This window comes from Mauremys mutica, chromosome 1, assembly GCF_020497125.1.
Source record: "Mauremys mutica isolate MM-2020 ecotype Southern chromosome 1, ASM2049712v1, whole genome shotgun sequence".
Classification (NCBI taxonomy): Eukaryota; Metazoa; Chordata; order Testudines; family Geoemydidae; genus Mauremys; species Mauremys mutica.
The window spans coordinates 310,556,559-310,700,737 of NC_059072.1; the positions used below are offsets into that span (position 1 = coordinate 310,556,559).

The 144,179-nt window shown below is 44.9% G+C and overlaps 2 protein-coding genes across 4 annotated transcripts; one reads left to right on the plus strand and one right to left on the minus strand.

Annotated features, from left to right (window-relative positions):
- The first annotated feature begins 5,090 nt into the window (after positions 1 to 5,090).
- STOML3 (stomatin like 3) lies at positions 5,091 to 27,228 on the plus strand. 3 transcript variants are annotated; one of them, XR_006579058.1, is made up of 9 exons: positions 8,879 to 9,069; positions 10,520 to 10,651; positions 14,805 to 14,908; positions 15,853 to 15,925; positions 17,370 to 17,452; positions 20,031 to 20,234; positions 23,093 to 23,227; positions 23,388 to 24,649; positions 25,590 to 27,228. XR_006579058.1 is itself a non-coding variant. In XM_045015091.1 (8 exons), exons 2-8 carry the CDS (start codon positions 10,600 to 10,602, stop codon positions 23,565 to 23,567), a joined length of 831 nt encoding a protein of 276 aa, XP_044871026.1. In that variant the 5' UTR covers positions 5,091 to 5,169; positions 10,520 to 10,599; the 3' UTR covers positions 23,568 to 27,228. The 3 variants fall into 3 exon arrangements, 2 of the variants coding, with proteins under 2 accessions (XP_044871026.1, XP_044871020.1); XM_045015091.1 differs by lacking the exon at positions 8,879 to 9,069 and adding an exon at positions 5,091 to 5,169 and having other exon boundaries at positions 23,388 to 27,228; XM_045015085.1 differs by having other exon boundaries at positions 23,388 to 27,228.
- Positions 27,000 to 120,737, minus strand: LOC123369456 (complement C4-like). The gene is made up of 41 exons (XM_045015073.1): positions 120,584 to 120,737; positions 119,722 to 119,914; positions 117,946 to 118,129; positions 117,128 to 117,198; positions 114,886 to 114,971; positions 113,405 to 113,487; positions 112,439 to 112,526; positions 108,903 to 109,008; positions 108,524 to 108,647; positions 106,298 to 106,413; positions 103,356 to 103,523; positions 101,477 to 101,674; positions 97,370 to 97,561; positions 96,303 to 96,452; positions 95,736 to 95,862; positions 95,008 to 95,079; positions 90,576 to 90,779; positions 87,942 to 88,056; positions 87,653 to 87,723; positions 84,877 to 85,016; positions 79,867 to 80,079; positions 76,985 to 77,036; positions 73,720 to 73,800; positions 64,206 to 64,409; positions 58,660 to 58,735; positions 56,615 to 56,771; positions 55,542 to 55,646; positions 53,600 to 53,768; positions 52,946 to 53,112; positions 52,232 to 52,390; positions 51,606 to 51,665; positions 50,565 to 50,658; positions 49,665 to 49,836; positions 46,420 to 46,507; positions 45,010 to 45,084; positions 43,306 to 43,414; positions 40,167 to 40,256; positions 39,692 to 39,784; positions 37,674 to 37,757; positions 28,668 to 28,800; positions 27,000 to 27,242 (listed from the first exon to the last, which is right to left on the minus strand). The coding sequence occupies exons 1-41, from the start codon at positions 120,646 to 120,648 to the stop codon at positions 27,101 to 27,103; spliced, it is 5,076 nt and encodes a 1,691-aa protein (XP_044871008.1). The 5' UTR covers positions 120,649 to 120,737; the 3' UTR covers positions 27,000 to 27,100.
- Between the last annotated feature and the right edge of the window lie 23,442 nt (positions 120,738 to 144,179).

Consider the following 144,179-nt stretch of genomic DNA (forward strand, 5'->3'; position numbering starts at 1 on the left):
TGGCAGCAAAGAGAAGGGACTGAGGAGCAGTCAAATTGCCCAACTTTTGCCCCAAGTCACCTGCTGCCTTTCAAAAGTAGCCCAGTTGGTCACAAATTCCCAAGGCTGGCAACAGTCAGCTGGAGCTAAAGAGTCGAGCAGCTCAGGATGGTATCCCGCCTCCCACTTCCTTTTCAAGGCCAGGCAGCGGGGTTAGAACCCCAAGAGGAGCAGACGTGAAGATGGAGCTGTGTGGGTTAAACAGATGGGGGAAACTGGAGTCCAGGGCCGTCCCTGGGGGGGGGGGGGAGGGTGTAACGCCAACAGACCCCAGTCACGGGCAGGCGGGATTTAACCGGGGATCTCTGGAGCTTAGTACATGAGCCTCTACTGCATGAGCTAAAAGCCAACTGGCTGCTAGTTAAGGCTGTAGAGCAGATGCATTTTATCTCTCTCTCTAAGTGGTCGCGGTGCCACTAGATGGGACAGAACATAAGACCCAGGAGGTGTGTGGGTAATATGGGGCCTGGGACACTGCTGGTCCAGGCCCCGCCCCATTCACCCCTTCCCCCAAACCTCCACCCCACCTCTTACTGGCTTCTGACTCCTCCCCCGAGCAATGCTGGGAGCCAGCAGGGCGGGCTGGAGCAGGTGGGCTGGGGCCGGGTCGCTTGCTGCTGCCGGCACCAGGCCACCCACTAACCCACCAGGCTGCCCTGGACCCTGTGTCCTGAAGTGCGCCCCCCCCCACACACACACCCAAAGTGCGGAGCCCAGGGCAGTTGCCGTGGGCCATCTTATGAACAGGATGGATCTGCTGGAGGGATGGGATTAATTGCAGGATTGGGAACAGGCATGTGGGGCGAGAGCTCCTGGTGCCGCAGCCAAAAGTACATTACACAATACATTTGGGAGTGTGGGCAACACTAATTGGCCCACACAGGACGTGTATGCAGTGTAGTTGTAACCATATTGGTCCCGGGATATTAGCAAGACAAGGTGGATGAGGTAATATCTTTTATCAGAAATTGGTCCAATAAAAGCTATTACCTTATCACACACAGGCTGGGCAGGAGACGTTAAACACTCAAAAGCCAGCCCAAACACCACACCATCATCTTTTTTATTTTAAATCTCCTAATTTTTTTTGAGCCGCTCTCCTGAAGTTTTGGGGTTCCGACTTATAATTTTGGAGCTCTTGGGTTTGGCAATAGTGTCAGATACCATTCCCACCATTTGTCTTTTACTTTCAAATGGAGAACTGCTGGAAAACAACAACAAACAAATAATATTGTGATAGTTGGGGGATCTATGTAAACTTATACATTCCAGTTTGATTTTATGAACTCTCTCTAGATGACTGTATTTTTCAGTGTGGAGCAGAACTGCAATGCCATGGTAGGAACAGACCATGACTGAATCTGAAACAAGGCCTTCCAGGTGCCCATCACCTTTGAATATCTTTCACCTATGAGACCAAGGAGTTTGCTAAAAAAGAGGGTGGGAATGGGAGGACAAGGTTAAAGCAAGCTGGTTCTCCCAGTTTGTTTCCAGGGCTGTGATGATCTTGGGAGTCTGTCAATGTGCAATTTATTAATTGTGTTTGCGATTATGATGTCTGTATGGTTAAGACCAGATGATTATCTTTGCTGTGGTCATGCCTCATTTCCCTTGTGTTAAGGAGCCTGGGCGAGGCACCTGCGTGTTTGCCTCTGACTAAACCATCCACATCTGACCAGATCGTGCCTGCCCAGAACATGGGCATGCTGCATCCTAGGTGCAGTAGCCGGCTAGGGAGGAGAGTCATTCTTTATATGGCTTTAACAACACAATGAATATGCTAACAAACTTAAAAGTTTGTTTTAAGTTTGTTAGCATATGCATTGTGCTGTTACATTGGTCAGGAGTCCTCAAGAGGGGAGGGGTGGGGAGGATCGGGGTTGGGGGTGGGACGGAAGGTATTTAAACAGTGTTTTTGATTCTGTTTCTCCCCATTGGTCTGAATTATCCATGACATTCTTACTGCATCACATCAAGTCCAAATAATTAGAGGAATGCTTCAGCTTGCACTGACCAGAGGATGTTTGGATTCCAATGTCAGCCCAGTTCTGCAGCCTGACAGGTATCAGGTGTTGTCCTCAGTATACACAGAATTCTTCTTTGCAGCCAAACTAGTCTAACATGCATTTTGCTAACTGGAACTGGAGCAGCAAAACAAAGAAAACAAATGCCTCATTTTCCATCTTTGTGAGTGAGAGAACTATAAGTGAAGGTTATAACACCGGACACTCATAGGATCATAGAATCAAAGAATCTCAGGGTTGGCAAGGACCTCAGGAGGTCATCTAGTCGAACCCCCTGCTCAAAGTTGGACCAATCCCCAACTAAAACATCCCAGCCAGGGCTTTGTCAAGCCTGACCATAAAAACCTCTAAGGAAGGAGATTCCACCACCTCCCTAGGTAACCCATTCCAGTGCTTCACCACCCTCCTAGTGAAAAAGTTTTTCCTAATAGCCAACCTAAACCTCCCCCACTGCAACTTGAGACCACTACTCCTTGTTCTGTCATCTGGTACCACTGAGAACAGTCAAGATCCATCCTCTTTGGAACCCCCTTTCAGGTAGTTGAAAGCAGCTATCTAATCCCCCCTCATTCTTCTCTTCTGCAAACTAAATTATTCCAGTTCCCTAAGACTCTCCTCAGAAGTCATGTGCTCCAGCCCCCTAATCATTTTTGTTGCCCTCCACTGGACTCTTTCCAATTTTTCCACATCCTTCTTGTAGTGTGGGGCCCAAAACTGGACACAGTACTCCAGATGAGGCCTCATCAATGTCGAATAAAGGGGAATGATCACATCCCTCGATCTGCTGGCAATGCCCCTACTTATACAGCCCAAAATGCCGTTAGCCTTCTTGGCAACAAGGGCACACTGTTGACTCATATCCAGCTTCACATCCACTGTAACCCCTAGGTCCTTTTCTGCAGAACTGCTTCCTAGCCATTCGGTCTCCAGTCTGTAACAGTGAATGGGATTCTTCCGTCCTAAGTGCAGGACTCTGCACTTGTCCTTGTTGAACCTCATCAGATTTCTTTTGGCCCAATCCTCTAATTTGTCTAGATCCCTCTGTATCCTATCCCTACCCTCCAGCATATCTACCAGTCCTCCCAGTTTAGTGTCATCTGCAAACTTGCTGAGGGTGCAGTCCACGCCATCCTCCAGATCATTAATGAAGGTATTGAACAAAACCGGTCCCAGGACCAACTCTTGTGGCACTCCACTTGAAACCGGCTGCCAACTAGACATGGAGCCATTGATCACTACCCGTTGAGCCCGATGATCTAGCCAGCTTTCTATCCACCTTATAATCCATTCATCCAGCCCATACTTCTTTAACTTGCCAGCAAGAATACTGTGGGAGACCGTATCAAAAGCTTTGCTAAAGTCAAGGAATAACACATCCACTGCTTTCCACTCATCCACAGAGCCAGTTCTCTCTTCTTAGAAGTAAATTGGGTTAGTCAGGCATGACTTGCCCTTGGTGAATCCATGCTGACTGTTTCTGATCACTTTCCTCTCCTCTAAGTGCTTCAGAATTGATTCCTTGAGGACTTGCTCCATGATTTTTCCAGGGACTGAGGTGAGGCTGACTGGCTTGTAGTTCCCTGGATCCTCCTTCTTCCCTTTTTTAAAGATGGGCACCCCTGGACTTGTGTTCGTCCAGCTTTTCTAAATAGTCCTGAACAACTTCTTTCTCCACAGAGGGCTGGTCACCTCCTCCCCATGCTGTGCTGCCCAGTGAGGTAGTCTGGGACCCTGACAACCTTAAACCAGCTGCCTCAGGAATCTGTCAAGAACTTTGCTGAAAATATGTTTCTCATCTTAGCAACGGAGCTAAGACTTATCACGCATCTGCCCACCTTTATTCGAATGACCCTCCTTCTGATCTGACAGCTCAGGCATTCTCAGTTTCATCTAGAACAATTTACAAACTTGAAAACTAATTCTGTAAACTCTTAATCATTTGATCAATCCCATTGAAGATAGGGTGACCAGATGTCCCGATTTTATAGGGACACTTCCCATTTTGAGGGCTTTTTCTTATATAAGCACCTATTACCCTCCCCCATCCCGATTTTTTACACTTGCGATCTGGTCACTCTAATTGATGACAATGTGACCCTTTCTATGGTAAGAGTTTCAGGAGCCTGTTCTGATAAAAGAAGTTGATTACCCACTGAAATGCAATCATAGAATATCAGGCTTGGAAGGGACCGCAGGAGGTCATCTAGTCCAACCCCCTGCTCAAAGCAGGACTAATTCCCAGACAGATTTTTGCCCCAGATCCTGAAATAGTCACCTCAAGGATTGAACTCACAACCCTGAGTTTAGCAGGCCAATGCTCAAACCACTGAGCTATCCCTATTTGGGTACAATACCATCATACACTTTAGAATACAGTTCTATTTAAAATTTGTCTTTCACTAAGTTATACATATGCTGAAATGACTCCTCACCCAACTCCCATATACCACATAAACAGACTGAAATACTACATATTTTTGGGGAAAGTGAGTAGTTAAGCATGTTGATGTTTGTATATATAAACACCCATTTCATCACTGTACTGGAAAATATAGCTGAACTTAATTTTCTTGGAATCTGAAGAAAGTTTAACAGCCTCAATTGTTTTCTGTGTTAGTCAGTGTGAATCTGAAAAAATTACATGCCTTCTAAGAGAAAAGAATCAGTCTACACATACTGAAAAAAAATTCCTTCCAACCGGTGTTCAGAAGAGTGGTATAAGATATACATAACCTCATGAGCAGAGGGCAGAGAAGATACCCTCCCACATTATGGCCAGCAAAAACAAAAACAATAAAATCTCAGATAGGCAGAGGTTCATGGATTTGCAAACCTAAAAACCTGTGTTATGCTTTAAACCACCTCAGCACATACCAGGTTTATGAACATTAAAAAGTTACCTGCAAAAGAACACTGAAGCCCATTAACCAGAATGTGTGCCAGCCAGTGTGCCCTCACTGACGAAAGGTGCAGTCACACCCGAAGAGCTAAAAATTAACCTTGCCCTTTTAAGCTAACCTGAGTCATGTCACTGGCTTCATCTCTGTTGTTAAATAACAGATAAAAAAACTCCAGTGAGGGATGGTGCTGGCACATAGGGTCTCAGGTACGTGGTGTGCTTTTTCAGAATCTCTTTTGGGACTAGTCATGTAGGTGAAATAGCTGGTACTTATGATTATGCTAGTTCTATGCATGTATATTCATCTTGGTATCTGAAGTTATGCATATTAGCTATGTTTACTACATGTTTGCTCCAGTGGTAATGCCTAAAGGTATTTAACCAGCACATGAAGGGACAAGTCAAATTGAATGACCCATTAAGGAACACTTAACTCACAATTGTTATATCCTTGGGGCAGCCGGAGTAGGAAGCAATCACTTGAGGCTAGAGAGCAGGCAGCTAACCAAAACCTCCCTTTTATTTACAGACCATAATACTCTAACTCAGTTGCCATAGCAGCAAAAACCATGACAACCAAATACACAACAACAATGTCCCCTGGAAAATGCCTGTCTACACTTAATAGACGTTTTGTGAATCTTCTAACTAAAATATAGGTGGGGGTGAGGGACATGTAACTTGCCCATGCAACGCCAAACAACATCTTTCACAGTAAGAACAGATTTCCCTTTACTTGGCACTTGGCAGAAGCTCTGGCCAATTTCCTGCTCTGGCCTCTGGACTATGAACATATATACTAATTGGGGCAATCTAACCCAAGAACTGAGGACTTTAAGGTAATCTGGAGCCTTCATATTCTCTTGAGCCTTTGCAGATGGACTTATGAGTTGGATATGATACAGAGACTGTTCTAGCCTCATTGATTGCTGAGTTCTCCCTTGCAATGGACAAAGAGCAGATCTCTGCTGACTTTCTCACACGAGTCAGCAGCCTTTGATACCTGTGGTATAAGCAACATCACCCTTGCTTGAGAGGTTTTGTTCTTTCCTCTCCAAATGTCAAAGCATGTTCCTATTGAACTCAATAGCAAAATTTCTTTTGATCTCTATGGGAACAGGATTTGGCCCCAAGAGATCAGAAAATGTGATTTTGATCAATTGCTTATCAGTCCAGAGAGAGTTCTCATGCCTGTGCTGCCAGGCTGGTTTTGATTGCCCCTCCTGTATGTCACGCTGAGGAAAATAATAAAATAATTTGGACTGTAGTTCTATCAAGATGTACATGGGGGCCCACACAGTTCTATGCCTCTTCCATCAAACCCTGATGGCTCAGCATCTTTGCTTTCCTAGTGCCTGGAGGAGAGCAATACTTAGATAAAGGCAACCTGGCAGAAGCTTAGTGTGGACATAAGGGAGGCACTGATAGTGTGTTAAGGGAAAGTGGGGTGATTGTCCTTCCTATCCTTCTTTCATTTAAGAAGTTTTCAATGGGGGGTGCTGCTGGATCCTCAATGACACCTAGAAGTACAGGTGGCACCAGGGGCCCAAAGCTTCATTTTATAACTGCATCTGCTTAACACTGACTCCGCACTCATGGGGTGGAGGGAAGTGGAGTGGAGTGACCCAGCCTGCTCTGCTCTGCTCTGCTCCCTCGGGCCTTGGCTCCCAGCCTTGAGGCTTGGGGGCAGGGGGGAACCACGCCCCAGAAATCACCGGCAGTGCAGCTGGGGCAGGGGAGCAGAGCGGGCTGGGGCCGGGTCGCTCCACTTACCGCCGCCAGTGTGTGCAGGCCCGACCCCTGCTGCAGTCCTCAGGGGAGTGGGAGCGGGCTGGGGTGGAGCAGAGGAGGGATGGGGCGGAGCAGGAGCAGGGGCCATGGGGAAGAGGCAGAGCAAGGGCTGGAGCAGTATACAGCTGCATATCATACCAGGAAATTTGGTGCCCCAAATTTCCTGGTACCCTACGCAGCTGCGTGCTTTGCGTATGTGTACAGACAGCCCTGGTGACACAATGTCTGTGTAGACACTGCATTACTTACATTGCCTGTTGGCTGTCAGCCCCGCACCAGGCTCACAGCTGGAGCTCCCACTGCCCTGGGGCGGGGGGTGGTGCTGCTCACAGTGAGATTCACACTGTCAGCCCCAGGGCGGGTGGGCTCCAGCTCTGAGCGTTGCGGGGGGGGGAGGGCTCCAGCTGTGGAGGAGGGGTGCTCCAGTTGTCAGTGTCCCACACTGCTAAGTTGGTGGAAGCACTCCTGATGAGGACATGCACTACCAACAGGGCGCATAGTGTGGACATAAACCACTGCAGTAATTACTGTGGTGGCTGTATGCCAACCTAAATTAGGTCAGCTTAATGCTTTAGTAAAGGCTAAAGGATGAGAAGTCACTTTTACAGGAACTCAAAGGGGCAGGTTTTCTAAGCAGAGGGAACCTTTCTGATTGCCTGACCAGCTGTAGCTGAAGAACACGGACTGCAGGAGTTACAATGTCAGATTCCCTGCTTTGGAGGAGAAGCTGTGCGCTGGAGGAGTGAGGTCCAACAAAGGGGACCTAGAGCCCTGAAATGACACTGAGGGTGTGGCTACACTTGCAGGTGTGCAGTGCTGGGAGTTACAGCTGTCTTCGTACAGCTGTGTAGGGAAAGTGCTGGTGTGTGGCCACACTGACAGCTACCAGCGCTGCCGTGTGGCCACATTTGCAGCGTTTGCAGCGCTGCTGGGAGTGGTGCATTATGGGCAGCTATCCCAGCGTTCAAGTGGCTGCAACGTGCTTTTCAAAAGAGGGGGGGGGGTGGAGTGTGACAGGGAACGTGAGGGAGACAGAGAGAGTGGATTTTTGGAGCCGACACTGTGTGTCAGCTCCCTGCCTTGCAAGTTCTAAGGACTGGAAGATACACAGCACCTATCTTCAATCATTTTAAAACTTTCAACCTCTTCCCCTACCCCTCTCTTATTCACTAAATGCAAATAGCCTTCAGACCACATAAGCAGCTGTTTCAAAATGGACCCCTCTCCCCCCTTCTCTCCTCAAGCAAATTATCTCTCTCCTCAAGCAAACACTAGCAAACACTAGCTGCGCACATTCCAAAGGAATTCCCCTGCTTGCCTCTGCTCCAGCAAACAGGAGCTGTGTTTGTTTTTTAGATAAGCAGCTCCGGGAGCCCGGAGTTCACAACAAAACAAAGAGAGGCATCACAACAAAACAAAGAATGTTATCTGGTACTTAAAGCATTTTGGGAAGGTTCCGGAGGTCAGTTACAGCGTAGTAAGATTAATCGCTGTTTACACTTGCTCCCCAGCACTGCATCACCAGCGCTGCACTCGTTATACCTGAGGCAGATCAGGTGTACGGCCAGCGCTGCAGCCAGGGAGATGCAGTGCTGGATGTGCCTTGCAGGTGTGGACAGTTACTAAGTTGCAGCCCTGTAAACCCGCCACCAGCGCTGCAACTCTCCAGTGTAGCTAAGCCCTGAATCAAATCCCAAAGACTGTTCAAGCACTGAGGACTCATGCAGGGAACAGCATGTAGGTGTTTTGCATACATCTTTTGCTGTATCGAGTGACTGGTTTTATAAACCTTTCTGCAAAAATCTGTCTCTGTTTGTTTCATTTGTCATTTGTCCCTGAAGAGATGAACTACAAACCGTGTGCGCCTGTGGAAAGGGTGTGCTTAGGCTACTGGGGAGACTGGGGGGCCCACTGTTAGTCCTTTCTGAAGGGGCACTAGAGAAGCTGTGCCCAGGAAGTGTGCCAGAAAGGCTGGAGCCAGCTACTGTGACTGGGGCCTACTTGGGGAATCAAAGGGAGCTTAACTGCACATGGGGTCCCAATTGTGGGTCCAAACCCATAGCCTGGTGAGCATCCAGCAGGGGGCATTTTGCCAGGGCTGTGACACACCCCTCACTAGGGCTTTGAAGATGGTGAGTGACTCATCTGACAGACGGGGGATGAAACTTTATTTAAGGGCAGGCTCTGCCCCAGACACTCTCTTTCCCTCACAACCACATACACCAGCCGAGCAATTGCCAGCAAGCAGAAGGACTACTGGAGGAAGAGGGACCTACCTGCCTCACAGAGACTGGGCTGAAGCACGCACAGAAGCGGGTGAGCATAGACTTAGGGCAGAGGAACAGGGTATAGGTGTTTGTTGTTTTTGATATCTCTTGTGCTAAGAGCGCTATTATTTGTGTTACCATAGTGCAAAGGAGTCCCAGGGCCCTATTGTGCTAGGCACTGTACAAAGACAGAAGCACAAGACAGGCCCTGCCCCATGGGGCTCATGATCTAGGTAAAGGGGTGTGTGTAAGAAGTTCCTTTGCAAAGTCTGTCTATTCCTTGCTTTATCTGTCACATGTCCCCAAAGAGTTAAACTAGAGTGCCCATGAGATGGAGTTCTGAGGGATGCATGTATAAACTGCTGGGGAGGGTTGGTATTGGTTTGGGGGCTAGGGCAGCTGGCCTGTGGGATTCCATCCCCAAAGGAGGGGTCACCCCTGAAGTGTGCCTGAGAGCCCAGATCCAGAGATGGTGCCTGGATGCCGCTCAAATCCAGTGGGTGTGGAAGCCCTTGAGATCCAAAGGTTGGGTCCAATATAGCAGCCCGGTGCCCATCCATGGGGAGGACATGTAACAGGTATTAGGCAAAATGTAATTAAATGTATTGGCAGCAATAGGGAAGCAATGAATATAGAGGGAGAAGTAAAGTGTGATGGAGAAGATAAGTCATAAAAATATAATTAATGCAACTAAGTGAGAGAAAGAGAGAAAATGGCTCATTGAATTAACATACTATGACATTTTGTCCTATGTCCTCCCCTCGCCCACATACTTTGTAAATGGTTTTGTCTTTATTTTCACACTCTAATTACAGCCAATTTGATGCAGTACTGAAGCAACGAGTTTCAGGACATGTAGCAAATATACACTGACCCATATAATTCCTTGGCAATGTAAGGAGTTAAAGGCTGAAAAAGTTTCCATATGATTTTACAGTGTCTCGCACAATAGGGCTTCAACTTGGTTGGCCTCTAGGTCCTACTGCAGTATAAATGTTTAATAATAATTAATATTTTTAAGGTGTCTCTCATAAGCTAACAAGAGGAGAAGGAAGATTCACTATGCTCCTTGACAGCTCACTGGCGTCCTTACATTATTATATATATTGCACTACTACCTAGGGACCCTAAACAAAATTGTGGCCTCATTACACTGAATACAGTAAAGGCGCAGCTCAGGAAACAATCCCTGCCCTGGAGAGTTTACAATCCAGCTTTGACTTCTTTTCCTTTTTTGCCATGGCTTTGAAAACGGTGCCATTCATTGCTGATGTGTGTAGAAATCATGCCCAGAGACGATTCTGCAGGAAATAGAAGTGCTGGGCCAAATTCAGGCCTGGGGTAAAGTCATTGAAACCAGTGGAGTTACTCCAGAGAGGAACATGACCCATCAGACTTTGTTTTTTGTAAACATTCTTCCCTCACCTGGGTAACTAATCCCTTGAGGACTCACTCGCAGGTGAAAGCTTGTTCTTCTGCCACTCTGCTTTTCTTCTCAGCCACTTTAACAAGCTGTGTGCCATTTGAGGGGGTGTCTTCATTACGGCTTGTGAGGTGATCAGGATTTCTCTATAATGAGATGGATTCCGGGAGAGGCTCCCTTGGGAAAGAAAGTAAGGAGACTCTAGTTGGTAAGTATTCCTTCCATTCTTACTGCAAAATAACCCCAACAGACGTGTGTGTGTGTGTGAGAGAGAGAGAAGTTAAGTATGGGACAAAGGCCTCAGATTGCTGGCCCTGGATTCCTCCATCTTCATGGACAGCACTTCTGCTAGCTTCCCCACTGTCCTGCCAGTATGGGGACTTATCTGGGGACTGACCCATGTAGGGGATAGGCTAATTCAGAGTCCATAGCCATAAAATCCTTAGCCTCTCTCCACTACCGTGATGGTACCAAATGGTGCCAGTTATGCAGGTGGTTTTGTAATGAAGGCTCCTGAGAATTGGACTGAGACAACCAACTCATTTCGCCTAAGCCATCAAGCAACTGAACAGGTAACAGCTTTCAGTCAGTGGTTCAATATGGACTGGAACTAGTTACCAGTTCCATTCTTTCTAGGTTTTTCACTGCACCCATTGCCAGGGTGTCTAAGCTCTTATAGGTAAAAGACTCCATATTCCATTACGTATCCCTGGAGCCATCCAACAGCCCCCTGTTTTTTTTTAAATGGATACTCATTTTGTGTGATGATTATAGGTTGGACAGACAAGCTATGCTGCTAGCATTTTGGTTTTAGCAATCAAGAGCAACATAATCCTTATGAAAAAGTCCTAAAGATTTTAATAAAGAATTATAAATGTTCTATAGGGTTTTAGACCATCTTATAGAATTCTAGGATAGGGATATAATTCTCTATGCTAGTCTATAGAGATCCATAAACCTATATAAATGGTAGTATTTTCTACTAAATCCTACAGGACTTTTCCATAAGGGAACATCTTTCTTTCTCTCCAAAACATGTGGCCTTATATTCACTTAGTTCTGTCTCTCACAAAGTGATGGTCAAAGCACCAATAGTGCTCAGCTCTGTACAAGATCCCAAAACAAAAACAGTCCTGGTGCCAGAGGCCTGGCCCTTCAAAAGACAGACACAGAAGAGACTTCAGGCACTGGGAAACTCAGAGGAGGAAATAACGTGGAAGATTTTTTATTTTATTTGTTACTATTAACTCACTTTTGGGAGGGCATCGGGTGAGGAAAGCTAGCTCCACAAAGGGACATACGCATGGCCACACTGACATGCAATGCCTAACATTTAGGCACCCTGCCATCCAATGGAATCCTCAGCCCTAAGTTAGGCTCCCTATTCAATGCATGGGAAGAGTCTGACACCTAAGAATGGAATTCGTACAAGCTGACTGGGGAGCGCCCGAAGCTAGCCAGTAGGAAATGCTCAGGAGAGGGGTGTGGCCTAAGCCCTGGGCCTCAAAGGGACAGTCCCGGAGTTAGGCTCAGGTCAATCCTTTGTAGCAAGAAAGACACACAGTGAGAGCACCTTCTTTCCATCCCCCATGATAGCAAGTAGCTCCGGGGTTAGGACTGTCTCCTGGGATGTGGGAGACCTGCTTTCAGATTCCTGCTCAGCTGCAGGGAGTGGAATCTGGGTCTCCCATGTCCTAGGTGAATGTCCTAACCACTGGGCCGTCAAGTGATTTTTTTTCTAGCCTAATGAAGATTTAGCTATTTACCCAAAGTGAAACAGCTTCAACAGGAGAGACTGAGGGAAACCCACATCAGAGTACCTAATACTCTAGTGGTTAGGGCACCCATGTGAGAGGTGGGAGCGCTGTATTCAAATCCTGCCTCTGCAGTAATCAGCCCAGGTGAGCGGTCTAACAGCCATCACCACACCTGACTTTTGTGTGAGTCAGGCCTGCTCCAAGAACTCCTACCAGATCAGGCCCTGGCAAGATAGGGTGAGGGAACATCTAGTTTATGAATCGTACTAGGGCACTGAGCACCTTGGGGGTGTCAGGACAGAGAAGGCTTTGCACGCGCCCATCAGCAGAAACTTAGCCACCTAGGAGATGTTACCAGTGGGAACTTAGGGCTCAGTTGAGTGAGAGCTTTGTGGATCTCGGTGACATGTAAATGTTGGCCATAGGCACCTAAGTAAGTCCCTAGCCCAGAGTCTTTAGGAAGGATGTGAATGACGACAGTGGCAGCATGGTGAACAGGGATACAAGTATGATATTTTAAATCAGAGTAACTTTTGAGCTAGAGAGAAAAACTCTGTTGAAACCTACAGCCTAGATGGGTATAAAAGGGGCAGGGGGAGAGGGGATGATGGCATTGTTGGAGGTGGGGAGGATGATGAAGGCCAAGAGGGACAATATGCCTGTTTTCAGCATCTGTAAAATTCTTCTGTGATTAAAACATGGCCCTGCTTCTTGAGCAATCTTTCACACTTGGAGCTGACAGTGAACCAGTGTTGATACAAACATCTCCCATTATTTGTTCACATTGCATTTGATCATAAAAGTGAGTAGGACATTCAGCGGACGGAAGAAACATTTAGCCTCTTGCCTGTTACTTAATGTACCAGCTATAGCCTGACACTCCAGTGATGGCAAATGAATCTGAATAGGGCAGTACGTATGGTGGAGAAGCAGCATAGACAGTGTTTTTAAGTTTTTAACACTAATCCCTGAGGGTCCTAGTCTGGCCTCAGCCATATATACCTGATCTTTTCATGGTAATTTACTCAAGAGAACTGCTCAAATCATTGGTTCCAGCAGTGGCAAGACCAAATGATATTTTTCTAGCAACCAGCCTGAACCTAAACCCTAGATTTGTGTCTTGTCTGTTACAATGGGTCAGAACAAAAGCCTGGATTCAAACTCTCCCAAATGTAGAGTATTAGCGTAAGATGCACACACAGTTCTCATGCAAAAAGCTTGAACAGAAAAGGCAGGATGTTCCAAATGTAAGCGGGGAAATGGTCCCGCTATTGTGGGGAACTTTCCTGGCTTCTGCACTACCCCGGTGAAGTGGGCTAGTGAAAGGATCTGAGTCCTCGCTCCCACTTCCTTTACCCAGAGGCCTCCCCGCCCTCGAGGACTCCCCTTCCACTCTCCTGTCTGGCAGAGTCCTCATAACCCCAACAAGGCTGGGCCCAGGATTCCTGGGGGGCTCAACCCCCAACCCTACTGTGGTCACCTAGGACAGGGGCTAGGGTGTCCCACTCCAGGGTACTTTCTCTGCTCTGGGCATCTCCCTGACCCACTGATCATTTCTTACACAAATAAGGCCTAAAACTCGGTCCTCTTGGGCCCAAATCTCTCAACCTCTGAATGATTAAATCTGTAGCAAGGACCTCAGGACTGTGGAGCAGAGGACTGCAGAGCACAGCATTCTCTCCTCAGGTGGTGGGGGAAAAAAAGATTTTTGAAGTTATACAAGGAAAAGGTTTTTACACAGGACGAAGTTTGACTCCCAAGCAGATCAAGTGAGCAGGGAAAAGACCTTAGTTCTAGTATAGGAGTCCTCATACGGGGAAGAGCAGGCCCCCACCACAGGTTGTGTTCAGCCCAGTGCGGGAGCAGGTTGTCTGGAACAGCATCTACACTCAGAGCCTGTGAACATGCCTCCCTTGTATCCTGCTCTGGGGTACTGAGCCCCTAGCTGTCTTCCTCTCCAAGTAGTGGAGAGGCATGGAGCGAAGAGGCGGAGGAGGCAGCAACATTCAGCTTCGCGGTAGCATGCCCACAAAAATCAATTACGGCCATGCTTTCCATTGAAAAATTGATTCCTGCTGCTGGTCTTCCCCTGGGATGGCTCCCCTCCACTTCTCCTGTCCTGGTTCCTATTGCTTATGCCCCAGCTGCTCCTCTTGTGTGGGGCTTGGCTGGGCTGGATTCCTCACACCCTTCCTGTGAAAAAATCTCTGGCTTTTCCTTGCCTCGTTGCAGCTCTGCTCCTAAGTCCCCCCTCCCCTGCTAAAAAAACCCTGGCACCTGGCAATTGGGGTCTCCAGGTTCTATCCCGACACAATTAATTAATAATAATAGAGCGCTGAGGAAAGGCAGCAGGACCGGAGAGTGAAAAGAACTGCCCAGAGGGATAGTCACAAATCTGCACATGTTGACAATCACTGGTTTAAAGCTTTTCTGGCATTAGGTGAACGGGCCAACTCTCTACAGCAGAAGTTTCAAACCTAAACTGTCCTGGGAGGCCCTGTCATTTTCCTCATGTAGAGCTTCTTTGTTGTGCCAGACGTTTTACTATGAACTCAGCAGATTGACCAGGCAACTGACAACGGTTCCCGTCTTTTCATTCTGTAGCAGATAAGAAGGACGGGATTGGGGCCTGTGGCTGGATCCTGGTTTCCCTTTCATTCCTGTTCGTGCTTATTACCTTTCCTTTCTCCATCTGGCTGTGCTTGAAGGTAAGCTGATGGGAACTGGAGCACTGAGAGAATGGTCTATTACTACTATGTATTTCACCAGGACAAAAGCCATTTGTACCCCATGTTATGGGACAAAGGATAGTTTTTGTAGTTAAAGTTCAAGACTGGTATGCAAGATTTCTGTGTTCTGGTCCATGTTCATCCCCAGGCTTCCTGAATAACCTCAGACAAGTCTTTTAAATTGTCTGTGCCTTCAGCTCTCATACAGGGATACTACTTCCCTACTTCACAGGGATAGTGTGAGAATAAATTAATGAATGTTTCTGAGGTGCTGGGGATGAGAGACCTAGAAAAACTGGTCAATATTTGAACTAACAAATACAAATGCAGGTCCACATCCTGGGCCACCCCTGGAAAAAAATAGTAGGTGCTTAGCACCCACTGGCACTGAAGCTCCCTCCCTCACCCCTCCAGCACCTCCCACCCACCAACGGCCCCACCAATCGGCTTCTCCCCTTCCCTCCCAGTGCCTCCTGCCCACCATGATTAGCTGTCCCGTGGTGTGCAGGAGGTGCTGGGAGGGAGGCGGAGGAGGAGCGGGGATGAGGCGCACTTGGGGGAGGGGTGGAACTGGGTGGAAAGAGGTGGGGGGGGCAGGAAGAAGCGGGGCAGGGCAGAGCAGGGTTGGGGTGGGGTGGGGGCAGGAAGGTGTGGAGTGGGGGTGGCCCCCTTGTGCAGAGTGGGGGTTGAGCACTCCCAGGGAAAGGAAGAAGCCGGCGCCTGTGATCACATGCATAAGTATTTGCAGGATCGGAGCCTGATGTTCCACAGCAAGGGTGAGCCCAAGATCAAAAATGTGTAATTATCTACACATCTTTTGCTATAATTATTTTGTCATTTCCATGTGGTCTGAAGGATAGAAGGTCAGGCAAGAGGGAAGGGTGGTGTTAGTGTTAAACTCTATTTTAAAAATATTGTCCTAGATTGTCAAAGAATACGAGCGTGCTGTTGTATTTCGGCTGGGACGTATAGTGTCTAAAAGAGCAAAGGGCCCAGGTGAGTAAATGAGGTTTTATTATGTTTTCACTGTAACCAGTTGTTCTGCATCTGAGGTTCTCTCAAGTCCTTGTTCAGAGAATGGGTGATGCAAGGAATCTGTCCAGGCCACAGTAAAAAGGCCAAAGTAAATCTTTGTCCATAAGCCTATGCATCTGCTGCTTGTTTTCTCTATATTGCTGTTTAGAGAGGAAGCCAGCAGATCCTGAGGGTACGTCCAGACTACCCGCCATATCGGTGGGTAGCGATTGATTTTTCGGGGATCAATATATCGCATCTCATCTAGACGCGATATATCGATTCCCCGAACACACTCCCGTCGACTCCAGAACTCCACCGGAGTGAGCGGCGGTAGCGGAGTCGACACAGGGAGCCACGGACGTCGATCCCGCGCCGTGAGGACCCGAGGTAAATTGATCTAAGATACTTCGACTTCAGCTATGCTATTCACTTAGCTGAAGTTGCGTATCTTAGATCGATACCGCCCCACCCCAGTGTAGACCAGCCCTGAGATCTAAACCTGGCTTTATAATAGAATAAAGATCACATGAAGGGGAAGGATGATCTTGTGCTTAACACACTGGACAGAGACTTAGGAGATCTGAATTCCATTCCCCATTCTGCCACAGACTTCCTGTGTGACCTTTGGCAAGTCACTCAATTGCCCTGGACTTCAGTTTGCCATCTGTAAAATGGGGATAATAATATTACTCTCTCACCCTTTATCAGTCTTGTCTATTTAAAGTTGTAAGCTCTTTGAGGCAGGGACAGTCTCTTACTAGGTGTGTGTACAATGCCTAGCACAACACTTGGCATCATAGTTGGGGCCTTCAGGTGCTATTGTCATAGGAAACGATCACTAATAAGAAGAATGCTCTCTACATTATTATAACAAGTACCTTTGCACCATGCAGATGAAAAAAATCCATTGGAAAAGGTACAGTGAGATGGTGCAAACGTGGAGTAGGAATGGAGGACGAACCCCCTTATCTCTCTTCCTCTGCAAAACAACCATGTGGCCCAAAAAGTGGGCAGGGTCAGGGGTTGAAGGAGGAGCCACACTATGTGGCTAGTTTCCCCTGACCCACCCTCCTGAAGAGCTAACAATCTAAACAGACAAAACTTTGAGAGGGGAAACAGAGGCACAGAAAAAGGAAGTAACAGGTCCAAGGTCACATGGCGGAGCTGAGAACAGAACGGTGTTCTTCTGACTCCCAGTCTAGTGCACTATCTACTCAACCATACTGAATTCACAGTAGTATTGGAACTCTGACATCAGCATTTCCTTCCATTATATATATAAAAATATGAAACCTCACTCCTTTCTCCTCATTCAGAAAAAGAAATGCTGTGGTAATGAAATATCAGTACCTTCAGATTAGGGAAGGGGTGGAACTGGGATAAAGGTGTTTCAGCTTTGGCTTTTTCTTCTTCTTTTTTGCAGGTTTGATCTTGGTCCTTCCATGTACGGATGTTTTTACCAGGGTTGATCTTAGAACTGTCACCAGTAACATTCCTCTACAAGAGGTAACAACCACCAATAGTCATTTAAACTAGAAATCAAACCTAAAGCAGTTTTAGTTTTTAACATGTCAAACTAAAAAAGCAGTTTTATTATCTCACAGTCTTTGGCAGCGGTACAGACTTAACTTCATTTGCTGTACTTGTTTACTTCCAAATGCTAGTGCCAGAATAACACTGGAACCTAATTGAGCCTACAACCCTATCAGCTCAGGTTACAGTCTTGTCACTCCTGGCAACTCAAGCAGGCTTTTCTTATTGACTTTCAGCATTCTGGGTGAGAAAAAGAGGAAAGTGAGATTAGAGCTGGAGCCCTGGGGAGGTCCAAAGATGAGAGGATGAGAGAGAGGGAAGTCAAGAGAGCTGAAATTTACCAAGCCTTCATAATTAGTCCTCTCTCTACCATCCATGGCAATCAAGCAATAAACTAGAGTGGGATCCCCAATAATTATTTTCCCTAGTCAGAAGTAGATCTGGTAACTAACTGATTCGATTCAAAACTTATCATCATTACAAAAGCCTTCACTGAAGTCACTTAGAAAGTTAAGGTTGTTCCAGACAAAACAATGAGCAAAGACCAAGTTGGTCATATTTGGTGCCTATGGATAGGTAATTTAATATGTACTTAGATACCTTAACAAATCACCTTGAAGTCAAAGGAAGCTGCAGGCGCTCGTCATCTCTGAAAATCAGGCCTTAATAGGGATGTAGGGCCTACTCTTTAGGCACCCAGGGTTGAAAATGTTAGCCAAAGTAGTTCATTTTTAAAAATCGTCAATGGGAAATCTCCCCCTCCCCAGAAAAAGGTTTATTTACATGTAGCTACAGTACTGTGCTTCTACTTGAAGAGCTGCCATTTTATTGTGCTTTTCTGAAGAAAGGAGAAACAAGAATCAGTAGTGATAGAGCCACACCGGTGCCGTGCTACAGATGTGAGAAAAGTTTCTTTATGATATAGTGTGCTGCTAGAGATTGTTCGTAAATATTCCATCCACAATTTAAATGACTGTGGCCTGGAGTAAATATGCTTAAGGAACCTCCTAGGTTTTAAGAACTCAAGGGTCTTATTTTATGTAGTGTCAGATTCACTGAGTCTAAACTCTGTTACCCTTTTTTAACCCAAGTGATCAGTATTCTTGGGCTTGTGGGTTGTTTCCATTAGGAGGAAAAAATGATGATCGGGGCAGGTATTTCTTTGATGCAATCCTGTTTATTTACAAAAAATGTACAAAGTCCTGTTTCCCTAAATAAGTAGGAATCAAACAGCAGGAAACCGTTTCTTTGCTCATAGTTTCCCACCTATTTCCATCAGCACTCTATGCAAAAGCTCCATCTCTTAGCCATTTCTCAGGGTCATACTACAAATGCTCCTCTGACTGAACATAAGAATGGCCATACTGGGTCAGACCAAAACTCCAGCTAGCCCAGTATCCAGTCTTCTGACAGTGGCCAATGCCAGGTGCTTCAGAGGGAATGAACAGAGCAGGTAATCATCAAGTGAACCATTCTCTGTCGCCCATTCCTAACTTCTCGAAAACAGAAGCTAGGGACACCACTGCATCTGGGGCTTCCTTGCTGCCTTCTTTGTGTGTTTCTATGGTACTGATCCTTCTCTCTCTTTCATACACAAATTGCATTTCATTCAGACCCCAAGGCAAACCTCTCAGAGTGCATGGCCCAACTCCTATTCCAGCCTTGCATGTGGCCTATATTTTTGGGTGGTGACTCCCTATTGTTTCAGCTCTGGATTCCATAAAGGAGCGTAACTGCTTCTTACTTTTATCCTGTATGAAGAGTGACTGTTATGCCCACCAGCTTCAGTGAGGTTTCCCAACCCCCAGCATAACACCCTGTTAGAAAGACTCCATAGATGAAAAGTCAGCTGGGGTGGCGGGGAAGCTGATGTAGTGAAAAGGGGAGAGGGGAGATGACATGCAGGATGGATGAAGAGAGCCAGCTCTGAACAAGGGTAGGTCTGTACAGGAAGGAAGGTAGCCATAATACCCTGGGAACATACTTACTCAATACATCCTCACTGCAATCTCTTCTGGCAGGGCTTCTATGGAGCCCTTGGCTGCAAACTAAAGATGCCTCCCAGCTATTCTGGTGGTAAGGCAGTGGTGGAAACATCACCTGTGCTCCATCAAGATGAATTGTTCACTGGGGCACAGGGGATTTACAGTTCCCTTCACCAGCGTTGGTGAATGTGGCCTGGCATGCCTACATAAAGGGACTCCTCAGACCATTTAAGAACATGTCATCCAGTTGTTGCATTTGCTTCCTGTCCTTGTGCCTATGATTTTTAAATTCCATGAACCTGCCTATGATTATTCCAAGGCAAATGCACTCGGAATCATCACAACTGGTTAACATATTACTGGGCGAGTCATTTAAATACTTTTCACAAATGTTGCTTTGGTTTAGATGGTTGTAAATCCAGGGTGATGCCACTGAAATCAATTTACTTTGATTTCTTCGAATTATAGTGGCTTCTTGTCTCACTATAGGAAACAAACATCTCCATAACATTGGGATTTGTGTGTCCTGGATGATTATCTAATCTCTGTATGTTTGTTTTTTGTAGATTCTTACAAAAGATTCTGTAACTACCCAAGTTGATGGAGTGGTCTACTATAAAATCCACAGTGCTATCTGTTCAGTGGCTAATGTCACAGATGTCCATTTAGCCACCAGCCTGCTGGCACAGACCACTTTGAGAAATGTTCTAGGCACCCAAAGCTTGTCCCAGATCCTGTCTGGCCGAGAAGAGATTGCCCACAATATCCAGGTAAATCCGCATCTAATGTTCTATTGATGGGCACAGCATTTCATTTTATGGAATATAATCTTAGAAATGAGTGGCCTTTAAAAAAAAGTGATTGTAAAATCTTTCATTATCTCCTTTCAGTTTCATACCCCACCTACTGCAAAATATGGAAGAAATATTGTAAAGATATTTCCTCAGCTCATCTGATAAAACTAGTAATCTCTTGTTAAAAAGCAAACAAGGCTCTTGGAACTTAACTTTTTGAGAAGTGAATGAGACAGTAAAGAGTCTTGAGATGGGGCTCCCTGCCACTTCTTTAGAAATGAGCAATAATGTGCGATGGTGGAGAAATCCATAGTTACTGGGATGCTTTATCTTAAACGCGTGACTTTAAGGTCAGAAGAGACCATCATTGCCAGCTAAAATGACCCCCTGCACATTGCAGGCCACAGAACATGGGTCGTGGGTATAAGAGGCTTGGGGAGACTAAGCCTCCCCAAACCAGGCAAGAAATGCCAGATGCGCTTGCGGTGCACCTCTCTTTGGAGGCCCCCTGCCACCCCTGGAAGCTCCCAAGAAGTGGCGGGGCCACCAGCGCCCAAACTGTGGCCCCATTTGTGCTCCACCCTGAGGCCCCACTCTTGCTTGGCCTCTTCCCCTTGAGACCCTACCCTCATTCCAACTCTTCCTGCCCCCACTCCTCCTCTTCCCCAAGGCTTCCCCTTGTCTGCCCATCAGCTGCTCCGCTCTGCCCCCTCTCCCCCCTGGAGGCAGGAAGGGACAGAAAGAAGTGAGTGGAGAGGGGGTGGAGAGGAGTGAGAGGCAGATATGGGGGTCTCGGAAGAGGGGGTGGAGAGGAGAGGGTGGGGGAAGACTCAGGGAAGGAGATGGAGAGGAGTGGGGGGCCACGGAGGAGGGGACTAGGGCTGCCAACTTTCTAATTGCACAGATGTGAACACCCTTGCCCACCTACCCCAAGGCCACACCCCTTCCCCGCCCCTTCTCTGAGGTCCCACCCCCCCACTCATGCCATCGCCCTTCCTCTGTCGCTCGTTCTTCCCCCACCCTCACTCACTTTCACTGGGATGAGGCAGGGGCTTGGGGTGCAGGAGAAAGTGAGAGCTCCAGCTGGGTGTGGGCTCTGGGGTGGGGCCAGAAATGAGGGGCTCAGGGCTGAGAGGGGGCTTCGGGCTAGGGTAGGGGGTTGGGGTGTGGGAGGGAGTGCGAGCTCTGGGCTGGGGGATGGCACCAAGGGGTTTGAGTGTGGGAGAGGGCTATGGGCTAGGACAGAGGATTGGGGTGTGTGAGGGGGTGAGGGCTCCAGTTTGGTCCCATTTCTATTACTCCAGTTTGTAAGGTTATCCAGACCATATTGTTTGAAAATGTGGTCCTCCTCTCTATTGGTAATACCTCCCAACTTTGTGTCATCTGAAAATTTTATTAGCTCACTCCTACTTTTTGTGCCAAGGTCAGTAATAAAAATGTTAAATAAGATTGGGCCCAAGACTGATCCCTGATGAACTCCACTAGTAACCTCCTTCCAGCCTGAGAGTCTACCTTTCAGTATGACCTGTTGTAGTCTCCCCTTTAACCAGTTCCTTATCCACCTTTCAATTCTCATATTAATCCCCATCTTCTGTAATTTAACTAATAATTTCCCATTGGAACTGTATCAAATACCTTACTGAAATCCAGGTAGAGTAGAATTTCCTGAATTTCCTTTGTCTAAAAAAACCTGTTACCTTCTGAAAGAAGGAGATCAGGTTGGTCTGGCACAATCTGCCTTTTGTAAACCATTTTGTATTATCTTAACCAGATGCTTGATTAAACTTTGGCACCACCCATCTCTCATGTCATGTCAATAAAATGTATTGAATTGACCTGAACTGGATTGAACTGTTCCAATGTTTAAATCCCTCTCTCTTTACATACTCTCCCCCCCCACCCCCCAATCCAGGGAGTGTCATCACTCTGGCAGCCAAGAGAGAGTAGAGGAGAGAAAAAAGATCTTGTTTCCTCTTAGATACCAGGAAGAGAGACAGATCAAAAAAAGACAGCTCACCTCCACACCCCTTCCAACAGCCAGGAAAAAATGTGTGTGTGAGAAAGGTGATATGACGTGATGTTGTGTCAATGCGTAATGAGGAACAATCAATGGTCTTGATTGTGGTAGCGCTTAGGAGCCCTAGTCATGGAGCAGGATCCTATTGTGCTAGGCATTGTGATGCATCATACTGATTCTATGTATTGATGGCAAATAGTACAGTGCAATTTCAGGATGTGACTTGCACTCTTCTGAGGGTCTCTGGCTCCAGCGGACAACAGAGTGGCTTATCTGTGATGAAGGGTTGAGTGCTATTCTTTTACATGGGGGTACTTACTTTTCTATGTTCCCAGATTCTCTTGGTCCTTTATTAACAGCTCCCACTATTGCAACTGATTCTGCAAGCACTTCCTCACATGAGGAATTTAACTCAAGGCAGTGTCTGTAGGTTTGGGCCTGTAGGTCTTTAATTCTGATCACGATAAAGGTAAATGGCTTCTTTCAAAGCTGTTCCCATTGGGCAGAACTGATGCTAGAAAAATAGCACAATGACTTGCCCAAGTGCATCATCTCCCCTCCAACACGTCACAGATCCGAGAAAATATTTCGCAACTAATAATTGATCTGACCTTTTTTAGCCACTTAACCTACCCCTGAAATATCCCCATGCAGATCATAATTTCCTCCCATTTATTCTTTTATTTCAATTATTCTTTTGCAATTGTTTTGGAATTCTGAGCGTAGTCAATATCTGAGCCATTTTGGTTAGTGTGCTTTGTCATTTAAGTCACATAATATAGGTTTTGATATTAATTGTCCTTTTAAAAAAAAAAAGTCTATCCTCGATAATGCCACCGGTAAATGGGGAATCCAAGTAGCACGTGTGGAAATCAAAGATGTCAGGATCCCTATGGAGATGCAAAGAGCTATGGCTGCTGAAGCTGAAGCAACACGAGACGCTAGAGCTCAGGTGAGAGCCACAGTAATATTTCTTGTCATTCGTATAATGTGGTACATCTATAACCTCTACATCTTTTGAAGGACAAACCTCCACATTGTTGTTTTTGCTTCAGTTGGAGGGTGGCTTTTCCTCATTGCCACCAACGTGTCCATTTCTATCACGTTTTTAGATCATAGCAGCAGAAGGAGAAAGGAATGCTTCCGAAGCACTGAAGCAGGCCTCCATGGTGCTGGTCGAGTCTCCATCAGCCCTGCAGCTGCGCTACTTGCAGACCTTGACCACACTGGCTACTGAGAAAAATTCCACCATTGTCTTTCCTCTGCCCATGAATATGCTGCAGGGTTTTTAACAACAATAATAGGACCAAACCAAATGGTGACCAAGGCTTTTTTACACTGAATTCTTTAGTTCGGAGAGTTTTACAGGGATTCAGGAAAGGCAAAGCTCTGCAGCTGATCAGAATTAATGTTGAAAGTACACTTTGATACCCTGCCTCAGGAATAGGGTTAACTACACAGAGACAATCACAAGTCAGAACACTGAATCTGAATGCCCCCAAATTTCTGAGGGATTCAAAATTCAGACATCCAAATGCTGTGGTTCAAACTCATCTCTAGGTAAAAAATAGAAGAGACTTTGTTAAAATGCAGATTAAACTTAAACTGAGATGCTCGCTTTTGACGTTACTTGATTTTACAGAGTCACTCGGTTAGCAGATATGTGGTGATTTGTCTGCTCATCAGGAGCCTGCCTCTAAAAGCTAATACCACTGCATGCAGTAAATAGGCCAGCTCCTGCTCTGTTACACTGGGGTAAATTTGTAGCAACTCAGCTGAAAATACCAGTGTAGTGGCGAGAAGTATGTCACCCAGAGGTATTCCTGGATCATTACTGGAACCACCAAGTAATTTGTAAGTCTATGTAGCTCCTATAGACTGGGGGCTACATCTACAAAAGGACTTAGGTGCCTATATCCAACATTTAGATGCCACCGGCCTTAAACCTCTCTCTCTCACCTAAGCCCCAGCAGGCTCCTCAAATTCGGTGGGCCCCCATCTATTTCACCTACCGGGGGCCAATCCAGTTGGCATGCACTGAGCATATTTAAATCCACACAAAATAACAATGACCACAGAGAATAGCATGGCTTTCTCATAACCTTTAGCCAGGTGGTAGGGCACTCAGGCAGGACATGGGAGACCTGGGTTCTGTTCTCCCTCCTGACTAATGGGGAGTATGTGTTTGAATTTGGGTCTCCCGTTCCTGAAGAGAATGCCCAACCATTGGCCGTAGAGAGTTATTTTCACTCTGTGTCTGTCACAATTCATATTTAATTATTTCTACACAGCAGAACAGCTTTAGCAGGTGAGACTGAGAGACACCAGCACCAGAATATCCCATAGCCCAGTGGTTAAGGAACTCTCCCGAGAGGTAGGTGACCCAATTTTGCATCACTGCTCTACAGCTAGCAGATGGGGGAATTGAACCTGGGTCTCCCACATCCTGAAGAAGTGCTCTGACCACTGGGGGTTCCCTCTTGCAAAAATCAATTTAGGCCACTAATTCCAGGAGAGGGTTAATGTCTGAGAATCCCAAGCAGAGGGGCTTTCTGAGTGGCTCAGGGGTTTAGACCACCCCCCTCTCCTTGGGACATGCTAATGCCTGGAAGAGGTGACTCCTTGCTCAGCATGCTGGGCCCCATCCTAACGAACTCTCCCCGCTGCTGTGCATAGGGAGCCTGAGCCCCTAAATCAGTGCTACAGTTTCTACTGGGTGACACAGTACCCAAAATGTAGGCATTGCAAAGCTGAGTGCAAGTCCCTCGGTGGATCTAGCACCTCCTTCTGCTCTTGCGCAGATGTAAATTAACAGTAACTCCATTGACTTTAATGGAGTTTTCCTCAAGTGTAAGTGGGATCAGAACCAGGCCTATGTGGTATTTGGCATCCAAACTAATCAGCACTCTGTTCAATAAAAGGAAGAGCACGTATTTCCAGTGGTTACAGCAGCATTTCTTGCACTTTCAAAAGCTGAGCCTATTTTCAGGAAAATGAACCCAGCCACGTGGGATTAAATACCTACACATTTTAATGTATGCATCTTCTTCCCGCCTCTGCACCCAGCTAGTCCTTTGTTTTCCCCATGCCCCCCATATTTGGGACACATTGATGTAGATATTTGTAATAGGAGACTTTCTCTCCTTTCACACATGGTGTGATGGGCAGCAAAATAGTCAATATTGTAAAGTATCATCACCGTCATATGAGTTAGCATCCTTTGACATTGATAGGGCAGATCACACCAAAGAGCTATTGTATCAGGTCTCTGTGAACTCTGCCACTTGATCACATTTTGAAGTGTCTCTTCGCAGCCACAGCAGCTGACTTAAAATAAAAAAGAGAGAGAGGGGAGAACAACTGAGAGGTCTCTCTGCCTGCCACCAGTGGGCTACTGCTGCTAGTGTACATGAAAGGAATGTGGGAATTGCCAGACTGGAGCAGACCTGAGGTCCATCTAGTCTAGGATCCTGTTACTGATAGCAGCGAACACCAGATGCTTCAGAGGAAGGTATAAGGACCCTGCAGCAGGAGATTTAGCATTGCTTCCAAAACTTTGTGTTAGCATTAACAATTAAAACTCGGGATATTCTTGTTAACAATGTAAATGGCCTTTTTTTTTTTTTTTAAATTGCTGGGCTTTTGGCCTCAATGATATCCCGTAGCAGTAGGTTTTACGGTCTAATTACATATTATGTGAAAAAGTATTTCCTTTTATCAATTTTTAATTGCCCACCTTTTTAATTTAATGTCCCTTTGTTGTGTTATGAGACCAGGAGAACAGAAACTCCCAATTTACCTTCTCTAACCCAGTCATTATTTTTTGTTTTCATCCTTTCCCCTCCTTTCCATTCTTGCTTCCTGAGTGATTTTCCATGCCCAATATCATTCTCATCACCCTCATCTGACCGCCTCCACCACCTCTAATTCTGCAGTAACCTTTTTGTGATGGGCTGAGGCTGAGACAGAGAACAGCCCTATGATGTGCTTAAAATGCTCTGGTTGACTGAGCTATACAGCTTGCTGTACAGACTTCAGTAACCAAGTTTCTAATTGACCAAGATGTGTTTCTTTTCTATGTATGGGTCAAACATCTACTCCTCTAACTGGCTGTCACAGATATCTGCCTCTCTGGGCATTCTGGTGCAATCATCCATTTTATTTATTTCTAAGGGCCCTATTTCCTCAGTGTCTAAGGCCTGGTTTACACTAGGAATTTACATTGGTATAGCTACATTAGTGTAGCTACATCTCTCAAGAGTGTGAAAAACCCACATCCCTGAGAGATGTAGCTGTTCTGGCCTATTCGCCCTCCTTCCCATGTAGGTCGTGTCTACACTACAACGGTGCAGCTGTAGCACATCTAATTATTGCCATACAAGCTAGAGTCAGACAACAAATACAGCAATTAATGGCAACTGCAACTATTGTCTGGGAACAATTTTCTCTGTCTCTGACTGGGGGACATATCCTTTAAGAAAGGTATCTTCTTGGCCATTTTTTAGGGTATGTCTCCAAAGCAACTTAGGCCCTGAGCAATGTAGTTATGCTGACCTAATCTTCTAGTGTTGACCAGGCCATAGTCTTTGTTTCAAGGAAAGATTTGTGCATTTGAAATTATAATGTAGCTGACATTTTTGCCACCCTATCCCCACACAGTAATAAATCCCATCCAGGGAGCAGGCAGTTATTCATAGAAATACACACACAATAACAAAACAAGCTCTGTTACATGTTCCTAGAACTTTAATGCTTTATGGGCCATACCCAGCCCAGGGAAAGAGTAGCACTAACAGGCATAGGGTATGTTGTGTGACACCAAGATTCAAATGTTGCATTTGTTTATCTCATACTCATTCATAAAATCACGGAGGTCAGCACAAGCTTTTCGGCGAGTGGTGGCTTTGCATATGTTACCATCTGGAATCTCCTCTATCCAAGTTTGTGAATCGAGGAAATACTGCATCCTATGTAACAATTACAATAACAAAGGAGTTGTTAGTTAATGCTGAAAGACAGCTTTGCCTAAAATATGTGAAAAGTATAAACCCTGTGGGGTCTGATTCATCCTTGGGCTAACAACTGTAAGGTCAGTGGTGTTGCACCAGCCGTGAATCTGGCCCTAGGCCAGATGAACTTTGCTGCAAAACCTGAAACCAGGCAAACATGAAACCTGATCTGGGCTCACCAACAGGTTCGCTCAAGTTTGAACAAGCTTTGGATTAGGGCAGTCCCGGGATGATTTATGGTTTGGGGTTTAAACCAAGGTAAGTGTGGTGGACTGGGCTAAATTTCACCTTGAGTTTAGGGAGTTCTAAATTTTGTGAAGGGAAATGAAAAAAAAATCATACAAACCAGAATTGCTGAAACTCTCCAGTTCAGCAAGAGGACTTGCTAAGGTGATGCAAGGGGGTACACAGAGAAGTAACAGGATAAAATTGGAGTAAAGATATATAGGCAGAATCTCAAGAGACATACAGTGAGAGCTATTAGGTGGTAGATGACCAGAAAGATGGTGAAAGCCATAGTGCTTTGCCTTCAGCCATTTAAAACTGGACTGGAGAAAGCACCATAGGGAATAGCCTCTAATATGATGAGAAATGCTTTGGGGCCCTATCCGAGGCCTACTGAAGACAATGGAAGCCTGTCCATTGACTTCAATTGGCTTTGGATCAGGCTACAAGTTGTCCCGGAACTGGGCCCACAGATTTTACTCAGTCCTTCCTGAGGCAAAACCCTACTTCATGCAGTGGAAGCAGCCTTGATTTTGAGAGTTATTCTGTCCCCATATACGCAGCACAGGCTTCCCATTAGAATGGGCATTTTTGTTTCTTTTTTTAACCCCACTTTGCCAAAAGAACAACGTATTCAAATTTGTTCTCCAAACACAAACATAGTTCAAGGGGTTCTCAAGATACTGAACTCCATAAAGTTTCCCATTCCCCATTTCCTACAGTTATGATAGCGTAGCCTCAGGGCCAGATTTTCAAAAATAGCAGCGTACCTTGAGCCTCCAGCGTATGCGTGCCTGGCTCTAGGCAGGTAATTATGCATGTAAACATGCAGCTGTGCATGCAGAATAGGTAATTGGGCAGTTACCTGCTTGGGTCAAGCAGCTGCATGTTACAGTGCAATGACCATTTTACCTGTGCCATTGCATATTTTGCAGATGGACGAGGGCAGCAGAATCAGTGCCTGAATAAGAGCCTCAAAATTTGGCTCAATCCTTTATAAAAAGAGCATTCTAATAAAAAAAGTACTCAGTTGCAGACTTCCCTGGAAGATAATAGATCTTGGCACACCTGACTCACAGGTCGCCTCACAGTTCAGTATCTGTTGATAGACCTTGCAACATCCGTCACTATTGCTTATAAAGGAGACACTTTACTTACTTGTTGTTGCAGTCAATGGTTTGCCCATCTCTCCCCATCAGAAGGTATTGTTTGCCAGCCTCCACCTTTAATTCGCAAGATGAACGCTTTAAGAACTGTCGGAGATCACCTATCTGGATGGTTTCATCACCAGCTATTGTGGAAACAAAGCAAGCGCCATAAACCGCTTCTGTCTGATACTAGTAAAGAGAAAAAGTCTGTAGTGTTCACAGTAAGAACTACGTTTTTTTCGACAGTAAAATAAACATTTAGGGACAGATTGTCCAGTGTCTTGCACCCCATGGAGTCATATACACCATTGCCAAGCAAGTGTACATCATTTCCATTCACTTTTAGTAGCTTTTTAAAGCCACTCGACACTGCTGTAAATGACACACAGGCTGCAGGGCACTGGAGGGTCTAGCCCAGCAGTTCCCAAATTGTGGGTCAGGACCCCAACTGCGGTCGCACCATCAGCAGCTGGGGGTGCTGCTATCCCTATTGTGCGTAGGCCACCATTTTGTGCCACACAGTGTGACCTCCCACGTACAGCATCCTCTATGCGGCATGATCTCACACATAAGGTACGTGTGAAGTCACTCTGTGTGGAGGATGCCATTTGCTCTTTGAAATGGTGTCCTCTAGGCAGTGTAGTGTTCTGGACAGAAAGACTTCGTTAAAATGAGGTTATGCCAGCAAAAAGTTTGGGAACCCCAGGTCTATCCTTTATCACATACTCTTCAAATCTGAAACAGATTTTTTTGTCCTAGCATTTTATTAACCAACTTTTAAAGCACTGAACACTATCAGGGTTGATTGCTACTAATAAATATTTGACAGTGCTCACTTTATCCTCAGGCACATAGGATATCTGTCACCATTGCATTCCATTTGTCACCACTGCACATACACGGTGAGGGATTTTATGTGGAAATCTAATAATGAAATGCAATAAGCTGTGTTATTGGCTCCTCAACCCTGAGCACTTATCCACTCGCACCTCCCAAAACAATTAAGAAATAAAGCTTAAGTTTCCAACAGTAATATAGGCTTAGTCTGCCTAGCGTTTGCTAAATTACTTAGTCTCAATTGCATTAGACTCCATTAGAATACTTAAACCTATCAATTTCTACAGATCTCTGTTCTGCTGGCAAATCAGGAAATCTAGAATCCCATAGATCAATAGACGCAGTGCTTTGTTCCAAAACCTAGTTTCCCAATGGAGCTAGCTGAAAAATTTCAGCTGGAATTTCTCTTAAGGTGTGTTTACACTGGAGTTGATTAGGGTGACCAGATGTTAAGGGGAAAATATCGGGACAGCCATGGGTGGGGGGGGCTTTTTTTTTTTTTTTACACTAACTTGTCCGGGAGTTCGGCGGCAATTCGGCGGAGAGCCCTTCAGTCGTGGACGGTCTTCGGCGGTATTTCGGTACGGGGTAATAAACCTTGCCGCCAAAGACAGAAGCACTCGCCACCGAAATACTGCCAAAGACCATCCGCGACTGAAGGACTCTCTGCCGAATTGCTGCCGAAGACCAGGAAACAAAATATTGAGACAAATGGTGTCCCGACTATACTCTGGTCGGGACACGGGACAAACTCCTGAAAATCGGGACAGTCCCGATTTTATCGGGATGTCTGGTCACCCTAGAGCTGATAGGTGTGAACTCCAGCTCACAGACACATGCTAGCTCTAACCAAGCTAGTGCAATAAAAATGCAAAGTGTAGCTGCAGTGGTGTGAACACCCCAAGTACAACCCCATCTGAGACCATACATATGTGCTCAGGGCAGCGAGCCCTTCTCACCACTCATGCTGCCACAGCTACCTGTCACTATTTAGCACATTACCTCACTTATTGCTAGTGCAGGTATGTCTGCGGAAGCTGGAATTACAACTTCCAACTCTAGTGTAGACATACCCTTAGTATACGACAAAATAGATGCACACAGCTGGACAAAGAAGTCAAAGGAAATGAGACAATATTGGTCAGCGTGATAGGCAGTGGTCTTTGCACAGTTATTGTCATTGTCAAGTTTATTGCAGGCATCACAGCAAAGAGGAATTTTAAGGAGAATGAGATAGCTTTGCAGATGTTCACTGGAAGCTCCTCTCAAGAATGAGGGGCAACACTGGCGAAAAGTGCAAAGGTGCTTGTTTGAAAGTGTAACCAGTGGATGATGGAGGCTGGCATCATGGGCCACTCGGAAATGGTTTTGCTTTACTAACTACTGCATTCACTACCAGGCAAAGCAAAGGCTATAATCACACCTTGACGGGGAACATCTTGCTTCCTGAAGTACCACAAAGTGATTTCTAAGCATCAATTCATTCGCACACACCCCAGAGAGGTAGTTCATGACTGCTATGCCTATTTTACAGATGGGCAAACTGAGGTCCATAGAAGGTGAATAATTTACTCAACAACACATGGAAAGTCAAAGACAAATGCTGGGAATGGAGTCCAGGATCCCAGACCTTTGTTCTAACTACTAGACAATGCTTCCTGCCATGCAGGAGCTTCTCACAGACAGAAGAACTGTACTAGACTGTAAATCTTTCCTTTCCAAATAAAAGAAGCAACCATCTTCTTCATAATAAGGACAAAGCAAATAGTTCCATACATTACTGGGAGCAAATAAACCATGGGAACATGTCAATATCTAGACTAAGTTCTTTGGGCAGGGACTATGCTTCCTTTTAGGTGCTCAGATATTATGCTGATGGGGGCCATAGAATCATAGAAATGTAGGACTGGAAGGGACCTCGACAGGTCATCTAGTCCAGTCGCCTACAAATACCTAGATCTGTGAGGCCACTCAGGGAATGTCTACACAGCAAAGAAAAACCCACAGCTGGCCCGTGCCAGGCGACTTGAGCTGCAGGGCTATTTCATTGCTGTGTGGACTTCCAGGCTCAGGCTGGACCCAGGACTCTAGGGCTCTGTGGGATGGAAGGGTCCTAGAGCTTGGACTTCAGCCCCAGGTTGAAGCCTACACAGCAATGAAACAGCCTCACAGCTTAGGGTGGCTAGATGCCCGGTTTTCAACTGGAAAGTCCAGTCAAAAAGGGGACCTGACAGTGTCCAGTCAGATCTACTGACCGGACACCCAAAGTCCAGTTACTGTGGGTGAGGGAGACGGGGAGATGTCAGGTCATCACCACCAACAACCCCTACTCAGGCGGGGCCACCTGCTACCTGCGTTGGGTGGCTGCAGCTTCCAGGCCCAGTTCTGCAGGTGAGTCCCTCCTGACCTAGGCAGAGGGGAGTGGGGAGCAAGAGGGGAAAAGCAGTGAGTGATGAGGGGTTAGGGAAAGAGGCAGGGCAGGAGTGGGGCCTCGGGAGAAGAGGCAGGGCAGGGGAATTTCCAGCACTGGTGCTGGAGTGCCTGGTTTTTAAATATTACAATATTGGCAACCCTACCGCAGCCTGAGTCCTGTAACCTGAGTCAGCTGGCATGGGCCAGTCACAGGTTTTTCTTTGCTGTGTAGACATACCCTCAGGTCATCCTTACAGCTGAAATATTATTCCAAAATTCTGCTCCTTTTGGACATTGCTGTGGAATCCTCTGGAATAAGGAACTCCCCAGCAGGCACAGATCAGGCAGGAATAGTTCCCATGCCTCCCTCACCACAACCGGAGAGCAGCGGGGATGGCGAGTAGCTGCAGTGCGCTGTGCTCTACTATCCTCAGGTGATGTGTGGTCCCTAGAGGAGAGGTGTTACCTGACACAAGTTAGAACAGTCCCCTGTAACCTGCACAAGGGCTGGACCTGAGAACTCTGGAACTGGGTGCTGGGTCTCAGTTTCTTCTCTTTTATTCTCCCTCTCCTGGCCAGGTTTCTGGGGGAAGGGTGTCCTCCTTTGTTGGGTGCTCCCCTAGGCTCTGGCACTGCTCTTACTGGGGGTCCTACAGCCCAGACGGGACGCAGGCAATGGAAAACCCAGAGCTACTCTCTCCTCCCAGCCCTCTGCTGCTGGTGAATGGGAGAAAGGATGGCAGCTTCACAGAGCACAGCTGGCTTACATCCAAGCTGTGCCTGCATCTGTGAGGAAAGCAGCGGGAAGCAGCTGCGGGGAAGAAATTGGCGGGCCTGGTTCAAACACTCCCGTTTAAAACTCCCAGGGTCTGGGTCAGGGACCCATTTTCCATTAATAAACAACCACAAATTTTCTTCTTAACACAGTCACCTTTAAGGGCCACAATTTAGAGCACAGAGAGCCACTACTCAGACCTAGGTCAATAACAAACATTAATAAGGATACTAAAAGTTTATTGTTGCTTTGATATGTAGCTTTTAAAACCTATCTGAAGCTTTATTTAAATTGTATAAAGATGAAGAGATTTAGGAAGAAAAGCCTTTAAAAAACAAAGACACTGGTTTTATGGCTCATTACAATCCACTAACTCACCTTTGTCCTATGACTGCAGAGGTGTTCACTGGCCACTTCATTTTGAAGGGTTTCTTGCAACATGTGTTAACTCTCTGTGCTTAACAATCTGTTTCACCTTGTATTTAGCTGTGACTTCAGTGTAAACCCTACCTATGCCAACGGGAGGGATTCTTGTTGGCATAGGTAATCTAGATCCCTAAGAGGCGGTAGCTAGGTCGACGGAAGAAATCGTATGTCTACCTAGTGCCATCTACACAGGGACTGAGGTCAGCTTAACTACCTCACTCAGTGGCGTGGCTTCTCCACACCCCTGACTGACATAGTTAAACCAACCAAATTTTCTAGTATAGACCAAGCCTGAGTACCTTTTCCAGATCTGAAGAAGAGCTCTGTGAAGCTCAAATGTTTGTCTCTTTCGCCAACAGGAATTGGTCCAATAAAATATATTCTCTCATCCACCTTGTCTCTTTGAAAAACCAAAGCAGTCATTTATTTAAAATGGTTTACGCTCACATTCGTCCTTCAAAGCACGCAAACCTAATGGTTGTCATCGACTATCCCTCGATATGAGGATGTCATCTGCTTGGGGGAAAAGTCATTGATGAGACTTAAGATGGTTGAGGAGTCCAATCCATGCTCTAAAGGTTCTCCCACATATGTGACTGGTATCTGCCTGGAGAGAGCACAGCTGCTGGCCAGGATGCTGTACATGCTCCTTCCTTCTCAGCCTTTTGAGCAAGGTGATTCTCTTCAAAACGGGCTGAGGATTGATGTATGATGTGGCACCAACGCAGTCTATTGCTAGCCAGCTCAACCCAATTCATGGGGTCAATGCCTCTCTTCCTAAGATACTTTCAAGGTGTCTTTGTAACATTTCCTCAGTGCCCTGCAAGTCCTCATACCATGATTAAGTTGAGAAAAGAGGACTTGCTTCGGAATACTAGTATCAGCCATCCATACACAATGACCAGCCCAGCGAAGTTGATGTTTCATAATCTTCACCTCAACATTGGTGATGTTAGCTACAGAGAGAATGCTGGCATTGGTGTTTCAGTGCTTAGTGTAGCAGGCAGAATCAGAAAATCTACATCCCCAGTGCTGCTGACCTGCCCTACAATGATGCATCCTAAATATGCTCGTGGTTTTCAGCCTGTGGGTTGTGGACCCATGGGGACCTGCAGACTGTGTTTAAGATTTCCAAAGGGGTCCGCACCTCCATTCAAAATTTTGTAGGGGTCCGTAAATGAAAAAAGGTTGAAAACCACTATGATATGCTATTCCCTCAGAAACTACTGCATAGGACATTCATTTCCCAGCCATAACAGGGATCATAATAAGAACATAAGAACGGCCATACTGGGTCAGACCAAAGGTCCATCTAGCCCAGTATCCTGTCTTCCGACAGTGGCCAACGCCAGGTGCCCCCAGAGGGAATGAACAGAACAGGTTATCATCAAGTGATCTATCCCCTGTCGCTCATTCCCAACTTCTGGCAAACAGACTAATCTCTGTGTGAAAATAGGTCAGATGATCTTATTCTAGTTCTGGGCCAGAAAGTCATGGATTTCAATTATCAGAGGGGTAGCCGTGTTAGTCTGGTTCTGTAGAAGCAGCAAAGAATCCTGTGGCACCTTATAGACTAACAGATGTTTTTGCAGCATGAGCTTTCGTGGGTGAATACCCACTTCTTCGGATGCAAGACTTCTTCGGTCTTGCATCCGAAGAAGTGGGTATTCACCCACGAAAGCTCATGCTGCAAAAACATCTGTTAGTCTATAAGGTGCCACAGGATTCTTTGCTGCTTCTATGGATTTCAATATTACTTCAGGACTTGGGCTTGAGTTCATTGCTGGGGTTAAGAACCTACCTCTAGGGGGAGAGAGAAGATGCCCAGATACAACAGTGACTAGAATGACACAAAAATACTAACACAGCAGTGCAGTACTGGTAGTGGTGCTGCACTGTATTACTACTTGGGTAGGACATAAAAGTAAGGTCACTTCTACCTGCTTCTAGCAACAGTCCAGATGGAATTTTTAAGATCTCATGACATGTTTTGAAAAGAGCAGATAGCACCACTGTGCTGGCCAAATTCTCCTGAATACAATGCAAAATAGCAGGTATAACTATGGCACATATACAAATATTACCAACAATTAAAAGGCATCCCAAACTGTTTACAAGATATTGCTGTGCTTATAGTGACTCCTGGCTTCTTACACAGTCTCTGCACTATAAAGTATTATGGGATATCTGGAGTGTGAAAAGTTCTGGATATAGAATATCAGGGTTGGAAGGGACCTTGGGAGGTCATCTAGTCCAACCCCCTGCTCAAAGCAGGACCAATCCCCAGACAGATTTTTGCCCCAGATCCCTAAATGGCCCCCTCAAGGATTGCGCTCCCAACCCTGGGTTTAGCAGGACAATGCTCTAACCACTGAACTATCCTATACAAAACCTAATCCTAAAGTTGAATATTTCAAAGCTAATAGGATTTCAGTGTGTCGGAAAACAATATTAACTCTTGAAGCCCAACTCTAAGAAAATTTTATTTATTCATTAGTTTAAACTTACATCAATTTTACATACACTATTTCAAATCCAAAGAAAAAAGCCATTCAGTAATGTATGCTGTCCTACATGTGCCTTACTCCCATGAGTAATACAGCAAGTGCTGCAGATTTGTTGTGTAGTACAAGACTTGTAGGGCATGTATGTCACATAGTGGACTCAATTTCCCTTATAGCTAGGAATGCAAAGGAAAACAAAGATGGATTGGGCTTGCTTACTTGAGCAATTATGTCATTTTGCCTCAGGCCCATTGTAGTTAAATTGCCATCAGTTTTTTAAATTCTTATGGCTTGTAGGTAACTGTACGACTCATGCTGTAGTCTGATAAGTGTTCAAATCCATGGGGGGATTGTAACAATCTGAGAAATCACCATAATAGGCTGGGAGAATAAGAGCAAAGAGAACCTCGCAGTCTATGGATTTCTTGGCTAAGACCCTGCAGATTTCCTAGAATTAACACTGTTTCTAGCATCCTCACCCTTCATATAGACAATGTCGAGGACTGCATTATCCTACCTGCTGCACTTGGAAACCACTGGGTTCACATAAGCTCTCTCTGGACCCACACACCCGGACCTGATCATCTGCCAACAAATCGATCACTGGGCACATAACAAAAGTTCTGCTCATCCAGGTGTGACTACTGCTCATCCAGGCAAAGATGAGTGCCTTCATCCCATCCCATCAGGGGAATGAACCAACAAGGCAGGAGTGACCATGGAAGCTTTTGGAACTTTTATGTTTTTCAGTTTGCTCTGGGACGGCAAACCTCCCAGCTACAAAACCAAGAGGTTGACAAGCTACTACAACCAACTGATGTCCACAGCAGCTGAACTTCCCCTGGGATATTATCCACCCTCTGCCCCCACAACTACTGTGAAGACTGTCCTGGTTTACTGATGAACTAGGTAAATGGAAGTGTGTAGGGAGGGGACTAGAATGGTGGTGGCACAAAACCTGCTTTGAACCCACCCCTCATCAGCACAAAGTATTCTGCAGGACTGCACCTCTGCAGCAATGGAAGCAAAGACAATCTTCTTCCCTTCTGTCATCACAGGTACAAAATCCAGGCTTGAAGGGCTACTCTCTCTAGTTCACCAGCTAATTGGACTTCAAAATCCATCTATTGGCTCTGAGCAGCAAACACTGTGGAGAGTTCTCATACTATCACATGGGAATGATCAACTGAATCTGAGAGGTGCTTTTAAAAGACAGGAAACCTTAACCTGGACCAGAGAGGTCTAATCATGCGCTAACCCAATACAATTCAACTCTATCACACTAAATGAGGGTCTAGAAACTTTGAGAAATATTTGAGCCGCTATCTGTAAAACAAAACCATCTTCTTCTTGGCCGGTAAAATCCAGTAAGTAACAAATCCTGTCCACCATGAAAAGAAAAGACCAGTGTCTTCCCTTCAAAGACACAAACTGGTATGCAAGACATGTGTGTGAAAATATCTAATCATAAAACTCTCCACTTGACTTCTCTCCCTGAAAGGGAATATGTACTGCTCCTAGGGGGCAGCATTTTATTCCTTCTGGTTCATTTGAACCAAAGCTTTTGGAGGCTCTAAAATGTTTAGATATATTTTCACCATGTTTGTCTCCCACTGGGATTGGAACTGACAATGTGCTGAAACAGCATGAGAAAGGCAGGTCTCTGGGTATTCCTAGCTGGGACAGGAGTGGAAGTCCAGTCCTGCTTTCATAAGATTCCCAGCCTTACTTTACAGACTCAGAGAGGTTTGGATGGCCTGTATAACTATTCCAATTTTGGGTGATTATTCTAAACTGAATTCCAACTTGAAACCTGTTCATGTTCACCCATTGTTAGTATGGTTGTACCTAATTACTAGCAAATATCTATCTCAATCCTGCCTTTAAACAGATTTTTCATTGGCTCTCTAGTACAATGACCTGGGCATTTCTGTTAAAACATAGAAAATGGAACTATTGAATGAGTATTATTGTCCTCAGAATGCCACCAGTTTGGTAGAAAAAATTACTTTCCTAGCAGAAGGCCAGATTTTGCCGTAAATTAATGCAAGTTTATACTTACCGACTTTTAGGATTCTTTGGATTTTGGTCTCATAGTAATCAAAAGCATTCTTTTGTGTCATCCCCAGGATCTCTACATGATATGCTGCAACAGGATAGTATTTGTATGAGGACGGATGCAAACATTAAATAGAGTACAGAAAGGAAAATCAAATACACTTTAAGTGGTTTCCAGCACAGAGGCAGATGTACTACCAAGTGGTACACGAGAAAGCTGGAAATCTGAAAGACAACTGGTAAGGTATGTACTTGGCAAGGCAGACACCAATTAGGAGTTTGTGGGGTTGAACCCCCTCTGCCAAATGTGACATTAACCTCCCACTGGGAGATAGACCAGACTATATCAGTAGGTTTCCTGGACTGCTGCACTGGGAAAGGCCTGTCTTTGTCCTACCACTGCATTCATGTGCACACCACTAAAGCTGCTGAGCCAGATTCTTCCTCCAGTATCTCTTGCAACCTGCATATCCTAGACAGGAGCCAGAGAGACAAACTAACATATGAAGAGGTATTTAGCTGGCTCAGCAGGTTTGGGAAGGAAGGAAACACTAGAAGGAGTCACCTACTGTTTGCAATCCCCTTTCCTACCAGAAGAGAAGGGTAGTTTGGTAGCTGAGGCATTAGCTTAGGCTATGGGAAATCAAGGTTCAATTCCCTACTCATGGACGTCTTGGGTGACCTTGGGCAAATCATGCAGCCTCTCTGTCCCTATCTGCACAGCACTTCCCTACCTTGCTGGGGTGTTTTGAGGAAAATGCATTATAGAGTGTGAAGCTATTTGACACCTACATGTTTCCCAGTCAGGAGATGTGGCCCCTCCCCCAAGGGTCCTTCCTGGACTGGTTTAACCTGTTCCCCCAATTGTTCAAAGAAAGAACTAAATAGGTTACATTAAGAGCCTCTTTGTTATTTTAAATGCTCAGTCAGAGCTGAAATCACTTGAGATGGGGCAGTGTTTCTGAACCGCCTACAAAGAGCTGACAATTACTAAGAGACTGATGTGCAGCGGTCACAGCAGAGAGGCAGATGGCAGCAGAAGATGACTGACAATTGGCTGGCAAATGAGTGGCTGGTGAGCTAGAGAGGTGCAGCCAGCAGGGTGGGTGGCGGAGAGGTGCGGTGAACAGGTAGCCAGCAGGAGCAGTTGTCGGGAGCAACTGGCGAGTGGCCCACAGGGTGTCTGGCAGAAAGGTGCGGCCAGAAGGGCAGCTGGCGGCAGGGTGTCTGGCAGAGATGGGTAGCGTGTGAGTCCCTGAGCAGCGGAGTGAGTAAGGAGCCTTTACCCCCCTCCTCCACCCAGGGTGGGAGGTGAACTCTGCAGATGCACCTCTGAACTCTGGGTCTGCACTGATCAAGAAAAGCAACAGTGAGTGGGGTGCAAAGACAGATTAGGCAAGTGAAAGGGACTTTTGGGTTGCTGGACTTAAGAACCTGAGGGGAAAAGGACACTACCCAACTTACTTGGGGGTCGGTCTTTTGCTCAGGGTTTAGGTTTATAAACCCTGTTTGAGGTGTTTTCTCAAATTAACACTGAGTCACTTCCCTCCTTTTATTAAACATTTCTTTTCTACACTCAGCCTCTGTGCTATCAAGTGGGGAAGTATTGCCTCTCAAAGGCACCCAGGGGTGGTGTCAGGGCTGGCTTCAGGCCCCAGTGCGCCAAGCGCGTGCTTCGGGCGGCGTGCCGCGGGAGGGCCACCGGAGCCGCAGGACCAGCGGACCCTCCACAGGCATGTCTGCAGGAGGTCCACCCGAGCCGCGGGACCGGCGACCGCCAAAGTGCCCCCCACGGCGTGCCGCCTTGCTTGGGGCGGCGCAATTCCTAGAGCCACCCCTAGGTGGTGTGTAATTTTCCCAGGTTCCTGGGTGGGGGCTCAAGCCAGTTCTGTGTTGTATTGATGGAAAGGAACACTAGATATTGAAACCCACTCCTGGTTGCTGCTGGCTTCACCTGGCAAAAGGTTCACATAGAGAAACACCAAGTTTAAAAGACATTGACAAACATCTTTCATGCCTTACCATAGTCTACAACAGAGTGGTAGCATGCAAAGCTTTCCCGTGTATCCGCTGCAATCGCTTTACTGAAAGTCATTCTTCTTTGTGGACAGGGACCTAGATTGAACAATTTAAATATATTCAACAGTCCCACTCTGTCCTAAGAGAAACAAATGATTGGAAGCTGAAACTAGACAAATTCAGACTTGAAATAAGGCACAATTTTTTAACACTGCAGGTAACTAACCATTGGAACAATGTACCTAGGGATGTGATGAATTTTTTTATCATACTGAAACTTTAAATCAAGACTGACTAACTTTCAAACAGAAGTTATGGTCTTGGTGCAGATACTTCTGGGTGAGGTTCTATGGCCTGTGTTTTGCAGGTCAGACTAGATGATCATAATTGTCCCTTCTGGCCTTAAAATGAACAGCTGGCTGCTATGAAGGAATGAATTCATTTGGAACTGATTCAACCACATTTATCAATACCTTACCTTCAGCACACTGGCAAACCTCTGCATGGCACAGTTTTGATAACATGGCACTCTGTTTGGGTGCACTGTAAAATACACTGCATTTTCTCCCTAAAGAAAGGAACAAAATAATTTAATTCTCAAGCAGCCTAAATTGGAAAAGGTAGCAAAGGGCAGAGTTGCAGTTCACCTTTGCAACCGAATGTCCCCAGTGCACTGAGGGTTCTTCTGTGCAACCTGAATGAGCAACTCTATAATATTGATGGAAACTCATTGTTTGGATTCCAACTGAACAATGTGTTTAATTTTAAACCCGGTTTTTTTGTTTGTTTCATCACATAAAACATCTGTTTAAAAAGGGACACAGTTAACACTAATTTACAAGTTTTAAATAATGTCTATTAAGGACCTTTGTCCTATGAGCCATCTTTCTATCTCGGGGCCAGATAGTGTAAATTGGTCTAGCCCAATGTTTTCATTGTGCTCAGAATTATGGCAGGTGGGGAAGGTCGGAATCTAAACATCCCAGGATGGGGGTTTAGACTGGGCCCCAAGTGGATGCTTGCACTTTAGAGCTCTGAAGTTTGCCTGTTCTCTGCTATCCTCATCTGCTAGCAGGGGCAGTCTGAAGAGAAAAGAGAAATAGAACTTAATAACCTTACTGCTTTTAAGTCCCACAAGGAGTGGGACTTCAAGCAACCTCACATCAGGGTATCTTTCTTTTGTAAGTACAGTTCACTGCCATGGCATTTACAGAGAAGATAGCAACAACTTTGCTCCCTATATTATATTGGTCTGAGGAGGCCATTGCCTCTCAGAGCATGTCTACACCACAAATGAAGGTGTGACTGTAGCACTGGGAGGGAAACCTATGCTACCTTTAATCTAGCTAACACAGGTTACAATACCAGTGATGTGGTAAAACAGGCTAGCCCCCTGAGTAAAAGCCCACTGGGGACTCTGGGAATGTATTGAGGTTGCTAGAACCATGCCACTATGTCTTCACTACTATTGTTACTCATGCTAGCTAGATTAAAGCTAGTGTTGGTATGCCTACCAGGCTCCAGTCACGACTTCATTTGCAGTGTAGACATAACTTGAGAGGCACTATCTTCACTCTGGTTTGATGATGTTTACACAGAGAGCACAGCCACCTCTGACTTTCTTTGAATAGTCTCTCTTTTATTTCTCACCCATCAAGTACCATACACTGACTATTTAGCTTTATCCTGGTTTAATCAGAACTTCAGTTGTATTTTGGCTCATAAATCTGATCACTCCAAATACCAATGGCTCAGTCTTCAGTCATAGAGTCAAGCAAGTGTAATTTAATCTAGTTTCTGTCTGCGTATTGCTACAATTCCCAATATTCTTCTTCCTCACCCCCAGGGTCCTTTATTTTAGCAGCTAAAATGAAATCTCTGATATTTAGATGGGAATAAGAAATGCACCATATCTTTGTATAGTGTATAGAAAGCTGCTGTATATGATCCCAACCAAAGCCCCAGATTCAAACAGTGCTGAAGTTTCTAAATTCTTCTGGATTTGGATTTTGCAACTGGCACCTAGCTTTAGAATAGACCATACCAAAAACTGAAACACCCCATTTCCCCCTAAAACTTTGAAATCTGTAGCTAGACCTTAATTTTGCAACTTGGTTCCATTTCTAGAAATCAAAAAGTATAAATGAAATACTTTTACTATGTCTGTAGAATGCCTAGCATAACAAGGCTCCGATCCTGATTGGGGACTCTAGGTTCTACTGGAAAACTCATGGTAATTTGCAGTTGAAGTGTCTCCTTTCTATAAAGGACTTCTAAGAAGCCTAGGCTTTGGAGTACTTAGCTGGTTTGTGGGTTGGATGTTGTAAAGGAAAAGAGATGGTCTAATACAGTGCTTCTCAAGCTATCTGATGTGCGGGACCAGCAATTTTTTTTTCCAATGTGCCAGGGACCGGTGCCATATTATAATCCTATTCGACGTTCCTATGAGGAAACTCGCCAAGGACTGGCAGCCGATGGCTCGCAGACCACCACCACTTTGAGAAGCACTGGTCTAATAAACAAAGCTCACAATGGAAAGTTTAAAGGAGAAAACATTATGTAAAACATCTACTGTTTCTTGAAAAAAAAAAGGTCTGATGCAAATTCATCAATTAAACATTTTCTAGTTGATAATGATCCACACTACAAATACCACCGCCATGTATGGCGCTACTTGATCACTGTACTAACAGTACCATCAGAGGCCAAGGTTTGAATCAACATAGAGACTGAACTAGTCTCTTTGGCCCAGATCCTCAAAGGTATTTAGATGTCTAACTTCCATTTAATGTATTGAGTTAGGCACCTAAATACCTTTGAGAACCAGGGCCTTTGTCCTTAGAGTTGATCCCAGGGACAAATTTGGGGAAGCTTGGTCTACTGCTGCTCATGCTCTATGCATAGGTGCCGACTTCCCCTCTTTGCCATGGGTGTTCGACTCCCCCCCAGCTGCACCCACCCCACTCCACCCCTTCCATGAGGCCCCACCCCAGCTCTGCATCTTCCTGCCCCTTCCCCACCTCCATTCGAAACCCTTCCCCAAAGTCCCCGCCCCAACTCTGCCCCCTCTCTGCCCCTATTCCAACTCCTTCCACAACTCCCCGCCCTGGCCCCACTTCTTCCCCGCCTCCTCCCCTGAGTGCGCCACGTTCCCGCTCCTCCCCCCCTCCCGGAGGAGGAGGGGTGGGTGGGTGAGGGGAGTTTGGCTGCCAGTGGGTGCAGAGCACCCACTAATTTTTTCCCGTGGAGCACCCATGGAGTTGGCGCCTATGGCTCTGTGATCTATGGAGATTAATTTTACACAAGCATGAAAAGTTCATTTAAAAACCTCATACAAGTAAAATTATGTATTTTCAGTCCCCTGCAATCAATGCAAACCAGGAGATCACTTCTTGAGAAGATGTCTGTTAAAGGGTGCTCTCGCTGTGACATTACCAGTCATTATTCAGAGGGGAGTCTTTTCATTAAGCACTGTTAGAAAAATATTGATTCACTCATCACATTCCAATATACTAGGGTTTCCTCTCAACGGACAGAAGGGGAAAATTCAATCTTGGCATCTTGCCCTTTCTAAATAGTTTCATGTTTATTTTTTCTGTACTACTGGGTCAGCTTACCAGGGTTGTAAAAATCATAAATGATGGCGTTTGCTGGCTGTACTAGACCCATGGGATTGATTTGCTTAGCCCCAAACGACACACAGTCTGGTTCGGATCCATTACTGAGCTGCAGAAAAAAAGCAAACACAAACAACATTTATTACAAAAAGAGAATTCATGCTCCTCAACCACGCCCCGATTTATTTGTGCCTATAGTGTTGGTTCTGATGAACACTTTTTTTCTGACAGAATGGATGAATTAACTGGCTGTTTCAGCCACAAATGCATAAGGTTGTTTTGGGAGCTTTGAATCAATATGCTAAAGACTAGCTATTAAAGAATAAGCAGGTTTATTGGCTGTGTACAGCATCAATGGTCTTCTCTTTCTGAGATCCTCACTCACGGAAGTATCCCTAATCATCAGAGCACTTGCTTTATTTTAAGCATGTGCTGCCAAAAAGTCAGTGGGGGCAGGCTGAGCCCGGAGAACTGAGCGCAAGACCTGGCCAGACCAGACAAGGGCACCGAGATGTGCCCTGCTGGTCTGGTAGCAGAATGAGCCCAGGGAGGGCTGCTGAAATGGACACCAGCTGAGGGTACCGAGATGGGCCACTGCTGGGTGTCTGAAGAAAGCAGTGCCTCTGGGAAGAAGCCTAAGAGCTACAGTCCCAAACCAGGGCTGTGATAAGACCTCAGGACTGTATATCCCGGAAGCGAGGACAGCATGTGCGGCTCGGCCAGAGGGCTAAGCTGCTGAAGACCAGCTGAGAGAAGCACCGGCTGGGGGACAGGTGGTGCTTGCGAGAGGTGGGTGCCACCCCGTTGAAAGAACAAAGAACCAAAAGCAGGCTCACACCTAACCGAGAGAAAGGGGGCCATCCACAAAAGGTGGGTCCCCCCCCCGCCATGAAAAGAACCGTGTTTGCAGGCATTATCAGCCAGAGAAAAGGGGGCATGCACGAGAGGCGGGTGCTGACCCCATTACAGTTTATTTACATACCGTTACATTTATTTATGATCCCCACATAAACACAATCACTTTGTCAGCCATAGCAGTACTAACATATCTAACACATCCCTTGTCCTTAATTATTTCTTTTATTGCTGCTGCCTTCTGTGTAAATCACCTGCGAGAGGCATCTATGCTTGAGTGTCACTTAAGGATGTGAAGCATCTCAAATGGCTGAAGGAAGCAGTCACCATGTGATGTGATGCCACAGGGATGTCAGGGGCATTGTAGATACCCAGAAGGCAGATAATTTGAGGACGTCTTGTCATGGGCCCTGATCCAGCAAAGCACATATTTAACTTTACACACATGGAAACACACTGTCTGTAATGGGATTACTCTCATGCCTGAAGTTATGCACATGCATAATTGCTTTGCAGGATTTGGGCCCTGGGGCCTCACAAATGTTAGCAATTGCTCTGGCTTGAATGGATTCATTAGGGGCTCTGTGACTTTGTTCCAAAGTCCTGGTCTAGAACATGGTATTAATCTTTCTGGGTATTACAAAGGCCTAAAGGTACTTTTAGAAAAGAATGGGTATGTCCTCTAATTAATACATGATGATACACTGCTGTCCAGTGTCTGGGTGGACTACATTGATCTGAGCAGCAGTACCAACAATATACAGATTTAAAAGATATGCCTCTGAACATACTCTCTTCTTTATAGCATCACCTGACGGAAGTTGGAAAAGTCATACAGGATTCACTCACCTCCCCAAAGTAGAGCAAAACCTTTCCTTCTTTGTACTCAAAGTGGTCGATGTATTGGTCTGCAGACTTTACCAACTACAAAAACAGAAACATCATTTTTACCTTGGTTTAAAATCTGTTTTTGGCTTCTGTTGGCTGTCTTAAACTGCCTAGCTGTGTATTGTACTGGACTGGTTGATTCTTCCTTAGAATGAACAGTTCCTTGGTCTGCTGTTCCATTATGTGGCGGAGGACCTAGGCTATTTTCTGGATGAGTATATGGAGGGCCTGTTTGCTCATTTTGATTGTATTTTATTTATTTAATCCATTTATGAAGGGCACATTGTGAGCATCTAATGGTCATAAGACAAAAGAGTACAAAATATTAAGATTCGAGTTGACTCAAGCAGCCAAACACCATATCCAGCCAGGGACTATTTAAAAAAAAAAAAGTCTAGTAGGACAAATCCACTAGTCATCAGACAAGCCACCTATCAACAAAAGCAATCAATCCCTAACTAAGGGTACGTCTACACTATGTGAGCTAGTGGTGCAATTCGTAGGTCATGTGTCTAGGGCTGTCAGTTAATTGCAGCTAACTCACACAATAACTCAAAAATATTAATTGTGATTAAAAAAATTAATTGTATTAATCACACTGTTAAACAATAGAATATCAATTGATATTTATTAAATATTTTGGATGTTTTTCTACATTTCTAAATATATTGATTTCTATTACAACAGACTACAAAGTGTACAGTGCTCACTTTATACTATTATTTTTTATTTCAAATATTTGCACTGTAAAAATGATAAACAAAAGAAATAGTATTTTTCAATTCACCTCATACAAGTAGCGTAGTGCAATCTCTTTATGAATTTGTAACTTACAAATGTAGATTTTTTTTTGTTACATAACTGCACTCAAAAACAAAACAAGGTAAAACTTTAGAGCCTACAAGTCCACTCAGTCCTACTTCTTGTTCAGCCAGTCGCTAAGACAAACAAGTTTGTTTACATTTACGGGAGATACTGCTGCCTGCTTCTTCTTATCAAAAATAATAATTTAAAGTGAGCACTGTACACTTTGTATTCTGTGTTATAATTTAAATCAATATATTTGAAAATGTAGAAAAACATCCAAAAATAGTTAATAAATGTCAATTGAATTGTATTGTTTAACAATACACAATTTTTTTATCATGATTAATTTTTTAGTTATTCGTGTGAATTAACTGTGATTGATCGACAGCCCTCTTTCCATAATGAAAATGTCTGTCCCGATTCTCAGTTTCCTGTTAATTATTCTGCAAACTTTTGAGATACCTGGGGCTAAAAACCACCTCTTGTGATAAATAAAGACTCCCAAAGAACAGCCCAAAAATAATAAATTAAATTACAGATGTCAATGAAAGAAATGCTCCTCACCTGCTCAAGTTCAGCTGTGTCAGGTTCCAAGCCACTTAAAAGTGAGAGATCAACTAGAGACATCTTTGGTATATTGGGACCTGCAGATCTTTTAGGGAAAATTGCTGTCAGTAAATGCTTATATTGTACAACATATGCAGTGTTGCTGTCGCTATGTCAGTCCCAGGACATTAGAAACTCTAGGTGAGTGAGGTAATATCTTTTATTGGACCAAATTCCATTGATGAGAGAGAGAGACAAGCTTTCTGTGTAATCTTGTCTCTCTCACTAATGGAAGTTGGTCCAATAAAAGATATTACCTTCCCCACCTTGTCTCTCTACATTGTACATTTACATTTTGTTACAAAGAGGGTCTTCTGAAGAGCTTGGTCATTCCTGCCTGGTGATGATGAAACAGATTCTGATTCCTATTGCCAATGAGCACAATCCAAAGCTTTCCTAGAAGCCGTTTATTTAAACTTATCTACCTAGGCAAGTAAATAGCTAAAATTTATGTCTAGAGACTAAATTCCTAAATATGCAACTGTCTTTTGTGCTTTTCTAATGCACTTTAATTCCTCTCCGTTCCCAAATTCTTCAGAGTTGGATTATTTTTGTTGAGCCATCTCCAAGAAGCTGGAGATGATGACGGTATGTTACATGTACATGGTGCCTCTCATCAGAAGCTGTTACAATGTGCTTTACAAATGACAGTGGCTCTTTGATAATTCATGTTGTGGTAAACCACAACCCCTTAAATCCACACTGGATTGCAAGTGTACAGTGCACTGTAGCACAGTTCAGGGCAGGGCCAGCTCTAGGTTTTTTGCTGCCCCAAGCAAAAAAATTTTTGGCTGCCCCCCATCCCAGCCCTGGGCTCTCCCCTCCCCACCAGTGCAGATCAAACCGTTTCTCCTATTTTTATTTCACTTTAGTATAAATCTCGCCCCCCATCCCCCGCAAGCCCAGCTTTAGTACTCCAAATGCCCATGGAAGGCATAGGGACTAACCCTCAAACCTTGTACCCGGAAAGGGATGGGGATCTAGTACAGAGGGTTCAGGCAGAGGAGTGGGGGGGGGTGCTGGGGAGCTCTACACTGGCAGAGCAGCGGGGTGTGCTGTGCTCGTGGGGGAGGAGGGTGGAGGAGGAGAGGGGGTATCAGGAGGGTGGCGGGAGAAGAGGTGCAGGGGAAGGGGGAGGTGCGGGAGGAGAGGGTACAAGGGGAGAGGTGCGGGTGAAGGGAGAGTACAAGCGGAAGGGGTGCAGGGGAAGGGGGAGGGGGAGGTGCGGGAGGAGAGGGCTGGGGGAGGGTACAAGGGGAGAGGTGCGGGTGAAGGGAGAGTACAAGGGGAAGGGGTGCAGCAAAGGAGAGATGGGGGAGGTACAAGTGAAGAGGCTGCGAGCGGGATGGGGGGTGCAAGGGCTGAGAGGGGCAGGCGCTGACAGCTGCTTTCCCAGCCTCGTGCAGGCAGAGCTGAGAGGACGGACACTGATCCCCAGGTGCCCGAGCTGTGGGGGTCCCCCGGCAGGGCAGTATTCCCCGCTGCCCCGCTCGGAGCCGGGCTCTGCCTCTCCCTGCCCCTGGCGCTGTGGGGGCCCGGGGCAGGCAGCGCGGGGCAGAGGCGGGGAAGGTGCACGGCAGGCTGGGGCTGGGGGCAGGAGGCGGCAGCTCCCTGGCAGCTTGGGCTGCCCAGAAACTCACCCCTTCAGCGCATGAGCTGGGATCCGCCCCCTGCCCAGCACGGTGGCGCCCTGCACAGCCCACTCAGGCGGGGAAACACCGCGCCACCCTGGGGAGACTCAGAGTAGCAGCGGTGCCAGCAGCAGGTCCACGCCTCCCTCCCTGCATCTCGGGCCCCGCTTCCCTCCCTCCCCAGCTCCTCACACGCTCTGGGAACCCCTCTCGCCACTGCAGCCCGGGCTTGGCTCCAGGGGACGATGCTCGGGCTCTCCAGAGGCAGGGCTCTGGCCAGGGCCAGCTCCCGGCTTTTTGCCAACCCAAGCAAAAAAAAAAAAAGTGTGTGTGTGTGTGGGGCGGGGGGGGGGGGGGGCGGAGTGCCGCCCCTTGGAAAGTGCCACCCCAAGCAATGGGTATAAAGGTACCTACCCCAGCTATCCCATTCATAATGCTGCACTGCTCTTTGGAGAGATGCTGTCACCTCCTCTGTAGCCATAGTGAGTAAAGAAGATGGCTCCTACCATGCTAGTTTTCAAAGAGGGGATGTCTTGTTGTTTGCTAATCCACAGTGGGAGCAAGCAAAATGGCTGCTGCAACCCTATTCTGTATAGGACACTGTGTTCTGCCAGCTCTGCCCTTTCCTGCTTTTGGATTAGCAAACAACAAGCCATTCCCTCTCTGAAAACTAGGATGGTAGGAGCCATCTTCTTTACTCACTATGGCTACAGAACAAAAGCAAGTTACAAAGTCCTGCCTAAAACTCTGAGCTGCCATTGCTTAAAAGCCACCATTGCACAGGAGGGGAGTGAAACAGCAGCCTTAATAAAGGCCCTTCTCACCCATTGGGCTCCAGTGCCTCTACTACACAACTACCAGTTTCTCTTCATTCCCATGGTTCCAAAAGAGCCAGGGGCACTGAGAGCCAGACCTTCCCCTCTGCTCTCCACACAACAGCATGAGAACATGGTCTATCTTTGGAGAAGCCCCACCAGCCAATAGTGAATGGACTAGCTCTTTTCCAGGGCATTAATGAGTGCGAGGGAGTGGGGGAGAATGTGTGACATCCACAGGGAGAGGGAGGTTACTCACACAGGGCACACACCAACACTCCGTGATCTGCAAACTACACTAATCCCACTGAGGTTCCCCTCCTCTTTGGTGTAGTTTATAGAGTTTCTGTTGTTTACATATGCTTAAGTGCAACCACCTCTGGGGTGGAGGGCAGCAGCCAGGTGAATAGTTGGCATACAATACAACTATGGGGATATAAGGGAGGAGTTAATTTTTGACCAAGAACACTGGGGCAAAATCTTACATTAAAACAGACAGACAGACAAACTATTCTTTAATGTTATGCAGAGCAGACAGGAGCTTGGTGCTTAAGATCTGGTGTGAATGGCTCATACCCCATACACTGCATGGAAATCAGCTTTACTGTCTTGGAAGACAAAGAGCTGAGCCACCATGTCGGGATTTGAACGTGTGCTTCCAGAAAGACAACAGATGGCAGAAAGATGTATAAGACCAAGACTTCCTAACCAAAAGAGTGTAATCTCACTAATAGAGTTAACCTAGTCCCGAACCTACCTGACGCAGACTTTGTATCGTAATGATTCTGTTTTACCGGGAACAGGCACCTCTCTCTTTCTTCTATTGCGGATGTCAAACCATTCTATCTGGCTCATGGGCTCATCTCTTCTGGTTTCCGTCTCATGGTCTTCCCCATAATCATAGTCCTCTTCCTCAGCATCCAGAGCACCTGGAGGTGTTAGACGCAATCAGACCCTGTCAGACTGGGATGAAAAGCTTGCTGATTGCTCTCCTCTTTGCACTTTGTGAGGGATCAGTGCTGACTCCTGCCACCTCCACTGCTTTTCTAAACTTCATTTTCCTCAGTCTCATTATCTCATCTATCTTTGAAATTAAAGCTTAAAAGAAATGCCTGCAATAATCACCATTATTTTTAATTTGTATGAGAGTAGCACCTAGAGGTCCCGGCTGAGCTTGGGACCCCATCTGTAAATACACAAAGACAATTCCTGCCCCAAAGAGCTAACAATCTAAGGAGAAGAGACAGACAGCACTCAGTGGAGGTGCTCCAGCTGTAGTGATTTCAGTATAATAAATAGCTAAAAGACAGACACAGGAAATATTAACTCTTTTTGGGCAGGAACCATGATACACAGAGATATTAAGTCATTTGGCCAAGAAGGCCACCCTTGCTCTCTAGTAATAACTAATAATAATAACATAAGTATATTTATTAAGCACCCTCCAAAAAGTCAACTGGGGTCTTATAAAACAATTCTTAAATATTACCAATTAAATACCCTACATGTAATAAAAATACAACTTGTCCTGAAGGCACTATAGTATATATCTTTCTTCTTTCCCAAATCTAATCAGCTAAAAAGTCATAGGATACTATCAGGGTTTAGCCAAATTTGCCACCATTAAAAACAGTTGCTCTGTTTTCTTTTCACTTACTTGAATATTTGACTTCGCCTTCCATTTCAACTTCCAGAATCAAGTCATTACATGTGGTGTTCTCCATCTCAACAGAATAATATATTTTTTGTATCTGAAAAAAAAGAGAACACTCTAAAAGCTCCTTTAAATAACAAAGAATTTAACCAAACAGGTCTGCAGCAATTCATCTGATTCTGCACATACTGGAAGTTACATCTGATCAGGGAGAGTAAGAGAGATTCCACAGAAACTAGTTTCAGGCAGGTTTGTACTTGGTATGACTCAGCCATGCCTCCGATGCAGCTACCAGTGCTATAGCAGCTACCCTGCTTGTGACACTTGTGATAGCTCAATAAGAACTATCATGAGTCTGTGTGCATGAGCAGGGGAATCACACCCATAGCTCATAATGTAGTTATAGCTACAGATTATCTCCTGATGACTGTAGTGGATACAACAATGACAGACTGATGAACAATATTCAAAGACCTAAATGGCCTGAGACCTACCCACTTAGGGTGACCAGACAGCAAATGTGAAAAATCAGGATGGGGGTGGGGGGTAATAGGAGCCTATATAAGAAAAAGACCCAAAAATCGGGACATCTGGTCACCCTATACCCACTTCAAACACCCCCTCCCCGTCCCCTACCAGCAGCGCTCAGTGGAGGTGCGCAAACTGAAGTAATTTAAGTGTAATTAATAGCTAATAGGCAGTTCTCCATGAGGCTCCATAGACTTTGGAATTTTTCCCTATAGCTGGGTCCAAAACAGACAAAATCTGTGACCTTCAGGGCTCTCTGCATCTATTTTCCAGGGATTTGGGGGAAAGCAGAGAAGCATAAGGACAGGGTCTTAGGCAGTATGGGGTATTGATTGCTTTGCTTAGTTACTGTTAGGCAGGATCTGAGAAGGGGTGAGGCTGCCTGAGGTTCCTTCCTGCACTGTGTGTAATTGGAAGTGATGGTGGGGCAGGCCCCTACAGATGTGAATTAGTACCGTTTTCTTTTTGAAAAAGAAAAAGAAAATGAAACTTATAAGTTTTCAAGCTCCATCTTACACTCAGCGTCCCATTTCCTTGGCCCTTTACCGTCACTTCAACTTTGCTTCCGAGGTCAAACTGCAAACCAAACCAAACAGTAGACATTTAACACTTTGGCCACTATTCACGTTGTCTTTTTCCTGTGATTCCTGAGAGTCTTGCTTGTTGTCTGGGACCTGGGCAACCTGCACCATGTTAGAAGGTTTTCCCTGTTTGCCATGAGTGAGGGACAATAGGGGTTCCCCCACCCTAGTGCAGGGTTGTAACAGTTCCCTAACTGTCATTCAAGGAACTATGGGGCATGTCTTCTCCTACCTCACTAAAGTGATCCCTGCAGCAGGAGTAGGAATCATTTTTCCAGGCTCCATTGCATTGTGGGTCAGAGCAAAGGACATATCTTGCCTCTTCCCTCCCCTAAGATGACCCTGAATGGACAGAGGACTGCAGTGGTCCTTCCCATTGGAGGGAAAGCAGCAATCTGAACATCTGGGAGAGGCAGAAAGGTGCCTATAAGTGCTAAATATTATTATTACACAGAAAAATGGCTGCAACCAAAGTACATCAAGGTTGCTGAGAAATGAAAACATTCCTTCTGTTCTCAAACTAGGAAATATCACAACTTAGAACAATAAAGGGTTGAGTACCTGTAGTTCTTCCTGAATCTGGACATTGTTACTATTCAGGTTAAAATAGTGCTTTTTGTGCCTTCCAGGTAGGTTTAATGCAAGATTCAGAATGGTGGGATCGCTTTCTATAGTCTGTATGCTATACTGTGACAAAGCTTCCAGGGCCACCACTGTATCCTGTGTGAGATTGAAATACAAATGAACACCAGCCACATTGGAGTCTTTCAGCAATAGCAAAGTGCTTTAGTCACATGCCTCTCCTTGTAAATAACTCCTCATTCGGATGTCTCCCTTTTAGAGCTCTGTTCCTTTGAGGTTCTCTCTTTGAAGTCTCCACATGTCCGCTCACCCCCTTCAATCCATTCACCTTATTTTCCATATTCTTCTATCAACATTTTGGACCAGATCCCTAGTGGGTATAAATCTTCGTAGCTCCATTGAAGTCATGGAACCCTCACTAATCCATATTGTTCCTTCCTGAGGGCCAAATTCTCAGGGGTTTACTTAAGGACCTCAGGACTTGGCTCACTGTGGGCTTCAATCAAAATAAGCAACTTTCTACCAATGGAAAATCCAGTTTCACCCCATAATATTATGATCCTGACCTGCTGTAAAAGGCTGCCTGGTTGGACCCATAGAAATATTTATCTTTCCATATTTATTGGAAGGGCTTATAAGGGTATTTTACAGTACTTCCCCCCCGCCACTCCATTGAGCCTGAAAGCCAGATACCTGTGTAGAACAGTATCCGCCACCATATTTCCTTTTTTCTGTTAACCACGTAGCAATAGGTTCTGCATACTCAATATCCTTCTGGCGTAATGTCTGAAGTAATGCGTAAGCGGTAGCTTCTATAGAAACTGCATCTTCACCATTTCCCCAGTAGCGATGTTGCATTGCTGAAACAATGACTCAGTCTTGAATCAATCCGGGGAAGGTATTTTCCAAAAATTGCTTCAATTTAGCTCAATATAGGTAATTTATTTCATAGTAATGATTCCACCCAAGAAAGACAGCCACCACCACTCTGACGATATAGGAAGCAAAGGTTATTAAAAAGCCCGATTCCAAACAGAGTTTTGACTTATCCCAGCCATTATAGTGCATTGATCACAATGTACTGACCCAGTTGTTATAGAGTACTGATCCCAAGGTATGCAATGCCAACTCAGTGCAGTGCTAAGATTGTTTCTGGGGATAGCTTAAAGGTAGAATTATTATTCCAATAGGTCTAGAATTAATAATCTGCATACTACCTACATTTAATCACGTTGGCCTTGTTGCACCTGATCTTGTTTTTAATTATGTTGCAACAGCACGCAAGGACTTTGGCTGGGAAGACTGCTTTATAAATCAAATCACCATTGTAAGAATAATTATTAGTACCTGCATCGAGTGTAGAAATTTCTCTTAAAATCTGTCCTGCTCGTTTGGCTTCTGAGCTATTGTGTTTCACAAGAGCCAGAGCATAGGCAGAGATTGCAACTGAGTAGAAGTTCAGCTGAGGTGAGAGTTCTTGATGCACATAAGTGACAGCTTTCTCAATGCCTCGTTTCTGTGGAAATAAATATGGATCAGTTTGGAGGGTGGTACAAAACCAATGCAAAAGGTAACACTGATTTGAGTTCCAATGAATTATAACAACACAATGCAGCTATTTCTAAATTAAATTGAATGGGAGTGAGATGACCCTAATAACTGTGGTTAAGAATAATGCAAAACAATTATATTTGTTGAAGATTTTGGCAGGGAATAAAATGATTTCTGATATGAGCACTGGCTGGGCTATGCTAAAAGAGATGGGCTATTTGAGTTGCAATTGCTCCATTTACAAGGAGTACAAAATTCTCATCAGAGACTCCCTGCCACATACAGCTGATTTCTGGGGGAGAGGAGGAGGCACCTTTAGCATCTGATTGCAATAGTTGTGGCACCAGATCCTAATTTTCTGGGAGAGGAAAGCTTCGAAGACTGCAGGCAGTAATGTGTGCAATAACAAGATACTTCAAGATGAATGTTTGTCCAATGCACTGAATTTTTAAAGTGCCGGATAAGTGCTAAACAGCATTGTTTGGCCAAATCCTGAGTTTATTATTCAATTTTTACTTAGTCCTTTCTCAGACAAAAGTGGGAGATTGACTGAATGTGGACCTCAGGATCTGGGGTATTAATCATTATTAATTATTTAGTATCACTAGGGTCAAATTCAAGACAAATGAAAAGAAATACATTTTCACATAATGCCAATTAAACTGTGGAATTCATTGCTACAGTATGTCATGGTAGCCAAAAACATAGCAAGATTTAAAAAGGGATTGGGCGTCAATATGGATAACAAGACAATACAGCGGTATAATAGTGGATTCTAACATAGGCTCTGGGAGAGAGATTAAAATTTATGATTCAAGGGTTAAGCCATTCTCTAATTATTAGAGTTAGGAGGTTTCTTTCACCTTCCACTGAAGCATCTACTGCTGGCCACTGTTCAGTCTGGCTATCACTATATTCCTCTGTTCCTGCTTCTACCTAGAACCATGATTTTATTACCTGACCATGGATTATAGAATAATTATTGTGTTTGAAGCTCAAAGGACATGGCTTTTAGTCCTGGCTTCATTTTGTAACAGTATTTATAGTGCTGGCTTCCAAGTTTACCCATCTGTTTAATGGATAACAGCACTTCCATCCTCACAGGGGCATTGTGAGGACTAATGCATTTAAATGTGAGATCTTCAGATGAAAGGAGCTATAGAAAAGCAAAGTATCATAAGCACACCAGTGACAATGGCCTGGTTCCCCCAACTGGTGTAAAATCACATTTCCCTGGGCCCACTGTTCCTCTTGCACTATAGAAAGGATTCACCCCAATGAGAGCAAGTACTGATGCTACCACCTACCTTCCCTCTGGTAGCTTTAAAATCTGCTAGGGGCTTCAAAGAAACTTGCTAGTAGAGGCAGCCAAGGGGATGCATTGAATCAATGTGTCCTCTAGTCACATTGGCCTGCCCTTTGTGCTTTTGGGGATCTGCAGTCTCCCCACAGTGGAGGAAAGGTTGTGGTTGTTTTGCAGTGCACCAGCCCAGCAGACTTGTGGCCACTGGGGTGCTGTGACTGTATTTCTCCCAACAGAAATTTGAGTTGAATCTGGCCCAATAAGTGTAAGGGTGGTGCCACAGTGGAAATGCAGCCTCAATAGTGAAGATGAGGCCAAGGACATGCTCAGGAATCTATGCCGCTAAACTGAGCACAGCACACATGCCAGCACAAAACAAATGCACGTAAAAAGAGAATGAAAGATTTAAGGAGAAAAGAAAAGCAGGTTTCTTACCACCTCAGATGACTTAGAGTCATCGAAAGCCCTCAAGGCCTCCTGCATAGCGATGGTTATAAAGGCTGTCAAAGCCAAATGTTCTTCAGCTTTCCCAACTCCACCCTAGAAGGTTAATCACAGGAAAGCTTCTAACGCATGCATTTGTTTTATTATTCAATTTAGCAAATCTAATTTTATTTCTTTGTATGAAAAATAAACACCACCACACGGTCACACATTTGTTGCTAATACACCTACCCTAACATCCTTTTCCATTCTCCCAGCCACACTTTTTTTTCTATTGTATAAGTATTTTTTTCATTCATAGATTCATAGCTTTTAAAGTAAAAAAAGACGATTGGATCCTTTACTCTAACCTTCTATAACACACACCTTTACATGTTCCCCATTTACTCCTATACTGAGCCCAATAACTTGTCTAAAGCACAGCTTCCAGGAAGGCATCCTGTCTTGATGTGAGGATATCAGAAGATGAGAATCCACCACTTCCCTTGGTAGTTTGTCTCAATGGTTTATCACAGTCCTGGTTAAAAATGTGTGCTGTGTCCCCAATTTGAATTTGTCTGGCTTCAGCTTGCAGCCATTGGTTTTTTTTATATCTTTTTCTGCTAGATTATAGAGCCCTTTAGTACCTGGTATCTTCTCCTGATGAAGGTACTTATATACTGTAATGGAATCACTACTTGCTCTTCTTAATAAACTGAACTGATTGAGTTCCTTGAGTCTCTCACTGTGAGGCGTTTTGACTCATTTTGCGGTTTTTCTCTGCACCCTCTGCCTTTAGAAAAAGTCTTAATTCCTCCCCAGTCTGCCTCAAATACTCATCCTTTTAAAGAGTTAAAAATATTTTGCTGCAAGAGCTGTTGATTTTTCCCTCCCCACACACAATTATACGGGAAGCAAAAGATAAAAGTCCAGAATCAGGGGTAAACAAAACAAAACAAAATAAAACACATGGCCACATCATCAGCTGGTATAGTCCCAAGGATTTCAATAGAGTGACACCGATTTACAGCATTTGAGAATCTGGCCCGTATGGGAACAGGTTCTTATCATTTTCAGTGACCAACCTGCATAAGTCTGTCCATCACTGGGTGAGGGTCACGGAATGAGCCATCCGCCTGCTGTTGTCCAAGCAAGTAGGAAACAGCTTTGTGTATGTAACGGTCTTCGACACTGATGTATTTTCTGCACCTTGTGAGCACTTTAGCAATGAATGCAGTTAGCCTGTATAAAAGAAACTGGTTTCATTTTCTAAAGTCATTGATATTTGTGGTTTGCTAACACGAATTAGTACTAGGGTTGTCAAGCAATTAAAAAAGTTAATCACGATTAATCACGCAATTAAAAAATTAATCACGATTAATTGCTCTGTTAAACAATGATAGAACACCATTTATTTAAATATTTTTGGATGTTTTCTATATTTACAAATATGTTGATTTCAATTACAACGCAGAATACAAAGTCTACAGTGCACTCAAAAATAAAACTGTAAAACTTTAGAGCCTGCAAGTCCACTCACTCCTACTTCTTGTTCAGCCAATCGCTCAGACAAACAAGTTTGTTTACATTTGCAGGAGATAATGTGCCCTCTTCTTATTTACAATGTCACCTGAAAATGAGAAGAGGTGTTCACATGGCACGGTTGCAGCTGGCATTGCTAGGTATTTATGTGCCAGGGCTCCAGCAGCGATTCTATTGTGATTAAAACTGTGATTCATCGTGATTAATTTTTTTGAGTTTATTGTGTGAGTTAACTGCGGTTAATCGACAGCCCTAATTAGTACATCAGAAGATTCTGATACAATTTTGCACAAGCTACTGCTATGTATAACGTTGACCAGTCAATGGTAGTTATGGGGCAAGCCGAAAGATACACCTCTACCTCGATATAACGCTGTCCTCATGAGCCAAAAAATCTTACCGCGTTATAGGTGAAACCACGTTATATTGAACTTGCTTTGATCCACCGGAGTGCGCAGTCCTGCCCCCCCGGAGCACTGCTTTATTGCGTTATATCTGAATTCGTGTTATATCGGGTCGCGTTATATAGAGGTAGCGGTGTATACAAGGCATCCAGAAAGACTGAAGAATCTCAGTGCAATTCATACCTTAGGGTACACCACTACTCACTACCACACTGGGCCCAGTTCTCTTCTGACACTGGTTTTTCATGAGTGTAAAAGATAGAGACAGATACACAAAAAGATAGAGAGAAAGACAGAGACAGCCTCATGTACAATGAAGCCTGTTTTACACACCAAGTTGCATTGGTTTAACTAGCAGTGTGAATTTCTATTGCTTTAGTTATACCAGACAACCCCCTGTGTTTATACTCTTCTTGCATTGATGAGTTTAAATTAAACCAATATACAGGGGTGAAAGTGGGCTGGTACGGGTTGGTATGGTGTACCAGTAAGAAGCTGGTACTAGCCCATACGCAGCTGATGTTAAAGCACTTTAACATTGCTGCCCCTTTTGCCCCCTCGGTCAGGAGCCCTGGGCCCTTTTAAATTGCCACCGGAGCTCCGGGTGGCGCGGGCCAGACAGTGCAGATGGGCTGGCTGGGGGAGGCTGATCCCCCAGTCCTGCCCCTTCTGCTTGAGGCCTCGCCCTTTCCACTTGAGGCCCAGAGCTGGGCCCCCTTACCAGTAAGTATTTCATATTACTTTCACCTCTGCCAGTATAAGCAGTATTAAACATATATACAAGTGTCCACCCAGGTGTTTGCACTTCTTATTAAACAATGCTTGCACATGCCCACGTAATTACATCAGCATTAGCTGTTCACTGAAAGTTGTTCAGAAAAAAAGTCTCACTTTATTAATAATAAAAACTATTTGGCCATAAAAAGCCAAAGAATCAAAGTTTAGGCACACAGACTTGCATCCATATATTTACAAATACCCATTGTGCATGTGTGAAGCCTGCTCACATGCTGTGTATGTAGCTAATTTATCTGTGTACATATTAGATGCACTCAAGTATATGGGCGCAATTTGACAATTTGGCCCCAAAAGCCAAGAACTAAATTTCTGATGCACTATGTGTGACAACACTGGCATTATAGAATATAAAACACAGCTAAGGCGGATTATGACGCATACACTACCATGTACTGCTGGGAGTTGTTTTGAATGCTCCGTAAGAGCCATCCTCCTTCTGAAATTCAAGAAGTCTCGTGTAACCTGCATAAACAAGCAATCAGATATATTGGGTAAGAATGTTACTGTGCATGGACTTGTATTTATGCACTTTGGGCCTTTACATGCTACACCTGGATTAACATGGAAGTACCCTCCACTGCTTTTGTTTGCTCCTCATAAAGGTTGTGTGTGTGTGTGTGTGATTGCGACAGCAGGCCCTTTGGAATAAAGTAGAGGAAAGGGAGCATGAGTTTTGTTTAAGTCCTGCCTTGATGGGTCTACTTGGGTTGGCATAAGGGCATCAATATTACAAGCATTTGTGGATACCAAGGAATTTCTGCCTGGTGGGTCCCTGAAAATCCATCCCCAAGTACTGCCACTTTCTTGAGCAGCTGTACAAGGAGTTGAAATAAGACACAAAAGAAGCAGTGAGGTCCAGCAGATAGGACATATAACTGGAAGCCAGGAGATCTAGGCTCCATTCCCAGCTCTGCCATTGACTTGAACAGATCACTTCATTTTTCTGCACCTCATTTTCCCACCTTTAATGTGAGCATGATACTCATCCCTGTAAAGTTCTTTCTGATCTATTGATAAAAGGCACAGTAGAACTATGTTTTATTAATAATAATTAATCACCAGTAATAAAATAGCATCACGTTTCCTTGGGGGATTTTAGATAAATACAACTACTAAGAAAATGAAACGATGCCTGACCAAACACCTCAGGTCCAAGTGTTTCTGTTTTCCAGTCAGATGCGTGCAACATATTCTAACATACTTCAGGTTTTCGTTGCCCTCTAATTCATTGTTAAGATGCACAGAAGCCAATGATGGTGGGAACAAATTATTCTGATGAGGCCCTTGGTAACAGATATACAACAAAGCCAAAGATCTCCATTCAGCTAACTGCCAAACAAAAGTCTATTTTCCATCATTACTCTTCATGGGTGAGATTCTGTGCTGCACAACACAGCACTCAGAGCCCATGGAGGAAGGTGGATATGGTGGCTTTAAGTCATTTGTATGCTCTCCCAATTCTGGGATCCTCAGCAGGCCCTGACATAACACAAACAGCCCTTGAGACCAGTGTAAGTTATGGCAGCCTGTCATTGTCTGCCTATGGGTCACAGCACTGCCCGGATTGCCGTAGCTACAATCCAGGCCTCCCGGCACCTCTCTCATCTCCAGCATCTCCCAAAATGTGGCCAGCCTTTGCTGCATCTGAGGCATTTTGAGTCATTCTGGCTCTTTGACCCAGTGTAAAGGCACTGGAGCAAGGGAAGGGTTTGTCTACACCAGGGGTGGGCAAACTTTTTGGCCTGAGGGCCATATCTGGGTATGGAAATTGTATGGTGGGCCATGAATGCTCATGAAATTGGGGGTTGGAGTGCAGGCTCTGTGTGGGAGTGCAGGCTCTGGGGTGGGGCCAGAAATGAGGAGTTCAGGGTACGGGAGGGGGCTCCGGCCTGGGGTAGGAATGCAGGAGGGGGTGAGGGGTCCAGCTGGGGGTATAGACTCTGGGGTTGGGCTGGGTGTTAGGATATAGATATTCAGGCCTGTCTGCAAAGGCCTATACTTTAAGAATGTAGGTGTATTTGTAAGCACTTAGCTAGTTATAGAGGTTTAAAAGAAAGAATCAAAATCACTGTCTGCCTGTGTAAGGGCCTTCTCTTACTGTGACAGTCTGAGGCCCTTTTCTTAGGCTAAGGCCTTCAGCTAAGCAGCAGAGGCAGCCATAAGCTGGGAAGTGTATGATCACATCCTTACATTCCAAACTAGTCACATTGAAATAAGGTGCTATTGGGCTGTTAGGAATACAATCCTGTCCTGATAATGCCTATCACCCCCAGAGAAAGGGAAGGGCCTAAAAGATTTAAAGAAAACTTAGTTTGGTAGTATCTTGTCTGTCAAGACTCACTTATCAATAGCTGAGGTGTAAAATCCTCATTTCTGTATTGTTCTATCATTGTAGTCTCCACTTACCTATTCTTTGTCTGTATAATCTCTGTCTGGTTCTGTGATTGTTTCTGTCTGCTGTATAATTAATTTTGTTGAGTGTAAAGCAATTAAGGTGGTGGGATATAATTGGTTAGATAATCATGTACAATATGTTAGGATTGGTTAATTAAATTTCAGTAAAATGATTGGCTGAGGTATAGCTAAGCAGTTTTACTATATAGTCTGCAATCAATCAGGAAGTAAAGGGAGGGAATGGGGGTGGGGGAATTAGAATCATGTTTTGCTAAAGGGGTGGGGGTGGGGGAGGAATGGGTATGGGAACAGGGACACAGGCAAGGTTCCATGGTGTCAGAGCTGGGAAGGGGGACACTGAGGAAGGAAACTGAAATCATGCTTGCTGGAAGTTCACCCCAATAAACATTGAATTGTTTGCACTTTCTGACTTCGGGTACTGCTGCTCATGCGAGAAGGACCAGGGAAGTGAGTGGGTGAAGGAATAAGCCCTCTAACACTGGGGATGAGGGGTTTGGGGTGCAGGAAGGTGCTCTGGGCTGGGCTCTTAGCACTTTCTGAAAACCAGGCTCTTTAAGGTGTCTCAGGCAGGATGCCCAAAATGTGAGGCATCCTAAAATCATCACATAGTGTTTAAAATTTTGGCCAGCAGTCTTGAAATATCCTTGCTTCCTACCAGCCTCTGCCTCCTAGCTGGTATAGAGCCCTCAAGCTGCCACAAACCCCAGGACATTAGCGAGTCTCCAGCTGACAGCCATCAGGCAACTGTCCAATTGCCTATGGCTAAGCTGCAAAAAGCAGTTTTCTTTCTGCCTGTGGGTAACCCAAAAACTGCTGCGAGGAGTCTTCCCGTATTTCCCATATTTCATTGTCACAACTGGGCTGAGACAAACATGAAGAACTTCAACCCTAGGCGAAGTTCTGTGGATAGTTAGAAGCACTCGAAAAAAAATCTGGGGCTTAGAATGAAAGTTCCTCCTTCAAACACACCCAGGATCCCCAGGCTGGAACTGCTGTTAATGGCCCCACTGACTCACCTTCACCTGGCTGAGGTGTGTCATGTCCTGCACAAGGGCTGGATCCCTAGGCAGAACTAGCCATACTAGTGTTACTAGATTCATATATACTTATGTCTATGGTCAGCTGACACAGAATCACAGAATTGTCGGGCTGGAAGGGACCTCGGGAAGTCATCAAGTCCAGCCCCCTGCACTGTGGCAGAACCAAGTAAACCTAGGTGATCCCTGACAGGTGTATGTTCAACCACTTCTTAAAAACCTCCAATGACTGGAATTCCACAACCTCCCTTGGAAGCCTGTTCCAGAGCTTAACTACTTCTTTAGTTACTGTCTTCTTTATAACAGCCTTTAACATATTGGAAGACTGTTATCATGCCCCCCTCAGTCTACTTTTCTCAAGGCTAAACATGACCAGTTTTTTTTAAAACCTTTCTTCATAGATAAAGTTTTCTAAATCTTTTCTTGTTTTTGTTGCTCTCCTCTAGACTCTCTAATTTGTCCACATCTTTCCTAAAGTGTGACACCCAGAACTGGACACAGTACTCCAGCTGAGGCCTCACCAGTGCTGAGAACAGTGGGACAATTACGTTTTTTGTCTTACACATAACACTCCTGTTAATACATCTCAGAATGATATTAGCATCTTTTGCAGCTGCATCATATTGTTGACTCATATTTAATTTGTAATCCACTATAACACCCAGATCCTTTTCAGCAGCACTATTGCCTAGCCAGTTATTCCCCATTTTGTAGTTGTGCTTTCTGATTTTTCCTTCCTAAATTAAGTACTTTGTCCTAGTTTTTATTGAATTTCATCTTGTTGAATTCAGACCAGTTCTCCACTCTGAATTCTAATCCTATCCTCCAAAGTGCTTGCAACTCTTCCAGGCTTGGTATCATCTGCAAATTTTATAAGCATACTCTCCACTCCATTACCCAAATCATTAATGAAAATACTGAATTGTACCGGACTCAAGGCTGACCCTGGCAGGACCCCAGTAGATATGCCCTCCCAGTTTGACAGCAAACCATCGATAACTACTCTTTGAGTATGGCCTTTCAACCAATTGAGCACCCACCTTATAGTAATTAAATCTAGACCACCTTTCCCTAATTTGCTTATGAGACTATCATGCGGCGCTGTCAAAAGCCTTATTAAAATCAAGATACATCACATCTACTGCTTCTCCCCATCCACTAGGCCAGTAAGCCTGTCAAAGAAGGAAATTAGGTTGATCTGGCATGATTTGTTCCTGACTAATCCATGCTGGCTATTCCTTATAACCCTGTTATAACCCTCCACACGTTTACAAATTGCTTGTTTAATAATTTGCTCCAGTATCTTTCTAGGTATCGAAGTGAGGCTGGCTATGCTATAATTTCCTGTGTCCTCATTTCACCCCTTTTTAAAAATAGGCACCATGTTTGCCCTTCTCAAGTCTTCTGGGACCTCATCTGTCCTCCAGGAGCTCTCAAAGATAATTGGATCTATGGATCAATTTCAATATTCATATTAGAGTGTGTCTGGCTTATAAGTAAGTACAGATGGTAACCATATATATAGCTCTGCTGTAATAAAGACACAACAGGAATATGTTTCACCACAATATAATTCTTGTAATGGGAATATTTTGTTAATAGCTATTTATTTAAGGGGATAAACTGTAGATGTGGTTCTATTCTGCATGTTGCACAATGACAACTCTGCAGTAAGGTTTGCAATGTCTTACTTCATGCCCAGTCTTATTTGACAGCCTGTAAAAACGTCAAAGGGAACTGCTATGAGTGCAGGGGTTATAGTCTACCTAAGAACTGGCATCTAGCGATGGAGAGTTGTAGCTTTCTTCATGGGCTTGTGACAAATGATGCTACCAGATGAAAGCAGGGAAAAGTAGCTTTGGATCATCAATAAAACAAGTAACAAGCTGGAGGAATTTGAAGAGCTGAGGATATTTTTATAGCCACATTTGAATTAATTTAAAAGACACCACATAGTATACACATGGACACTTAGTGCATGGCAGGTTAGTGCAGAGTAGATTTACACCCCAACTTTCCGTGAACTAAGTGTTCATGTAGAAAAGCCCTAAGTAGCATTCATATCACTGGGAGTTCCATGCCCGTACAAGAGTTGGGGGGAAAAGAAGCCCCTAATTATATTAGAAAAGGTTTGCAGAATTCTAATTAACCATAGAGAGTCTTTGGGTCAGAGCCTCAGCTGGTGGAAATTGACACAACTCTATTGACTTGGATCTTCATCAGTTCACAGACAGCTGTGGATTTGCTTACACCTTCCCCTTTGATTTTATAAGTGTATGGAATTTCAATAGTTCTTTCATTATCATCCTGGCAGGTGAATGTGTAGATTTTGTGCCTGGTTGCTAAATGTCCATAATAGTTCTGCAAGTTAGTTAGAATCAAGCTCAGCCCTATGTCTAAAATGCAAAGAGAGAACAAGTAAAAACAGTTTTGTTATTTTGGGGGGCGGGTGGGCGGGGGGAGGAAGAGGCTTTGCATACCTTGTGCAATCATGTTATGGGCTTCTTCTTTCCGTTCAGGTTTAAAGTTGATCCACTGTTCACTTGCATCCAGGTATTCAATGGCATACGTTGCTGGAGCCATTGTCACCATAGTTTGCTCAGCACAACCAGTGGGCACTTTGATAAGCTTATCAATTCCAGCTGGACTGAGACAGTTTTGAATGGACTCACCCATTATATCCCCTATATTGGCAAAAAAAAAAAACCCAGACAAAAATTATTGTATTAAAAGGTTGGAAAGGGTAAAAAATAAGAGTAAACATAAACCTAAAATAACTGATTATAGGTGGGGCTAGTAGCACTGCCTATTATTAAGGTTGCCCAACAATTCCCATTATAAGATTCTGTTTTCAGTTGCTTATAACTTCGCCCAACTTTAACTGCTGGTTGAACTTTTCCATGCTGGGTGTCTGCCTCAGGCTGATTGATTGATTTATTTTTAATTTCAGTCACAACAGTTCAGCTATTTCCAAGAACAAGGCTAGGGAATAATGTTAAAAATTTCTGACCAGCTTTTATTTCAGAAGTTCTAGCACTCCCCAGGCTTTGGAGCAGTGACTTGAAATTTGAGGTATGTGTGCGGAGGCGGGGGTGGAGACTTTGTGTCAGTGATATGCCTTTTGCCATGCCGGTGAAAAATCAGCCCAAATTTGGCCAAGTTATAAGCCTTTGAAAAATCATAGTTTGCACATGCTCAGTACACATTTGTTATATCTTCAGTTTATTCCCTGAAAATTCCATCTGGACTGCGCATAAGCCAGCCCAGGGTTGAGCAGGACTTTCCCTGCAATTGCAGTTCTGTGACCCTATGCACACTTCCACACCAACTGGAAAATGGTTTAGTGTTCTGTAACAGCAACTCTGAGCAGGCTTGACAAACTCATTGCACCTAGCAAACAATTTTTATAGTATTTATCCATAAAGAATGTCATGTAAGGCTTCTAATAAAGGCTTATCTTATACTGATCCTCATAATCATCATGAAATATATGTACAGATGGTATTTAAACATGTTGTGTATATGTATTGAAACTGTTTTAAAGTCTGTCACTAACCAAAAAAAACCACAGGTTTCTTCCAGGCAGGAGTCAGAATATATATTCACCTGTCCATCTTGGTTCCCATGTACATTAAGTATTATAAGCCAACACAGTAGGAGACCAATTTAAACATGAAGTCAACAAGAGGTTGGGATGACACTGGAGACTAAGCCACAAGGGGTTTCTGCTGTCTCTGGGGGCAAAAAATGAACTTTGAAGAATACAAAATGAATGCAAGGAGACATTTTGTTATCCATTCACTGAGGAAAACCCCTGGCAGCAGGAAGATGCTTCATGAATGCTTGGATCTTGGTTTTTCAGAAACCAGCTAGCTCTGCATAAGACTGAACCTTTCAGGTGGAGGGGAAGGGGGGAGAAAGGGGGAATCTATTTGATTATATAGGAAAGGTAACCACTGATAAGTGTAAACCCAGCTTGGCATTTTATGATTTTGTTTTACATGAAACCATTCCTGTTTCCATTGTCCTTACTCACTGTCCCCTACATTTTAGCTTTTGATAATAAACTTATGATTGGTTTTACTGTAGCTCTATCTCAGTGCTGTGATGTTATATAGGAACTGACTCTCAGTGTACACTGGGGATAGCGAATCTGGCAATTTCTGAGAGTGTCCAGTGACAGGAGCTGGATACTACAATGGAACGTTTCAAAGGTGATTGAGGATTGGGGTACACCTCTTGTTAAACCGCAAGGCAAAGTAAGGGCTGACAGAGCCCCAAGGAGATTGTTTCGGTGGCTAACAGATGGGTGGTGTCATGGAGATGACACCCACCACCAGCAAGTCTTCCTCTCACTGGGGTCAGTGGGGTAACAGTCATGGGCCTCCTGAGAAAGTCTCACAAGTTCCCAGCTGTGCCAGGTCCAAGCACTAGAACTGTGAGCAGGGAGGCTGTCTCTCCTGTGCTTTCAAAGACTCTCCTACTGGGCCCAGGAGGCATGAGCCACCTGAACTGAATAACTGAATGCAGAGGAGAAAAGAGCTGGGCCTGAGATGTGTGTGTGGGGGGAGGGGGGGAGACAGACTGAGTTCATTGGGACAATGACGTTGGGAGGGAAGGATGGAACTGGAGGCTGAAGGGTACAGGGCAGGAGAGGGAAAATTGGGACCAGGAGTTGGGGGTAAAGAGGAGACTGGGACTGGATGGGCAAGGTGACTAGGACTTGGAGATGGGGGCAGAGAAGATTATGACTGGTAAGACAAATAGACTGAGACTCTGAGACAGTTGTGGGGGACTGAGACTAGCTGGACAAGGAGATCGGGAGCCAGGAAGGGAAAAGCAGGGGGCACTAGGACCCAGTGGATGAGGAAGCAGACAGTGGTTGGTCTAGGAGATTGGGGAAGAAGAATGAGACTGGCTGAGCAAGGAGATGAGGACTGGGAACCAGTGGGGCCAGGGGAAGAGGTGTAGGGGAGAGAGGCTGGTCTGATGAAGAGCCAGGGTGAAGAGGGAGAACTCAGATTAGACGTGCAAAGAGAGTGAAACAAGCAGCTGGATGGGGTGGAAACGCTGGACATTGGAGAAGGATCCCAAGGAGGGAGATTGGGACTGGAGCTTATGGGGATGGGGAATGAGGGGATGGGGTGACCAGATGCTAGGGGTGAAGACACAGTTTGAGAAAGAAGCCAGGAGATGGGAACTGGGACTGGCTGGGCAAGGAGACTAGGGCTGGGATGAGAAGCCTGAGGGACGGAGACTGGAACTGGCTAGGCATGGAGAACACAACTGGGACAAGGAACCAGGGGTGGGAAAGGGGCAGGACAGGAACGTGTTGGAGGGGATTGGAAAGAAGGGGTCAAGCTGGGAGCAAATGGGCAGAAGAACCTGTGCCCTCTGGGGAAAACTCCCCTCCAGAGCCTGTAACGCAGGGGTAGGCAACCTATGGCACACGTGAGCTAATTTTCAGTGGCACTCACACTGTCCGGGTCCTGGCCACCAGGCCAGGGGGCTCTGCGTTTGAATTTAATTTTAAATGAAGCTTCTTAAACATTTTAAAAACCTTATTTACTTTACATACAACAATAGTTTAGTTATTTATTATAGACTTATAGAAAGAGACCTTCTAAAAACGTTAATATGTATTACTGGCACGCAAAACCTTAAAATAGAGTAAATAAATGAAGACTCAGCCCACCACTTCTGAAAGGTTGCTGACCCCTGCTGTCACAGAACTCATGATTCCCAAGTCTCACCGTTCCTCCGCTGTCAGCAGACATCAGTGAAATCCTTTGGAAAAGTGTTGCTTTTCCCCTCTAGCACCGGTCCACATAGAGGATGACAACTTCTACTGCTATCAGTTACTTTGGTCGCTCAAATGGCAGAGGCAGGGCCAGCTCCTGGCACCAGCATTCCAAGCAGGTGCTTGGGATGGCAATCTGCAAGGGGCAGCAGTCCATGTGTTTTTGCCCCCAAGCAGCGCACCGAATTGCCGCCATGGATGGCGGGGGCAGTCCATGTGCCGTTAGGGCAGCATGCACGTTTCCGTGGCGGTGGCAATTCGGCAGCAGCTTCTATGTTCAGCTGTCCGCGGCGGCGCAGCTTCTGTCTTCTGGCTGAAGACAGAAGCTGTCACCAAATTGCTACCGCCGCGGAAATGCGTGTGCCGCCCTAATGGCATGCGGACTGCCCCTGCCGTCAGCGGATGCAATTCGGCGCGTTGCTTGGGGTGGCAAAAACAGTAAAGTCGGCCCTGGGCAGAGGTCTGTGCAGTGGATCTAAAAGTTTCAACACTGCTGATGACCCATGTTGGTGTCAATATGATGCCACATGATGGAATTTCTGGGTTTTTTTCTGTTTGCTTTTTAAAAAAAAAAAGGAAATTACACAAAAATCGGCTACTCGAGCAACCTTAATTTGTCCCTCTCTCAATAAGCATTATAATCCAGTCTTTAATTATATGATCCCGTATTATTTTTTCCACAGAACCCCTGCCTCATTCAGTATACAGGATGGATTTTACTCTGGAGGTGAATCAGGGTTTTGTAGTGAAAGCAACTGTTTTCTGCAGAGAGATTTAGGTTGGATATTAAGAAAAACTTTCTAACTATAAGGATAGTTAAGCACTGGAATAGGTTATCTAGGGATGGTACAATCCTTGTCATTGGAGGCTTTAAAGACCACAGTATTCTTACCAGCAAGTTAAAGAAGTATGGGCTGGATGAATGGACTATAAGATGGATAGAAAGCTGGCTAGATCGTCGGACTCAACGGGTCGTGATCAATGGCTCGATGTCTAGTTGGCAGCCGGTATCAAGCAGAGTCCCCCATGGGTCGGTCCTGGGGCCAGATTTGTTCAATATCTTCATTAATGATCTGGAGGATGGCGTGGACTGCATCCTCAGCAAGTTTGCAGATGACACTAAACTGGGAGGAGTGGTAGATACACTGGAGGGTAGGGATAGGATACAGAGGGACCTAGACAAATTAGAGGATTGGGCCAAAAGTAATCTGATGAGATTCAACAAGGACAAGTGCAGAATCCTGCACTTAGGACAGAAGAATCCCATGCATTGCTACAGACTAGGGCCCGAGTGACAGTTCTGCAGAAAAGGATCTAGGGGTTACAGTGGATGTGAAGCTGGATATGAGTCAACAGTGTGCCCTTGTTGCCAAGAAGGCTAACGGCATTTTGGGCTGTATAAGTAGGGGCATTGCCAGCAGATCGAGGGATGTGATCATTCCCCTTTATTCGACATTGATGAGGCCTCATCTGGAGTACTGTGTCCAGTTTTGGGCCCCACACTACAAGAAGGATGTGGAAAAATTGGAAAGAGTCCAGTGGAGGGCAACAAAAATGATTAGGGGGCTGGAGCACATGACTTCTGAGGAGAGTCTTAGGGAACTGGAATAATTTAGTTTGCAGAAGAGAAGAATGAGGGGGGATTAGATAGCTGCTTTCAACTACCTGAAAGGGGGTTCCAAAGAGGATAGATCTTGACTGTTCTCAGTGGTACCAGATGACAGAACAAGGAGTAATGGTCTCAAGTTGCAGTGGGGGAGGTTTAGGTTGGCTATTAGGAAAAACTTTTTCACTAGGAGGGTGGTGAAGCACTGGAATGGGTTACCTAGGGAGGTGGTGGAATCTCCTTCCTTAGAGGTTTTTATGGTCAGGCTTGACAAAGCCCTGGCTGGGATGTTTTAGTTGGGGATTGGTCCAACTTTGAGCAGGGGGTTCGACTAGATGACCTCCTGAGGTCCTTGCCAACCCTGATATTCTGTGATTCTCTGATTCTATGATTGACAAACATGTAGGGATGGTCTAGTTATCTTAATCCTGGCTCAGCAATGGGGATGGATTAGGTGACTTCTTGAGGTCTCTTCCGGCCCTCCTTTCTATTTTTCTTCTCCTTTCATCTAGGTTAAAAACAAGCAATTTTAAGATATCTAAGTCTAGGTTGGTGATCAAATTGATTGTTTCAGGTGAAGTGGAGAGGATTGCAGAGACATTATTGAGTTATGATTGTCATAAACAGATAGTTAAGGGTTAAGGTCTCTTTTACCTGTAAAGGGTTAACATGCAGTACCTGATGACCACCTGACCAGAGGACCAATCAGGGACAAGATAATTTCAAATCTCTGTGGAGGGAAGCCTTTGTCTGTGTTCCTTGTTGGCTCTGCGTTCTCTTTTTGGATCTAAGAGAGGCCAGACATGTCTCCAAGTTCTCCTGGAGTAGTTCCTACTATTCAATAGTGAGTATTAATTAGAAAGGCGGATTAGTCTTATAATTTGATTTCTACATTTGCAATTGTGTGTTTGCTGAAGGAAATTCTTTATTTCTGTTTGCTGTTGCTTTGCTTTTACTGAGAAAGAAAGGAGGGGGGATTCTCTCCAGAGATTGATAAGTTTAGACCCTGTATTTTTGCATCTTGGGTTACAGAGACAAGTTACTTTCTTTTTATTCTTTAATAAATCTTTTCTGTTAAGAACTTGGTTGATCTTTCCTTGGGTGGATTCTCAGGGAAAGGGGAAGAGGGAGGCATCCCTCTGTAGTTGGATCCCGGTATCTCTCCTAGGAAAAGGGAGGGGGGAGGAAGCAGGGGAGAATGGCTTATTTCTCCTGGGTGTAAGAACTCCATGGATTTGGGGCTCTTGGGATCCCCAAGGATTTTGGGGAAGGACTGTGTCCCAATACACGTACCTTATTGGGTGGTGGCAGCTTTTACCAGATCTAAACTAGGATTTTAGTTTAGGGGAGCCAAGGCAGGTCCCCATTTTGGAACCCAACAGCTCTAAGTGGGGGTGAGACCTATGACAATGATCATTTGACACATTGATTGATGAGGTGTTCCATAGTTTGAAATCTGTTTCCACAGTCACAAGTAGGATTGTATCTCCATCTCTCAGTCCCCATTTATGGAGAAAGTAGGCACATCTGCCATGTCACGTGTGCATGCAATTCAAAGTGGACCATATTTTCTATGGGAGTGAAAAGCCACTTATTTCTTTAACATGATCCTCGATTCGGTGTGTATTTGGGATGTTGGCATCCGTCCACCTTCCACCCCAAGTTTTCAAGCTCTTGGGGTATCTCTACACTACAATAAAAGACCCACAGCTGGCCTGGGTCAGCTAAGTGAGGCTTCATGGCTGAAGCCTGGGATCTGAGACCCCATGAGTGGGGAGGGTCCCTGAGCCCAGGCTCCAGCCTAAGCCCAAATGTCTACACTGAAACTTTATAGCCACACTGCCTGAGCAAGCTGCAGCTGCACTGCGGGTCTTTTGTCACTGTGTAGACGTACCCTTGTGTTGCAAACCGAAAAGGTTTTCTGGATTTGAAACAGAATCTCAACATATTATTTAGGCCTTCATGTATTGGAAGATCCTTGTTCCCTTGAATACGATGGAACTCCCAAACAATTTTCATGACAAATTTGAGGTAGGTGGATATGCACCAGTTCAGGAAGCCAGGATCAACAAGAGGTATTGATTTCATTGTGCCTGTAGTAATCCACGTGAATGTGTTAAGCTGAGAATCCACAAATGATGTGTGGAAGCTATGTGTAGCCAATTAGTTTAATCTATCATTTAATAGAGTATTTATTGTTGTGGTTAGATATAATTAATGCATAATGGACAGGTTTAAGCATGATAGGATCATAGGAGTATAAGACTGACAAGTATTTATGAGAGAAAAATATGTATTAGGTATATAAGCAAAGTAAGGTTGTAATGCAAGGTCTACAGGCTGAGGCCTGTATGATTTCAGCTTAGCCATACTAGGCCTCAGGCCTAAGGAGGTTGACATAAGTAGGTAACCCAGGAATAACCCTGTACCAGTAAAGTTACAAGATAAAAGTAAAAAAATGTTTAAGAAAAAATGCCACAATGTATCTGTCTAGACCAATGGTTCTCATCCAGGGGTACATGTACCCTTTGGGGTACATAGAGGTCTTCTAGGGGGTACATCAACTCTTCTAAATATTTGTATAGTTTTAAAACAGGGTACATAAAAAGCACTAGCCAAGTCAGTACAAACTAAAATTTCATACAGACAATGACTTGTTTATACTGTTCTATATGATATACACTGAAATATAAGTACAATATTTATATTTCAGTTGATCTATTTTATAATTATATGGTAAAATGAGAAAGTAAACCATTTTTCAGTAATAGCGTGGCTGTGTCACTTTTGTATTTTTTGTCTGATTTTGTAAGCAAGTAGTTTTTAAGTGAGGTGAAACTTGGAGTTAGGGTGACCAGACATCCCGATAAAATCCCGATATTTACGTGTTTGTCCTGCGTACCGACCGATCCTTGGTGGGGAAGCAATTTGTCCCGAAATTTTGCTCTGTCAGCAGCACTCAGCATTTTTTTTGTTGCTCTGCCGGCAGATCCCCCACCCCACCCCATGTGTCCCAATATTTTCTTCCTCTCATCTGGTCACCCTACTTGGAGTATACAAAACAAATCAGACTCCTTAAAAAGGCACAGTGGTCTAGACAGCAAGACATCCGATTGTAAACTCATGAGAAATTCTGCAGGAACTGCAGGTTACCCTCCAGACTTGTCAGCATAGACGTTAATGAGAATAAGGGGAACTAAGGGCAGGACTACACTAAAACACTGCACCAGTGCAGCTGTGCTTCTGTAGCACATCAGTGAAAATGCTACTGCACTAATGGGAGAGCTTCTCCCACCAGCAGTTAATCCACCTCCATGAGAGGCAGTAGCTATGGTGACAAGAGAAGCCCTTCCATCGACATAATGCTGTCTATACCGGGAGTTAGGTCGCTATAACTGTGTCACTCAGGGGTGTGGATTTTTCAAATCCCCGAGCGACGTAGTTATAGTGATGTAAGTTTGTAATGTAGACCTGGTCTACCAAGATAACCTATGAAAAGCGGAGCACCCATAAGTCTATGGGGTGTGGAAGTGCAAATAAGAAAAAAGGGGTCGACAGCCTTATGCATATATATGAGCCTTAGTAGGCATAAGCATAACTCAGGATAAAAAGTGTTGCTTGGTCTGTGTAGGGGGACGGGAGAATAAATGCACGAGTAGATGCCAAGATATCAACCACGGGTGGTGATGATGACAATGATGAGCAGAATAATGACTGACACTCCAGAGTATCCCAGCAGGAGATGTGAGTGATATTGGTCATATAGGGCTAAACATTTTACACTCTCTCTATATCTGCTATTATATTTTAGTATTTGTGGGACTGTTTATCTGCTTAGAGAATTTGTTACTAAAAGAACTTGTAATAAACTTGAATTGTTTCTCATGTGCTCCTAGGGTCTCCTAATAATAATAATATTACTGATACTCTAGACCTCAGGAGACTGAATCTTTAACCAATGCAGTCTAAGAGATTAATCAATGATCAATATACCCATTCATGAATAAGGCTACATGTGTGTCCAGACAGGTGCACAGTATTTTGTGGCAGAGAAGTCTACCTGCTAAGGGACAACCAAGTTATCAAACATCCCAGATTAAACAGCAATGGAAATTCTGTGTCCAGACAATGAAGATAAAAAAAATGCTGAATTGCTGCTCCTTAATTGAGTACTGTACAGTCTATGCACTGAATGAGGCAGGGCTTCCATGGAAAAAACAGTATGTGATCAGGTAGTTAAAGACTGTTCATAATGCATATGATTCTGGCATTTCCTAACTTCTGAATGTTTGACTTTGCACCTTAATGTTCTTTTAACATAATTTTTATGTGTTTTACACACACACACAATATTAGATTATATATACACATTCACTATGGAGAGAGTAGATGGAGAGGGCATGGCTTAGATTTGGCTCTGCCTCTCTCAGTGATTTGGGCCAAACCAATAGCAGAATATTTCCTGCTGAATGACAGGGGAACCCCAGGAAAGAATTGTGACTCATATTTACAGAGATCAGTTTATGAACCTGACCCAGCAGTTCGCATATCATTTGCCATCATTATAATCTCTGGAGGCTATTTTTACCTTTCAAGCTCATAAAGACATGGCTCTCAGACTCTGGTATCATATCAGAGGGTTTCTCCAGATCAAGAACAAGGCTTCTAACTAGAAAAGAAGATGTGCATAAGAACTGTTTAAGTGTTATCCAATACAATTTAATTTAAAAACATATCCTTCATACCAATATCTCACAATGCATAGCAGTTTGGGATAGATAGCAGTTCACAACAAAACTGTTACATTAGGAAGTCGTGAGAGTTAAGGTCAATGGCAGACAAGAAGCAGCATGAAGAGCTGATGATAGTGGCCCCGATTCAGCAAGGTATTTAAGCATGTGCTTAACTTCAAGCACCTGAGTAACTGCAATGGAATTTCAATGTCACTACTTAGCTGCTTAAAGTGACATGCATACTTAAGCACCTTGCTGAACACAGGGCTGGCTCCAGACCCCAGCGCGCCAAGCGCGCGCTTGGGGCGGCATTTTGCCGGCAGGGTGGCAGGCGGCTCCGGCGGACCTTCCGCAGTCGTGCCTGCGGAGAGTCCACTGGTCCCGCGGCTCCGGTGGACCTCCCGCAGGCATGGCTGCGGATGCTCCACCGGAGCCACGGGACCAGCGGACCCTCCGCAGGCACGTCTGCAAGAGGTCCCCTGGAGCCGCAGGACCGGCGTGCTTTGGGGCGGCCAAGAGCCGCCCCTGGCTGAACAAGGGCCAGTAAGTGCTAACATGAGAAATATGTTGTAAGCTATGAAGAAATGATTTTGAACATCATTTTAAAAACGGATCAGGGACACAGAAAGATGTGGATGAATTATTCTTGATAGACAGTACAGTGTCAGCAAAGGGTTAACAGTTTCCTGGCTATGAAATTCTTCCAGTGAAAGTCTTTCTCCACCAGAGTAGATTGCATCATGGAACTGGTTACCCGAATGCCCTGCAGGAAAGCTGCTTCAGTACGGAAATAAAACCCCCTCCAACTGAATACCCCTACTTGTCACCTACCACCTCACACCGGAAACCATATGGGATCTCATTAAAAAATTACAACTGATACTTCATGGGGACCACATCCTAAAAGAAATCTTTCTGGAACCCCCTCTTCCGGCCTTCAAACAACCCCCCAACCTCTCCAAGCTCATTATCTGAAGCAAGCTTCGCACAGACCGGGACACACCAACTCAAAGCAGCACCAGACACAAAACCTATAGACATATCTTCACTGCTACGATAATCAATACCCGCCGCAACACACCTTTCAAGATGCAGGGATCCTACACATGCCTATCATGGCATTTGGTGTACCTCATCCAATGCACTAAATGCTCCAATAACAGCCCCCAATAACAACCATGTGGGTGAAACCAGACAATCACTATGCTCTTGAATTAACTCACACAGAACGTGATAAAAGACAAAAATGTCATATCAACCATGGGTGAACACTTTTCACAAAACGATCACTCTATCATAGACCTCTTCTCATCCTCAAAAGAAATCTGCACACCTTCAAAAGACAAACCTGAGAGCTTAAATTCATAATTTTGCTAGACACTAAAAAACATGGCCTGAATAGCACCACTGGATTTATAGCTTGTTACAATAATCTATAACAGGGGTGATCAAACTTGCGGCTTGTGAGTCACATATGACGCTTTTACAGTTAAAGTGTGGCTCGCGGTGTGCCCCCCCCATTCTCCGCCTACCAGACTGGGACAGAGACTCAGGGCTTCTGCCCAGCAGCAGGGTGGTGGGCCTTGGGGCTTCAGCTCCGTGGGAGATGCCTGCTGGGCCATGGTGCTTCTGCCCTGCAGGGAAAGGGATGCGGGGCTCGGAGCTGGAGCCCCTGCCAGCATGCCCAGCTCTCAAACCTCTGAAGATTATCATATGCAGCTCAGAGGGTCAGTACATTTGACCATCCCAATCTATAACTCACTAACACTCCCCATGTCTCTCGATGGCTGTCAGACAGGATTTTACTGACAACTTAGATTTTTTGTTTTTACCACATTTCCATTTTGTTCACAAGAAACAACTTCATTGACAACTGGAGCTGTGTGTGTGGATAATCGATATTTTGGTTCATTAGCCAAACCAAAAAAATCCCCAAACCCTAAAATAATACATTTAAGATCAAAATGGAAATTTTTTGGTTTTCTTGGCAAAACAAAAGATATATAGATTCAGGTCAAATGAACTGTTTTATTTAGATTTTAAACATTTTTAACCATTTCTTTTTTAATTAAAAACAAGGAAATTTGGAAACACCAGTCATAAAACTAGAAGAGGAGGTGGTACACTCAACTGGGATGTGTGAGACCCAGGGTCAAGTCCCATTCTGCCTTATCGAGAGCAATGACTTGAACTTGGGTCTCAGACCTCCTAGGTGTGTGCCCTAACCACTGGGCAACAGGGTACACTGGGATGGGTCTTTCTCAGTCTCTCCTGTTGAAGCCATTCCACTTTGTACAACATACGTAGTCATTGGAACAGAGATTTGAATTTGGGTCTCCCATGTGCAAGCGCAAAAATTGTTTTTGGCTCAAACTATTCAGCAAATTTATATTGAATTCTCAAATAGTTCCAGCGGGCCCAAAAACTGCATTTTTTGGTGAAGAAACTATTTGTCCTAAAATGTTTTGCCCACCTCTAGTGTCAACCAATTGAACTGAGAGCAGAACATTATCATAGCTTATCTAGAGGCCAACTTGTGCATGCTTTCCTCTGCAAACAGTCAGCCCCATTTATGTTAATGAGACTATTCACTTAGCCAGGGGAACACGATTTGTTTGTCAATGTGGAGTCAAATTTTATCAATATTAATTTTTAGTACTTTGACACATTCACATGTGAAAGAGGAAAGAGAAAATATTTTATGGAGGTAACTGTAGTTGCATGCTAGTCATTGTCATTTTGGTAAATAAGGATTGGCAGTACAATTATTCTGAACATGGAACCACAGAAAAGGGACAACAAAGATCAATTGCCCAGGATAAAAATTTACTAAAAGCATACAAGAAATATTTCAATCAAATATTTCAGCTTATTTCCTGGTGGCATGTAACAGAGCATGGGGATAGGAATGTCACTTTAAATAAGGTTCTTACACTTACCTCTGAAGCATCTGGTGTTTGCCACTGTCAGAGATGGAATCCAGAAGTATACGGGCCTAGGATTCCCATAAGCAGTTCCTATGACCCTACTAGCCCAGATAGTTGTAAAGTATTTTGAAATCAGATTATTAGACTAAAAATGGTGGAAGTCTTAAAAAATAAAGCCCCTCTTGTAACTTACAATTATTATTAATGCAAATGGTCTCTTCTTCTGTCCGTAAAATGCCTTCAGTCTGCACAATAAAGAAAAAAAATAGGTCAACTCCATTGAAAATGATTGCATCCTGAGGACTTAACTGCTAAAAACATATCACCACTAACATAATATTGGACCAGTAGATGGCAGCAATAATTTCATTTGGATAGAGATTTCTGATCAAATACAATAAAAGGTACTTAGAATCAGCATTTCAAGTCCATAAATATACCAGCTGAACTGAGTACTGATTTTTACTTGTCTTTTTGTTAGAAAAAGAGTCATTTTTTTCAGATGAAACATTTTATAAACAAGAAATGTGAAGCTTTGACATTTATTTGTAGCACGTGAAACCTACATTTACAGTCCATAGGAGGGATGTTTTACACACACACTATGCAAAGTGTCAATAAAGGAGCTATGTCTTAATTTTCTTTTAATCAATTCTTTTTTTAAAAAATAATTAGAAGATGCTGACTGTGCAAAGCTCATACAAGTTACAGCTGAGACAACTAATGGCCTTGATTCAAGTGATATGATACAAACACCTGTCAGGGATGGTCTAGAGCAGTGGTGGGCAACCTGCAGCCTATAGGCTGCAAGCAGCCCTCCAGGGTAATCTGCCAGTGGGCCGCAAGACAGTTTGTTTACACTGACCATCCGCAGGTAAGGCCGCCCGCAGCTTCCAGTGGCTGCAGTTTGCCATTTCTGGCCAATGGGAGCTGCAGGAAGCAGCAGGGGCTGCAGGGACGTGCTGGCCTCTGCTTCCCACAGCTCCCATTGGCTGGAAACAGTGAACCGCAGCCACTGGGAACTGCAGGCAGCCATGCCTGCGGACGGTCAATGTAAACAAACTCTCTTGCGGCCCGCCAGCAGATTACCCTGAATGGCCAGTTGCAGCCCGTGGGCTGCAGGTTGCACACCACTGGTCTAGATAATACGTAGCCCTGCCAGGGGACTGGACTAGATGACCTCGAGAGGTCCCTTCCAGTCCTATGAGTCTATGATTCTAATGTCTCAGTGTTCTTGATCTCACTACCTGGAATGTGGTCCCTGTTATCATGACATTGCAAAATTCCAGATTGTCTGTTAAATATGGAAGACCTTGTGCTGGGCATTATCACTATGAAGGATGGCCCACTGAGAAGGGTACCAACCTAGGATTTGGGGGACACAGTTTCAGTTCCCTGCTCTACCACAGACTTCCTGCATTTATACTAAAGCAATGAAGGCCATATAAGGCCAATAGTGTTTTTTCCAGCAAAGAGACAGAAAGTTACCACAAATGACTGCTTTCCTTCCTGACTTCCCAGTGTCTCCCATCTTCTCTATGTCTTTTAGATGGGAGGTAGGAACTTGGGGTAGGAACTGACTTTATCTTTGTGTCTTGTACAGCAACAAGCATGTTATTAGCAGTGAACATATAAATAAATAAATAATAAAGGCTGCCTCCATTTTAATGGGGATGTGGCCAGTAGAAACTACAGGTTTCCAACACACAGTGCTTTATCTTGATCCCTGAGGCTACACCTGCTTATTAATGGTGAGCGCAGCCAGAATCAGTCCCATTATATGTAAATTAGGTGTGGCCTTGGGCTCCTGGCAGGTTGCCAAAGGGACCCTCTGTTGGGCAACCCTGAGCTAGACTGACTTTTGAAAATGGCATCCCCTCCCACCTTTAGAGAAGAAAGCAGTGAGATTAAAGATTCATCCAAGGCAGCTTTTTTTTCAGGTATGCTCCTTAGCTGTACAACCATTAATGTTGGCTAGGAACAAATGCCAGGGCTACTAGGAGTTACCACCATCACAAATGTTGCATATAGGTGGGTGAACACCATGCAAATCTTCAGCCACAGGTTCACGGAATAAAAACAAACCCTCCCAACTTCACATGTAGCACTATATGCAACCTAGGTGGAGGTTTGGGACTAGTTAGGCCAACCCTGTTTTCCAACCAATTGTGATTGGCTGGTCTATGAGGCAACTCCTTTGATGGTTGCCAGAGCAATTGGACTCCTCCTTTAAGAGCAAACAACCAATCATACTGGCATAGCTCAAGCTACATCAGAGGTAGTGAACTCCTCTCTCCTTCAGGATAATTCAGTAGTGAACTCTTTTTACCTACAATAGTCATAGAAATGTAGAACTACAAGAAACTTTGATAGGTCATCTAGTCCATTCCTCCACACTGAGGCAGGACTATGCATTTCACATATGCACAGTCAACCTGTGGAATTCCTTGCCAGAGGATGTTGTGAAGGCCAAGACTATAACAAGGCTCAAAAAAGAACTAGATAAGTTCATGGAGGATAGGTCCATCAATGGCTATTAGCCAGGATGGGCAAGGATGGTGTCCTTAGCCTTTGTTTGCCAGAAGCTGTGAATGGGCAATAGGGGATGGATCACTTGATGATTACCTGTTCTGGTCATTCCCTTTGGGGCACCTGGCATTGGCCACTGTCGGATGACAGGATACTGAGCTAGATGGACATTTGGTCTGACCCAGTATGGCCATTCTTATGTTATTATGATATTGAATAGAACCAGACCAAGGACAGATCCCTGCAGGACCCAACTCAATATCCCCTTCCAGCTTGATTGTGAACCATTGATAACTACTCTGAATATGCTTTTCCAACCAGTTGTGAACCCACCTTATGATAGGGAATTGTAGTCATAGGTCAATCCGAGAATGAAGTGTCTTCTCTGTGCTAAATGCATTCTAGTCACTACTTTCTAATGCTATTTTCTTCCTGAGAGTTCCATGCACACAATTATGTGTTTATTTAATGAAACAAAGACAGACAGAAAGAGAGCTATTAAATTCCTGCTCCACAGCTGAGCTGATCAAATGCTGTTATACTTACCACAACTTTGAGTTTCTTCATAACACTATCGCTGTGTCCAGAAATTGAGTCAAAAGCAGTAATGGTAATTGGAATTTCCCCTACAATGAGTGGAACTACTGAGAAATAGGCAGGCACTGCTGAGTTTCCCTTAACAGTTAGTTTCTGTTGCACCTCCTTTGTCGATGTCCCTGCACTGCACACCCCCTCCACTGTGATCATCTTCACTGTAACCTGTTGGAACAAGGAAATGCTTGTAATAATATTTATTACACCACTGCTCAAGGAAATAGATATCCAACAGATATAAACAATGAAGACCAAACCTCAAATGGATCAGATGTTCAGAGGAGCTAAGTGCCCATTGTGGCTACACAATGAATCATTATCAAAACCAAGAACAGAACTGCAATCTATTAATTCCCAGTCTGATAGCTAATCCATTAGACCATCTTGCCTCCCAGCTAAACCACTTAGACTGAGCAGCTTATTCCAAGATGGGGCTAACTGTACTCGCCTGCCTATAGGAGGGATGTAAGGATAAATTAGTGAATATTTGTTCATTGTTTTGAAAAAGACGGTTACTCACCTGTAGTAACTGTTGTTCTTCGAGATGTGTTGCTCCAATCCATTCCAGTTAGGTGTGCGCGCCGCGCGTGCACGGCTCTTCGGAAGATTTTTACCCTAGCAACTCCGGCGGGCCGGCTGGGCGCCCCCTGGAGTGGCGCCGCTACAGCGCTGAATATATACCCCAGCCGGCCTGTCCACTCCTCAGTTCCTTCTTGCCGGCTACTCCGACAGTGGGGAAGGAGGGCGGGTCTGGAATGGATTGGAGCAACACATCTCGAAGAACAACAGTTACTACAGGTGAGTAACCGTCTTTTCTTCTTCGAGTGATTGCTCCAATGCATTCCAGTTAGGTGATTCCCAAGCCTTACCTAGGCGGTGGGGTCGGAGTGAGACGTGGCAGAGTGTAAGACTGCAGAGCCGAAGGCTGCGTCGTCTCGAGACTGCTGCACCAACGCATAGTGGGAGGCGAAGGTGTGGACCGAAGACCATGTGGCCGCTCGACAGATGTCCTGGATGGGGACCTGGCTCAGGAAGGCGGCAGACGAGGCTTGCGCCCTCGTGAAGCGCATATGCGGTGACATATGTGCAGGAGGCCATGTGACAGAAGGCGTAGGCAGGAGCGCACAGTTGTGGTCGGGAACCCTGCCAACCGTGGAGTCAAGAACCGCTCCGATGAACTCCAGCCGCTGCGTTGGGAGCAAAGTGGACTTCTCGGTGTTGATGAGAAGACCAAGCTGCTGAAAGAGAGGCAGGATTTCTGCCATCTGTTGTATCACGAGCTGACGGGATTGAGCTCGGACCAGCCAGTCGTCGAGATACGGGTAGACGTGCATCTGACGATGGCGGAGGGCTGCTGCTACGACTGCCATGCATTTTGTGAATACCCTCGGCGCCGTGGAGAGTCCGAATGGCAACACGGCGAACTGGTAGTGGGTGTCGTTGACCACAAACCGAAGGTAACGCCGATGAGGAGGATAGATCGCGACATGGAAGTAGGCGTCCTTCATGTCGAGGGCGGCAAACCAGTCTCCCGGATCCAGGGAAGGAATAATGGTCCCCAGGGTGACCATACGAAACTTGGGCTTGAGCAGATATTTGTTCAGCTCGCGAAGGTCCAGGATAGGACGTAGCCCGCCTTTCGCCTTGGGGATGAGAAAATAACGGGAGTAGAATCCCCTGCCCCGCCTGTCTTGAGGCACTGCTTCTATGGCACCCACGCTCAACAGAGTCCGAACCTCTTGCAAGAGGACTTGCTCGTGAGAGGGGTCCCTGAAGAGGGACAGGGAGGGTGGGTGGGAAGGCGGGGGCGAAACAAATTGAAGGCGGTATCCCGACTGGACTGTTTGAAGCACCCAGTTGTCCGATGTTAAGCGGGACCACGCCGAAAAGAAATGGGAAAGGTGGTTGTAAAATAAAGGGGAAGGATCCGGTAGGGAGAGTGATGGGCCGTCCTCGAACGTCCCATCAAAAGGCCTGCTTAGCCCCCTGAGGGGTCTTGGAAGCGGCCTGGCCCTGGTTGCGGCGGTTGCCGGACGGACGACGGCGATTTTGGGTCGGACGTCTGCTGGTGTAGGGACGATAGCGCTGTTGATAGCGGGAGGGCTGCGGCCGGAAGGGCCTGCGCTGCGTCGCCGGCGTGTGCATTCCGAGCGTGCGGATGGCAACGCGCCCGTCCTTCAGGGTCTGGATCCGAGCATCCGTCTTCTCGGAAAACAGACCCTGGGTGTCGAAGGGGAGGTCCTGGAGTGTATATTGCACCTCCGGCGGCAGGGTGGAGGACTGCAGCCAGGAGATGCGCCTCATTGTCACGCCGGATGCCAAGGTCCGAGCCCCGGAGTCCGCGGCGTCGAGGGCGGCCGTAATAGATGACCGAGAGGACTTCTTCCCCTCGTCCAGCAAGGCGGAGAACTCCTGGCGTGATGTGGAAGGCAGGAGCTCCGAGAACTTCGCCAGGGACGTCAGAATGTCAAAGATGTACCTGGCGAGGAGGACCATGATGTTTGCGATCCTCAGCTGCAAACCCCCGGCGGAGTAGATCTTACGGCCGAGCAAGTCCATGCGCTTGGTGTCCTTGGACTTAGGCGCAGCGGCAGGTTGGCCGCGCCTCTCCCGGTCGTTAACAGATTGGACCACGAGGGAGTCCGGGGTTGGGTGAGAGTAAAGGTACTCATAGCCTGATAGTGGGGCTGAGTACTTTCGCTCGACCCCGCGTGCTGTGGGAGGAATGGAAGCGGGGGTCTGCCATAGCGTAGTGGCGTTCTTTTGAATGGTCCGGACGAAGGGCAACGCCACGCGGACGGGCGCATCCGCACCCACCACATTGGTGATTGGGTCCTCATCCTCCTGGACCTCCTCTACGGGAAGATTCATGGACGCCGCCACCCTGCGAAGCAGGTCTTGGAAGGCCCGGAGGTCAATGGGCGGGGGTTCGCTGGTCGCAGCCCCTGCCACCGCCTCGTCCGGCAAGGATGACGAAGATGCACCCTGCAGAACTGGCTCCGGCTCTACGTCCGGTGGGTGAGCCTCCTCCGAACCGTGAAGCGTGGGCGATTGGCGGACCGGATGAGCAGATGGCTCGTGCGGAGGAGAGGGAGGCGGCCGGCTAACAGTCGCTTCAGGGACCCTGGTGCTGGTGGTCACATCCCTCCTGGGAAACGGGATACCTTGACCTTCATGCTGTCCCCACGGGACCCAGTAGCCCCACTGCTCATGCGGAAGTCCTTGTGGGGTAGGCCACCGGTGGGTAGTATCATCGGCACCGGAGGCTATGGAAGCCGTGCGGGATGGCCAAGGCGGTGCTGTAGTGCCGACGGACTGAACCGCTGACGGCGGGAGGCCATGCACCGACGGCACCGAGGGTCGATACGCAGAGCGCCGACGGGACGGTGACCGTGAGCGTGGACTCCGACGGTGCCGGGAGCTCGACCGGCGCCGGGAGCTCGACCGGGACCGGGATCCGCGGTGCCGGGAGTGACTCCGGGAGTCGCGGTGCCGAGACGACCTCCGACGGTACCGATGGTACGGTGACCTGGATCGGTGCCGGGAGTGCGACCGGTACCGAGATCGAGAACGGTACCGGGACTCAGACCGGCGTCGGGATGGTGCTCGGTGCCGTGAAGAGGAGCGGCGACGAGACTCCGAGCGGCGGGACGGGGACCTGCGCCGGGACCTGGACCGGGACCGGGACCGGGACCTCGACCGTCTTCCACGCCGCTCGTCAACCGAGGGCGGTCTTGTCATCCTGGCTGGCTTGCCGAGAGAGACAACAGCCCGCACCGGCGGTGCCGGGGGCCGGAGGCTCGGAGCCTCTATGAGCCTGATGAGGTCTCTGGCAGAGGAGAATGTCTCCGGCATTGAAGGCAGCCTTGGCTCAACCTCGGTCGGTGCCGGGGAGCGTGGCGGTGCCGGACTCGATGGCGCTTGCGGAGCCGGAGTCGAGGGCTCAGGGCCCGTTTTACGCACTGCCGCAGCCACTCTCGTGGCGGACTCTGTGCGTGCCTTCGCTACAGCCTTCGCCAGTCTCTGCTTGCGTGCAGGCGAGAGCGAGCGGTGCCGGGTCGTCTTCGGCGGTGGTTTAGGTACCGTGGCCACGGTGCCGGCGCCGGTCGGTGCCGCGGGTGCACTCTGCACCGAAGAAGCCCTCGGTGCCGGCGCTGACGGTGCCGGGGGCTGGAGGGACGCCTCCATAAGGAGCTGCTTGAGGCGACTGTCTCTGTCCTTACGCGTCCGCGGCTTAAAAGCCGAACAAATGGCACACTTATCTGTACGGTGTGCCTCGCCCAGGCAACGGAGGCAGGAGCCGTGAGGGTCACCCACTGGCATAGGCCTCTGGCACGTTGCACAGGGCTTAAAGCCCGGTGCCTTGGGCATGAGCCCGCACCGGGGAGGGGGAGGGAGAAAGTACTCCCCCTATCCTTATCTAAACTAACTAACTACTAAAACTAACTATACTAACAGTAAAGAACTATATACAAAACAAGTAGAGAGAGCTAGGGATGTGGAGGACTACTGAGCACTCCACAGTTCCGACTGCCGTCACGGGCGGGAAGAAGGAACTGAGGAGCGGACGGGCCGGCTGGGGTATATATTCAGCGCTGTAGCGGCGCCACTCCAGGGGGCGCCCAGCCGGCCCGCCGGAGTTGCTAGGGTAAAAATCTTCCGAAGAGCCGTGCACGCGCGGCGCGCACACCTAACTGGAATGCATTGGAGCAATCACTCGAAGAAGAAACATACAATATAAACATTAATATTATTTTCCATTAGTCCCTGAAGCTTGAGGGAGCAGGGGAAATACAACAGTCTTCCCTGTATCCTAGCTCTGCTCCTTTCTACAAAGCCCAAAGGACCTCAGCCAAGTATGGCCAACTCAGACAATGTAGCTGAAACTTGATAAAGGAAGTAAGGATTGGTGGTTGGGTGATATATAGCATCCAGTTCAGCAATGTACTACAGTAACATTACCTTGAGATCTTCAGAGAGGTAGTTGTAGACAACTGCTTTTACTTCCAGCTGCTCGTACCGTTTAACTGAATATGGTAACCTTATTGATACAAAAAAATCTTTGAAAACCGTAAAGGTCTTGGGGTCAGCTATGCAGAATCCTGGTGGAGGAGAAAACTGGAGTTCAGACCCAGCAAAATCACAGTATGTTAGCTTTTCAGAGAGCTGTTAGTTTAGGTACTCATTAAGATGTTACATTTAAAAAAGAACAAATAACTGTGCTCCTTTCTTGATGTTCAGAAACAAACCTATGTCCAAATCTATCCTGCATCAAGCCCAGCTTAGTTTTGGAAGTCCCGAGGAGGTCTAGGAGACAGATTCCTTCCCCAAGGCTGTAGTGCAGATCAGTGCGACAACCATGACTGCATGCCTGCTCTACATGACCTATGAGATGGATATTGCACAGACATGGATACACCAAACTGACCCTTCCCCACTCCTGGCCTGGCTCCAGTCCCCATCCAGAGCTTCATAAAGGGAGGCAGCTGTGAATGTGTGTTCTGTGTAGCATACAGAAGTGTAGTCTCCCCGTGGACAACTACACTGGTTCTGCTGAGGGCGGGGCTCTCTACCTGCACAAAGGGATGACAGAATTTACCTCACACAGTACTAAAACAAATAGCACAAAGTTTATTGAACTTCTTTCCAAATAATCTCTTTTCTCTGAAAATATTTAACAGACCGTGAATTAGGTTCCTAGGAAATGCCTTTTCCATTACTTTTCTTGGGTAGTACTCCATAGTCGTGCTCCACTGCTGTAATCATTATACTTTGGCACATGTTAAACCCCTTGCTGAATCAAGGCCTAAATGACTACGGTACTGATTCTGCAAAGGGACATTTCATGTGCAGAGTCCTGCTGAAATCAACGGGATTCTGCATGGGCTCAACGGTCCGTGCAGGCAATCTTTCTGGGGTCTACAATAATGCGTTAGTTAAAAGGTATGTTAATCTGGAACAGCAGTGCTACCTAAACCCAGTGCTGGCATCCATGGGAGACTTATGAAAAGGCCTGAATTTGCTAAGCTTTTACAATAAATGCAAAATAATGGTACTGAGTTTGTTTTTTTTACAAACTAGGAACAAAAGTCTCTGTAGCTATATCTTATGGCAGTTTATGTCTGTGATTGTGCAAGCTAAAATACTGATAATGGTAATCACACTGTATGCTTCAGACCATACGCTGATCACCTGCCAGATCAGGAGGAAACTTTTACTCCTGCCTCCAACACTGAACAATTGCCTGGGTATATTGTGGATTTGTTCTGTTCTTTCTGAAGCCATGAAGTTTGGGCCAGTGGTTGGTTCAGCAAATTTGGAAACCGGATACATCAATGGTCTTGAATTTCATCTGGTATGGCAAATCCCATGTTCTTAAAATGCTTCATGGAGAATTTGGGCTCAATACAGGAGTAACTGTATTGAGCCCAAATTTCCCTGCCATTGCTGGGGCCTCGGGCACTGATGCACCACAGTCCTTCCTATTCTCTGTCTGTGGCACATAATAGTCTAATGACCTTTGGGCTGTAATACTTTGGTCTAATTTCTGTTGCTGAGTTGAGTGCGTGGGTGCTGGTGGCCTGTGCTATACAGCAGATCAGACTAGATGATCTGGTGGCTCCTTCTGGCCTTAAACTCTATGACTACGACTCTAATGGAGTGAAATTCTATGGTCTGTGTTATACAGGAGAGCACACTAGATGATCAAATGAATGATCTCTTCTGCATGTAGGAGGCAATGTTGCCTAGTGGATGGAGCACAGGACTGGGACTCAGAAGATCTGGATTCTATTCCCATATCTGTCACTGGCCTGCTGGGTGATTTTATGGAAGTCACTTCACCTTTCTGTATCTCAGTTTCCCCATCTTTAAAATGGATACAATGACACCGATCTCTTTTGTGAAGCATGTTGAGATCTACAGATGCAAAGTGCTAGGTATTATTATTCAAAACCAATGAATCTATTAATGGTAATGTACCACATATTCAGTTAAAATCTTCTGAATATGATTCCTTTGGAATTTTCTTTTTGCATCTGCTCCCCAGACTTACTTAATATGAACACAGGCATCACTAAATACAGTGAAAGATTCATAGATTCAAAGTGCTAAGCATTTTATTTATCATTGTTATTTACCACATTTGCCATAACCCTCGGTCTAAGTGGAAGCTAACATGAAAAAGTTCTTAGATTTTCAAAGCCACAAGGAACCATTATGATTGCTTAGTCTGATCTCCTGCATAACACAGGCCATAAAATTCCACTCTGTACTTTCTGTATTGAGCCCATAACTTCTAGATGAGCTAGTGCACATCTTTAAGGTGGTGTACAGCAGGGGTCGGCAACCTCTGGCATGTGGCTCACCAGGGTAAGCACCCTGGCGGGCTGGACCAGTTTGTTTACCTGCCCGTGTCAGCAGGTTCAGCTGATCGCAGCTCCCACTGGCTGTGGTTTGCCGTCCCAGGCCGATGGGGGTGGCAGGAAGCCGCGGCCAGCACATCCCTTGCCCGCACTGCTTCCTGTTGCCCCCATTGGCCTGGAGCGGCGAACTGCAGCCAGTGGGAGCTGCGATAGGCTGAACCTGCAGACGCCAAGTAAACAAACTGGCCCGGCCCTCCAGGATGCTTACCCTGGCGAGCCGTGTGCCAGAGGTTGCCGACCTCTGGTGTAGAGGTTGAGTCAATATCATGCATCAGTAGAGAGTGAACCAATAGTTTACCAATAGGGTTTTTTACCTTTCTGAGGTGATATACTTATTGCTTGAATTTCCCAAGTAGTTATAGAGTCAGGAATAGCATTTGTTATCCTAAAGGGACAAGAGATAAGGTATTAAGAAGAATGTATGAAATGAAAACAAGTTCATTCATTAAATCTTGAAGACTGACAAGAAAAAAATATCAGTTGTGGAGGAGAGACACAGCAAGCAGATCCAAATTCCTCTATAATAGATTCAACAGAACACTGACATTTATGGGTATATTTATATACATGTAGGTGTATTCATCTGGTCAAATAATACAATACCTATGCTGTCCAGGGTTTTTAATTTCTACTGTCTCCCACCACCAGCTCTCAGGAAAGACACTGCGCAAGTTGATTGAAGTTTCATCAAACACATCTTCTTCTGGAACGTCACCAACTGGAAAACAGAAATTGGGAGTCTTCCCTGAAGCCTGTGGACAATAACCTTACACTAATTTGGATAATCAGTTGTCAGAGAGACAAGACAAAAGGAGTAATATGCTGAATAGCTGAATGAAAAGACTGACTTGTTTTGATCTTGTAAACTGCAAAAAAATGCAGAAAGACAACAGACAACGACTAAAGATTGACACTGAACAAAAGGTTAATTCTTCCTTCCAAACTGGGGAATTATATGCTGTCAACCAAAAAAATTCCCCCTTTAGTTACAAGTGGAGAAATTATTTCTTCATTACCACTGTGATAGATGAGGCATGAAAGGAGAAGGAGAGAACACCGGTGACAGAAAGCATGCTTTGAATGGGATCAGTCATGACACACAGAATTGTACAATGAAATTGACTGCCTAAGGGGAAGAATGGAGACAAATGCAAAAAACTTCTCTGCTTGAATTTCATACAGTCAGCAGGCAGGAAGACTTTCAGAGTGCTTGGGTACATAGGGTGTGATCCAAAGTGCACTGAAATTAATTCAGAAATGATGATGATAATGATTGTTATTATTTATTTGCATGGCAGGAGTGCTTAGAGACCCCAGCTGAGATTGGGTTGCCATTGTGCTAGGCACTGTACAAATACACAGTGAGAGGCAGTTCCTCTCCCTGCTAGTAATCACAATAGTTTAAATATTGTGTGGGACGGGCAAGAGAGGCCCAGAGCGGTGAAGTGAAATCCTTAAGGTCACACAGCTGCTTAGTGTTCGAGCTGGGAACAGAAACCAGGGCCATACCCAGTAGACCACAGTGGGAATCCATCCACTGATGTCAGTGGGCTTTGGATCAGGCTCATGGTATACTACTCATGTAAAGAAATTAACTTTTCAATTGAAATTGTGGCCAGCTCAGTGAAGACCTCTGCTCAGTACACAGCAGCAGTCAAAAAAGCAAAGATGTTAGGTTTCCTAAAGAATGGGATGGTGAATAACGGGGAGACTATTACTATCCCTTTGTGTAAATCCATGGTGCAACGTCATCTGGAATACTGTGTCAAGGTCACCAGATCTCAAAAAGGATATTACAGAATTAGATGGTGGTCAGAGAAAGGTAATGTGAATGGTTAGGAAATGGGAAAATTCATATGGCGAAAGATGAAATGGTAGGGACAGGGATTAAGAAGGAAATGAATAGAAGGGACATGATAAAAGTATATAAAAAGTGAACGGTGCAGAGAAGGTGGATCAGGAGCTTCTGGTCTCCCTGTCTCATAACACATAAACAAGATGACATTTTAAAGTGGGCAATTCAAACCGAAAAAAGGAAATTTTTTACACAACCTGTTTGACTTCAGAGGCTCTAATTCTCCACTGCTTTGCACCTCCTGTAGCCATAGACAGGTGTGTAGAGAGGATACATGCAAAGTGTTACTGGGAGCATTTAACCTTCCTTTGCACAGGTATAAGTGACTGTACAAGGTGCAGGGCACGGAGGACTCAGGCTCACAATACCCGCCCAGATGCACCTGCTAACTAAACTCAACATGGCACAACAAATGAGGGCCAAAAACATACGGAGAATTCCTGGATTGCTTTCCTTGCTCTCACTGTTCGCATGTCTCACAAAGGCATGGGAGGCAGTATTTGTGGTAGGGTGAATATGTTTGGAGAAGGGACCTTGAAAATGTAAATGGGAGCATGCAGGCAGGTATGGAGAGGTCTGTGAGAGGAGGAGAGGAAAGGGGTGTGGAACTTTGTAAATTACACATAAATCACCAAAAAACAATGGTGGTTAAACATTTCAGGTGGGGGTTTCAAAAGCTCCCATCATTGGCCTAACTCTGCTCTCACTGAAACCCTCCACTGACTTCAAGGGGAGCAGAGTTTAACCAATAATATGCACTTTCCAAAATCCCACCCTACTCAGCCATGACATATGTATACGTGTGTGCATATAATGAAGAATTACATCAGATGCATTGCCACTAGTTTACATTCAGACAAATGTTCTCCTTCATGCAGTGCATTAGCTCTTTATAAATGTAACCCAACGTCTTATGGCCCAAAAATCTGAGCTCGACTTTCGGACAGAGCTAGATCTGTTCTTTTCACAATCTGACATGAACACAGATGTACTGCCTAGAAACCATTGGTAACAAACTACAAGGGCAAGAGGTGCTCAGAATGTTGCAGTATTGGAGCGCTGACATCAACAGAAGTATCAGGTGCTCAGCACATTGCAAGACAGGACCGTCAAAGTCAGTGCTCAGTATCTTGCAGGACTGAATTATATTTGAAGTTCAGTGTCATTTTGGAACCCCATGCTTGGGGAATCAGCTGCACAAACTGCTACAGGTTTTATGAGATTAGCACGGCTAAAGCCACAGGCATTGCAATGTCCCCATGAACAATAGTTACTTATGTGATTCTCTACCTTGCAGCCCTAAAACAACTCGTTTTTCAGAGATGACAGTATACAATTCACTGTTTAAAAACGGTATGTTACTAAAAGGCAAAATTCCTTACTTCTTGCCAGTGCAGAAGCTAGTCTCTTCTTTTCCAGCTCCTTCCTGAGGCTCTGAGCCCTCTCACAACAGTACTTGAAAGTTTCTTTGCATTTGATTGAGCCAGTAACTCTAGTTAGCCTTTTGGCACAAGAAAACTTCATTGGATTTAATTTCATTCCATCCTGACAGCACTTTCGTAGAGCAGGATCTTGGTATTTGCTAGCTGTAACAAAATGACAGTGACGTCAGTGTTGCAGAGGCTTTGATAAATTTTGAGATATTCAATCATACTTATGTACTTCACCTATGTCATTATTATTATTTTTCATTATTATTACAGTAGCCATAGGAGCCCTTATCATGAACCAGGGACCCACCCAGCTAGGCACTGTACTAAAACAGAACGAGAAGAAGGTTTTCCCCAAAAGGTTTACAATCTTATCTTTCCTTCGGGTTCAGACCATGAAGTCACTGGGGACAGGATCAGCGGACTTAAATTGAAGTGAATGAGAGCAGAATTGGACTCTTATTTAGGAGACATTTTTCAAATGCTTGTTTTCTTACACAGAAAAATTTAAGATTGTGAGTTTCAGTTATCAGGTTTATCCTCCTCTGTGTGGATTATGTGGCTTTATTTCTGCTTTCACCGGAACAAAGAACAGAATGGTTTAATAAACTAAACATATACTTTGACATCCTCACCTGCAATCTGCCTACTAGCCCATTTCCACTGAGAATGTTTCCAACATGCTTAGCCTTTGAATAGCTTTTCAATGACCATCAATAAAAAAAAAATACCTGCCACAAAACCATTTCTTCCCATTTCCCTCCCATCCAGGCTCAGATAAAGGTAAAGAGTGAAAATTACACTCCTCATTTTCCATCCTGATCCAGTGACAATGGTAAGTTCTAAATCTCATAACTGTGGAGTGCTAGAAATGAATGCTCCATCCCTTTTGGAGAGCTGAGAAGCCACAGTCTCTTAAAGTATAGGGTATTGTTTCCCAAAGCATAGAATCCAGTCCCAAAGAGGGTGGTAGAGAAGATCCAACAATGTCATGCAAAATTGTACCAAAAATGTAATTGAAACATGACTAACATTTTGCAGCGGGAAAAAAAAAGAAATGTAATACATTTGTAATTAGATACATGGAATAAGTCTTGTCATGATTGGCATGCTACCTTTAATGCCATCATATTACTGCAACCTGAATCTAGACTAATGCTCAGTGTAGTCTTGGGCAGAATGTGCGAGCAGGATGCCACTAGAGCTGCTGCAAATAAAACACCTGTATCTGCACTGTTATTTAAGATGTACCATAGGAAGGGCAAGTGCTGATGCCCATGCACACAGACCATGATAAAACATACCACTGAGCTGGAACAGTGCATCTGCTGGTAACATGACATGAACACGTTGTCATTCCATTTTTACTAGAGATCACTTCTAGCCAAAGGAAAGGACTTCTAGTCAGTCTGGAAAGGACCCTGCCTTGTTGAAAAGTTTTGTGAGTGAGACAATGGCAAGTGAGGTGTTCCCAGGACTGCTCATAAAGTTAAAAGAAAACACGAGGATGAAACAATTGGTTTTACACTGACTGATTTGATATCACAGTGTGTGGTGCGATGTGAAATGCTAGCAGCTGAGTCTAAGAAGCCTTCAAAATGACTGTCACTGAAAGATGAACCTGAGGGGTTTTTCCTGAGAAAACTCAAAGCCTTGAACAATCAGCAAGACTTGATTATTCAAACTGGCTATGACAAGACTCATGCCCTTCAGGCATCTTATCTTGATCACACAACAGTATAAGGATTATACTATTGTAGAAAATCTTATACTTCCCTGCCCAATGAATATGGGTTCAAAAATTATATGGCCTGACTCTGAAAAAGATTTGGGGGTTGTGGTTGATAATGAGCTGAACATGAGTTCCCAGCATGATGCTGTGGCCAAAAGGGCGAATGCAATCCTAGGATGAATAAACGGGGGGAATCTCAAGCAGGAGAGAGGTTATTTTACCTCTGTATTGATCACTGGTGTGACTGCGGCTGGAATACTGTCTCCAGTTCTGGTGCCCACAGTTCAAGAAGGATGTTGATAACTTGGAGAGGGTTCAGAGAAGAGCCACAAAAATGATGAAGGGATTAGAAAACATGCTTTATAGTGATAGACTCAAGGAGCTCAGTCTATTTTGCTTAACAAAAAGAAAAGCCTCAGGGGTGACTTGATTACAATCTCGAAGCATCTACAGTGGGAACAAATATTTAACAATGAGCTCTTCAATCTAGCAGAGAAAGATATAACAGGATCCAATGGCTGGAAGTTGAAGCTAGACAAATTCAGACTGGTAATAAAACATATAGTTTTGATAGTAAGGGTAATTATAACCATTGGAACAATTTACCGAGGGTTGTGATGGATTCTCCATCACTGGCCATCTTTATATTGAGCTTGGATGTTTTCTAAAATATGCAGGAAGCCTGACTAGATGGTCCCCTCTGGCCTTGGAATCTATGAATCAGCCACCACACTGAAAAGAGGCCCTTTGTAAAATGAGACTATTTGATACTGTATCAGTGATGTGGCTGAGAACATATGAGAACAACTGCTTTCAAAAGACGGAAAAGGGACTATTTAACAATTCAACGTAATGAGTCAACTGGTATCTCTGGTACTGGATGGCTTCTAGCGCTCGTGAGGTATGTTTCTGATGTTGCTATTGAAGAAGGCTTGCTCCTCTACAAAGCAGTGCCATGAAAATGCTTATCTGAGACATTTCAGAAGCAGTCAAAGACTCCCACATTCAGTGAGAGTGGTGTATCTCACTGGTGTATCTCAACCTGAATATATGGTACCGGGGCAAAGACAAGTAAGAACAGTGGTGTGGTCACTCAGATCTAACATGTTGCATCTCATGTCTCATGGTTTCACAGTTTCAGGCTAACTCAACTGTTTTTACTGAGAGCAGAAGTTTTCCTGAATGAAGATTAAGCTCCCTTGGCGGACGGCTTCAGTAATTCAGCAGGGGTCATACGTAGCTTATGCTGCTGACATTTGAGGGCACCTAGAGGAGCTGAACTTTTCTCTATCATAGTAGAATATGACTGCTCAGTACATGAAAAACAGAGCAGAACTTATTCACAAGAACACTTAGAAACTGGTCTTCCCAAGCACAAAGAGGAAATTTGGAAAAGCGTTCTTTCCTTTCAAACTTTAAGAGAACAGATGCCAATTGGGAGCCATCAGGAATTCAACAGTCAGCATCTCAGAGAACTTCAAATCCAGCAGCAGGACTATTTTTCTGATGACCCACCAACAGGAAAGAGGTGGATCGCCAGTCCTTTCCGCTAAGATGTTGACTGACAGGGTTGTTGAAAGGCAAGCTGATAGACATCCCTTGTGTCAGCACTCTGGAACTGGCTTGCTCTAGCCAGAAGCACAGAAGATTTTGGGTGTCTCTGAAAGAGGAATATTCAGCTTTTGATGGATCATTTTTGACAGTTCCCATCTCATTTTCATTCTCTTGTCTCTGTAAATCAGGTTTCTCTCTAATGGTGAAGATATAAATGAAGTATCATGATTGCGTAGAGATAAAAAAGAATTAAGATTGTAATCCCCAATTCAGCATTATGTGAACCATTATTAATCAGTCAGACAAATTCTTCCAGCATGTTGATCTATAAAACTTTAGACATCCTTAAAATCACTGTTAAAAACTACATAGTTAGTTGTTATGTCTAGTATGGTTATGGCTCAAAATTTCACCTGCCCATGGTGTGGGTTAGAGGTCTTGTGGGGAGTGAGTCATGACCCTATTCTTATTCCTGGAATAGATAGCCAGTTCCAGAAAGTTAGGAAAACCCTTGGATGAAGCATTTGTTTCTTATAGTGACAGGTCATAAGAATCAGACCTTCATGTGACAGACTTATAGGAAAATTATTTTTGAAAATGCTTTCTTCAGATCATATATATTTAGATCACTAATACTTCTATCATTTGGAACACATTGTGCCGAAGGCAACCTGGCTTTGAAGCAGAAGGGAAGGAAAAGCAGTATTAATAAAACATTTTCTAACCATAAAATCATTTCTAAAATGGCTTCCCTCTGAAATCTATGGCACACACAGAACATAACCATAATGGGTGATACAGTGGAATGGCATACAATTAGCATTGGCATGTCCTCTAAAAGAGAATAAATAGATTTAGCCTGATTACACCCTGTAACATAGCAGAGTTTAGCGCCTGTCTCTATAACTGAGACCACTCCCATTCCCCCAGGTAAGCTCCAGCTCCTGATGCCATCCTCCCCCGCCCCTCTCCCCCCCGCCACTGCCATCCTTCCCCTTCCCTCCATCCACCCCTGAGGCTCTGGTCCCTAGCTCTCCAGTCCTCTCCGCCGTGCCCCAGCAGCCTCTGGCTCTTGCCCCTGAAGATTAATGGCCATACCAATTCCTGAAATTTGCTTGTGAAAATCCAATGATCTTTTCTGTCTTCTGGTAGCAGGGGAACACTTATAGCCTAGGAAAACAGAGCAAGAGAGTTTGGTTAAAATAATACTTGAGGCTGCTCTAAGTTGCTCCTCAACACCAGCCTGGGGCCTGGCAGCCAGAGGATGCATGATCTGCAAAGCTGGTTTACCAGTGCCTTTCCCCCCGCACACAGTCCAATCTACAATAGATGCCAAATGACCAGTCTCAAGAGTGTAGCCTGTTTCACCTGCATATGAGCTATGAACCCATAGTATAAGATGGGAAAATGAACACTGGGAAATAATAAGACCACACAGAAGGGAGGCCGCTGAATAGAGCAACAATACAGTGCCATACAAGCAGGGCCGGCTCCAGACCCCAGCGCGCCAAGCGCGCGCTTGGGGCGGCGTCCCGCGGGAAGGCGGCAGGCGGCTCCGGTGGACCTCCCGCAGACGTGCCTGCGGAGGGTCCACTGGTCCCGTGGCTCCGGTGGAGCATCCGCAGGTATCCCTGCAGGAGGTCCACCGGAGCCGCGGGACCCGCGACCGCCAGAGTGCCCCCCGTGGCGTGCTGCCCTGCTTGGGGCGCCGCAAACCCTAGAGCCGCCCCTGCATACAAGGTCTAAAAATCAAACCCCAGAAATTCAGTGTGAATTTATTCTACCACAATACACTTCTATAGCAAAGGAAGAAGGTCTTTGTTTACCTTGCCGAAAATGTGATTTAATTGTGTCTGATATGAAGGCCAGACCCACATCATTGAAAACTTGAGCACTGTTAGCACCTCCGCCCACTGAACATCCAAGATCATATGAATTCATTGCTTCAAAGACCTACAAAATATAATAGCATTGAAGGAAGGTGCACTATTGCAAAACTAGTGATTCTTTTCTGAATAGCGATGTCATATCCTGTTATCGGGCCATATGCAGAAATGATGCAAATAGAAGTATTGGTTACACCCCAGCACTGAGTTGAAAGGAATCTGACATTTTAAGAAGGGCATAACTGAATTCATTTATGGCCTTCCTCTGCATCATCAGTTTTGCCCATATGAGATTGGATAGGCTACTAGTCTATTCTGCTTTGTCAAATCCTATGCAAATTGGTTATAAATGCATCATAAATAAATAAGAAAAATATTTTCCCAAATAAGCAATGACTAGAATAATGTTTTGATAACTACTCATTTATTATATTCAGATTTCTCTATTCTCCTATGAAATACTACTTGACTTAATGACACATGCTATTTTCTTTTTAACACACTTACTTTTTTGGCCGTGAGCTTATTCCTTTTGTTTAGAATGAAAACTGCAGTATCAACCACAGCTAAGGCAACAGTTCCTGCATGATCTGTGTCAATGGATAAATTTACCAGTTCCGTTGGTTCATATGTGTCTCGGTCTGTTTTCAGTTTAATCTAAATGCAAAATGTTTAAATAACAGAATTTTATATTTCTCATTAGCATTAATATCAAGCATTGATATTAGTGGGGTATTAGCAATATAGGTAATTTCTATCTAAGCTTTCTGCATTTCACACCACTAACATTTATCTAGTGTCACTTGTGGTATATGTTTGTTGGCAGACAAAGATAAAGGGGCTGATCCTAAACCGTGCTGATTGTCCTTTACTCCAATTGCTACAATGAGAGCTCAGAACACCAGAACCTTAAAGAATGGAGACTCTGCCCTCAGATACATGTGGGCAACACCCACTAAGAGCCTTGGAAGCTGGTGTGTGTGAAGAGAATTTTACCTTAAATATTTAGGGATTCAGAAAAGGATGAGCTTAACTTCAATTAGATTTAAGCACATGCTTAAATGCTTTGCTGAATCAGGGCCTTAAACAGTACCAGCTACATTTAATATCTTTCCAAAGCAAGCTAAAAATAAAAAATACTGTGAAATAAAACTAGTGAAGTGTAGCTTATCTATGTTACAAAGTTAATTAAACTAAAACAATTTGCTACTTCACTTTCTCTTCTCCCACATCCGCCTTCTCACTTTCACTTAATGGACCAAATTCTGCTCTTGGTTACACAGGTCTAAATCAAATACATGAGAGCAGAATTTATCCCTCAAATACTAGGCTTTTAAAAGATTACTACAAGGGACCACTCTAATGTAGATCCTTTGTGTATTCAGAATTAGATGGTGGTAATGGTGGAATTACCAAAAGATTATTAATAAATAAACGACAACCCATATGAAACTGCTTTTTGTCACTTTTATACATATGGGATCAGATCTTTGGCTCGACCTCTATCATATCCCATTTTATTCATCTTTTTTTCTATTTTTCGTCTCTATAAATATCCCTTTATTTGTCATTACCTTTCCTTCACAGGCATCCACAATGTCTAGCCACACAGAGTCAGCCACAATCTCACTGTGGCCTTGATTTTTAATGAAGTAGTAAGCAATAAAGCGAAATGCAGGCACCATTTTCTCAGTAACATCCAGGGTGATTATTTTGTTTGCATACGGAACCCTTCCCATAATCTCAACTTTCCCCTTTGTCACCACCTGCAATTCAAAAGCAAATGCAAAACAAACCAAATGCTGTGCAATCATGACAGAATTTGTATTACATAAAGGGAATACGAAACTAAATAATCATGTCACTTGGGGCAGATTCTGATAACTTATTCTGGTTTAGTAGCACCTAACTCCATAAGTTCTCTCATTGAAGTCAATGGTACTACTCATAGGGTGATATTGGGTGCTGCACCTCTAAGAGGAACAGCACGCAACTCATGGCCTATGGGTAGTACCTCTAAGCTCTATGGGAGACCTCATGGAGTCGTGCCTTCCTGATCCCGGGCAACTCCCGGTGCTGAAGAGGTCCCCCAGTATAACTTAGCCCTGGTAGCCTGTTTAAGTTACAGTAACATCCCAAGGCTGCCCTTAGAACTGCAGCATTGCCCAGAATTTCTGCACATGTGTGTGCTGGGGGTCCACCCTGACACACTCCTTCACCCCCAACTCTATCCCTAGCACACCCCTGCATCCGACCTTGCAAAAGGGACTTCAGAAGGCAGTCTTGTGGCTGTCTTTCAGCAGGCTATAGGAACATTGGCTCTTTTACATCGAGCTGAAGGGGGGGATAGGTCTTTCACTGACAGGATATGGCATTACTCAGTGTGAATAAGAGTATCAGAGTCTGGCTCTTATTCTTGATTCTGTCACTGTTACATTGGCTAATTCCTTTCTCTGCAAGTAATCCTATTTATTTCAATTGAACCACTTCTAGAGAAAGTTGTAAGAATGCCAGAAATAGACCCTTAGATGGCAGAGCTGATAAAGATTTTACCTGAACTGAAGCCAGACACTTTTCGAAACAACAGTAAAATGTCATAAGACAGGACACAATAAAAACATAGGGTCATTTGGCCATAAGTCTTAAAAAAACTACAGGTTTTTGCCATTAAAACGGCCAAAGTAGAACAGAGAGTGTCACAAATGAGCTAATGAAGTTTCTCCTTTCAGACAAGTTTTAACTTTCTTACAGATATTGCACTTCAAGGGTAGTAAGGTGCCCAGGTAGTTCTGGGGAGCAGGTATCCTAATCCCGATATAAAATTGCATCTGAAGAAGTGGGTTTTTACCCATGAAAGCTTATGACCAAATAAATTTGTTAGTCTTTAAGGTGCCACCAGAGTCCTCGTTGTTTTTCTGGCATAAAATTGTCTCTTTTTTACATCTTACTTGTAAACCTTGGGACTGTGATCTTCAAAACTGTCTAAGGATTTGGACACCTGATTCCCATTGAAATTAAATGGTAACTGGGTGTCCAAATGCTTTGCACAGCTTTGAAAATGTCAGCTGTAAAATGCAGTTATGGTTAAAAAAAATGAACATATTTGTCATTCAACTGATTTGTTCCCTGAGTGGATTCAGTCAGATCTGCTTACTTTAGTGAAAGAAATATTGTTTATACTTGTTAGCATTGCAGAGTCAATAAAAGTTGTGAGAAACTGAGCAAGATTGTTTTCTGGCTTGTGCATCATGAAGAGAATTGTTCATTAAATTCCAGTCTTAGCTACACTACAGAGTTAGGTCGACACAAGGCAGCTTATGTTGACCTAACTATGTAAGTGTCTACACCAAAATTTTGCTTCTGCCCATGTAATTTGCCCACTACACCAACTTAATAACTCTACCTTCACAAGAGACATAGAGTCAATGTCAATGTAGTTAGGTTGATGCAGTGTCAGTGTAGACACTGTGGATGTGGACACTGTGGATTACTGCCAGCGCAGTAATTGAATTGGTTTTACATGTCCACACTATGCTCCTTGTGTTGACAGTGTGTGTCCTCACCAGGAGAATTTGTACTGATTTAACTACCAGGGTGGGGCATTGTGGGACAGTTTCTGAAAGGTAGCCACAGCCGATGTTAACAATGCAGTGTCTACACTGACACTCCATCAACCTAACTACATTGACCTAAGCGCTATGCCTCTTGCGGAATGGAGTTATTAAGTCAGTGTAGTGGGCAAGTTACATTGGTGGGAGCTACATTTTAGTGCAGATGCTTACAGAGTTAGGTTGACATAAGCTTCCTTACGTTGACCTAACTCTGTATTGAACAGGTGCAGACTCCGTGGGTTCTCCGGGGCTGGAGCACCCATGGGGAAAAATTAGCAGGTGCTTAGCACCCACCAGCAGCTAAGCTCCCCCCGCCCCCTCCTCTCCTCCCTGGAGCGCACCGCGTCCCCGCTCCTCCCCAGCGTTTCCCACTCCCCTGCTGCCTAACAGCTGTTTGGCAGCACTTTGCAGGGAGGAGCGGATGAGGCAGAGAAGAGGCGGGGTAGGGGTGGGGACTTGGGGGAAGGGGGTGGAATGGAGGCAGGGTGAGGGTGGTGCAGGGCAGGAAGAGTGGGGAAGCGTTGGGGCCGGGCCAGGGCCTGAGGTGGGGGTGGGGGTCGAGCACTCCCTGGGCAAAGGGGAAGTCGGCACCTATGCTGTAGTGTAAATCAGGCCCATGTTGCTTACATCACCTGTTGCTGGCTTTTCAAAGCCATCCCACAATTCCCCACACTGACAGTTCAAGTATCAGAGGGGTAGCCGTGTTAGTCTGTATCCACAAAAACAACGAGGAGTTCAGTGGCACCTTAAAGACTAACAGATTTATTTGGGCGTAAGCTTTCATCGGTGAAAAACCCCACTTCTTCATCTGTATCTGAAGAACTGGGTGCCACCGAACTGACAGTTCAATCGTTCAAGTGCTCCTAGTGAGGATGCACACAGCTGACACAAGGAGCAAAGTGCAGATATGCACAAGCTATGCAATTACTGAGGTGGCTGTATGCCAACATAAGTTAGAGCAACTTAATTTTGTAGTGTAGACATGCTCTTAGATTCAGTCAGAGCTGAACAGGAAACTATTTTCCTATCCTAAGGAAACGTTTGAGATTTTGAAATTTTCCATCCTGAATCAGCACAAAAAGCCAAAAATCTTAAAAATTTTTAGCAAACTGTTAATTCAAAAAAAATTTCAGTTTGGGTTGCTTCAGATAAGTTTGAAACATATCATTTCAATATTTATATAATTTCATTTTTTAAAAAACCCTTACATTTCTCAACAAAAAATATAATTTGGAACCAAAAAACTGGAACTTTTCATTTTGAAAATGCTGAAATGGGACATTTTGACAATTTCAAAACACATTTCAAAAAATATTTCAAAACAGGAAATTCATCAAATCTGATCCTCTCCCGTGCAAAGCATCAGTTTCAACAGATCATTTCCACTGGAAAATGTCTTGTCAAAAAATTTCTGGCCAGCTCTAGTTGCAGGTAATGATGCACTAGCTAGAAAGGACTAGCTGGACTTTGGGATCCCAGGTGAGTTTAAAAGAAGTATAGTTTTACTTGTAAAATGAGAACCATTTATCTGGAAGAGACACTGCAAGGCATTAAAGGACGCCAGCAATATGACTGCACTTTAAACTCATAGGACCTGATTCTCATTTATGCACATACACTTTTCTGCTGACTTTAAGGCCCCTCTGCACTGAGAGAGTGATGTAAAGGGGCCTGAGTGTAAATAAGAATCAGGACTATAAAGACTAAATTTTAAAAAAGAAAAATCTGGGCTTATTGCAGTTTTAAGGACCAAATTCAGATCTGGTAGAAGTGGGCATAAATTTGGCCCAAACTTAAGAAAATCAGGAGATCATGGAATTTTTCTCCCTAGGACTTCAGTTTCCAAAGCTCTCAGTCTGGTGCCTTTCACTTCAATTAAAGTATATGGATGTCACAAAAGATCTAAAAATACCATGTGTATGGATCTCTTTGCACCAGATCTCCTCCGAAGCTGCATCTTACATTAATATGCTTTTCTCCCAACCTGAAAATGGTCAGTTGTGTAGATTTATAAACTGCAAAATGATCTGTTCTAACACAAAGTATTGTTGTCACAGTCCTATTTCTAACCATGTAATAGAAATAGTCAATGTTACTGCTGCTGGATCGGTGGACATCCTTCAAGGTAATAAGTAAAGTATCTCCAGGTGCTATGACAGCATGTGGAACGCTGATACTAAGGTAGTTCTGGGTAGCAGACAGGTATCTCTCAGCAGTGGTTTTGGTTCCGGCTGATTCCATGCCAGGCTTCCCCTCTTCAGCCCTCACCTGTAAAGAAAAAAAAGGACAGAGCAAACAGCATGCCAATTAAGAGACAATATCAGGTGTCACTGTTAATTCATGTATCACCGTGTCACCTGGAAAACACTGGCGGGTGAGTTGAGTCATCATAATGCACTAAGTCTAGGAGCTTGTTTACAAACTGGACACCATTAAATTAGACTTGAATAAAGACTGGGTGTGGATGGATCATTACACAAAGTAAAAACTATTTCCCCATGCTAATTTTCCCCCTACCGTTACTCACACCTTCTTGTCAACTGTTTGAAATGGGCCATCCTGATTATCACTACAAAATTTTTTTTTCTCCTGCTGATAATAGCCCACCTTAATTGATTAGTCTCGCTAGAGTTGGTATGGCAACCCCCATCTTTTCATGTTCTCTGTGTGTATATATCTATCTTCCTACTGTATTTTCCACTGCACGCATCCGATGAAGTGGGTTTTAGCCCACGAAAGCTTATGCCCAAATAAATTTGTTAGTCTCTAAGGTGCCACAAGTACTCCTCATTCTTTTTGCAGAGCTTGGTGATTTCAAAACAAGAACAACAATTCTATAACCCGATTCTCTCTCATTGCTTATTTTGCTGTTGCTATATTTGTCTTTGATATTTTGCTAGAGTAGCTTGCTCAATGACACTCACAATAAGTGGCTTAATAATGATTAATAATAAGTATTTTGAAAATAAAATTATCAACCATGCAAATGCGCAGATGACTATGCTAAGTAGCTGTGTGATCTTACTGATCTGTCCTTTCTCACCCCACCTCTTCCCCGTTTGCTATGCATCAAATCATGTCTATTATTAGGGCTCTATCCTACAAATGACTCTGCAGGAAGACCTCTGCACCTGCGTGCAGCCCCACTGATGTCAGAGGTTGACTCTGGATCCATCTACACTGCAGCTAGAGGTACAATTTCCAGATGCGCACACACTAGCTTTTATTGACCTAGCATGCTACAAACAGTGTAGCTGCAGTAGCACAGACAGCAGGATAGGCTATTCATTGGAGTACAATCCCATCTGAGGCCCTAGGTAGTTACACAAGTGGCTAAGCTCACCTGCCACTCATGCTGCTGCAGTTAAACTGCAATTTTTGGCATATTAACTTGATCAAAGCTAGCACATGTACGTTTACCCAAGATAAAAATTACACCTCCAGCCCAAGTACAGATGTACTCTTTGTGGTCAGGAGTTTGCCCAAGAACAAAATGCATAGTGACCTCAGGATTTTGCCCACCATTTCTGCCAATTGTGTGAAAGTGGAAGCTATATTTTGACAAAATTTGCCTATCACAAACCGAGCACAAATACACTATTATTAGTATTTAACATTTGTACAGAGCACCACAGATTCTGTACAGGGAAAATAAAGAACTGATCCCTGCCCTGAGAAGATTACAGTCTAGCCAACCATACAAACTAATTTACAATACAACTTTAGGGCCTGAGTCAGTCAACCCTTGCCCATGCAAACGATCCTAAAACACAGAAGTAGTTTCAATGATATCAGTGAAACTATTCAAGTACATAACGATTTGCAGCATCAGGCTCCTACTTTATGTAAGGAATCATGCTGCAGTTGCCTTGCAGCTTCCATCAAAAATATTTTGGACATTCATTTTCTGTAAAAACATTGTAAAAGTTTGTCTAACAATTTTTTTTACCATTATTTGTAGCTTCTCTGCAGCACGAGGAATGTTGAATTCAAAGGATACTAGACCTTCTTTACTAGAAAGTGCAGTCTTTTTCTTTGGGTCTTTTCTATCTCGGGTAAGAGTTGCAGTAACAGACACGTCAGCAGCAGGAGAACCATCAGCAGAAGCTATAGATGCCTATTGGGGAAAATTTCCACAGGTAAATGACAGGGTGAAAATAAAATCTTAAAACAAGGAAAGATATTTTAAACCAATAGGAAATATGAACCTTTAAAAATTATTTGGAAATTTGACCATTGGGAGGGAGAAGCAGGAGGTGACTTTGTCTTTTTACCAACTAGTATCATACAACTACACCCAGATCCCCTGTTGTGCCAGAGCTCTCCTAAGCACATGTTACTCCTGGGGGAATTATGTGCCACTGCACAAGTGCAGAATTCATGTGCCCTGAAGATTTTTTTTCTCCACAGAAAATACATTCTGCTGGAGAGGCACTGCAGTTATGCCTTTCACTCACCAGGGGCTGCTCTGCAATGATGAGCTGCCAAAATCTTAACAATCGGTTCCCTACTGGGTCTTTGGTGGCACTTCAGCAGGGGGTCCTTCACTCGCTCTGGATCTTTGGCAGCACTTCGGCGGCGGGTCCTTCAGTGCCACTGAAAACCCGGAGCGAGTGAAGGACATGCTGCCGAAGTGCCACCGAAGACTCAGAGCGCCGCCCGGTGAGTACAAGCCCCACATGGTTAAAAAAAAACATATAAAACCTCATCCCTGCCTGGGCCCCATTGAAACTGTTTGAATCAGGCCCCGCACTTCCTAAAGCCGGCCCCACATATTGGGGTTGCAAAATTGTATTGGGGGCTGGGTAGGGAAGGCTGTGCCTCCCAAAACAGCCTGTCCCTTTCCCATCCGACACCCACCCGCGTCCTGCCCCCCACTGCCCCCCTCAGAACCCGCAATCCATCAACCCCCCCACTCCTTGTCCCCTGACCACCCCCTCCTAAGACCCCTCACTCTAACTGCCACCCAGGACCCCACCCCCTACCCATCTCTCCCCGCTCCCAGTCCCCTGACTGCCCTCACCCCTCATCCACCACCACCCCGACAGACCTCTGGAACGGTCATGCCTACCCAACCCCCCCGTTCCCCATCCCCTGACCGCCCCCCCCCCGAAACTCTGCCTCCTCCAACCGCTCCCTGCCCCTTATCCAACCCCTACTCCCAGCCCCGGCCCAGCCCCCTTGCCATGCTGCTCAGGGCAGCGTGTATGGATGCCATGTAGCACACTGGAGTTCACAGCCCGACCCCCTTACCATGCCGCTTAGAGTGGCAGGAGCTGCCCAGGAGCAGTCCAGAGCGCTGGTGCTGGTGACACGGCACGCTGAGACTCTGTGAGAGGGGGGAAGGTGGGGGAGGGACCGAGGGAGCCTCCTCATCCTGGAGCTCAGGCGGGCTGGACAGGACGGTCCCGCGGGCTGGATGTGGCTCGTGGGCCAGAGTTTGCCCACCCCTTTAACAACCGGTTCTAAACCGGCTTCTAAATTTAACAACCAGTTCACGTGAACCGGTGTGAACCGGCTACAGCTCACCACTGCTGCTTTGGCACCAGAACAGAGGCAGCCAGCTCACTGGCTGTAGCACTCAACAGCCGATGCGGAGAGAGCAGAGGGTGTGTTCCTCACAGCGCCCTGCCTATGGGGCCAGGTGAGGAGGCAAGGGATGGACAGAGAGTCTCACATGGGGCTGCTGGGGGATCACATAGACTGGGGTTTAGAAGGGCTGGTGGTGGGAACAGCCTGGAGTGGTAGTTGAATGGGAGTGGGGGTGCAGGGACACATGGGGACACGGGATGCAGAGACATATGGGGGGCAGCTGATTGGGGGTGCAGGCCTACATGGAGATGGGGGGCAGGGACACATAGGGACAGGGGCAGATGTGTCTGACTGACTGGGAAAGGCTAGGGGTCAGCCAGGGTCTGCATGGGGGAGGCTCCTCAACTTCCTAACAATCCCTTCCCCCACAAAAAACCCTGTTCCATACTTCTCCCACCCACACCCCGCAACCCTTCAGGTTCACTCCCAGGCTCATTCCCAGCAATTACTTCCCTTTCCCTCAGCTCCTCTATTACCCCTGATTCCCCCAAGCCTTTGCACTGCTTCTGAGGGGTGTGGGAAATACATTTCTGTATTGTAGATTAAATAAATTATTACTCATATGCCTAGTAAGGAGTCTGTTTGTCAGAAAAACATTTCATGAACCTTTTTCATTGTCTGTATTGTTACAGACATACTTGTTGACAGGTATTTTAAAATAAATTATCAGAATATTTGTAACTGACATGATTATATTGTGTTATTTTGACAAATAAAATATGCAGAATTTTGCAGAATTTTAATTTTTTGGTGCAGAATTCTCCCAGGAGTAGCATATGTAATCACTTAGGCCTTGGAGACAAGTGATTATATGAGAATTTCAGCTTCCATAACAGACACACACACACACACATTAAGTTTCTAGCCACGATAGCTGTGCCGAAAAAATTGAAAATATTAACCCTGACAGCTCAAAAGCCAGAAGACAAATGAAAAGAAACCAACTTTTATTTTAAAAATCTCTGGATTTGTAAGGCAATTTCATGATTTTTTTTTGGGAGGAGGGAGCACTGCCTCATAGCTTTTGAAGGCTTGAGGTGCACCATTGCATCCCTAGTTCCTTTCTTAGAGAAGTTCTATATTTTCTGCTCTCCACCACCTGCTATGGCTCTACGTACTCAAAAAGATAGAACCAGAAAATGAACAGAGATAGCCAGCAACATTTTGGGCCTACACCTGCCAGGTACTCCTCACAAAGAAATCCCATGGAAGCAGCTGGGAATTCTATGGGCAGAACAGCTGCTAGATGAGTTCCTTTTAATGGAAGAAAGCAGATACTGCAAACTAAATATGACTTACCACAACGGAGAAAGGTGCCCCAGGCACAAAATATTGTTTGGTGTGGGATAGGTCGATAGTATAAGGAGATTTGACAAACTTCACACTACTGAGTTCTTCCTCCTGGATTTCACCACCTATTAATAGCAAACACCTTTTATGGTCCAAGACATTTTTTACTCCCACACAAATGTTAAAAATGCAACCACAAATGAAGAAAACTAAAGTACAACAGAAGTGAATGAAGCTAAGCCTTCATTTCCAAAGACTCACGGCTTAATTTATAATGGAATATCACTTTTCTTGGCCTTGGATTCCCTAATATGCTCAGGCTGCTCTTCAGTCGTGCGAAGCAGCTAATTCACATAGTAAATGAAGCTGGATTGCATTGCCAGTGTGTACTCCTCAGCCTTCCTGCTCTCCACCCTCCCACACACCTATACAACCCAGTTTTCCCTTCCCTTCTGAACATCCTACACCCCCTGCTCACATCCCTCTTGCTGTTCTTGCTGAGGAAACATGGTGCAGATAGTGGTTTGGGGGAAAGAAAACACTTGGCATTTTTACCATTTCTGTGAATTGATAGCAGGCAGGTGATATTTCTTTACTGTTAAAGGTATTACTCAGTGTCGGGAGGGTGGACTCTGGCCCTTTGAGAGCTTCAGTTTTTACTTTGGGCTTGATTCCACCACTCTCACTCCCTTTGAGAAGTTCTTTTCTCTACAATTAGTTCTATTGGGAGTACTCAAGCAGGCCTTACTCAGCGTGAGTAATGGTGGAAGAACCAGGCCGTAGGTCTCTCACATTCTGGGAGGAGAGTTTTCTTTTCTGGCAAATACTTCTAATGCTTTTATGCTTGTTCGATATTTTATTTTGCAGGTTCATACTTTTTCGATAACTTCGCAATCAGCTCCTGCCCATCCAGCATTATCATACATTGGTTTTGGCCAGGTCTCCTTCTTGCTGCAAAAAAGCCAATACATTCCTAGCAAAAATTCAGTGTAGATAGCAAGGATAGGGGGGAAGAAACCCTTCTATAATACCTATTTGCCTCTTGTGTGCTACCAGGGTCAGCCCCTGCTGAGTAAAGTTCATCAGCTGTGTATGCACAACTGTGTCCACAATGTTAAGACTCAGACTAAATTATAGCAAGTATGAGCATATATATTATCCAGCTCTCTTTCAATTGTGCTAAGTGGACAATAAAACACGATGGATAAAATCCTGGCCCTATTGAAGTCAATGGGAGTTTTGCCATTGGCTTCCATGGGTATGTCTTCACTACAGAGTTAACTCAAGAGATACTTGGGAGAGGGCTGTGGCAGGGAAACCAGCTAATAGGCTGATTGGGGAGCCAGCTGCAGCTGGGCCATGCCCCAATCAGGCCTCAGCTCGCCCTATAAAAGACAGGGAGGCCAGGAGCAGACACACAGTCTCTCTCTGCTTCCAGAGAGAGGGGCCTGGCTGCTGGGAAGCTCAGGGTACCTAGAGTGAGGCAGGACTGGGGAAAGGTCTCGCACCATCACACTAGGAAGAAGAGCTGGAACATACAGGACATATTGGGAATGTGGTATGGCATTGGAGGATTATCTGAACACCAGCTTGGCTACAGCTGTATCCTCACTGCCAGGGGCGGCTCTAAACATTTTGCTGCCCCAAGCAGGGTGGCATGCCGCAGGAGGCGCTCTGCCGGTCGCCGGTCCCGCGGCTCCGGTGGAGCTCCCGCAGGCGTGCCTGCGGAGGGTCTGCTGGTCCCGCGGCGCCACCGAACCCTCAGCAGGCACGCCTGCGGGAGGTCCACCGGAGCCACCTGCCACCCTTCTGGCAACCATCAGAGCGCCCCCCGCGGCATGCCGCCCCAAGCACGCGCTTGGCGTGCTGGGGTCTGGAGCCGCCCCTGCTCACTGCAAAGTGGACAGTTTGAAGCATGCCTTACAGCAAAATGTGGGCTTTAACCCATCCCCCAGCTGTGCAATCAAACATGGGTTCAAGGCACATATAAGCACATGCTTTAGGATACTGTGTGCGGACAGTGGTGTGAGGGGTGAGCGTAAAACAAGGATAAGAACACATGATAAAGCCCGCGGCATAGACATAATGTGTGTGGACAACAGTCAGATAAGGACCTGTGTTAATTTGCAGTGAAAAGAAGTTCCATGGACCAAGATTTCACCCAATGAGAACTGTACTGGGAAAAGATCAATGAAAATGTTGTAGATTACATCAGCAAATGCTTAGTTTACTTACTTGCAGTTTCAATAACTGTAACAGAGACATATAAAAAATGCCCTTCCAAAGCAGTAATGTTCTTTGTTATTTTTTCTTCTAAAGATTTGGTACTTAATGTGACTGTTCCTTTTCCATTTTGTATCTAAAATAAAGGTGGAAAAATATTATTGCCTTTGGTGCTTTGAATGGTATTAGATTTAAAGTTATGTTGCACTTCTAGTAAATTGACTGTAATATTAGAAGGGCCAGTGTTTTAAGGCCATTTGATATTTCACTTCCAAGAATCTCAACAAATATTGAACTCAACTGGTATAAAATGGCATAGCTCCACTGAACTAATATTTAATATGATTCAATATTTAATCAAATACAATCATTTCTAATATGTTGTACTTACTGAAGGCTGTTGTTCCAGGCCTGGGAGAAAGATTTTTTTATCAGTTTCCTCTATTATGCCAAATCGCACATATGCAACACCATCGATCCCTTTTCCATAAGAGTGCCTTTAATAGGAAAAAGAATGCAGCAACAATTATAGTAGTATTCACACAGTAGACAGTCTAATGTGCAATTGCTAATGAACATGAAATGAAAGAGTCCCTTTACCTAGCAATAAGTTAGTATTGTGCCCAGGGCCGGCTCCAGGCACCAGCTAAAGAAGCAGGTGCTTGGGGCGGCCAATACCAAGGGGCAGCCCTCCGGCCGCTATTGGGGCGGCACGTCTGGGTCTTCGGCGGCAATTCGGTGGCGGGTCCCTCAGTCCCTCTCAGAGTGAAGGACCCGCTGCTGAATTGCCGCCGAAGAGTTGAGCAGCACGATCACACTGCCGCGGCTTTTTTTTTTTTTTTTTTTTTTGCCGCTTGGGGAGGCAGAAAACCTGGAGCCGGCCCTGATTGTGCCTTTGTAATTGATTATTTAGAACTGAAATACAGCTCCAGAAACTAGTGCTATACATATGATAATCTCTGACAGCTTCGTATACAAAGCTGTAGATATACAAAGTGAAGACCTTGGATGCCCTGAGCTAGTCTACACTACAAAGGCTTTAACGATACAGCTACGTCAGTATAGAGATACCAGCAGAGCCCCCAGGTGGAGACACAGCATATAAGAACATAACGTATACTGGCAAAAGGACTCCTTTTGTTGGTATAGCTACATCTACATGGGGATTGGAGGTTGTCAGCATAGCTATGTCAGTTAGAGGTGCACTTTTTTTTCCACAGTCCTGGCCAACATAGCTCTGCCAGCATAACTTTGTAGTGTAGATCTGGCCTCTGCACCTCAGTTCCTCATCTGCAAAAAGGGGGCCATAGCACTGCCTGTGAACAATATTGCCACCCCATGCAATATCTGTGGGGTCTCTCTATTCATTCTCTGTATGGTTTCTGTATCATTGTGTTCTACTCCATGGGGGAGGGTTACCACAGATCTTACAGGAACCAAAAAAAGTGGGGAGTGATTAAGGTGAGTCATTGAGACTAAACAACCATAGAGATGTACTATCCTGGAGAGTCTTGTATATACTAGTTCAGACTGGGTTTTCCAGAGACTAGGAAACAAAGAAAGGTCTTTTAGTACAAAAGGATTAGCATGAACTCATACAAGGCCTTCTTTCTGAACCCGTGCAACAAACTCATCTTGCAAAAGGGTTGGAAAGACTTTGGCCTACTTGGGCCCCAGAAGACTGATGGGTGACTTCTGGTAAGTTTTGAGCATGCACATTGGAGCTTTTATAATTTAAATATGTTTTCTCTCTAATGCTTGTACCTTAAGAATACATATGCTTGCCTAGAAGGAGCTGTGTGGTAACCTGTAACTGCTGGCAATACACTGGTCACAGCCCTCAGAGAGAAAGCAAAGCACAGGGGCTGGCCTTGAGGCAGACTGGCTTGCTGGGGATATCACAGTGCAGCCTTAAAACCCTGGTCAGAAGGGAGACACATGCAGATCTCCACGCAAAAGAGCTGACGGTGGGAGCCAGAAACCTTAAGTGGGTACCCTTGAGGGATCACTGACAGGGAATACAGATGCAGTTACCCTGGAACTGTGACACTCCCTGTGAATGGGGTGGACTAGGCCCAAAGGCCCCCTGCTGGAGGCCTCAGGGTTCTGCCACACCCATCCCAGGAAAGGAGCAATGGAGAGGTCCTCCAAGCAGGCTAGAGTGGCTGCAGGGTAGAAGCATCCAATCAGGCCTCAGGAGGGCCATATACCGTAAAAGGAGCTGCAGAACAGAGCAGCAAGTTGCTGCTGGAAGCTGGAGAAGAAACGACTGCATGCCTGCCTTGCTGAGGGAACTGCAGCACAATGGATGGCAGGGACTGGAGGGAGCGAGAGGCTGCTGGCTGGCTGCTAGGTCTGAGCCAAAGACAGTTTGCTAACACGGAACGGGGAAGCAATGAAGGAGCTCCTGTCAAGCTGTGGACACTGAGTAGGGACTGAGCCTGTGGAGGGCCGCAGGAAGATAGTGTCTCTAGGGAGGAAGCCCTGGGGATACAGCCCCATACCAGGGCTGGACCGGTTTAAAGACCATGGTCACACCCAACCAGAAGGGGCACTCGTGAGAGGCGGGTGTCAACCCTGCTACACTGCCCTACCTCACAAGGGTGTTAAAATTATGAGGTTCTCATATACTACAGTGATGGGGCATATAAGTGCCTAAGATTGATATAGCAAGTAAAGAAACACCACATTTCTGAGACTCTCTGCATAAAGGATCAACCCTACAGTAACTACTAATGTAGGACCAGCATTTCCAATTCAGACTACAGATGGCCTAAAAACAGAACCATTTCTCTGAAATCACTGAATTTTCAGGGTTTTGGTAAAATAGAACCTAGATTTGAACTGCTCTTGGTTCTCCCAGTCTCTGCGTGAAACCTGTGCATGAGAACATAATGTCTAAGAAACTGTATTCATGCTACTTATTTTTAAATAAATAGCAAACATTGCTCATCTGTTTTCATCGTGATCACTCTTTGCTTAGTGGAGGGGACTTAAAGTTGATATCATTATTCTAAAATTAGAAGTTGACCCACATCAAGCTACCAGATCCAAACACCACTGAGCTTTGGGAAAAGTTCAGATCTGGGTCTGAACTAACAGCTGAGGTCCACCTCTATCTAAATCATAAGTTACTGGGCTTTAGAATGTTGCTAACTCTTATACTCGCTGATCTACCGTTTAATTAAAAATAATTAATTTTATTGTCTTAGGGACTTGTTGATCTAGCAATCCAGAAAGAAATTCTCTTTCATCTTCATCTCTTTTATAGCTCATAAACAAAGGCACAAACCCTGTTTCTTTCTTTATCACACTGCATCTCATTAGCACAGAAGCAGCATTTCACAGCAATGTTTTAAGAAAGAAGAGACAGAGAGAAAGGACCAGAATATGAGAGACTGAAGGAGAAAAGCTTGAGAAAAACCAGAGCCTGTTCCCATTAAAGTTAGTGGAAACTCTCCAACTGATTTCTATTATACAGGATCAGATGTTAGATGACCTGCAGCATGTACACAGAAACAAGAATTATGAGAAGTATATGATATATGATCCATAACAATGTAAAAAATCTAATATCTGTCTATTTAGGTACCTATGTGGCCCTCATCAACCTAGTATCTAAGCATCTAATATAGAAAACAAACATTTAAAAAAAAGATTTGGTTATTTAAATAGTCAAATTAAGCAACATACAATTATTAATTCCATCAAGACACTCCAAGTAGTGCATTTTGACTTCTCATACGGCTTCAAAGCATTCAGTCTTCAAACTTGGGGCACCAAAAGATGCATTTGCCAACAATTGAACTGCCTCTCCTGTCTTATGGATTAATTTAATTATTAATTACAAGGAGTGGAGGAAGTGACAGAGCTCACTTTTTCTTATTCCCAAGCCTCATAAAAAAGACGCCATTAAAATATACTTACGTTGCATAAATATCAAATGTAAAGGTCTTGTTCCAAATATGGTAGTATGGCTCAAATGGGATAAGTTTGACTTCAAAAGATGGAAGTTCTGCACAAAAGAACACAAAAAATAAAGATCCTGTCTAAAAGAATTCACATTTCAAATGTGCCTTCAACTCCCAAGAGTTCATAATGCACAAGGCTTCGGAAAAATTGGCAGCTATTTGTTCCTGCACTGAAAGGTGTGCAGAGAAAGTTGAAGTCTCCATTTAAGCTTTAGGCAAAAGCAGAGCAGTCTTTGATAGCCCTCTTGCTAACCAGTAGTTGGAGCTATATTACAACGGCATAGAGACAGAGAGACTCTGGACAGGAGCCTGATCTCACAAATACTGATTTATATCCACTGAAGTCAATGATATTTCACATAGCTGAGTGATACTCTTAGAGTCGACTGTTCCTCACCAAAGTACATTCATTATAAAATCCTTCAGTTCACTAAGGGTCAGATCATGATTGGCCCCTACATGGGTGCATAGGGATGAGAGGGTGCAAATTCTTCCCAATTCAAGCACCTTGCATATGGACTGGCTCAGTCGAGTGTCGAGACTGTTCCTCCGTGCATCTGAGTCCAAGGCACTCTAGAGGGGGTAGAGCTACCTGCTACCACCCATCACTTCCCTCTTCCCCCCGCCCCACTGCACTGGCCTACACAGCAATTCAGACACACTGGGACAAGTAACCATCATCATCTTAATGGATGGTGAAGACTGTGCGCTATCATATGCACCAGGGAACACAGCGAGGGATTAAACCACAAAGCGCTGCTCGAAGAATGGTTAACACGACATCCTACTTGGGTCACTGCCTATCAAGCCCATTTGGCCCCCAGTTATCTAGAAGATCTAATATCTAAGCACAACCAGCTACTTCGCTGTGGATATTGTCAGAACTTCATGTACTCATGCTCCCAATTAAACATTAGCTTACCATAGCTTTTAACTTCAAATTCAGCTGAACTATTGGACATCTCATACCCATCAAACCAGGCCAGGATTTTCCAGTTTCCAGGACTAGTGTTCAGATTAAATAGAAAGGGGAAAGGTTCTCTTACTCAATAGATTTTCAAAGCAATTTAAACATATTTAATGTATTGCTAAATAGAATAAGGAAAAAACCAAACCCCAGCAGTTGAAACCAAACACCAATGTCTGCTTCCTTCCTTTATTTTCACCCTCTAACAATGAATTTCCTTCATTTTACTTTCCCTTTGCTGCTAGGAAGCCCATAAATGTTTTCCTGAAGCACTGCAGTCTGGATTGAAAGAGACGCTTCGGAGAGCATGAGGAACAAGCTAGTAAATTACCATGTGGCAAACTACATGGAACACAGATTACCCCCTAAAAACTTATATGAAGAAGACAGTCACAGAATATTCTCAAGAGGCAATCTTCATGCTATGAGCTCTAAATAATTCAGCATAGCATTTAAGCACGTTTAACTTTAAACATGTGCTTAAGTCTCATTGAAGTCAATGGGATTCAAGCTTGTACTAAAATGCTTAAACATAAGTGCTATACTGAAGAGGGATGGATTTAAGCACATGATTACAATTAAGTAGTTTGCTGAATTGGGGACTTAATTTAGAATACATATAGCCACACCATATAAGCACTAAACGGTTGAGCTGGCTCTTGTAAGGATCAAAGTGTCTTCCACAAGGATCTCAGGGCCACACATGACTGGGCCGTCATTTCCTGCCAAATGTCATTTTCTAAAAGGATGTCATAGCTGTGCTTGAATGTAATCAAAGCAGAAACATCTCCTTCCTCTGTTACGGGACTGTAGCGCCCCACTCTGTGTCCCCAGGGTGAGGAACCTTTACTCGTCTTGTTTTTAAGGTTTATCTTTTTAGTATGTGTTTCATGTTTTCCAGCAGTAGGGGGAGCCATGGTTTGGCATGTATAGACATGCTGTGTATGTGCATGTGACAGGGCACATGAGTGGGCTAGGATATATATGCGTGTGTTCAGAGCTTCTCCATGTACTGTGTGATGGAGGCGTGACAGACTCTAGCCAGAGAAACAGGTTCATTGGCCCGTAGCAGGTACGCCCTGCCAGACCACCCAGCAGGGAATGAGATTTTCCTTACTTGCTGTAATTGTAGCCTAGAAGCATATATTTAGCTCCTATTGTAGTTTTCAGTAAAATGGTTAAAATCCACCTGATCTCTCCCAAACTTGTCTGAATTGCACTGGGGAAAGGGCACGCCGTCCTATATTCCTCTCCCTGCTCTAACAAAGGATGGCAAAACTAAACAACACTTGGTGAGGAAGGGAAAATCATTTCCAAACACAGACTGTGTATCTCTCTAGTCACTTTTAGTCTGAAGAAATTTCTGATGCTCCCAAATAATAATAGTAGTAATTTTGATATGTTGACACATTGAAGATTATACCACAGTAACTTACTCTGCAATGTCAGGTATCACAAAATGTCCACTGGTCATTGGCTTTGTCTGCAATGCTAATTTTTTAACCACCATTCCTTTTGAATTCTATTGAAGAAAAAACAAAAACAAAAATACAGCTCATACCCTCAGAATGAAACAGTTGTGTCATTAGCTGAAGTTTGCATCTAGATCCTGGGGAAGGGAAAGAGCAAGATTGCTCTAATTTTTCCTGTCTTTAGGATTCCACTTTTCTGCACCACCTCCAAACTCCACTTTAGACTGAGAAGGACTATATCAGATTCTCTTCACAGCCCGTAAACACCACTTCTCCTCTGACTGGAAGAATTACTGCTAAATGATACAGTAAATTGCCCTGACAGTCCTCCCTGCCATTTCTGGCTTAGGAAGGAAGGAAGAAATTGGGCCCAAGGTTCCAACATGATGGTGCACAGAACTAGTCCTTGGCTACTCAATCAGTCATATGCTGAATGTCTTAATATAATTATTGTTCTTTACCTTATATTTAAGGAAATCCTTTTAAACAGTCCCCCTCATGAGACCTGGATGGGAAACTAACAGAGCCTTTCTCATTTACTTACAGGTTCAAGTCTGACACAATTTGGTAATACTAGGGTTGTCAAGCGATTAAAAAAATTATTCACAATGTAAAATTTTAGAGCCTACAAGTCCACTCAGTCCTGCTTCTTGTTCAGCCAATCACTCAGGCAAACAAGTTAGTTTACACTTGCAGGAGATAATGCTGCCCTCTTCTTTTTTACAATGTCACTTGAAAGTGAGAACAGGCATTCTCATGGCACTGTTATAGCTGGTGTCGCAAGATATTTATATGCCAGATGCATTAAATATTCATATGCTTCAACCACCATTCCAGGGGACATGCGTCCACTCTGATGATGGGTTCTGCTCGATAACAATCCAAAGCAGTGCAGACTGATGCATGTTCATTTTCATTATCTGAGTCAGATGCCACTAGCAGAAGGTTGATTTTCTTTTTTGGTACTTCGGGTTCTGTAGTGTCCACATCGGAGTGTTGCTCTTTTAAGACTTCTGAAAGCATGCTCCATGCCTCATCCCTCTCAGATTTTGGAAGGCACTTCAGATTCTTAAACCTTGTGTTGAGTTCTGTAACTATCCTTAGAAATCTCACATTGGTACCTTCTTTGTCAAATCTGAAGTGAAAGTGTTCTTAAAATGAACAACATGTGCTGGATCATCATCCAAGACTGCTATAACAGGAAATATATGGCAGAATATGGGTAAAACAGAGCAGGGGACATACAATTCTTCCCAAGGAGTTCAATCACACATTTAATTAACACATTATTTATTTAACAAGCATTGTCAGCATGGAAGCATGTCCTCTGGAATGGTGGCCAAAGCACGAAGGGGCATATGAATGTTTAGTATATCTGTCATGTAAATTCTTTGCAATGCCGTCTACAAAAGTGCCATGCAAATGCCTGTTCTCACTTTCTGGTGACATTGTAAATAAGAAGAGGGCAGCATTATCTCCTGTAAATGTAAACAAACTTATTTGTCTTAGCGATTGGTGAACAAGAAGTAGGACTGAGTGTACTTGTAGGCTCTGAAGTTTTACATTCTTTTGTTTTTGTGTGCAGTTATGTAACAAAAAAAATCTACATATGTAAATTGCACTTTCACAACAACGAGATTGCACTACAGTACTTGTAGGAGGTGAATTGAAAAGTACTATTTCTTTTGTTTATCATTTTTACAGTGTAAATATTTATACTAAAAAAAATATACACTTTGATTTCAATTACAACATAGAATACAATATACATGAAAATGTAGAAAAACACCCAAAATATTTAATGCATTTCAATTGGTATTCTATTGTTTAACAGTGTGATTAAAACTGCAATTAATCATGATTAATTTAATTGTGATTAATTTTTTTGAGGTAATCGTGTGAGTTAACTAATTAATCGACAGCCCTAATAATGACTGAAAGTTGTCACCACTGTCCAATGGCCATATGAAATAAATTGATGGTCTCTATTCAGTTCTTAATGAACAAATGACCATGCCACAAAAACGCATCAGTTAACTGGAACTCTTGATGGAGGTCTCGGAAGCTACCTCTGCACTAGAAAATTTTTTAATCAGATTCTCACAATTGTGAATGAAAGTGCAGCTGCACCCTCAAAAGCCATCATTGTAACCAGTCTCACTCTTGAACTTCCTGGAGAAGTACCTACCACAGTTTAAATACTCACTAGTACAATGACTTGAATCTTCTCATTTGCAGGTTTCATTGCATTGTCCAAGGTGAAGATCCTGTACTTGACTATATAATAAAAATGATAAAGCTGAGGGTTTCATTTTACCTTTCTAAAATACACATTCTAGTTCTAGTTTCATGTTGTTAACTGAGTCAATCAATTCAGGAAGGCAAATCAAATAATCAGAAACGTAATAAAAAAACCGACCACTGTCTTTTCCAGGTTATACTGTATGAAGCAAGATAAATATGAACAAATGTGTTTGCTGCTTTAAGAATATCTCTTATAAAGATAGAGTAAGTTTGGTTCCACGATAATATCATTACAGGCACTTAACGATTGCAACTCAAATGTGTATAATGTTGAGCTCCCTGTGTTCTCTCTTAATCCAATCTCATTTTTTGTCACTTCACAATCACTAAAAGGGGACATATTGCGCGTCAAAGCTCTGTGAGGGTGTTTCCCCTGCATTTTAATATTTTTCGGATGAGAGTCGTTGCTGTGTGCTTGAGGAGGAAGTTCCAGATTCTACTTGGCCCTGGATGAATGTCTAAGGGGTAGGAGAAGGAACAAAAAAATTATTTCCCCTTTTGTGCCATTACACAGAGCTATGTCATAATACAGCAGGCCAAGTCTACTGCAGTACAAGTGCCTAGAGCCTACTGCAGCTGCTGGACACACATAGTGGTTGGGGGAGTAGTGAGGTTTTTGCCATAAAGTGAAGAATTTGCCATTAATTTTTTTCCCTAACAGCAACCACATGATATACAGCATTTTTAACCTTTGAAAAGTGGTACTATTTTTCTTTTAACCTTTTGTACTAGGTGTGTATATAGGTTTATCTGTCTGAATAAAAATGTAGCCCTTCTTGGAAGACAGGAGGATGCGAGTGTGCTGAGCATGTTCCTTAAAAAGCTCCTTGCTTTCAGCGACTAGGAGAACATACGGTTTTCGTCTTTTCTTGAACATATCTTCAGGCATCAAATCAGGCTTGACCTGAATATAATGGAAGAACAGCGTTAGATCCTCCCCTGACGTTATTCAACGTAGCTCTACGGCATTCCAAGGAGCTATGCAAACTTAGAGCAGCTGAGAATCTGGCCTAAGAAGTTTATCCGATTGAAGTATCCATGAAATAGCTGAAGATTTCATACCATTTGTATGGCTCATAACATTTTTATACAGATGATACTCAAGTTTATTTCTATTTTTGGACTATTATTTCTTTGGCATTAGAAATGCAATTCACTTCCTAATTTGCTGCCATGGAAGTATGGAAAAGTAAAACACCTTTCAAATTAAATGTAATTAAAACTTAATTACTTTTTATTCTAAATACATATTGCTTTCTTGCTACCATGCCATTTGGTGGCTGTAATATTACCCCATATTTCCTTATTTATTCAAAGTTTGGTTAGAGTGTTGTCTGATGCATATTAATAAGGGCTACCAAATGTCCTGTCTAGAAAGGAGATCAAACCAAAGCTGCAGATCTGAACTTTAGGGATATTCAGATCAAGTTGGAATTTTGCAGCATGTCCCTGTCTCCACAATAAACCAAAACAAAACCCCAGATCTCAACTCTCCTGAACTTTAAGGACTCATTTCAACAGCCACTAACAGTAAGCAGGCTTTGGGGTGCAATGCAGCAGGTCCTTAACAGCTCACAGCAATAGCGTACATTTTTAGATTAGAAGACCATACATTCTACCCCTAGGTATGGAAAGTGCCCATCACACTCTGGGTGCTACTACAATCTTAGGCCTGGTCTACACTAGAAAATTAGGTCAGTATAACCATGTTGCTCAGGGGTATGCAAGATCCACACCCCTGAGTGGTGGAGTTAAAACAACCTAAGTCCCCATTAGACAGTGCTAGGTCAATGGAAGAATTCTTCTGTCAATTTAGCTAACGTCTCTATGGGGAGTTGAATTACCTATGCTGATGGAAGAATCTCTCCCTCTGGCATAGGTAGTGTCTACATTGACGCACTACAGCAATGCAACTGCAGTGGTGCAGCTGTGATGCGTAGTGTTTTAAGTCTAGACAAGCCCTCAATAATAAAAGTGAAGAAGACCACTTTCTCTAAATGGAACTGTGAAGTGACTTTGCCAAGGCACCAGGGCCAATATTCCATTCCCCATTCTTATGAAAAGTCACAGAATCTTTATTAATCAAAAGTGATCAGGAACTTGGGTTTACCTACTGCATAAAAGATAGCATCTATCATCATAAAGTAGGGTGACCAGATGTCCCGATTTTATACGGACAGTCCTGATTTTGGGGTCTTTTTCTTATATAGGCTCCCCCTCACTCCCTGTCCCAATTTTTCACACTTGCTGTCTGGTCACCCTATCACAAAGAGCCCACTGAAACCATGCTGGGGCACTTCTTTAGTAGTATAGACTCAGAAAACAGGGTGCCACCATCTGAACCAGCAATACCACTCCACACAGAGCTTGAGTTTTCCTATTCAAGCTTTGACCCCGTCTAGTCAGTGATATCACAAAGTCCCAGCTCATGATGATATGACTCCATACAGATTTTTAAATGACAGCTTTTGGTTACTAGCATGATTGTTGACTCACCATAATATTTTTCATTTCCTGATAGTTGTTCTCTTGGCTGAGGGTAAAGACAGTCATGTCTGATAGTAGCTCACTATTTATCTCATCCTTGAAATATACTGTAACTTTGACAGAGCTCTGTGCTCCGTGTACTTGAACAGTTATTGTCTCATGTTCTCCCACATGTACCACATTTGGTGCAGTAATAAGAAATCTAAAAACCAGATAGAATAGACTATTTACTGACTTTTGTGGATTTTTTTTAAACAGACACTAAAAAAGCATCCATCAAGTGCAAACTTTTCAAAAGACACTAAATAACAGACTTCTCAATTCCCCCAGATCAAACCAACCCAGCAACAACATAAATACAATAGAAATCAATCAACTCTTTCCCCACAATTCTCAGCCACCCTGAATCACCATAACCAGTCCTACCCCAAATTCATCTCACATACAAAGGGGGAAAGGGTGGACCTTGTAAGCGAATAATGACTACCAATGCCCAGTTTAATAGAGAGCAAGATTAGACAGGCTCACGCCTACATATCTGGAGGTAATACTAGGCAGTGCATTAATAACACTATAAAAATGTGTGTATTTTATACTTGAAAACATGTATCTTCAACTGATGGTACCAATACCTCCCTTATACTATCCATTCCCCCAAATGCTTCCATATGTTATCACTTCCATCTTATGTATGTTGAGTTATAGACAGTTCATCTTCATCCGGATGCTTGTCTCCCTAAAATACTAGCAATACAAGAATATAGAATCTGGGTTTCATGAGAAGGAGATAGGGAGTTGAGTGTCAGCCAGCTATGCGTTCTGTCCCATGGCATTTGTCATTAAGCAGAAAACTAATAAGCAATATACTTACGATGGCGCTTGTTCTGCATTGCGCAAGAATGCACAAATGCTCAGCACAAATACCAGCCTTTCCATCAAGAACCTCTGCAGTATAAATTTTCTTGCTGCAAAAAAGATCTATCAGAAGAACATTAACAACCTCCCTTTGAGATGGCGGTGGTTAGAACGGGGCTGACCACAGATTACATCAGTTATCAGTCTCTATCCTGGGTTACTCATTAATAACCCTCAATATTATGCAATCAATAGAGACTGAAGGTTCCAGAGATGTAAAAACATAGCCCAGAGATGCGCATTCTAGAGCTAATCAAGACTTTGCATGTTGTTATTCAGCCTCCATTGCCCAGAGTCTTTGCAGCTGCAATATTTTCAAATGTTAGTCATTTAAAATCATGTGGAGGGAAGTTCTCATAGTATGATGCCTACTTTAATAGTGTAAGTTCTGAAAATGCAATCCTTAAAACCAGTTTCATGAAAAAGATGGCATGACAAAAACAATTGCAATAAGCCAATTCTTCATTCTGAGTGGGGAATAAAACAGACGGTGCTTTTTGCTATTGGAGTGTAACTTTGTTCTAGTAAGAAAGTTTATTTTCTGTGTGTTTAAACACTGATTGGATTTAGTGATTATGAAAACATGAGAAATACTGACTACAGCCAAGTACAGCATGGGCAGGCACTCAGCAAAGTTCACAATGGAACTCCTCCAACGCAACTCTGTCCTGGCCTGCAATACTCAAACTATTACACTCTGGACTTTTCCTGAGCAAAGCCTGAGGGTTGCATTGAACCATACCAGATTATGTGCTGGGTTTGTGTTGTGGACAAATGCTTACTGCAGGCACGAATTAAAGACATCCATTCAGTTGGATCTGGTCACACTTTATGGATGTCCTGGAGGCCCATTTTCTCTCATCTTGTTTTAGTCTCTTTTCTCCAAAATCTGGTCAATTGTTATCAGGGCACAATTCAATTTCCTTGACAGGACAATGACCGTTAGTGAGATTAGCAGACATGCCACTAAGGCAGTGGTTTTCAACCAGGGGTACATCAACCAGGTCTTCCAGGGGGTACATCAACTCATCTAGATATTTGCCTAGTTTTACAATAGGTTACATTAAAAAGCACTAGCCAAGTCAGTACAAACTAAAATTTCATACAGACAATGACTTGTTTATACCACTCTATAGACTATACTCTGAAATGTAAGTACAATATTTACATTCCAATTGATTTATTTTATAATTATAAGGTAAAAAGAAGAAAGTAAACAATTTTTCAGTAATAGTCTGCAGTGGCACTTTTGTATTTATATATGTCTGATTTGTAAGCAAGTAGTTTTTAAGTGAGGTAAAACTTGGGGTACACAAGACAATTAGACTTCTGAAAGGGGTACAGTAGTCTGGAAAGGTTGAACTGCAATAAGGTATGTGAACAACCTTGAAGAATGGTTCAAAATTAAAATGTGTCTAAAGAGCTCAAAACGCAGAGTTCTCTGATCCCAGTGCCACACCCACCCTTCACTTTCTACATGTTGTTTGGAGTTGGAGTGGACAATTTCTTAATGTGATAACAGTCACTTCTCTGATTTTAATTAGGTGACACATTCCAAAACATCCTGCTTCTTTTCTCTCTTCGTTTTCATGTCAAGCTCTTTCTCAATGTATGTTCAGTGATAAGATTTATTTACAAGGAGTTAGGTTTTTATTGCTTGTTTGTATCTGTAGGAGACCAGAAACACAGTGTATGTAACCAACGGCCTTCTCAGCATCTTCATTTTATTACAAGGGGCTAATGTATTCTGGGTGTTCAGAGACAGCATCATGAAAAGATGCATTCAGAGAATTGGCTCCTTAAACATTCTTATGAAAACAAATACATTTCAAAATTAAAGCAAATCAAATCAAGCCATGTAGTCCTAGCTTTGGTCAGTTGTGTCTATCCCAAAACAGACAAGAAGCCCATGTTCATTGTCTGGTCTAAGGCACATGTGAACCATGGCTTCTAGGTGAGTGTAGTGATGCTAATGCTAGCCCTCTAGAACAGGAGAGAGAGTGATAGTAATAATACTGAGCTCTCATATAGGGCTTTTCATCTTAGATCTCAAAGCACTTGACAAACCAAGGTCCCTGGGCCATTGTTCCTGTTTTACAGATGAGGAAACTGAGGCAGAGAAGTCATAGAATATCAGGGTTGGAAGGGACCTTAAGCAGGTCATCTAGTCCAACCCCCTGCTCAAAGCAGGACCAAGCTGCAGACAGATTTTTGCCCCAGATCACTACATGGCCCCCTCAAGGATTAAACTCACAACCCTGGGTTTAGGAGGCCAATGTTCAAGCCACTGAGCTATCCCTCAGGTGAAGTGACTTGTCCAAGATCACCCAACAGGTCAGCGGTAGAGCCGAGCATAGAACCTAGGACACCTGCTTCCCACTAAGTAACAATAAAAATAAAGCTTTGATTCATTTATTTGTTTCAACTATTTAGTCGCAAAAGTCCTCATTCAAGAGTGAGGCACTCATGTTAGTGAACCATCTTTAAGATGGTCCAAGAATAGTTTCTAAAGGTTTTCTATAAAATTTACTGCAACAGCCTCCACCCTCTTCTGTGCAGATCATTGGCAGGGATTGAACCAGTGCCCTCTAGTTTGTTACAAAGCAGATAGTTACCACTTGAGCTGAAGTCACAAAAGTACTTAGCACAGGCACCAACTTCTAGTTTTCCCCAGGGGTGCTCCACGCCTGCTCCACCCTTTCTCCTCACCTCTTCTTGTGCCCACTCTGCTCCCTCCCCAAGGCCCCGCCCTCACTCTGCCTCTTCCTGCCCCTCCCCGCGGCCCTTGCTTGCCTGCCGCTCTCCCCCAAACCCTTCCCCAAGCCACCAAAGAGCTGTTTGGCCATGCTCCTGATTAGCTCATCAGGGCACCACCAAACAGCTGATTGGCAATGAGGCCACTGAACAGCTGTGGCCAGTGGGTGCTCAGCACCCACTATTTTTTTTCTGTGGATGCTCCAGCCCCAGAGCACCCACGGAGTTGGCATCTTTGGTACTTAGGCACTTAAACCCCAGACTTACACACCTAAGTCTCAGTTTTAGGCTCCACTGCACTTTGCAAAACTCCATATGACAGCTGTAGGCACCTGAAAGCACTTGGAGCCCTAAGCGTTTGCAGTAGAAGTTCCCTAGGCACCTACATTTCTGCCTGGGGGCCTGTGCACCACTACCTCCCGCTAGGTGTTCAGACTCCAGTCTCCTGCCTAAACCACAGAGCAATTCATGAGCCAGGGAGGACGGTTGTTCAGCCAGCTAAGTTATGTGCAGGGCCTGATCTGGTAGTCCTGCTCGGGGGCCACCCACCAGCTTGGGCCCCTCAAGCAAGTTCACAGAAAATAATCAAGGCGAGGGAGGAAGACTTTTAGCCCAATGGTTAGTTACCCAAATGGGATGTAAGAAACCACCAGGTCAAATCCCCACCACTGCCTGAGGGTGGGGAGGGTGGAAGGGATTTGAACAGGGCTCAGCCACCTGACTGGAGTGCGTTCTACCCACTGAGCTATAGAACATACTGTTGTAGGGCTCCCTTTGTCTTTCCTGAGGAAGCTGTTCCACTGTAAGAAACAAGGCGTCATCAGCCCAGAGGGACTGGATCCTCTGTCTCCCACCGCTCAGGTGAGTGCCCTGACCCTAGGCTACAGTGTCAGTCTCATGCTTCCTTTCTCACCCAAATGACTCTTCCAGCTGCCGCACTGTGGACAACCACCCCCTTCCTTGCAAATAGATAAAATAAAATAAATTGCCTTAGGCGACTAACTCCAAAGCAAGCTCCTGGCTCCGGATTCCTAACAGAGATAGGGGTCTCCCTAGAGCCTGGATTTAGGCTCCTATCTCCATGAGAGCATCGGGGCTTAGCCCACAGCACCAAGCATGTTGGCTTTTGTGAATGGTATTGGAAGGTGCCTCTCTCTCCCCATTCATTGTATAGGGAGCCTAGCTGTGTAATGCAGGCTTTGTAAATTCCTGTGACTTTCCAGGCACCTAGAAGTTACGTGTTGTGACACTCAGCAGCATTATACCTAAGTATCTTTGTGACGCTAACCCTAAGTCCATTAACTAGGAGCGGTAACACAAATGTCGGCCTGTGACTCAGCCTCAGGAAGGGACGGAGACACCCTTGGCCATGGCATTGAACCAGTCACTGTAATTCCAGGACCCCAACCTACAAAGCAGAGAACCCGTCTCCTAAGAGGCTGAGCACCCTCATCTCCTATTGAAATCCATGGGAGTTGGGCGCAATCAGTACCATACAGGGTTGGACACACAGATGTCATTTAAATCCACAGAAGTAATTAACACCTAGCTGTTTGTGCTGTTAAAGGTTCTTTATTAAAGGCATTACAGAAGCATTAGCTAAAACCACCATCAGATCCAATTTCAGGAGCCCTTTCCCGGAACACTGACTCATAAACATGGTTTTATTGACAGAAGAAAAGGGAAAATTGCCCATCTGATTCACGGACAACTGAAAACAAGTGAGCCCATGAGAACTGCCCAGATTTTCTAGTGATAAACCGCCCTTTGGCATATAACATTTAGGTCTGATCCTTAATTATTAACATCGTATGCCTGGAACAGGTATTAAAAGGCAGTTGTCTAAGAATTTGTAGGCTGAATTTACATTCAAAGTGAGGCCATGATATTTGCCAGGGCTGGCTCCAGGCACCAGCTTATCAAGCAGGTGCTTGGGGCGGCAACTCCGGAGCGGGGCAGCACTTTCAGGTATTTGGCGGCAATTCGGCGGAGGGTCCCTCACTCCCGCTCCGAGCGAACGACCTCCCGCTGAATTGCCGCAGATCGCGATCGCGGCTTTTTTTTTTTTTTTGGGGCTGCTTGGGGCGGCAAAACCCCTGGAGCCAGCCCTGATACTTGCTATCAGAACTACCACTACTGTCCCACGTCCATTTCTGCAAAATTTGCTCTGTTGGGAAGGACGGAGAATTTCCACCCCCTACTCCCCACCCTGTAGTGGCCCATTCCAAACTCACCCAGCTCCTCCATACCACGCTATCCATGAAATTTGCTCTACAGTGGTCAACAACTCCACACTCTCATTAAACTATAATTCATTAAGTTATATCATTTAAAATGAAAAGTCTTCCTGATACACTGATGATGCCACAAGAGCAGTAGGTCCCTCAGTCCAAGGCAAGCGGGAAAGGTTCATCTTGCTAAAGCTGGGAGCTGGCACAACCCTCCTACACTTCCATCCATTTATAGAACTCTGGGCACAGCAGATAGATGCACAACTTGCAAATGTGACATACATCCTACTGGCTTTGCCAGAGGCTCCCTTTGGATTATCTGGCAGAGCTCCTTTTTAGGGGGGAACTGGGGTGTCCCATGACTAGTCTTTGCTGATGTAGTGCCAACTGCAAATATTATGGGGCATTTTCAAAAGTAACTACATTGAGTGACCAAAATTGTACACTCTAATTTTGGGTGCTCAAAAACATTGATATGGGAACAGATCCTGGGTTTACATAGACAACTCAGTTTATTAGGTACCTACTCATGGCTCTGAAAGGGTTGGCAGGGAAATCCATATTTGTTTAAACAATGTCTTTTGGAAGAAAAAAAGAAGAGTCTTATGCATGTGGAACAGCACCTTAATCCTCACACAATCCCAAAGTAAGTAGTTGAGGGGTAAGTAGCAGAAGTCTGGGTCAACTATATTTAGAAAGCTGAACAAAACTACATGCCTACTTACCTACATGCCTCCAGCTTCCATCCAGGACACACCACGCGATCCATTGTCTACAGCCAAGCTCTAAGATACAACCGCATTTGCTCCAATCCCTCAGACAGAGACAAGCGCCTACAAGATCTCTATCAAGCGTTCTTACAACTACAATACCCACCTGCTGAAGTGAAAAAATGGATTGACAGAGCCAGAAGAGTACCCAGAAGTCACCTACTCCAGGACAGGCCCAACAAAGAAAATAACAGAACGCCACTAGCTGTCACCTTCAACCCACAACTAAAACCTCTCCAGCGCATCATCAAAGATCTACAACCTATCCTGAAAGATGATCCCTCACTCTCACAGATTGTGGGAGACAGACCTGTCCTCACTTACAGACAGCCCCCACTCCCCCTTGTTCTTCCTTTTTGCACTAGAAACGTTTTTAATTGAGAAACTAACATACAAAGCATAAAACCCTTCCAAGATAAATAAATAAAAATGTATGAGATTGGCACAACAGAAATGGACAGATAAGATGTTGTTATGCCATCAAGTGAAGCAGAAGTCCCTACGGAATTTCTGTTGAAAAGGCTAAAGATAGTCACAATGATGGAACACTGCCCTCCTGTGATGAATTTCCATTAACTTTCAAGGCCTTTGTTACATTTCAGAAACATGCTTCGTTTTGGACTCGTAATATAGTTACTTACTAATTATCAGTTAGATTGTGACCCAATCACTAGCACGGGATGGGGGTGGAGTGGGGGGGGGGGCTGCATGTAATTACATTATTGCAGGAAAAGCTGCGGGAAAGAATTGAGGCTGAAAGAATTGAGAGAGTTGAAGTTCTTTCCCCATTTCTCCTTGCTCTGAGGCGTAAACGAAGTTACTGTTCAGGGTACAGCTACTCTCTGCTAGCCAGTGTGTCAGGGAACAGAGCCACAGTCCCACACATTTGGTTGTAGGGAGGGGTAGAGGCAGGGGCGGCTCTAGGCAGTTTGCCGCCCCAAGCATGGCAAGCAGGCTGCCTTCCACGGCTTGCCTGTGGAGGTTCCGCTGGTCCCACGGCTTCGGTGGACCTCCCACAGGCGTGCCTGCAGGAGGTCTGCCGAAGCTGCGGGACCAGCAGACCCTCCGCAGGCAAGCCGCTGAAGGCAGCCTGCCTGCCGCCCTCGCGACGACCGGCAGAGCGCCCCCAGTGGCTTGCCGCCCCAAGTACGCGCTTGGCGAGCTGATGCCTGGAGCCGCCCCTGGGTAGAGGCCCCCTACATACCCTTTTGGTCTTAGTAATGGCAAGACTGCTGAAGCAAGAAAGTTAACTTGCTCATGCTTTTCTTCTATAAAACTCTCTCAAGAGTTCTTTGTACTGGATTAGTTCTTATCACTTACATACAGTGTTACACATACCTGCAGATCAGTTTCTCTTAGCAATGTTTAAGACAGTTGCTAAGTATTAGACGGGATACATTTTAGCAAATCAACTTTCTTAAAAAAAAAAAAAAAGGGACAGTACCTGGACCGAGATTTGCAAACATTTTTTTCTAAGCAGCATATTGGATTGGTCCATTGAATTTATGCCAATGAGGAATGACTTTATACTTGTTGAAACTGGGCATTGCTGGCAGATGACTGAAGAAGAAAAACAATCCTCAATATCAAAGATAAGTTTTAGTTAGACTAGAAGGCTCATGAAATAGGTAATGGGACACAGAGGCAACACTTTTAAACTTGGCAGCCTAAAGTAAGGCTCCTAAATCTTCATTTAGGCATTTAAATAGAAGTGGCCTGGCCCACTGATGTTAATAGGTTTAAGAGCCCAGCTATAGGCACCCACCTTTGAAAGTTTGGGGCCAGAGCCTTTCACCTGAAGGTCACCAAGTCAAATTCTGTCCACCTCAGTCATGACTGAAAGTTATTAATAGCTGATGGCTGCTTAGGGCCCTACATGGTGAGGAAGCATGGACCGGTGAGCTGGGAGTTAGGCAACCCAGGTTCAACTCCCTCCTCCACCACAGACTTCCTGTGTGACTTTAGTCTCTCTGTGGCTCAGTTCTCCATCTGTAAAATGAGGTAGCCCTTCCCTGCCTCACAGGTGGGATTGGGAGGGGAAAAATCCATTAAAGATAGTGATGCGCTCAGGTACTACAGTGATGGGGGCCCTATACAGAGCTAAGACAGATAGCCTTGGTCACCATTCATCTATCTCCACATGACAAAGAATGTAACTGGTTCTAGTTGGCACCTTCGTGGGCAGTAGAGTTGTGACCTGCTCTGATTTGCATAAAGGCAGGGCTGAAATTGCAGGGACCGTCCAGCAGTGGTGTAAATCAAGACTATTAAGAACACTGATTTTGACTGGCAGTGCTTTGAAGGGTTTCTGAACCCTGCTCTGCACATGTACGGGTCAGGCAGGCATGGAGGCAGAGACAGTCACTGAGTGGTGATAGAAGGGGTTAGCCAGGTGGTCCTGCCAACATCTGTGTTTATCTGGAGCTGCAGCAACCCCATTGCCCTTTAGGCAAGAGAAGGTCCAGAACTGGGCTCTTCCTACCCCAATTCTGAAACAACAGTGCCAGTTCTACCACAGAAAGAAGTCCCAGGGGCAGAGTGCAGGGAGGCAGACATTAAGAGACTATGCAGGGAAGGGGACAAGATGGAGGACTCTTCGTTTACCAGAGCTCTTGAACTAATGCCTTCTTCACCAGCACAAATTCCACACATTTGTTTAACAAAACTGAAGTTTGTGGTTGCACTGACTGAGGTGCTGCACTTTACAACTATTTTTGATTTTAAGGGATAAGGTGAACTAACGGAACCCACTGAAAGCCTCATATTCAACTCCAGGCCCCCGCCAGTCACTCAGCCCTTCTCTGAAGTCGCCAGTCATGGACTCTGGGGTTAACAGAAGGTTCACTAACACTGAGAGAGTGGAATATACATCCTGTGAACCAAAGGAAATTAAAAACAGTCATATATGTTTGTTGTGGGAAGAGAAAAACATTTCACTCTGCTCTATATTAAAGCAAGCGAGGGAATGGCTGTGCAGGTTTTGTAGCAGCTGCCAACTTTAGAATTCCCAGATTACATTGGAGATAAATAGATATAGTTAGTTTTCTTCAGCTCAGAAATTTACTGTGACCTCTCCTGTCTTCACTACTCCCTCGGCAGGCTTCCACATTCCCCAGCCAGCAGTCAAGGAGGAAGAGAGGGCATGAAGAAATTATTCCACTGCCTTTTGGAGAACAGAGAGTTGACCCAAGGGGACACAAAGGCTGTGCTGAAACCTGGCAAGAGATGTCTCAAGGAGAACCCCAAAGAACTGAGATTGATCTGGGTCCACACTTCCCCAGTCATTCCCATTTTGACTATTTAATGCTGAGACTAACTGGCCCCTGGTAACCATTACAACAGGTCCTTCAAGGCCAACAGAATCCTTATATCAAAGCACACTGAGCAGTAAGTGCTGTCATTTCCATCTTGGAGCCAATAGCAACAATTCATGCCAACGAAAGTTCTCCAGAGAGGCTGGACTCATGCTCTCCTGGGACTGTGGTCTGGCAGCAGAACCTGGGCAAGCTAAAGTCTGGAGAACTGAAAAGCTCTCTCATACTGCATGAGCAAGGAAGAGGCTAATGTGGGATCTAATGAAAACACAGAAGTGGAACATGCGAAGCCTACTGAGATTTTTCGGAAGAGATTGATGTTCCTCTATGGGCACTTGTAAGTCAAGACTCAATGATCCTTGTACCATTGATATCAAAGATCAGCAATCATGCAATTATAGGGCGATCTCCATCACTAACTGGAGCAAGACACCAATACTAATGGGTCACTTCACACTCTGTCCAGAGCATAGGGAAGGAAGAAAAATAATGATCAGTATCCCCATACCCAGTCCCCTGCCTCTTCAAGGATAACTTAATTAGTTCTGCCAATTTAAAATGAGATAGATTTGATAAATGATGCAGGTCAGCCAGTGTTTAAAGTAGCAAGTTGCCAGCCCCTAAAAGAAGAAATGGTGCACTCAGCTGGCACAACCCAAAATGCACTGTGGGATCATGTCAAAAGTTTGCTTTATTTCCAATCTTCATTATTTGATGGGAGGTCACAGTACCGTTGTCTGGGCAGGATTATTTGGATATATAATAATGTTTGTATAGCTGTGAAAAACAGCTGTTTAGTTTGGAGTCCGTCACTATGCCTCTGAAACACATGAGCTCACAACTCAGACCTTTTCATGGATCACTCTTTAAAGGTGATCTGAAAAGATTTAAAAAAACCTGGGTTAGTGCCATTTTTAGCTTCCTTATGTATAAGACAGCCCAGATGTTTCTTCTATTAGGTTTCATTCCTGCTTGATTTTTGGCATTAAGAAATATCAGGTCTCCCCTGGAGAATCTACAGGACATATATATTGTTAATATCTCAAATCTTAAATTAAGAGAGGCATGTTGAATCCTTAACAAAGACATCCTTTTTCCAAAATAGAACTGACTACTGAATTTAAATAGGCATTTGTGCACATGCACACCCCAGAAGAAGTTTATTCAATTAGCATAGAAATTCTTTCTTCTCTCGGTTGCTTAACTTTCCATCTCTGGATCTGTTTGATATTATCCTTTCATTAGCTCTCGAGTCACCATAGAATCTCCCAATCTAGAATAGCACAGGAATTTCTAATATAACACACAAAGTTGCTTTGGAAGTCCCCTTTAAAAAAACAAACAAACGGACATTCCATGGAACCTACATCTGTCACTGCACATCCCTGTAACAAGGCAGCAGAAGGACTTCAACTAAAATATTTAAACTGTTGTATGTCTTCCAAAGTCAATGTTCTTTCATATTTACCTATCTGCTAAGGTTTTGCTGACCGTCATACTGATTCATTTGTTGAGCCAAAGTCCAATACACAGACAAAAAACAGTCTGGGATTCAGATACAAAGTAAAAATTAAACAGTGTACCTCCACTGAATGAGACAGACACTTTTTCTTGAACGTCTGCTATCTCTTCTTCCAGTAACTTCATTTTCACTTCATGGTCTTTCATTGTGTTTTGCATGATAGCAATGGCTTTCTGTTCTTCAGCTTGAAGATCTTCCAATAGCACTTTTTTCTCATCCAGCAAGATCTGAATAAGCTCATTAAACTGAGCTTCAATTTTCTCCTTTTGTGATTACCTCAAGCTCTTCATACATTTCTTCTACAGGAAACACCTCATGTGTTTCCCGCAGAAGAAACCCCCATTGTTTGAAGAAGCCCTGTCTCATTGCTGCTTAATCCTGTCAATTTCAAATTTATTTGCTTTTCAATAGACTATTCAAAAGAGACAATATGACTCTGCTCCTTTGGCCTGTTCTGAACACCTTTTCAAAATGAAAGTTAGAGACAGGCAAAATCCCCTGTGCATAAACAGAACAAAACCCCCCTAGCTTAGTAGCCATATATTGTACCTATCTAATAAAGGACACCTAACCTAGAGTTCTAGAAGGTGTCTGACTTGGGGTGTGAGTGAAGAAAAACCTAAAAATTGTACTAAGTTATTTCCTTTCTGGTGGTCTCAGATGGAGAGCAAGATAATGGCCCATTGGGCAGTGTTGGCACAGGATACTGTGAGGTGCAGAAGCTGAAGGATGTCAGGCAGAGCTCATGGACCACAAAAGGAGAGGTCAGGTAGACTCTCTTTCAGAAGAAAAACAGTGTAGACCTGGCTTCAGACTATAAAGCTATGTCAGAATAACTATATCGCTCAGGAGTGTGAAAAATCCACACCCGAGTGTTGTATTTAAACTGATCTTAACCCCCTGTGTAGACAGTGCTATGTCAACAGGAGAGCTTCTCCCTTAATATAGCTACTGCTTCTTGGGGAGGTGGATTAAGGTGTCTTCAGCTAAGCTCTGCAGTTGCGCTGATGCAGCGTTTTAAGTGTAGAAATGCCCTGGTGTGTAAACTGCAGGTCTTAAATACATATGGTCCTGAAAGGGACACACTAAAGATTTCTTGTCCCAGGTCACCATGAACCAACTGACTAGCTAAATCTTGTACTGCTTTGTGATAGCTGGAGATGCTGATAGAGATCACAAGCCTGGCTATCATTCTCATTTTGAAAAGGTACTGAGGGAAGGCCAAAGGAGTAGATCCACAGAGTCCATTTGAATAGTGTTCACTGAAAAGGAAAGAAATCTGAAATTGGCTAGATTCGTATTAATGACATAGAGACCAGGGCCTCATTGTGCAAGGCACCGTACATACATACACAGTAATAGACAGTTCCTACCCCGAAAAGCTTAGTCTGAACAGATGCGGCAGCCAAAGGGTGGGGAGAAAGGAAATATTACTATTCTTATTTTACAGAGAAGAGTTTCTCACTGGTTTTCCTCTGGAAGAACTGATCTTTTCCTCCATATTATTTCTTTTGCACACTACCCTTCCTAAGCCTCTTTGCTGAGGAGAATATACATACTTTTAAAAAGGGAAAAGCAAGTACAACCCATTTACCTCTGAGCTCTGGATTCCCAGCAGAGCACACAGACAGACACCTGGTCAGTTTCAGAATACAGCTTCAGTTTTTCATTATGCTTTCCACACTCATGGTGACCCATATTATTTTGCTGAAGTAGGGAGGCCTTGAACTTTGTGATCACTCCCACTAGGTTTGCCACCAAGAAATTCTTAGGGAAACTGGGATCTGGGAAAACCTGTCAAAACAATCAGTGATGTGAGGGTTAAAATGTGGGGATTCATTCTTTCAGGTGGGATATTTACCATACTGTGCACAGTAAAGTTGAGCTTTAATACTTATGTTCATCAGCTCCCTGCAATAAAAACAGAGGTTTATGTTGTGATTTTTCAAGATCCTACAAAATGGCAGAGATTAGTGACATTTTTAAAAGACAACCTGGATTAGCTCAAGTGGGCAGACTGAATGTTCCCACCAGAGCTTGTCCAGAAAAGAAAAAGATTCCTACTGGCTAGAGGCAGATATGTGAGGCAGGGCATCCATGTAGCTACTGACTGGGGGAAGTGCAACATCCTTGTAACCACTTTCATTTCCACATACCTGTGCTTTTAGTAACTACCTTGGCTAGCTGCTGTCTCATCAATATGTAATGCTCTTCCAGCCTTGCTGAGGGTTACCTTGTGTGCGGGGGAGGAAGGAAAATTTTTCTTCCCCTCCAACCATGTCTAGCGGCTAGGTGGGACAGTGCCACTCTTATCTTCTTCCCAACTCCTCCGCCCCCCCACTATTTTGTTGTCTGACTCTCTTCTTCTGACTATCTGTGGGTGGGTGTACACACAATGGCAGCTGATAGGACAATTTGCATGAAGTTAAAACTGAAATGTTCAGTAAAGTCCTCCCCTGACCCCACCCAACAAAGCTCTTACAGAAAGGAGAAAATTGCAGATACAAAAACAAGGATTTTTGCTGCATTCTACACTGTTCAAATTTGTTATAAATAAACAGATATTAGATTATAATCATGTTTGGAATATCTGCACTGATCAATCAGAAGCTGTCCCCATTTTGGTCCCTCTGTATTCATTTCCAGGGAGGGAAAGGAAAAGAGAAAGAGGGAATGGAGAAGGGAAGTAATTGGAGAAGTAAATCTTTTTTTTTCTTGTAAATTATAACCTGTTTAGTTGTAACATATTTGAACATGAGGAGTTTGCAACACTGCTGCATCATCTCACCAGGATACAACCACAACCAGCAGGTAACCACTGCAGTAATGTAAAACTGAATTTATTTTATCGTAATTCAGTTGGATGGGTTATTTGCCAGATCTTGTACTGACCTATACTTTCTACAGAAGTCTAGCTGCAGCTATAAGATTATAAAGCAGCTATCTGGTTTGAGGAACACGTTTCCTAGTATCATGAAGGACCACATTAAGCAGCCAGAGCAGTACCCAGCACAGACTTGGCAGTCACAGCACAAACCAATTGACTTCTGCACTGTCAGCCCAACCTTGAAAAAAACTGCCTCCAACCAGCCAATACAAATCATCCAAAGAAGAGAAACTGTGTCTGCTCCCCATTCCTCTCAATGGAATAAGAGCACCTGGGGCCAGTTTAGACTCCAGAATGGAATCTTGACTTACTTGATTTTCCAAGGCACCATATTCACTACACAATTAGCTATTTTCAGACATGGTTCTGTGCAAACCACATTGATTTATTGACTGTGGGGACACAAAAAGGCAAGAACCTCGCAGATACAAAGACCATTTTCCATTTAGTCCTCAATCTGAATGGGTATATAAGACACACATACAGGCCCTGCATGTGCGTAATTTCACCCAGGTAAGTAGTGCCAGTTTCCCAGGTGCTTGTGTTAAAGATCAGACCCCTTTCAGTCACCTCCAGGCTGTAAGAGTAAATTAAAGCCCACCCTGAGGCCTTGAGAGCAGGAGGAGAGCTTCAGAGAGATGAGATGCTAATTATTGGAGGTGGGGAGAAGCTTCTGGCTGGGGGAGTTTGCAGATCCCAACTGTGGCAATCTGTACCTCAAAGCAGCACCCTGGAATCCCCATAGTCACTGCTGGCATATAATTATGATATATTTCATACAAAGCAGGCCAAGTAAGATATCATACAAGAGGTCATGACCTGCTGAAACCCATTGTTCTGTCAGACTATGACATCATTAGTGTGTATGAAGTTATGAGATTTTGCTGTATGGTTGTTACTGAAATATGTTGTAATTCTGAGAGTCTCTAATGATAGTTTTCCAGTGACAATGACAAATGAGGTGACTAACAGGACCTGGAGGGGGTTGCTGCTTTTCACAAGCAAGGCATTGTGGGAGACAGCCCAGGCTGGAGAGTTAAGGGGGCACAGTGGTACCCTGGTTCCAGGTTGTACCCTGGGGACCCGTCACACCAACCTTTGGGGGTGTTTGGTTAGAGCCCATCTCAGTCTCTCCCTGCTCTCCTTCAGTGGCAGGTTGGGCTCATTGAAGAAGCCTCAGGAGCTAATTAAGGAGAAGGTGACCTCACAGGGCAGGAGCACCCTGCGGATAGAAGGCTCACCTGGCGGCAGGGGGACAGGGAAAGCTGGCCAGTCCTTCCATGTCTCTGCCCTGCATGCAGAGGTGGCAGAAGTTGTGGCCATAGGGCAGGATGACAGGGTCAGCGAAGGACTCCAGGCAGACGAGGGCCCTGCAGCTCACTGTGAAGGGATGCGCTGGAAGAGGCAGCGGCCATAGCATGGGGCTCAGATGCTGCTGCACTTTCGGAGCCGCTCTCTACCCGATGTGTGGGGATGGATGAGGGGCTGGGCAGCCTCAGTTAGGAGAAAAGAAGCCGTGACTCCCAGCCCTGTGAAATCTTGAGTAAAGCAGTGCCCTCCCACCCCCAGTCTAGGACTCTGCCCTTAGCATGGGCAGGGTGGGCTCCTGCCCTGGGGCCATTGTTAGCTCCCGGCAGATCAGCTCCCAAGGGTCACTTGTGCAGTGGAGCTGCCTCCATCCCTTCCCTCAGCCCAGGCCATGCTGATGTCTGGTAGCAAGAGGAATAGGCTGGAACTATCAAGCCATCAATCAGAGTCCCTTGCTGTAGGATCAGATGAGAAACAGCCCCGATCGCCTACGTGGAAGTTATAGTTTCACTGATTGCTTTGTGTTAGCAGTTGAATGGAGCCTGACTAGGCTTTAAATGATCCCCTCTGAGCTTTGGTTGTTACAGCCGTGAAATGAGGGTGAAACCCACCCCCATAAAGCACAGAGCCTCTGTAAAGGGCTAGGGAGAGAGCTGTACATCCGTTAATGCAGCACTCCATGCTATTGTTACCTTTTAAAGTATCAGCCTCTTGGTGTTTAAGTAAACATGTTGCATGTAAAAGAACAATTCAGGAAAAGCCACATTAAAAGAAATATTTTTTTGTGGCATCAGTTGGACCATGCACCTAGCTCCATTGTAATCAAAGCTGTGCTGATTTACATCAGAGGCGGCGGTGACCCACAAAAAATACAAGAAAATCACGTTAGAAAAGGATGGGCCATTTAAACAGCAAGTTAAATGAGCTGCAGTTAGGCTTGGTCTACAATAGTCTTCACTCGCAAGCCCCCAAAGCAAGGGTTCTCACAATGACATTTTTGGTGGCCTAATAATTTTTCCTAAAACAATTAACTTTATGAAAAACAAATAAAATATGAATATATACATGTCCAAATCATTGTAATTTATTTATGTAGGGTTTTTCAGCAGACTCAATAATAATAAAAAAAGACTTCAGTTGTGTCTATTGTTTACTGGACCTGCACAAAACAGAAACACAGACAAGATGCTTTGTACGTTCTTGTCTTTTTTGTTGTTGTTTCTTTTGCTTTTTGGTTGCTTTTTTAGAGATGTGCTAGTCTAATAAGTCTGCTGCTGTGAAAAGTGATATTTGTATGTTTGTTAATATCACTTTTCACAGCAGACTTACGCAAGCCTGGGGACAATATAAGCCCTGGATGGGGAAGTGGGTAGGGAGGCAGTGGGGGCCGGAGGGCGATGGGGGGCTGGATGGGGGATTGGGAGAGGCAGTGGGGGCCAGGAGCAATGGGTGTGTGTGTGAATGAGTGGCCAGGGGAGGCTGCCAGCGGGGGCCAGGGAGATGAGGGGGGTGAGCCCAGGGCCAGAGCCTGCTGCCATATAGTTAGGGACCAGGTCTAGAGCCCGAAGTCCCACATGCTGCTGCCACATGCCTGAAGTCTGGGGCCAGAAGAGGCAGCGGGAGGCAATGGGGGTCGTGAGCTTTGGGCTGGGGACTGGGGCCCCCTGGCTGGAGCCCGCTCCACCCCAGGGCTGAAGCCCAAAGCCCAAGCCCACCATCCCTGGGAAAGTGGGGAACTTCACCAACTGCCTGCTCCCCCAACATCTGTGTTGTGGGTGGGAGGGGAGGATCCTGTTGGTGCCCCTGTGGTAGGGGCTGCTGCTTTGCCCTCCTCACCCAATCACTGCCCATGGGGCTGCAAGAAAAGCCCCTGGTGGCCACGTTTGAGAAACACTGCCCTAAAGCTTCCCACCATTGGTACACCGATACAGGTCCCGTGATGTTAGCAATGGTGGGCAGGGTGCTGGTGTCTGCTTGCCGTTTACCAGTCTGCTCTCTAGGCTTGCTCTGAGGAGAGACTTAGTCAACCTAGTGGTAAAAACACTGCTGGCTTCTTCTCTACACAAGTGCTGGGAGGCGAGAAAAGAAAGCCAGCTAGGAGGCACGTGTCCCTTCCCCCTGTGTAGCAATCAACAGTCCCTCTGCACAAACAACATGCAGTTTGGAATATATGGTGAGGAGGGAAGAGAGCTTGGTCAACCAGCAGACGGGTGCTCTCAGCAGCCTGTTCCCATGCAGATTCAACCATACCAAAAGGCACATTCATTCATGACAAAACAGCAATAATTCCCCCTCCACAACTCAACTCAAGACACATGGGGAGCCCATGGTAATTCCTGCTTGTTTGAGAGAGGGTGCCAGCTGTGGCCTGACATAGCAACTCTACAACCCTGTCCCCCTACTCTGAGCCTCTTTTACTTTTCTTCTGTCCTTTGTCTGTCTGTGGTTGGGGAGGGGGAAATGATGCAAAATCACTGCCGTTTTGTAAGTGAGAGAAAATAGTTTGGCTACAACCTATTTGATAGTATTAATTATAATAAGGTAAAGACAGTAGCACAATATGGTTAACATCAACATCACAACTTAAGAAGGGCGCAAGAGACAAAGCTGATTCGGGAAGTTACATTTTCCCAGTGGTATGTAGTTAATAAAACTAGAAGGTGTACACCACATGTGTCATTTAGAAACAGAGGCCTGCAGTCATGGAAAAGAATCCTAGAACATAGCACTAGCCATAGGCTGCAAAGTAATATCTAAAATAATCCCATAACCACAATGTGCTAGACTATAAAGAAGAAGAATCTGTGAACCATCTATACATACTGTGTTGATGGCAGTTTTCTGTGCCTTCAGTTATAGTTTTCATGTCTTTAAAAAAATCAGCAAAAACTAGTAATTTAGAATGTAAATTCCTGGATGCAGGGCTCCTATCCTGTTTGTCTGTACTCAGGTTGCTATATAAGCACTATAGTATTAGTAGTAAATGAAAGGTGTACATTCTCCCAGCAACTGTACATGTGTGCAGTAATGGTGCCCTCCAGTGGACAGCTGTGTTAAACATGGTCTGTAGAAAATTAGGAGGCCAAATTCTGCTTTCATGTGCACTCCTGGGATTCCCACTGGAGTTAGTGGGAGTCATAGACTTAGATCCAAAGGCAGACTTTAGCTCTATATGAAGAGTTATTGCTTTTGGATGCCAGGATGTCTTTCGCTGACTTGGGGATCTGGGCTTAGTTCAGGTTAGGCCTTATCTACACAGGGGAAACTGACCAGATAGCCATTCTGGAATAATGATTCCAGTATAATTTAGCTAGCGTGAAGTAGCTCCCTATGGAACATTCTATTCCAGACCAAAGCAACTTTTTTCTATGCTGTGGGACAATACGGAGCAATGTGGAACTGCCCTGCTGTATAGTATATTCTACCTGGCCACGTCAGCCCTATCATGTTAACAACTGGAAACTAATATGACGAAATGTTTTGTGCTGATCACTACAATTTATTGCCAAGCATGAGGTCCACTTCATCCACATCTTTTCTGAAGCAATTACGGCCATCAGGAACTGCCCCCTTTTCTATGGTTTACGGACTTTCTGATTTATTGCAACTCACTCGTTTCTTCCTCCTCTATATGATTTAAGAGTATAACATTGTGGCGGTCATCTAAGCAGCCCCTGGTGGCCAGGTGCCTCTCCAGAGCCCCACCTCTGTTTTTCCCCTTCTTCAGGGCTCCTGAAACTCCACACAGTCTCTCTTCCAATCACAACCCTTCTTGGGGTCTGGTTGTTTACTAACCCAAAGTTAAAAAAAACAAACACAAAAGAAATCTTGCATCCAACCTTAAACTGGGCACAGTCCCTCCTCCCTGCAGTGCTGTCCTTTCCAGCTCTCTGAACAGCTGGAGAAGAAGTAAGGCCTGGCCTGCCTTCTCCCAAAGGATAAACAAAACCTTTAGCTGGGCCTTCTTACCCAACCCCACTTCTGCGCCTCAGGGAGCATCGCAGCTTCACTCTGTGGTTCGCCTGTCTAGCTCTGCCTCTGAGGCCTCTTCTGACACTTTATAGCCCAGCTGCAGCCCTGCCCCCTTAATTGGCTTACCTGTGAGAACCTGCTTTGGCACAGGGGAGATGTCCCTATTTTAATCACAGACAGCTTTTCTGGGAAACTGGTGGCCTAAATTCCACAGGCCCTATTTTCTGTTCTAGCTGAATTCTGCTCAGTACAGGAACAATGGTGGTAAGGAGGGGAGCAGTGAAAAGTAACTTTAAACCACCTTTGTGGTCTCCACATTCAGGGGCTGAGGAAGGGCTAATTCAGTCTCCGGTGCCACTTAAAGCAGCATCAGGCTGCTCTAATTTAAGACCAGCTATTTAAGGTCTCTCAGGCTATTTGGGAATAGGCAGAGTAGGCCCCTTATTCCTCTGCCATAACCCCGATGTCAGGAGCTGGGGGAAAGCTTGTGGAGAGACACTTCTTGTATTCATGTCATAAGGGGATTCTCTTTATGCTGAAGGAATTTCCAGCCGACTGGATAAGGTGACTACAGCCTATTCACAGTGACTGTAGGGTAAGTGAGAATAAAGCCCCATGGGTAAAAATTCTAGTATGAGTTACGTGAATCACCCTGAAATGGGATTGCACTGATATAACAGAGCTAGATTCTACTCTCAGTCTGTGTGTAACCCTTCTGCCAGGTGGCTAAAGGCAGCAATTTATGTGGGGTCCCTCTTGGCAAATAAGTAAACCAAGTTGAACCTCTACCCAGATAGCTAGGAAAACAAAATGCAACCTCCCTATGTGCCCTTAACAAGCAGAACTTCCCCACTCCCAAGAACTGGGAGACTGTGTATAAACAAGGGACTCATTAGGGGAAAGGGACACTGTCAGAAATTCAGGAAAAGCCAGCAACAGAATCTATATCCAAATAAAGCATGAAATACCCCCCTTGCTGGTAAGTGTGGCACTAATCCATCTAACTCCCTTTCCTCCTGCCAGACAGAATATCCCACAGGTCCCTTAGCCACACCACCTCACCCATCCACCAAACCCTCCTCACGGTTTGGATCAGCAAATAAGGGCAGTCCATGTAACAGTCTTCACATGTCTACTTCTAGTCCCAAGGGAGCTGTTTGCCTGGTCCTGCCTGGAGGCACCACCACTTAACCCAGCTTAGTGATTCAGCTTTATGGAGGTGCTGGGTAGGTGGGGTCTCACCAGAGTCCACTTAACTCTGCTGTTGCTGCTCTCTGCACCACTTCTTGCCATTAAGTCATCCGTTTCTCACCACAAAGCCCCAACAGGAGAGGAGCCAAGAGCACTCAGGACCCCTGAGCAGAATCCAGCAGAGGGAGTAGCGAGCTCTTTCCCTGCTGGGGTTTCTGGCCATAGGGCTAGTGTGTAAGGAGAGCCATTCCAGTAGCGTAGCAGCACTACGTTACTGCGAGAGAGGTTCTAGAGCAATCCATTAAAAAAAGAAAAAGCTAATGTGTACTCTTTAAAAAATTACTCTGGTATGTGAGAAATATTGGATCCCTAAAGGCTTTACATACAGTCGAACCCATTTATCTCGACCTCGGTTAACTTGCCAACCCTATTAAGTCGACGTTTTAGTAGTGGAACCGCCAAACTCCCTCTTTGTCTTACCGGTTTCTCATCGGTTATGTCGATTCTTTAATCTCGCCGAACCCTAATATCTGGAGCACAGAAGAGCTTTTGCCACTAACCGAGGTCGAGATAAATGGGTTCGACTGTAACTCCGGCGGCGGCCCTGCCCGGCTCCTGCCGCATCCCTCCCCGGCCACGCGACTCCTGCCCTAGCCCCGGCTCCCCAGCCCCGCGGTTCCCCGCGTACCCGCCCGCCCGGCCCCGCTTCCCCGGTCCCCGCTTCGCCGCCCGCCCGTCCGCCTGGCCCCGCTTCGCCGGTCCCCGCTTCGCCGCCCGCCCGTCCGCCCGGCCCCGCTTCGCCGGTCCCCGCTTCGCCGCCCGCCCGCCCGGCCCCGCATACCCGGTCCCGGCCCCGCATACCCGGTCCCCGCTTCGCCGCCCGCCCGTCCGCCCGGCCCCGCTTCACCGGTCCCCGCTTCGCCTGCCGCCGCCCGCCCGCCCGGCCCCGCTTACCCGGTCCCCGCCCACCCGCCCGGCCCCGCATACCCGGTCCCCGCTTCGCCGCCTGCCCGCCCGTCCGTCCGTCCGGCCCTGCTTCGCCGGTCCCCGCTTCGCCGCCCGCCCGTCCGCCCGGCCCCGCTTCGCCGGTCCCCGCTTCGCCTGCCCCGCTTACCCGGTCCCCGCTTCGCCTGCCGCCCGGCCCCGCTTACCCGGTCCCGCTTCGCCTGCCACCCGGCCCGCTTACCGGGTCCCGCTTCTTTGGCTGCCCGGCTCTGGGTCCCCATCCACGGCCGCCCGGCCCCGCTTCCCCGTCCCGCTTCGCCGGATCCAGCCACGTGCAGGCACCGCGGTAAGGGGGCAGGGAGGGGGTGTTGGAGAGAGGGCAGGGGAGTTCAGGGGTGGGGGGGTGGATAGGGGTTTATCTCGATCATCGGTTATCTGGACTATTTTTGGCAAACCCCTAGGCCGGCGACATAACAGGGTTCAACTGTATTAGATCTAATTCAGTTCTGGCTCAAGCAGATTCTGCACCCAATGAAATCAAGCCTAATTGCAAGGCTGAATTTGCCTCATTGGTGTGAAGTATGTGCATCCTACAAAAAGTGGAAACGTGGACAAATTGCTAAGGAGTACAGAAGAATAACACAATCATGAAAGGACAAACTTAGACAGGCTAAGGCACAAAATGAATAACATCTAGCAGGAGACATAAACTGCTATAAGAAGAGATTAGATAAATATATAAGGAGCAAGAGAAAGATGAAGTAAAGTGTGGGTCCTCTACTTAGAAGGGAAGGAGAGCTAATAACTGATGACCAGATATGTAACACAGGTAATATTAACAACAAGGGGGAAGGAACACAAACCAAAATAAGGAAAGAACAGGTTAAAGAATATTTAGTTTTAATTTAGATATATTTAAGTCAGTGGAGCCTGAAGAAATGCACCCTAGGGTATTTAAGGAACTAGTTGAACCAATCTCAGAACTTTGGAGGACAGGATCAGAATTCAAAATGACCTTGACAAATTGGAGAATTGGTCTGAAATGAACAAGATGAAATTCAATAAAGACAAGTGCAAAGTACTTCACTTAGGAAGGAAAAATCAAATGCACAGCTACCAATAACTGACTAGGCAGTAGAACTGCTGAAAAGGGTCTGGGGATTATAGGAGATCACAGATTGGATATGAGTCAACAATGTGATTCAGTTGCGAGAATGGCTAATATTCTAGAGTGTATTAAAGAAGTGTAGTATGTAAGACACGGGAGGCAATTGTCCTGCTCTACTCAGCACTGGTGAGGCCTTAGCTGCAGTACTGTGTCCAGACCAAGGCACCACACTTTAAGAAATATAGGCACAAACTGGAGGAAGTCCAGAAGGGAGCAACAAAAATGATAAAAGGTTTCAAAACCTGACCTATGAAGAAAGGTTAAAAATACTGTGCATGTTTAGTCTTGAGAAAAGAAGACCGAGTGGGGACCTGATATCAGTCATCAAATACATTAAAGGTTGTTATAAAGAGGATGATGATCAATTGTTCTCCATATGCACTGAAGGTAGGATAAGAAATAATGGGCTTAATCTACAGCAAGGGAGATTTAGGTTAGATATTAGGAAAATCTTCCTAACTATATGGCTTTACTCCTGGGGAATTCTGCACTACTGTGTGCACACATAATTAATGAGCCACATACATTTTTAATTTTTTGCGCAGAAAAAAGTTTTGGTCAAAATGTTTCTCCAGTTATGCCTTTTGCCCACCAGAGGGCACTGTGGTGCAAGAACAGCAACAGCTCCCAACCAGCTAGGGAAGAGAAAGAGCCTGCCTTCTTCACAGCATCTGTCAGGCCAGGTCAGGAGACAGGGGCTTATAAGGGTGAGTGGAGTGGAGGACAGATTGGGGCAGGGGCTGAATGGGAGTGGAGTCACAGGGCCATGGGTGGGGGAGGAAGGTGCAGGGACACATGGTGGTGAGGGAGGGGATGCAGAGCTACATAGGGACAGAGGGTGGTTGAGTGGGGACACAGAGACACATGGGGATGGGGGGGTACAGGGACACATAGGGACAGGGGAGTTGCTGAGTGGGGGCTCAGAGGCACATGGGAATGGGGAGGGGGTACATAGCCACATAGGGATGGAGGAGGGGTTCAGGGCCACATAGGGATGGGGGGAGTGGGAATGGAGGGACACATGTGGACAGGGGGGGTGCAAGGACACATGGGGGTGCAGGACCAGATGGGGACAGGTTTGATGTGCCTGACTGAATGGGAGAGGCTAGGGGTCAGCCAGGGTCTGCATAGAGGAAGCTCCCTAACAATCCCTCCCTGCCCCCCCAAACACCTGTTCCGTACTTTTCCCACCTGTTACCTGAAATTGGGCCAGCTAGTAAGCTTAGGGAGGACTAATAACCCACCAGAGTTTGGCAGAAAGCAGCACATTTATTATATTGATAGCTAAGCTCAAAAGAAGTGTGGGGGGGGGTCACACTCACACACTCACGCTCCCAGGACAGGCACAGCACTGGAGATGTCAGGATCCACTGGCCAGGAGGTCCGGGCAAAGGGCCTTTACAGGAGGTACAAACTTGTGAGTGCACTCCTGAGCACATGGCCCTTTCCCCTTTTAGGGACCTGCTCCTCATGGCCTGTGATTATAGATG

Bases quoted from the DNA above. Each gene is read 5' to 3' on its own strand.
- STOML3 (XM_045015091.1), top strand. From the start codon at position 10,600: ATGGATTCCGGGAGAGGCTCCCTTGGGAAAGAAAGTAAGGAGACTCTA. The intron at 14,909-15,852 runs GTAAGCTGATGG...ATATTGTCCTAG, and splicing joins CCATCTGGCTGTGCTTGAAG to ATTGTCAAAGAATACGAGCG. The intron at 23,228-23,387 runs GTGAGAGCCACA...TCACGTTTTTAG, and splicing joins CACGAGACGCTAGAGCTCAG to ATCATAGCAGCAGAAGGAGA.
- LOC123369456 (XM_045015073.1), bottom strand. From the start codon at position 120,648: ATGGAAAGGCTGGTATTTGTGCTGAGCATTTGTGCATTCTTGCGCAAT. The intron at 101,675-103,355 runs GTAAAAAAAATT...TTTTCTTTACAG, and splicing joins CAGAGAAGCTACAAATAATG to GTGAGGGCTGAAGAGGGGAA. The intron at 52,391-52,945 runs GTATCTGGCTTT...AATCTCACACAG, and splicing joins GCGGATACTGTTCTACACAG to GATACAGTGGTGGCCCTGGA.